We start from the raw sequence: 144,179 nt of genomic DNA on the forward strand, positions 1-144,179 counted from the left end.
TGTATTTTACTCAATTCAAATATTTTGGGCATGTTCTTTTTATCTTCAGTGCACAAATACTTAGTCATAGGCTCAATGTAAGTGCTGCATATTTTACAGAACCAGAAAAGCAAATTTAGCCATGATCAAGTATTTTGGCACCCAAGATAATTTATTTTCCTCAAAGGTAGAATTAGATAAAAGAATGATGGAGTACCAGCATATCAGTCTATTATCAGATGTTATAAATATATTGTCTACATTGATTTTGTTCTCTATAGGAGCTAATGCACATTTTCAAATTTATCAAGAGGACTTTAAAAGGAAATATAAAATCTACAAAATATATATCTCCATGAAATTTTATACCAGCAAATCCATGGTCACTGAATTGAAGAAATGACAGTCTATATTTTATCTGATATTTAATTTAAGTCCTCCATTACCCTTTAACACATAACACCCAACCATAAAGTCTAATTTTCTACTGTTTCAATAATTTTAACATGGTAAAGAACAAAAAGTTACAACTATTTATATCGCCTTAAGAATAAAAATCAATTTGCCTTAGTCAAAGACAATATAAAACTAATTAATTGAAATATGATTAAAAAAAAAACTTTTGGTATCAGTAAACGAGATTTAAAAGAAAAGATTTCTATGGTCTCATAGCTGAAATACCAACTAAAACGTCTTTGAAACAAATTCTATGTCTAAAACTTAAGACATCTTGTGACTTATTTAAGATTTGGAAAAGAATGGTGTAATCCAAATAGTCATATTAATTAAGGTATATTAATAAAAAAGAATGGATTTTCTAGAGAGTGAATAATTAAAAACAAAGTTTTTGTACTTCTGATTATATGGCACTCTTAAAGTCTTTTTCACTTCAAATGTGGAATTAGATCCTACATGAAGCATAGTTTTATTACATATTACGGCTTGCAGGAAGTAAAGTATCAACCTTCCTTCCCCAGAGGGCTGGGGAATGGTATCTGAGCAGGGAGCAGTAAAAACACGCAGTTAGGTAATCTTGAGGGAAAATATTTATATAATACCTACTGTTATTCAAAGACTGAGCTATAAGTCAGTGGCAAAATGGGACAACTGTACTTAAAACTTCTCTTCTTCCACTAAACTGGGGAAACTAAAAGGACCCTAAAATGGTCCCCACTTTAGTAGCAACACCATGAATCTTAGAAGAAGCAAAGGGTTAAGAACATCATTTAGGCCGCAGGGATTCCCATGAGTTTTAATGAACCAAATTTGCACTAACAATTTAAAAAAAAATAGGAAAAAGCAAGGAAACGAGTGAGTGAGATTCAACAGGAAAATAAGTATACTGAGACTCAGGATACAAACTCATTTAAAATACAACAGATTTCAGATTAAAATATAAAATAAATGGGTTCAGAGTTATTTGCAATATGAAAGGAGAAATACCAAAAGTGATGAAGCAGCAAGAGTCTACAATTAATGAACAAAGATATTTGAAAAATAATCAAATACAACTTTTGGAAGAAAATATGATTATTAATATGAAGCAATAAATGGATGGGTTAACAACAGACAAGTTAAGCTAAAAAGAGAATTAGTGAACTAGACTACAGAGAATTACTACTAGGAATGCATTAGTCAGGAAGATGTAAAATATAAAAATAAATGTAAAAGATGCAGAATAAAAGTTCTAATCATCATGCAATCTCAGAATATAAGAAGAGATGTTGAGTTTTACTTTATTTGTTTAAAACTAGTGAAGTACCTTTATCAAAAAATAAATATATATTATATATATATATATATAATAAGACCATAATATAAGATAAGCAAAATACATAGAAAAATCATTCCAAAAAATATTCCATTAAAAATGCAAAGCATCAGAGACGAATGGAAAAATCTAAACTTGAAGCCAGAGAGGAAGAGGGACAAATAACAAAAAAATCAGATCACCTACAAAGCAATGACAATTAGACTGTCAACTGACTTCTTAATAGCAAAAAGAAACAAATAGGCAATAGAATCCAATCTTCGCATTTACGAGTGAAAGTCACTATCAACCTGGAATTCTTTACTAGCAAAGTTATATTTTAAAAATAATACTTATCATTTTTAGGTAAATAAAATAATCATGATATGTAATGAAGTGTAGCTTAGAAGGAAATTCATAGCATGAAATGTTTATATTTAAAAAGAACACAGAAAACTAATAAGCTAAATGTCTGGACTGAGATTTTAGGAAAAATACAGAATAAACCTACAGAAATCAAAAGTAAAGACACATTAAAATTATGAGCAAAACTGAAGAAAACAAAAAGAGTATGTAATAGAGAGAATGAACAAAGTTAAAAAGTGGTTATTTGAAAGACTAACAAAATAAGTGAAACAGTGGTAAAATTTATTAAGAATAAAAGTGAAGGAGTATAAGTACATAAATAATGAGAAAGAGCACATAACTAGAAATATGCCAATGATTAGAAAGATAATAAGTTACCATAAAGAACAACTTTTACACTTAAGTTCTAAAAATTAGATAAAAGTGTATGAATTCCTAGAAAATTTTACTTCCTGTAACTAACTCAAGAAGAAATATAGAGGCAGAATAAATATAAAGCCTGAAGTAATAAAAAGTCAAAAATATTTTTACAAAAGTAACATCTCACTGAGAACTTTACAAGTAATTTCTATTTTTAAGAAACTTTAAAGATACAGATCATTTCAATGTATACATCATCTATGTAATAGAAAATGAGAAGATTGTCTAACGTGAGGCCACTGTAAACTTGAAACCAAAATCAGACAAAAACAGTAAGAATTTAAAACATCACAGATAATTCATGAATATGCATATGAAACTAAATCAAATAACTTGGAAGACAGATTAATGTCCATATCCTTCTTAGTCCTCAAAATTGGTATATTACATAACAGAAATTTTACAGATATGATTTTAAGAATCTTAAGAGGGGCACACATGCTCTGCAGACTCAGGCTCCACAGCAGCTCCTGAGTGCCTCTGTAGGTCAGTGGAGCCACCACTGTAGTGACAGCAGCCACACCCTGGCCCCCAGAGCCACTGTAGCTCCATGCACACCTGCGATCCAGACTGGGGCTCTGCAACTGCTCCACAGGCATCCATCCTCACTCTAGACCCTGATTCCGCGGCCACTCCATGGATGTCTGTGCATCAGACACTCATGCCACAACCACCACTAGTGTGTCTGTGAACCAGTCCAGGTGTACAGAGGGAGTCCCTCAGCCATGAATTTTCCCATGAGAGAAAAAGAGATCAGGAGGACCCCAGCAGCCTTTGCCACCAACAAGCCCAACAGTCCTTTTCCACAGCCTTGGCCACTGAAGATCCCTGCAATCTTCACCAATACTGACCTTAGCTGATGGAGTTGCATGGAGACTAAGCTGCTGTACACACCCCAAGCCAGAACCACAGCACCCCATGCAGCAGGGCCCTCACACCCACCTGTAGCTGAAGGCTTTCCTTCATAGCTCTCAGAAGAAGGAATGTTTTTGGGTTATCTAGTTTACAATGTGGCTAAAATTAAAATTGCTCATTCATTCTTCAGTCACACCAATGTAGTGTCCACCACACTGAGACTGCGTGTACTGGAATGTTAATTACAAGCGCTGTGTTGTTAAATCTGATCAGGACTACTCTGTTCTCCTTCACATGAGGAATGGACAGTATTCAAAGGCTTTGGCCTTCTTTTGTTCCTTCTTGAAACACTCCTTTCCTTGCTTTAATGAAAATACTTGCTTCCAATTTTTATTCTTTTTCATCCGCCCATCTTTCTCAGTTTTTTTTTTTTTTGCCAATTTCACTTCTTCTTTTCTCTACATTCTTACCCAAGTTAATATCATTTATTTTTCACAATTTCATGCCATCCAAATGCAGATGACTACCAAATTTACATCTTGAACCTATTTCTCTTCTCTGAGCCCTAAACTCATATTTCCTACTTTATACCTTTCAACTTTTAGATCTGATATCTAAATTTCTATTCTAGCACCTACTTTTTACCACTTAATTCAGATTTCCCCTTCCTGGTAAGTGATAGTACCATAAACATACTTTGGTTAAAGCAGAAACCTGAGGTTTATACTTGATTCATTTTTTTTTTTTCCTTTATCCTCTAAGTCACTAGTAAATCTTGCCTTTCTACTCCCACAATAAACCTATATCTATCCAGTTGTTTCCATCTCCACCGACTCTGAGATCCAATTCCATCATTTAATCTTTTGTAATTTTGAGACAACAATTTTAGAACAATGTTATTGTATATTATTTATAAAAGCAGCATTGTGCATTGAGATGCATAAATGAAAAACATCACATGGAAAATTATCTTTGGGAATAGGATTATAGATTATTTTTATTTTCTGTTTTGTTTTTTCTTAATTTTTATAAATAATATAATAATTATAATCAGGAAAACAGATGATTAAAACAAATTCAAAACTTTTCTTGAAACCAGATATCTGGGGTATCATTCCTTTTCATAACTTAACCAATGTTACACATATCCCCCAGCTCAACTGGTTTAATGCCTAGACATATATGGTAACATGAGAAAAACAAAGTATTTACATTCTCACATGTGAATTGAGGATTAATGAAGGTCTAATCCTAATTTTCAAGATTTGGGTTTGATAGTATAGATGGAAATGGGTTACCTTTGAAAATCAGAATTGTGACATGTGTGACTGACTATATGCATGTGGTTAAAAAATTAGGAAAATCATGAAATTGGTTGATTTACAAGATCATATGTGGCTTGAACATTGCTCTGTTCTTCAGTTATATTCACTAAGATTGTATTCTCCATCTGACAGTGGTCTTATGATGTTTATTTTATATTTATGCATGTTAGCTTCAAAAGACCAATGTTGATTATTTTCATTGCCTATAATAGTCTTTTAATGGAAAGCATTATTTTGAATTATAAGCAATCTATTATATATTTTGAAATGCATTGCTTTAAACGACTGCTAATAATTCTGTGGCAGTTCATTTCAGATGCTGAAATATATGACAGTTGTTATATTAGAATTGAATGATATTGCAGACACTTGATAAGTTTATTAAATACCAAGAAGCTTAAATACTAAATATGTGATTGGTGGAATAATTTACTTAATGTGGTGAGCCAGTGTGAAGAAATGGAACACATGTAGATGTTGATAAAAGACAGATACGGATTTGAATCCTACCACTTATTGTCTGTGTGACCTTTAGCAGGTTACTTAGCCTCCCTGATCATGTCTATAAAATTTAGAAAATAATTCTTATATTTTAGCATTGTTATAAGAGTCAGAGAAAATTTATGTAAAATGCCTGGTTTATAGTAATTTACACCTTCCTGACTACTGCTAATCTATTAATTTCAATGATGCCATACATGTAACTCTAATACACTGGCACCTACCATCTCATTAGATGAGCATATTATTAGTCAATCCTCACTGACTGTGTTGATATCTGCCTCTCCTCAGTAGCTTCATGGCACTTTAGATGAAGACTGTGTTGGATATTTGAGAGAAGGAAAGGAGAGAATTACACATATAAACACACTCAGTCCAGTGTAATAGGGAGGAAACCCATGTATACTCTAGAGACTTTTTCTGCAGATCTTTCACCAATATACAGGGTTATGTAACCTTATCTCTACTCCTAAAGATAATACCAAGTCATGCCCTTTAGAGCAATCTTACTTAGCATTGTCATTTTTATCTCTCTTATACCCACAGCCTCTTTCTAAAATAATGTCTCTTCCTATTTCCTAAGGCAATACCAATCCTTTTTTCTTCACAACCCTTCATGTCCTCATTTTCTTATTTACAATTGCCAACATAATCATTCTTATAAGGAATTGTAATACCAACAAGCCATTTGTCTAGTCAAAGTGATATAGATAATTTTTTCTACGCTTTATAATATTCCAAATATCTTTACGATTTTAGAACAAACATATCCTTTATCCCCAATCCTGCACCCTCCACTGACCCCACCCCAATTACAAGCTTTTTTAGCCCTTATTGTAAAGATGACGATTCACAAACTAGGTTAATCACAACAGGTGATTATAATCTGCTAGAAAGGGGAAATTTATATGCAAGTCTATTAGCAAAGTGTGCAAATGTTTCAATAAAATATGCTACTCAGTTAACAAAGAATAATGGGGTAATAAGAAAAGTGAATACAATTTTGGCTAACTTATGCCCAGTTGATGTAAAATGGCATGTTGCAGATACTTTAGAGAACATTAACAATTCTTCTTATAACAGCTTCAGCTATTGTCTGAATCATCAAACTCTATAAGCATATTCACACATAAAATCTACATTGGAGAAACATGAAGCAGAATTTGAAATTATTGATCAGGGAAATGTTCAGCATAGTTATTTCACAGTACTTCATAGCATTTGAGAATGTAAAATGTTTCACTTCATTACAAAAAAATTCAATCCGAACAATAATATATACAAATTTCTCATTTGACTTTAAACATAATGGGAAAATTTTAAAATTGGAACTGGAAGAGGCATTTAAATGTCATTTTGGTTATTCCCCTGCTACAGAATTGACTTAATTCAGTTTACATAAATCATTATTGATTCTAGTTCTACAAAATAGGAATGAAAAAAATCACATGTGGCATATTTTAAGGTCCACAATGCCAATATTTTTTCTCCCCTATATAACTTCAGTTTGTTGAAATGCAAGAAAACAATGTAAAAATGTATTTTCTAGGTCTTAACTTATGACTGGCTAATAATAAAATTATGAATTATATTAATATTGTACTTCATGCAAAACATGGATGATTTCTTAGAGTTTTTTGGGAATCTCTCAAAGTACTGTCCAGAGATAATCATTGTTTATGTTTTTATGTGTTCTTTCAGAGCTGTTTCTATTCTGTAATTGGTTTTCTTACATTTTATAGAATATGTATTGCTATAATCATTACTTAACTTGGTTTATAGCGTGGTTCTAAAATTCAATATGCATGCATCAGAATCACAAATCAAGCCTATTAAGGGCAAAACTTACCTAGCCTCTTACATGCCCACATACTCACTCATCTCAAAGATTCTGATTCTGCAGAAGTGAGTTAGAGTCTAGAAATAAGAATTTTAAAAATAAACCTTCAGATGGTTCTGAGGTGAGTAGATTGTATAATTGAAAAACACAGGTCTGTAATTTTCTTTTTTTTCCCTAAGATTTAATTATTATTTATTTATTTATTTTTGGCTGTGTCCGGTCTTAGTTGCAGCACGCAGGATCTTTGTTGAGGCAGGCAGGATATTTCGTTGCAGTGCACAAGCTCTTCACTGTAGCACGTGGGTTTCTCTCTAGTTGTGATGTGCGGGTTTTCTCTTCTCTAGTTGTGGTGTGCAGGCTCCAGGGCGCATGGGCTCTGTAGTTCGTGGCATGCAGGCTCTATAGTAATGTGCATGAGCTCAGTAGTTGTGGCGCTCAGGCTTAGTTGCCCTGTGGAATGTGGGATCTTAGTTCCCTGACCAGGGATCAAACTCGAGTCCCCTGCATTGGAAGGCAGATTCTTTACCACCAGACCATCAGGGAAAACCCTGTAATTTTCTTTTTTGTGTTATTTTTGTGAGGACTGTGTATCCAAGTACCCTAAACTTGTGCTCATTTGTTAAGAAGTTTTTCTTTTTCAGGATTCCAAAGAATTTTGATGACAGAAATGATATATTTGTTGCAATTTTCTGATGACTTTTGAAGAGAATAAATCATTCACTAAATTTTCAAGTTATTCTAGTTATATTCTATTCAATTTTTCTACTCCTCCTTTAGTCAATTTTCAAAGATAACTTTTTTTCTAAAATACTGGCCATTGTATTGTAAATTTTATTTTTGTTTATGATGTGGAGGGATTATATCTTAATGGAATAATATCAGCTTTTATCTGTTTAAGTCTCTTCTTTCTCCTTCATTTTTGTTTATTCCTATGTCCAGTTTCTTCAGTTTAATACTTGATTTTGGGATTTTTTTTGGTGTTTCTTTTATAGTTTGGCATCTTCTAACTATGGATATGGTATAGCTCTGTTTTGATTTATGTCTATTTTTATGTATATTGATAATTTTTTTTACTCCTTAGGTATCATTTTGTTAAATTTATTTCTAGTTTTCATATAGATTTTATTGCTGATATGAATAGATTTTTTTATTTTCTAAATGTTTATTTTTGATATATTTTAAGGACTTTCATTTTTATTTACCTATGTTTATGTAAGGATTCTTATTTTCTACCTAGTAAATTTGCTGAATTCCTATTAATTTTGCCTGACTGATGGTCTGACCATTGATGGTCTTGTATTTTCTATATAGATAACAATACTATGTATACATAAAAAATTTTCATCTTGCCTTTCCATTTTTTATTTTTCTCACTTCACATTTCCTTCCTCCCTTCCTTCTTTCCCTTCTTCCTTCCTTCCCATCTTTCCTTCTTTCTCTTCTTTATCTCTTCTTGTTCTTCTAGGACAATGCTGAACAGCAGTGAGTGAAGACAGTAACTTTATCATGTAGTGACTAAAGAAACTTCAAAAGCCTCATGATTAATACGGTATTTGTTGTACTTATTATACAAAAAAATAAGATAGGTTATTTCTCTGAAATACTTTTATGAGTAAAAATTATCAGTTCTGTAAAGTTTGAATTCATTTGATTTAAACTGCCCATGAAATCAGCTGGACCTGGGATGTCTCAGGTCATGAAACCTTTGATTACCAATTCAATGTATTCTATCTCTTTACTTCCAAACTTTCTGAGTGGTTTTGTATTAAACATGCCTATTTTTTAAATTATTATATGATTTTTTTTACTGTAATAGGACAGGTACTTAATGAGACACGTGTTTTTCTTGGCTCTATTTTTAGTCTTCCCTTACCTCTGCTGAACTGATATAATTTTTAAAATTCTTTTTCTTTTTGATGATATATTAGAAGCAATATATTCAGATTCCCTCCTTTGGAAGCTACACTTTATATATATTTTAGTAGACATATATATATATTTGCCCCTAGAAATGTTTAAAAGATTCAACATTTCTATTTCTCATTCAAACAGATGAAGAGCTTTAACATACTTCAACAACTCATTCACTATTTCCCAATCAAGTTTTAGTTAAAGACTTTCCTCTTTTTTTTAATGTAAAAATAAACTAAACATATTTTGATACTCACTAATCAATTTGATTTCCTAAGATAGTTTGTCAATTTTTAGGACCTTCCATTCTTCCCTGGAACCTATGTCTTCCCTTAATTTGTAATTTTCCTCTCTGCCTATACATTTTTGTAAATCATGTGGTGAGATTTGTTAAATAATATTTTTATAGTGTTTGTATGAAGCTATCAGGAAAGCTTTTGTATTAACTTGGGAATTATAGTAGCCTGACAACCAACTGACAGGACATCAGCTATGCCAATACAACATTACCAACTTCAGTTTGCAGCAAAAGTCGAGACTCCAGGCCCAAGATGATCAGCCGTCTTCCCAGTGTTGCATTACACTGTGACAGGTAATCTGGGGAGTTTGATAGTAGAAAAACTAAGCAGGTAATTTGTTAACCAAGATTGGTGGATTCTGTCAGAAGGTATCAGGACTCCAGTATCCATCAAGTTGGGATTCAGAGACAAGACTGGCAAAAGCCAGGCAGAGCTCCATTTCTCAGAGGGGCCTGAAAAACTAGGAAAGCTATCCCACCAGTTCTCAGAAACAGAGATCTGTGCAAAGCCCATTTGTCAAACTAAGAGCATAAACCAAAGTTGCTGTTCACAGTGGTGGCATATTTTGGACCTGCAACTGCAGAATTTCTAAGGAAACAAAAAGGTGACCACATAGAACCCCAACTCTGTAGAATTAAGACAAACCTTAGCTTTACAATTTTGTCAAAGCACACGTTTCTAATTTAAATGTTCATTTTGTGGAACACTATGATATTCATTTGTGATGCAACAACTTTGTAACTGCAGGAAGAACTGTCAGATTAAATCTGAGCTTTCTAGGCTGTTTATGTTCATTGAATGGACTATGTTTGAATTTTTAGCTTTCTCTTAAGTATCTAGATAAAATACAAACAATTTGTTTCTGAAGAAAAGGCCACAAATTAAGGAAATTTTATTCCAAATTGAATGTCTCTGTATTCACAAAAAAAAGAAATCTAAAGGTGCTTAATTTCTTTTATCAGTGTCTTATAGCATTCTGCATACAGGTCTTTTGTCTCTGTAAGTAGGTTTATTCCTAGGTATTTTATTCTTTTTGTTGCAGTGGTAAATGGAAGTGTTTCCTTAATTTCTCTTTCAGATTTTTCGTCGATAGTGTATAGGAATGCAAGAGATTTCTGTGCATTAATTTGTATCCTACTACTTTACCAAATTCATTGATTATCTCTAGTAGTTTTCTGGTAGCAACTTTAGGTTTCTCTAGGTATAGTATCATGTCATCTGCAAACAGTGACAGTTTTACCTCTTCTTTTCCAATATGGATTCGTTTTATTTCTTTTACTTCTCTGATTGCCATTGCTAAAACTTCCAAAACTATGTTGAATAACAGTGGTGAGAGTGGGCAACCTTTTCTTGTTCCTGATCTTAGAGGAAATTGCATTAGTTTTTCATCCTTGAGAACGATGTTGGCTGTGGGTTTGTCATATATGACCTTTATTATGTTGAGGTAGGTTCCCTCTATGCCTACTTTCTGGAGAGTTTTTACCATAAATGGTGTTGAATTTTGTCCAAAGCTTTTTCTGCATCTATTGAGATTCTCATATGGTTTTAACCCTTCAGTTTGTTAATACAGTATATCACATTGATTGATTTGCGTATATTGAAGAATCCTTGCATTCCGGGGATAAACCCCAATTGATCATGGTGTATCATCCTTTTAATGTGCTGTTGGATTCTGTTTGCTAGTATTTTGTTGAGCATATTTGTATCTATGTCATCAGTGATATTGGTCTGTAGTTTTCCTTTTCTGTGACATCTTTGCTTGGTTTTAAACTATAAGGCACTGATGAAAGAAATTAAAGATGTTACAAACAGATGGAGAAATATACCATGTTCTTGGATTGGAAGAATCAACATAGTGAAAATGATTATACTACCCAAAGCAATCTAAAGATTCAGTGCAATCCCTATCAAACTACCAATGACATTTTTCACACAACTAGAACAAAAAACTTTACAATTTGTATGGAAACACAAAAGACCCTGAATAGCAAAAGCAGTCTTGAGAAAGAAAAATGGAGCTGGAGGAACCAGGCTCCCTGACTTCAGACTATACTACAAAGCTACAGTAATCAAGACAGTATGGTGCTGGCACAAAAACAGAAATATAGATCAATGGAACAGGACATAAAGCCCAGGGATAAACCCATGCACACATGGTCACCTTATCTTTGATATAGGAGGCAAGAATATACAATGGAGAAAACAGCCTCTTCAATAAGTGGTGCTGGGAAAACCAGAGAGCTACATGTAAAAGAATGAAATTAGAACACTTCTTAACACTATACACAAATGTAAGGCCAGACACTATAAAACTCTTAGCAGAAAACATAGGCAGAACACTCTATGACATAAATCATAGCAAGATCCTTTTTGACCCACCTTGTAGAGAAATGGAAAAAAAACAAAAATAAACAAATGAGACCTAATGAAACTTAAAAGCTTTTGCACAGCAAAGGAAACAATAAACAAGATGAAAAGACAACCCTCACAATGGGAGAAAAATTTGCAAATGAAGAAACTGACAAAGGATTAATCTCCAAAATTTACAAGCAGCTCAATATCAAAAAAACAAACAACACAATCCAGAAATGGGCAGAAGACCTAAATAAACATTTCTCCAAAGAAGATATACAGATTGCCAACAAACACATGAAAGAATGCTCAACATCATTAATCATTAGAGAAATGCAAAACAGAACTACAATGAGGTTTCCCTGGTGGCGCAGTGGTTGGGAATCCGCCTGCCAATGCAGGGGACACGGGTTCGGGCCCTGGTCTGGGAAGATCCCACGTGCCGTGGAGCGGCTGGGCCCGTGAGCCACAATTGCTGAGCCTGCGTGTCTGGAGCCTGTGCTCCGCAACAAGAGAGACCGTGATAGTGAGAGGCCCATGCACTGCGATGAAGAGTGGCCCCCGCTTGCCGCAACTAGAGAAAGCCCTCGCAGAAAAAAAAAAGAAAAAGAAAAAAAAACAAAGACCCAACACAGCCAAAAATAAATAAATAAATTAATTAATTAAAAAAAAAAAACTACAATGAGATATCATCTCACACCAGTCAGAATGGCCATCATCAAAAAATCTAGAAACAATAAATGCTGGAAAGGGTGTGGAGAAAAGGGACCCCTCTTGCACTGTTGGTGGGAATGTAAATTGATACAGCCACTATGGAGAACAGCATGGAGGTTCCTTAGAAAACTAAAAATAGAACTACCATATGACCCAGCAATCCCACTACTGGGCATATACCCTGAGAAAACCATAATTCAAAAAGAGACATGTACCCCAATGTTCATTGCAGCACTATTTACAATAGCCAGGACATGGAAGCAACCTAAGTTTCCATTGACAGATGAATGGATAAAGAAGATGTGGCACATATATACAATGGACTATTACTCAGCCATTAAAAGAATTGAATTTGAGTTATTTGTAGTGAGGCGGGTGAACCTAGAGTCTGTCATACAGAGTGAAGTAAGTCCGAAAGAGAAAAACAAATACCATATGCTAACACATATATATGGAATCTAAAAAACAAAGAAAATGGTTCTGATGAAGCCAGGTGCAGGACAGGAATAAAGACGCAGATGTAGAGGTTAGACTTGAGGACACAGGGAGGAGGTAGTGTAAGCTGGGATGAAGTGAGAGAGTAGCATTGACATATATACACTACCAAATGTAAAATAGATAGCTAGTGGGAAGCAGCTGCATAGCACAGGGAGATCAGCTCAGTGCTTTGTGACCACCTAGAGGGGTGGGATAGGGAGGGTTGGAGGAAGAGGCAAGAGGGACGGGATATGGGAATATAAGTATACATATAGCTGATAGACTTTGTTATACAGCAGAAACTAACACAACATTATAAAGCAATTATACCTCAATAAAGATGTTAAAAAAAAAAAAAGGTGCTTAAGCATGTACTATAGGTCTAGCATGCTATAAGGCATTTTACCTATTTGGCTTTATTTAATTTTCAACCCTTAATTAATGAGCAAGTATAATCATCTCTAGATGGTAAATGAAGAAATCAAGACTAAAAATGACTGCATAAATTTCCCAAGGGTACATAACTCATGTCTGATCAACTCTGAAACTCTTGTTGTTTCTCTTCCATCAGGATGTCTTCTGTAATCAAAGCATGTTGACATGTCTGGGTCTTAAGAAGTTAATTCCTCCATTTGAAGAATGTTATGTATCTTAAACATGAAAACAGTTATATGTGCTAGAATTAGCTTTAATATTGTAGTCTTATTTTAAATAAGGTAGTATACACAGTATAGAGAAGTTACTACCCACTCCATATCAAACGTCATATGCCATCATGTATTTTTTGAGCAGGTTGGTGAAGATAATATTGTTTTACCTAAAACTAAACAAATCATTCTTGTCAACATGTTTTTAATGTAAATTCAAAATAAATCTGACCTGATGGTTAGATGTCAAGATGCTAATATTGATTTTTATATTATATGCATTTAGGGCAAACTAATTAGGTCCACAGGTTTCCACTCAAAATATTGATCAAAACTATATGTGACTTTGTAGCTGAGGATACTTATGGCTTTTTCCCCCCAATTAAATAGGAAGAAGGTAATATATTCTAATATATTTGACTGTAACATTGTTTCCAGATTTCAAAGTATAGTAAAAAAACTGTGATTTAGTATAAAAAGACATTACTTTGCATTAGTATTCTTTTAAACTTCAGAGACACAAGTTCTCTCCAAAACAGCACAAGATTTAGGTTTTAAAATTTCTTTTTAATCTTCCCTATAGTTCTGTTAATCAATAGCTATAAACTTAGCATAGTGCAGGAAAAGTCAGCAGTAAAAAAGAACATGAGAATTAATAATATTGATGGTCTCTGAAAGATTTGTGTCCATATCTCCAACTAAATACAAAAATCAGTGAAATTTGGAGTCAAATGGATGAATACAGTCTTCTTCAGTTCACCTACATTTTTTAAAGGCAAAGCTTACAGCATTCTCTCCAGGAAATCATTCTATTTTGTTTTCACTTTCCTTATTTTTTTCTCAAAATTTTAGTAATTTTTTATCATTAAAATTCTAGTTTGTGATTGTGAAAAAATGCATTAGGATGTTGAAGTACTTGTTATTTCTTGAAGCATAAAAATGTGATGGAATGAATGTTCATTCACAAATTATTTCAGTCATTCAGCAATAACATTACATACTGAGTACTATAAATTTAATGGCATTTCATGTGTGTGGAGGAAAGGTTACAAAGATCACTAAGATCTGATCAATGACTTTAAGTAAACAAATTCTATTATTTTCAAATTGTCATAAATAAATTATTATATTTAAATCATTATAAGATCCCATCAACTGTGAAATGTATGTCTCTTGCAGGATATTAAAGTGTGAAAATCTAAATACCTTGGAACTAATGAAGGATGGTATGCTGCAGAGTCTGAAACCAAAACTCACCTAGTTGTTTTCGTATCCTCATTTCACTTAACATCAAACTATAATATTTTTTGTAGGCAACTAAATAGTCTTTGAAAATACATTTATAATGACTTCATATTAATCTATTATATGAGTATGCCATATTTATTAATAAGGTGTCTAGTCATTGTTCTTATTTTTTTCTATATACTAATTAGTGCTTTCTTGAACATCATGCTCACCAGTGAGTATTTCCTTAGGATAAAACGTTTTGTGCTTATTAATCTGAGATCAACAATTATACTACTATCATAACATACAATACTCTGAGCTGACACATATATTTTTAATCTGAAACATTTTTGTTTGCATAAAATATTTTTATGATTTTTTTCTTTAGGAAGGGTATTTAGATAAGGCCTTTTCTGAACCTGCCATGTCTGAGAAATATTTTTTCTACAGAATGACTAGGTCATGTTTATTTTTCCTTCATGAATGTTACTCAATCTTCTTCTGACATTTTAGTGTCACTGAGATTTCTGAGGCCAGCCTCATTTCTGTTTTTTTCCTTCCTCCAACGAACATTTATTGAGCATTCACAGGGTGCTAGGTGCTGGCAAACAGTAACCAAGGTGGCAGGGTTATTACCCTTATAGACTTTTTTGTCACATAGAGGCTACATTTTATAGACAGCTACATTTATTCAGGCTACATATTTGGAGAAATAATATTTCCTTGTCTTCTAATCCTTAAAGTTTATGTTAAATTCGGTGTTAGCAAGAAGATTTCATCCAATCTTCTAATTTCTAATAGGCCGGCTCTTGGGGTATGTTGAAGAATTATGATATTGACCTTGAATTTGTTGGGAAAAGAGTTCCATGATCAGTCACTATAATGTGTCAGGGCTGCTGAGTATTTTCCAGTGCAAGTTAAGGAAAGATTTTTCCTAGATTTTTTCTAGATCTTTGTGTCCATTTCAATTTGCAATTTCTTTTTTCTTCAAGTCAGCTTTCCTATTATTTCTTTCATGACTGATTTTTTTTACCATCTCTGTTCTTTCCTTTGAAAATACAGATTTTATACATAACACATCTCTATGATCTACATACCCTATATTTTATCTTTTCTTATTTTTATCTCTAACTTCTCCTTTGAGTTTTGGGAAGTATTTCAGAATTATCTTCTATATTCAATGATCTTTCTTCTTTCTCTTTGTAGTCCCCATTATGATGACTTTTGTTTTGTTTGTTTTTAATGAATTACTTTGTGTATCAGTCAGGGTTGGCAGGAAATGTATGGCATTCTCAAATCTGATATGTTTAGGAAAAGTTTTAAAAAGGGACACATGTTTGATCTGGGTATAAGTAAACTACAAGGAAAAGTGGGTTCTCTGGCACTAGTAACAGCAACTTGCTATTCCCCTACCCCACCTGAAGTGAAGCAGCAGTTACCAAAACCTGGAGCCAGAACCATGTGGAGTGGGCCACCTGGTATTAGCTAATGGCTAAGAGCAGCAGAAAGTCCATGGCAACACCATAGGGAGTAAACCAAAGAATAATCAATATAATGGTTTTTTAGAATAAAAATATAATCCTCTCTATTTACTGAGAAAATACAAAAAAAAGGAAAAAGACCAACCAACAGTGTGAAATAACTTTATATTAACACATAATGATAACATGATATGGCAGAATTGAGACCAAGCATAGTAACCATATTAAGAAATCTAAATGAGTTTAACTCAGTAAGAAAAGACTTGTCTGATTGGAATACACAAATCAAAACTCAGTTCTTTACTATGTACATGAAATATAGTGATCCAGATGGCTAAAGAGAAATGGATGGGAAAATATACCAGGAAAATGATAGAAAGAAAGCAAGGGAAGACTTCCTTGGTGGCACAGTAGTTAACAATCCACCTGCCAAGGAGACACGGGTTCAAGTCCTGATCCAGGAAGATCCCACATGCCGCAGAGCAACTAAGCCCATGTGCCACACCTACTGAGCCTGCGCTCTAGAGCCCGCAAACCACAACTACTGAAGCCCGCGCACTTAGAGTCCCTGCTCCGCAACAAGAGAAGTCACCGCTGTGAGAAGCCCACGCACCCCAACGAAGAGTATCCCCCGCTCACCTCAACTAGAGAAAGCCTGCGAGCAGCAACGAAGACCCAACGCAGCCAAAAATAAATAAATAAATCAAAATAAAATGTTTAAAAATCCTTAAAAAAAAAAAAAAAGCAAGGGAAATGCTTCTGATATCAAACAAGACCTTCAGTCCAAAAAGCATTAAGCAGTACAAAGAATGTAAGAATGACAGATTTAGCAAATGAAAATACTGAAATCTCAGTTAAATTTGAATTTAAACAGTGAATATTTTACTATACTAATATTCCACGCAACATTTTAACACTACTTAAAAATTATACATTGTTTATATTAAATCTAAATTTTACAAGGATTCATGTATTTTTCTAACAATCCTACTCTTTTCCCAGTGAATAATGTTTACCTGAAAAAGCACAATCTATGGGATGTAATCATAAAACAGCTTTATATTTGTCTCTTACTGTCCTTTAAATCTGCTGTTTTCCCAACAGGTCCTACTCCACACCAATAGTTTCTAACTGCTCCAGGGTTGCAGCTTGAGGAAGAGGAATAGGTAAGAAGACTTGACAGATTTGACTGATACTGTGTTGGTTATTAACAATATCCCTCTTAAAATATGTTCAAAACTGACTAATCATTTCAGTCATGGTTTCTTCAGAGATCTGCTTTCCATCTTTGGGGATATCTCTGTTACAGCTTCTTTAATATGGGTGAATGCATCTCACTTCTGGCTGGAAGTTACTCCTTCCTTGGTTTGTAGTAATACAGAACTACCTTCAGTTTATCTCTGCTGATTTTGCTTTGCCCCTCCAGGTGGTCTTTTTGGATAGGACCTAAGACAAGTTGTAAGTGGCTGGTATCTGAATCATAGGAAGCACTCAAACATTCTTTGCTCCCATTAATTCTGAGAGGCTAACCATCTTTCCTTAACTCAGCCATCAAACTATCTAGACAGCTCATTTCTAGCCCTTTGGATTTCCTAGGGGGAAACAGACATCATTTTGCTCTCTTCTTTTTGTTGCAAAGGACACATGCTATGATCTCTGAATGGATGCCACAAAACCTCTCTCTAATTCTTTCTAATTCTTCTCTTGCACTTTGCCTATTGAAAATATATTTGAAACATATATAACATCTTTTAAAAACCCACACAAAGTATTTAAAATAAAAATATATTTTAATAAGTTAGCAGTTACAAATTGATATAACCTCAAACTACAAGTTTTGAAGGAACATAATTAATAGCTTACAATATGGTTGTATAATTTGACTCAGTATTTCCAATGTTTTAAACGAAAATCTTCTGAAAGATCAAAGCACCCACTACAAAGTCTCAGCTTAAGTTTTTTTTTTTTTTTTTTTTTCTTTCAGAGGTAAAGATGAGAGAAAGTGTCATCATGTGTTATTTTGTAAATACTTTTTTTATTAAAAAAGAATATATTTTTATTACAGCAATATGGCAAATTGACAAAATAGGAAAACAAAAATGCATGTAATTACCCTTATTAGAAATAACCATAATTACCATTTTAGCTTATACCTTTCTATCATTTTTCTAGGTATAATTGTGCATATTTTTATACAATGATACACAAACTGTACATGTGCCACAACCTATTTTTTCACTTAATTGTACAGCATAAACATTTCTCATCCCATTAAATATTCTTTCTCATCAAATTAACATTTCAATGTATAGTATCCTATAATTTATGTGCTCAATCTTCTATTTTAGGCATACTTTCTGTGATGAATATCTTTGTGTGCAAAGTTAAGCAGTTCATCTAATTTCCTTAGGATAAATTCATAAGAACTAATACTTGGGTCCAACAGCTTAAAAGTTTTAAAACTTCCTGTATTATGTATCAACAAATGTCAGACTTCAGGTTCTCAATTTGTTTCCTTATGGTGGAAATGTTTTATATAATAGGAATTTTATTCTTTTTTAATAATAAGAGCCCAAATTCAAGTTGAAAAATAGTATCTTTTGAGCTGAAAGTTGCCTGTCATTGTATTAGTCATTATTCAAATTATCTTTCCTTTAATGTTGTTCTTTTTTTTTCACAATTGTCTGCATGCTTAAAGTAGCTGGAGATAAATCTGTTTGGGGACAAAAAAAAGAAAAAACTAAGTTTTGCTACTAATTTTATATGAATTATTTGTAAACAATATAAATTATATTTCCATATTTTGTGGTCTAGTAATATAACCATCCATTTTTTGTTCCGGTAGAAGATCAAATCAGCATTAAAATATTTCTTGAGAATATTCTTAAAATTTTTACCTTTAGGTAATTGTAACTTAAACTATAAACTTTATTTTCTGAGAATAATTTTACCATCTTTTTAACCTGAAGTTTTTCCCCACTGATGCAACTAAAGGAACTGAGTATTATTCAAAGGGTTTTGTGCTATTATATCAAAGATTCCTAGAGAAAATTGACCAATCATTCAAGCACTCTCAGAGTTTTCAATCTTGTTATAAAATAAAGATATATTTTAAAGGTGATTGTGTCTGGAATTCTGTTTTAAAGTTGCACATTATAGATAGTGTGCAAAATGAAATAGTGCACTTTTTTGATAAAATGCATAAGATGTTGAGTTTGCCGGTGTTTGATCAAGCCATACATGAAACCCAAGAGCAACTTCTTGAGGTAATTAGTGATATTTCTCCATATTCTATCAAGATACAGGACAAGTGAGATGGAAAACATTCAGGTTGTATAAAAAGGGGTCTGAGCATCCTTTTTTTCTTAATGTTGAAAACATAGAAAATATTTTATTGATACTAACAAATCATGAAATTCTAATAGGAACAGTGAGCAGAGATTTTTTTTTTGAAGATAAGAAAATAAATTGGTAAAAGCCTGTTAATAATCAACAGACTTATTAATGGAAAGAAGCTACTTTTTTGGGGAGAAAGCCATGCAAATTCCTGCTTTTTCAGAACCTTAATAAAAATCATATATGTGTTTTAAAAAATGTTAACAGTTCAGTTGTTAGGGTAGGTGTCCATTCAGCCCAGTAACCATCATTTTGCTATTTGTTTTCCTTATGTATTATGACTTTTTTGTTCCTCTATTCTTCCTTTTGTGTTATATATATATATAAATTTTTCTAGTATACTGTTTTAATTCCTTTGCTTTTTTAAAATTTTGCTTTTGAGTTGTGTCCTTAGTAGTTTCCCTGAGTTACAATTAGCATATTAATTTACAATTTAGTTCGTGTAAAATCATCTTAATTTCAAAAGTATACAAAATATTTGCTCCTCTATAATACCACATCCTCCCTCCTCCCTTGTGCTATAATTGTCATACAAATTATATCTTTGTATACTATAAGTCCATCCCCACAGCTTTATAATTATTGCTTTATGTTATTGTCATTTAAATTAGGTAGAAAAAAAAGTGTTGCAAATAAAAAACCCACCTGTACTGTATTTTATATTTATTTATGTAGTTAATTTTACTAGTGCTCTGTACTTGTTTCATTTCAGTCTGAAGTATTCCCTTTCATGTTTTTATAAGGAAATTTTGCTAGAAACAAATAGTCTTGGTTTTTGTTTATCTAGGAATATCTCAATTTCTCCTTGATTTTGAAGGATAGTTTTGCTTGATATAGAATTATTGGTTGACAGCCTTTTTCTTTCAACACTTTATATATGTCATCCCATTGTGTTCTAGCATTCATGGTTTATGATAATAAAGCAGTTATTAGTCAGCTACTGAAGCTCCCTTGCCTGTGATGAGTCATTTTCTCTTGCTTTTTTCAAGATTCTTTACCTTTTGCTTTTGCTAGTTTGACCATGATGTGTCTCAGTGTGGACCTCTTTGAAATTATTCTACTTAGAGTTTTCTGAGCTTCTCAGATGTGAGATTAATGTTTTCATGATTTTTGGCCACTATTTGTTCAAATATTCTTCCTGTTCTTTTCTCTGTCTATTTTCTTTCTGGAACTCCCACTACACGCATGTTGGTTTGCTAGATGGAATCCCACAGGCCTCTAAGGCTGTATTAGTTTTTTCTTTACTGTTTTTTCTTTCTGTACATCAAACTGAATAATCTCAATTGCCCCATTTTCAAGTGCACTGATTCTTCCTTCTTCCCATTCAAATTTTATGTTGAACCCCTCTAGTTAAATTTTCAATTCCAGAATTCCTTTTTTTTTCTTTTCACAATTCCTATCTCTTTATTGGCATCCCCTATTTGGTGAGATGTCATTTTCATGGTTTCTTTGCACATGATTTCCTTAAACTCTTCAGCATATGTAAAATAGTTGGTTTAAAGTCTTTGGCTAATAAGCCCAATGTCTGGGGCTTTCCAGGGACAGTTTTTATTCATTTCTTTGTTTTTCTTTTCTGTGTAGGTGTCATGTTCTTGTTTATTGTTTTTTGTTGTTGTTGAAAATTGTTTTTCAACATAATTTTTTGTTGTTGAAAACAGGACATTTTGAATATTACAATGTGGCAACTCTGGAAGTCAGATTTCCCCCTCTTCTGAGTTTTGTTGTTGTTCTGTTTGTTGTCATTTGTTTGCTGTTGTTTTTGTTATTATTGCTGTTTGTCTAAGTGTCTTTTCTGCGCTAATTTGGTAAATTCTACATTCATGTTTTGTATGGTCATGAAGTCTCTGCATGGTTAGCTTAGTGATCAGCTGAGGACCAGACAGAGATTCCCTTAAATGCCTTGGACCAGTAAGTCTCCCAGTCCTTGCAGAAGGGCCTGTATGTGTGTTGGGATGTCTCTCTCATCTCCAAAAATGTTGTCTTAATCTTCACTTCCTGCTTGCACCAGCTACAAAGTCAGGCAGAGGTGAGGTCAGAATGTTCTTGTGCCTCTCCTGGGCATGCACACAGTCTTGTGCATGTTTGTGGTCTTCTTGATCACCGAGAATATTCTAGAGCTTTTTGGAACTTCCTAAAGGAACTTATTTCCTAGTTTTTCCCTTTAAATATTTTGATCAGCCTCTTATTAGCCACAAATGATATTGCTGCCTCAGGCAGCTGTGATTATAAATAATTCTTATGATGGTTTTGCACAAATGCCCTGAGGATAGAGTTGTTTACATAGAGCAAGCTCTGAGTCTATCCTGTGTTGTCTTCTCCAGCAGCTGCTGGCCTTCTGATTTTCAGAGCTATCATGACTTATTGTGTAGCTTTTGTTTTTCAAAGCTACTTGCAGAGCTTGGGAGAGGATGATGGGTATAGAGCCAATTAAGATTTCATAAAGCTTGTTGCTCTTAATGAAATTCAGCCAGTTTTCTTGAATAAACACTCCTTACATTGTTGCAAACCTATGGTTAATTTCCAGATTTCCAAAATAATTGACTTTGACAATTTTTGCTTTTTTATTTTTTTTTGACAATTTTTGCTTTTGTTCCTTTTGCTTTTATGGATTTTAGAAGGTCCTTACTCTATTATTTCAGGAGTACTTTCTAAAGCAATTTTGCAAGTTTATGACAGTTTGTGTGTGAAACTTATCTGTGCATTTAGATAGATATATGACATTTGCCTCACATTTTCTCTCCCTGAATATCAAAAATATTCATTATCTCTGGCATTGTGTTATTATCAATAAAAATCTGATCACCATCTTATTTTCTTTGTCTTTTAAATGACTTAATTATTTTGATATTTTGTCCAATTTTTTGGTGGTTTATTTTTCTTTCAGGGCTTCATTTCAAAAGAAGCATTCTGGCAGCATTTTCCCTAAGAGATACTGTCCTTTCAATATGTAATTTTGAGGGTTTTATTTCTTTTTAAAATTTTAGTAACATTTTTCTGAATTCATGTTATAGTATTTGTCTTGTTTCATCGATTTCACTTTCTTCTTTGGTGACACATATATATGCTCAATTCACTTTAATTATGTTCTTTATCTGTCACTTCATTTCAATATTTTATTTTATTTTTTCTTGGTGTTCAAATAGTCTTTCTTTTTATCTTAAGGCATTCACTCTTGTTTTTCTTTTAGTTTAGTGTTTATTTCTGAAATGAATTTTTCTTTTATTTCTTGTCTTTCTAGAATTCTACCACCTTATGAGTTTTTCTAATTCTGATTTACATTATTATTTCATGTTTTGGATCACTTTTCATTTGTTTTGAAATATTAGATTAGAACTTTATATTTTATATGCATATATTTGTTGCATGATCTCATTGTCTATAGGGATAATATTCCACCCCCTATCCTTTCTTTTGGTACAATAACAATGTTGTTTATGTATACATTAAATTAGCTTTCTAAGACTCTGAGAGGTAAGAAGAGATTTTCTAGCTCTTCTGCTCTACTAGTCCTTCTCTTGTTTCTGTGATGAGTTTAGAAATATTACCTTACAGTTTCTTTGATCTCCTGGCTCTGTGCCCCTTCTCTTTTCTGTGTATTCTGTATTTTCTGCATTTTTTTTTCCATTTCTTTTCTACTATTCTCTCTATTCTCCTTAATTTATCCAACTCCCAACAATTTCTCTCCAGTGGAAGAGAGAACCTTCTGGTTAGTTTTGAGAGATCATAGTGTTCTGGTTACTCCAGACCTTATATATTTCACTCTGGACCACTTGCATAAACCCATATGTTAAAGTATGTAAGACACAACCCAGTGTTAAATGCTCTTCTCAAATTGTCCTACTGTGTTTCCCATGAAGTCTGTTGGCTCTTTGAGGGTTCTCACCTTCTGTGATCCCTCAGATGTCCCATTGATTCCCTGAGAATATAAAGGGCTTGTGGCTGTCAGTGCCTTGTTCCCACTCACTCACACTTTGGGGTTGAGGGGGGAAACTATAACAGATCAGGGCTTATGGGACCTTCCCAGGACAGAACGCTCTGTCAAGGTCCTCTCCTTTGATGCCTCTCTGAAGTACCTAGATAACAGTATCTGATGCATATTCCTGAGTTGTTTTACAGATACTAAAACCTCCACCAAATGGAAGAAGTTAACTACTTAATGACCATGAGCACATAGCCCCCAGACTTACTGGAGCCTGAAGATTGATAATGTTAACCATTGTGACAGCACCCTGCTACCTCACCATCAACCCATCAGAGAATTGTACAGGAACTGATCACATACCCTGCAACTCCCCTCCCTCACCTTGCCTTTAAAAATGCCTCCCTGAAATCCATCAGGGAGTTCAGGCTTTTGAGCATTAATACTGTTCTGGACTCCTTGCTTGGCATCCTGCATCCTTCCCTTCACCACAACCTAATATCAGTAGATTGGCTTTACTGAGCATGAGTGAGGGCACCCAAGTTTAGATCACTAATAAAACTTGTCAATTTTTATTTAAGATACAGTCTGTATATCTGGGTATTCTGCCTTTTTATGGGGAAAATTTGGAAATATTCCAAAAATATTCTACCATCACCATCACTTTTACAAAATATATATTGCATAAAGATTTTTTCCATTCACAGGGTTTCCCTCTCAATACTCCAGAAATTGTGCCTGTATAGTCTAGCTTTCAGAGTTATGAAGATGATGAACCTGATGCCAACACGTTTTTTCTCTTTTCTTTAAGACTTTTTGTTTGTTTCTGCATGTAAGATTTAGAATTTTTGTTTTTGCTTTAAAGTAAAAAGTTTCACCTGTGTATATCTATGTTTACCTAGTCTCTTTTAATCCATAGTACTGAAGCCAAATCTGGTCTCTGTACCCTGACACTGAATTAAATCTTGAATACAGAGTTTTGGGTGAAGTAGAAAAGAATAGTTTTATTGCTTTGCCAGGCAAAGGGGGCCACAGCCAGCTAATACCCTCAAAATCGTGTGTCCCAACTTGGAGAGGGTAGTGAGAAGTTTTATAGTAATGTTTCAAAGAGGGCATGATCAGCTCATGGACATTCTTGTGATTGGTTGGTGGTGAGGTAAGTAGGAGTCAGCATCATCAACCTTCTGGTTCCAACTGGTCTGGGGTCTACATGCTTGTGGGCAGCATACCATCATTAATCATTAACTTCTCCCACCTGGAGGAGGTTTCAGTATCTGCAAAACAGCTCACAGATATTGTTGTGTGCATTGATGGGGAACCAGGACCTTGCTCCAAGGCTGTACTCTTTTTACTCTTGACTATTTCTCCCTTGTCTTGCATTCCCTCCTTTCCCTAATTAACAACTGCTTGAATCTGCCACTTGGAACTCAGGGAAGGTCATGGAGGCTGAATAAAGGCTATTTCCTGTAATCAAAGAAATAGGAGACACAGAAAGGTTTTGTGCCCAGGAGCCCCATAAGGCCTTGCTCTGTATTAGTACCTGTTATTCACTGAAACTTTTCTCTTCCTACCTTTCTCAGGCAAAATTATATAAATCTGAGAAAAATATATTAGACAGAAAAGAGAAGAACAATACCTGACAGAACTATATTAGCTCTCAAGGCTGAACAGGCTCCACATTCTGTAAGGATGACAAAGAAAAATGTAAATCATTAGGATATCTTAGAATATCTTTCTTTTGTCTCCACAGATATAGTGAAGTTTGTGTTCACTGATTATTTTTCTTTATTGTGTCACTTTTAGTCTGCTCTCATCTCTAATTCTGCATCTTCTGGCTCTGTCTTCTAGTCTCTTATCTCTTCCTTTTCTTTTGAATGTGAGAAAGATTTCTTGATTTGTTTTTTTAATGTTTTGTTTTTTGTAGCAATCAATGTGTTACTTATCTGTGACCATTTTATTTTTTACTGAAAAAAAACTTTCTTATTTGATATTGTTCATAGTCGGGCATTCTGAATCTTATTACATGTTTGATTTTTCTGTAAATTAAATTTTTCCCATTCTTACTGTTACAAAACTCAGATTTGGCTGTTTGCTGCTCAATAGTCAATATTTGAGAGACAAGTGTTGGTTGGAAAAGAAAAGTTGCTTTATTCAGGAGGTTGGCAACCTGGGGAGAAGGCAGACCTGTGTCCAAGAAACAACTCTGAAGATTCTGCTCTACCATGAAAGTTTTTAAAGAGAGACTCATTCGAGGAGGGGATCAGAGTGTTTATTATCTTCCACAGTGTGCAGACTTTCTGCTGATTGTTTGCTGGTGAGGTAACAGGAAGGGCAGAGTTCCAGGAATCTTGTGCTCAGCCTGAAGTTACCATCCTCCACCTGGGTGACAGCCTTAGTTCCTGCAGAAGAACTCAAAGATATTGTTATACATATTCCCTGAGGAGGAACCAGGACGCTACCCCATCCTGCACTATTGTTTCTTGACTGCTTCTCCTTTGTTTCTGATTCCTTTCCTCCCCTGATTAACAACTGTTTGAATCTGCTCTTTGGAACTCAGGGAATGTCAAGGAGGCTGACTGAAGCCTATTTCCTATTAACAAGAAAGAGGGAACATGGAAAGAATTGTACCCAGGAGGGCCCCACAGGGTCCTGCTCAGTTTCATTACCATTTGTGTCTTTCAAATGGGAACATTGGCTCTGGATATTGTTTCCCTTGTCTTTAATTACTGAAGTTAACAAATTCCTCTTGTTCCTAGTCTGATGATATATTTGCAAAAGGTGGTATATGTAAAACTAAGATGGGTCAGATATTTTTATCATTATCTGTTTAAATTATTAAAATCTGTACAAAGAAAATTGGCATTTTTTTCATTTGCCAGTATAGGAAGTTCACTTGCTTGAAAGAGATATAAAGGAAGATACAACCTGATGAAGTTACAGAGTAAAAATTTTGCTGTCAAAGGAAATGACTTTTCTTGCTTATTTTTATGCTTGTTCTGTTTGTGTGACTATGATTTATTGGGATATAACCACACCTTGCCTAAATGTCATAACTACTCTCATTTGGAGTCTTTTGAGCTCTTTGGCTTAAAATACTCTCTGAGTCAGGGTAAGATGAGTGTGACTGCAGCATCCAGCAACTTCCTCATGATCACCCAACCTACAGTCCATGTTATACTTGAAAGTGTGTGGTACCCTGGCCAAGCCAGGCTGTGTAACTGAGTAGAATTCTAATTATCTATATAGAAGTAACTAATACAGGAAGAGTTTGTGATAAGTAAATGGCTGTATTACTAATTTTTAAGTAAAAATCAAATTTAACAAGAGCCTGATTCCCCTCTCCAGCTGACATATTGTCTAGTAATGTAATACATCCCTCTTTATTTAGTCTACTGTCCTAGGCAATTCTTGAATGAAAGTGAGCACTACAGCCAGAGATCTGCATGCTGCCACCCAATGAATTTCCTGAAATCTGTAAATGTAAGACTTATTGAAACTGATAAGTGTCACTTTGGAGGGGTCCTAGGAGCCGGTCCTTTATGTCTCAGCACAGAAAGAATTCAGCAAGAGGCAAAGTGATAGATAAGAAGTGATTTGTTAGAATAGAATGCTTGTGAGGCTTACAAGCGGGTGGGTGAGAGGGTGCTGCCCTGAGAACTTAGTGGGCTACAGTTTTATAATCAAAGGAAAAGTGGGGAGGGGATAAAGACCTTCTTTGTCTTGTTTCAGTAGTCATCATGCTTCCATCATCAGCTCCTCCTCCAGGTTGGGGAGGGGAGTTTTTCTGTCCCTACATGGTCAAGCCAGGACTGTAAAAATTATTTCAGGTCTCTGTACAATGAGCACCCTTTCATAAATTATTTTTTTTCATGTGTGCTGAGAGCATGTCCTAGGGATCATTAACTTACTGAGCTCACTGGGCAGGATGTGGGTCTCATGCCACTATTGTTTTATTGTTTTGGGGCATGTCTCATGCTTCTGTCACTTGGTTTTGTTGCTAGGCAAGCCTGCTTGGTTTTGTGGTTAAATAAACCTGTTTTCTTGAGTGATCATTAACTTACAGCAGTCTCCCATATTTTTTCTTTACTTACAATCCCCTAGTTGGATTAACAATTTAAATACCTACTTTGCCCATTTACGCTGTCCTTATCATTTTTAGGGACTGGTACAACATAATTTTAAGAAGCTGATTTTAAATCCTGGTTATGCATTAGATTTCAGAAATTTTTGTTTTTGAATACTGATGTGCAGGCCCCACTCCAGTCGAATTAAAATAGAATGTCTATGGAATTGCTAGTTTAAGAATTCCCCCAGGTGATTCTAATATGTAGCAAAGATTAAGAATCACTGTTTTAGAGCCTATATCTGTATCATTTCTTTTCCCTTGACCAACTGTATGACTAAGTCGCATCATCTGGGTTTATCTTAGAAAGGGGGTAGTAAGAATGACAGCATGATAGGTTGCTATACCTAAAGTTGGGGCTATGGGGTGTGCAAGGTCAGTCATATTCTTCTTGAGAGGGATCTATTTGCCTGAGATAAGTTAATAATTATTTATTTGATTCAATCAATATAATGTATTATTATTATTAAACCTATCCTTACTTTTACAGAAGAGAGATGCTCTCAGATTATTAAAATGTTAATTTTCTAGTGGCTCACTTAAAAGGCAGCATGTATGGGACTTAATAAAGTAAGTGGGGCTGGAGCAAATTTAAAAAAAAAAAAAGGTATATTTCCTATTGTCATGGAATTTAGGGCTTACTTGTCAAACTAGTGGGGAAAACCCCAAAAAGTACTATGATTGTTATGATAAAGAGAAGTCTAGAACAGCATACACTTAACTCAGATTTTACATGTTTATGTAAGTGGTTGGGGAGCAGGGCAACCACTCCCTGTGGTTGTGGGGCATCAACAAAGCCTTTGTTATAAAGAGCATAGTATAGAAAGCACCAAATAAAAGACAGAAGCCATGGAATCCAGGTATAACTCAGAAACTTTCTAGTTACATAATCGTGGCTGAATTCTCAAGTGTCCCTGAATATCCTTTCCTCACACTTAAAATTTATATGATAATAATTGGCATCTGTAACTTTTCAGATATAGTGTGAAACATAATCATGTAATCATGTATTTGAAAGTAATCTGGTAATTATCAAGTGCTATATAGATATCATATAGCACTGTTATTTATAACTTTGTGCTTTCTTTTAATGTCATGGCACAAATTTGTTAATAACAAAATATAGAAAACATGAAGGAAAACTTGGCAATCAAATATAACAGGGATGGCATGTTATATTTCAATGAACACTAACCATCTAGTTGAGTTGTGTATATCTTGATTTTGATTTTCATGATGTAGTCAAATTAACCTTTTGGTGATTGATAGAGTGATACTTATTATCCTATGACATATTTACTCAGAGGGAACAATACTGTACCAGTATCTAGGAGGAAAGAGGACCAGAAGGGGAATATTACAGATTCTTCTCTTCATTTCACATATCCAGTCCTCCTATGGAAGAACTCTGAACAATTGATACAAGGTGATTGGCAAACTGAGAGGGTGAGACAAAGATACTTTTGAGTTTCCTGACAATTTATCTTTTATTTTTTAACCTCCTCCTCCTCACAAGTCACCAAGTCTCTAATATGATCTTAGTTTGGTAAGAGTATATGGGTTTGCATTGTACTGTGCCCTGGGTTTTAGAATCAAATTTTGCCCAATTATCATTAAATCCATAATTATATAACATAAACAACACACCAGCTTACAATTGTTGCTTCAGGCAAAATTGCTGTGGTAACAAATAACGTAAGTAATCAATGGTTGAAAGCAATAAATGTTCCTCTCTCCTATTACATAAGCTTTGACTCTGCTTGTCTCTGCCCCATTCAAAACAAGATGTTTATTTTCATTCTGAGGCCAAGCTGATTGGTTCCTAACTGGAACATGCCATTCTCATGCCAGCGATCAAGAATGGAAAACAGCTTAATTTAAACATATATTCACCCTTAAACTTCCACTTGTTAATGGAAAGCATCATTATTTCCTTATATTCAATTGACCACATCACATGTTATGGCAAAACCCTAAGTCAATGAAGCTGGGCTGTGTAATCTGCCTACAGAACACATATGCAAATCAAATGACTGTGAGCAGAGAAACATAATCCTAGTATAGGGAAGGAAAAAAGATCCAATTTAATATTGGCCAGGTGGCATTTGCTCCAGAAGAAATTTAAAATCTAATCAACTGTCTGAACTGTCTAAGGGCCACTCGAATGAGAGAATGCAGAACAAGAACTGGGAATAGAAAAATTTGGAATTTAGTTATTACAGATTCAAATTTATGAAAAATAATGGAATTTTATTTTTCATTTTAATTTTTCCCTAGGCATTTAATAATAGAAGAAATTCCATGTTCTTCAAAACTAAATGATCTATTGTAATGCATACCAGTGCCTTGGGTGTGACACCACTCCCTGGTCCTAGGAAGATGTACCAGTGTTCACATTTGCTATTTGGGGAGCACCTAACTGAAAATAGGAGTAAGGTTGCATTAGCCCAGAGTGATGTCATGTTTTATACACTTCTCTCTCATATGGTAAATAGACAAGGAGACTTTTCATGAAGAAGCAAGGGGAGCCTGCAGTTTACTTGCTGCGTTTCTCCTTGCTCTGTTAAACATCCCTTCCCAAGAGGGGCATGTTATCTGTCTCACTGTTTCTCATGATACCTTCTCTGACTTGCTCTTGTATTGACAAACTGTGAAACAGGCTATGACCCCTAGGCAGTAGGTTAGTCAAAGTGCTGAGAATTTTGTTTACAGACCCAGAGGCTCCAGGTGCTACTCTTCTAAGGTCAAGAGCAGAGCTTTTCAATAGAATAGAATAGAATAGAATAGAATAGAATAGAATAGAATAGAATAGAATAGAATAGAATAGAATAGAAACCACATGTGTAATTTTAAATTTCCTAATAGCCGCATTAAAAATAAAAATATTAGGTGACATTAAATTTGTTAATATAGTTTATTCAACCTAATATGTTCAAACTATTATCATTTCTACATGTAATCAATATAAAAAGTGTGAAAAAAATCTTATCTTGGTTTTCTTTATTAAATCTTTGAAATCCAACACGTATTTAATACTTAGAGCACATCTTAGTTCTGACGAGCCACACTCTCAGTGCTCATAAGACATGTGTGCCCGGACATACTTATTAGACAGTGCAGGTCTAGAATACTGTTTTTGTATCCATTGGAGGTTGGAAGAGGTCATACTTTCTTTTTTATTATTTATTTATTTATTTATTTATTTATTTATTTATTTATTTATTTATTTATTTATTTATTTTATTCTTGGCTGTGTCAGGTCTTAGTTGCAGCACGCGGGCTATTCATTGTGGCACACAGGCTTCTCTCTATTTGTGGCATGCGGGTTTTCTCTCTCTAGTTGAGGTGCACAGGCTCAGTAGTTGTGGCCTGGGCTTAGTTACCCCTCAGCATGTGGGATCTTAGTTCCCCTACCAGGGATTGAACCCACGTCCCCTGCATTGGAAGGCAGATTCTTTACCACTGTACCACCAGGGAAGTTCCTGAAGAGGTTATAATTTCTTGAATAACTTTCTTAATCAAAGCAATTCTGAGGTGCATATTATAAAATAGCATGCCAGCAGAACTATATTTTGTTATTTATGAAAGGAGAGCTTATACTCTACCTTCAGCCTCATCTGCTTCTTTGCATTTGTTTTCACTTAGTTCAGCATACCACTTATTAAAATTGAGAAACCTGACTTATATTTTACCCGGATGAGAGACATCATAGCTTACCAGGCCAATGGATCCATAGTCTCCTGAAAGGTCAAGCCAATATGAGTTTTGAGCTCAAGTCTTATAAATTGTAAGAGTCAATAGATAAGTAAACTACTCATGGGTAAAGTTTGCTGCATTTTTAAGGGTATGGAATATTTCATAACTATTTAGCAGAAAAATTCAACATATATTTCAACTTTGGTAGGAATCTAACATCTTTACAATTATATTTCTTATACTTTTAATAGCAAATTATTATTTATTAATTTATATTCTATCTAAAGTGCAAAGCTCAGCTAAAGGTGCTGTATACACATAGTGCAATAAAAAGGGACATTTTACATTCCAATAAAAAAGTTTACATACCATTGACCTTTCACTTGATATACTGTCCAATAAAGATAATTACTTTTCAGTTGTAATGTAATGTCATAGTGTGTTACCATTCACAGTAATAGAGAACTTTATCTGACTGCCAATAAAATAGCAAAAAAAACCCCAATTAATTAAGTTTCAAGGTCTCATAATAATAATTATCACAGCAAAGGGATATCTTATTTGATAAAGTCATTACATAGAGACTTTAGCAGTAATTTCAACTATTCTATCAGCTATCAACTGTAAAAAAAGAAAGATGCTTTGAACATGCATACATGTTTTTACCCACTTTATATTCTCATCTAAATCTTTAAAACACAAGAAACTAATTGTATGTTTCAATTATAAAATGCTCTACAATATTATGGAACTCAGCAAATATACTCAGTCACTTAAAATTCAGATCTCTATAATTGACCACAGATTGCCCTTATTTTGCTTTTCCATACCATTAATTAATTCTGGAAGTATTTTTTAATTTTTATTAAAGTATAATTGATTTACAATGTTGTGTTAGTTTCTGCTGTACAGCAAAGTGTATCAGTTATACATATACATATATCTAGTCTTTTATAGATTCTTTTCCCATATAAGTCATTACAGAGTATTCAGAATAGTTCCCTGTACTATACAGTAGGTCCTTATTAGTTAGTTATTTTATATATAGTAGTGTGTATTTGTCAATCCCAGTCTCCCAATTTATCCCTCCCCCCCACCCCAGTAACCATGTTTGTTTTCTACATCTGTGACTCTATTTCTGTTTTGTAAATATGTTCATTTGCACAATTTATTTAGATTTCACCTATAAGCGATATCATATGATATATGTCTTTCTCTGTCTGACTTATTTCACTCAGTGTGACAATCTCTAGTTCCAACCATGTTGCTGCAAATGGCATTATTTCATTCTTTTTTATGGCTGAGTAATATTCCATTGTATATATGTTCCACATCCTCTTTATCCATTCCTCCCTTAAATGTCCATTGACAGAGGAATGAATATAGAAGTATTTGAATAAGACATGTTCAAGGCAGTATGAAATAATCATTAAAAGGATAGGTGCCATAGCCAAGAATATCTGGATTCAAATCTTAGCTACATCACTTTCTAGCTCTATAATCTTGAACAATATATTAAGACGTTTTATGCTTTGCTTTTTTATCTGTAAAAAGGAGAAAATATTAACCCATAAATTTGGGTCAGGATTATGGTAATTAATGGATGTAAAATGATTCAGAACAGTGCTTGGTATAAAGGAAGTAATCAGTAAACATTTGGTGATAGAGTTTTAGTAGTAGTAGTAGTATTAATGTCATTATCTGTAAATCTGCACATACAGTATTTTGGTTTTTGTTTGTTTGTTTGTCTGTTTTTGCCCATGCAGAACTTCCTGTGAGATCTTAGTTCCCTGACCAGGGATAGAACCCAGGCCTTTGGCAGTGAGAGTGTGAAGCCCTAACCACTGGACTGTCAGGGAATTCCCAGTGCATATAGTATTTGGATCACCCTTCAATTAAGAAATAAGAATATCTGCATTCCAGGATTTTTTAACTTAAATTCCTTTTCTTCAGTTTCTATAAAAAATTTCACTGTGGAAAAAAAAAAATGTTGTTAATCAAAAAGGATGGATTAAAAGATATGCTGCCTATCTACTCCATGAGACCATTCTATAAGAGTTCCTCAATAAATATCACATATTACTCATTTTATTATTAATTATCCACCTATCTACATACTCTGGGCTTTAACCTTTGAACAACTTAAAGAGCCATAAAGCAATAAACCAGTGGTCATTTTATGCATCCCCACTGAAATACTTTGTTCGTTATTATGATCAATATAAATAAATATTATTCATTAATTCAGTCACTCTACAAACAATATTTACAACAAAGCTGAACACTGTGCAGAGCACTGAGGTTAAAAACAAAGTCTCTGTTCTCCAGGACTTTACAGTTAAATAAATCAATGATTTCCAGAACAGGGTTTGACATTGAGAAAATATTCACACTTCTCTTTATATGTTTATCTCATCCTTTTTAATGTCTATTTTGTGCATATTTTATATAGTGCAAATATGTATATAGAGAGAGTTGTACATAAATATTTTTGAGAAATAAAAAAGTTCATATATTAGAAAAATTTAAAAATTATACTAATGCAGGCACATGATATAACTGAGATCATAGTATAAAGAAATCTAATTAAGTATGAAAAGTATGATTACATAAATACATAAAGTAGAGAGTGATAGAGAAGAAGACAAGTCTCTTAAGCCTGGATGTTTAGGGAACACTACCTCCTGGTGATCATACTTGTGTTTTATGAAAAATGAATTGTCCACCTTCAGGTTGAAAGATTGGAAAAGATGAATGAGATCTGCAGATATTTAAGGCTGAGTCTGCCACATCCAAATGGCATGGAATTAGGGACTATGAACGACAATGTTTGTGTGATTAATATGAAGAGGATGCAGGGAGCAGGTACTCTGAGCAGTAAGCAGTAACTTGCCCATGGAGAACTCTGCATGTCATTCTTAGAAGTTGATATTTCATTCTGTGGGGAGTTGAAAATTATTGGCATTTAAATAATGGAGCAATGTGTTCAGATTTGAATTTTACAAAAACTACAATATTGAGATTTAACATTTATCTAGTGTTCATTGTGAGTTGGGCACAATGCTCTATATTTCATATACATTATATAATTAAATTTAATGTTCATGTTCTATGAGATAGGGACTATTACTAGGCTTGTTTATAGATTAATAAAGAATAAAGAAGATAACTAACTTGCCCAAGGTAGAGAACTAATAAATGGTGGTTCTAGGACTCAAAACCAGGTCTTATTGGACACACACAAAAAAAGTGTGCTCTCTCCATTGTGATAGTAGGCTGGAGTATGCTGTAAGACTAGAGACTATTAATAAACAGTTGTAAACACACCAAGAAGAGTTGGTGAGAGTACAAAGCTACTGTGCTGAGCCAGGAGCAGGCATTGAGATTAGGAACTGAAATCAGTTCAGCAAATATTTAAGGAGTGTCTCCTGTGTGGACAGGTAGAATTCAATGTGGGCCACTGCTTATACTAGCCACAAAATTATTGGATATATTGTCCATTATGACATTCAATATTTCCCCTCTCAAACAAAAATTAAGAGATTAATTTTCATGAAAATGTATGCATTTCTTGATAAACAGTAAGATTTCTTTTATGAAACCATTGGAATGATATAATTTAACAAGTTTACCTTTACGTTTCAGGATTCAGGAAGCTGGGGGTCCAAGTTAATGATGAATTACATTGCTTATATTAGCCTAACATTTCTATGTTCTTATTTTTACTCATCTTTTGTGTTTTAAAAATGTATTCTTTGTGGTAATTCAATTTTTATTAAAAGTCATATCAATTTTTGGAAAGAATATGCTATATTATGTAAATAGTTGTGGAATAAAATAATTTTAAAAATGGTGTACTCCAATTTATAAAAATGTGCAGGTTTCCCTCCTTGAATTGAGGATTTTTTTTTTATCATATGAAAAACAAAAAGGAAAACAATTGAAAAAGTTAAAATATTTTCTAATCACATGAAGTGTTCTAAATTCCAAGCAAAATTAATTACCAAGACTCCTTAGTAAACATACTTCTTTACACCCTGACCCCTATATTTTTTACTGGAAGATTAATAACATGTATCTTAGCAACCACACCTGGACCCAAGGCACTTGGGAAAGTCTTGGCAGAATTCAAGGTCAAAATGCTCTAAGCTTAGATTGAATGCCAAGAAATTATATGCCTCTTTGCTTCTCAAATGAATTAATAAATTTTTATAGATGGAAATTTAAAGAAAAAAATTAAAAAGAGGAAAAAGGAAAGAAGGAATGAAAAATGCCTAATGGATGGGTAAATAACTGTTCAAGTATGATAAAGCAGAATGATCTAATTTAATCAAATATGAATTTAGGTACCCATCTAATGCAAATAAATAGTTGGCTGACTTTTAGGCTTGGAATCATAACTATGGGAAGAAATTAGTATATAATTAATGATTACAGAAGATAAAATGAAGATGATGTTCATAAACATAAACAAACCTTATTAATGTCTACACATATATTGGAGACAATACCTACATAGCATTTCATAGACAAAAGGATAAGAAGCACAGGGAATGTAGATTTTCCTATTGGAGTTAGATATTAATAGTCAAATGCCTCACTAGCAAAATCATAAGAATGAAGTTAGAGCAAAGTGGTTGGAAACGTTGATAGGTGTTATGTTTACTCTTGTTTCTATACATATAGAAATTAGAGAACAACTCTAAGGGGAGACTTTAAATTTCCAATGGCTATAACAAAACCAGAATCTCTAACTGTACTAAGGGTGAAACAAGACAGAGAATGTGTATAGTGGGATTGCCCTAAAATTTGGGATTGGCCCATGAAGTCCAGAAAAGATTAAAGGGGTGAGACATTCTAGTGAACGTTGCTGAGATGGAGTGCATGTGTATTAAGTACCTGATGAATCCTAAAGCAGGTTAAAATTAGCAACCCATATTTAATTACTTTAACTTAGATTTAAAAAAATTAAATTATAGTAGCCTGGAACCCATTATAAGAATTACATAATCTATTCATTTTGACTCACAATTTTGATCATTATGTTCACATTCTGTTAGTCAGAGAAAATGAAGTGCCCTAAAATTTTTATAATCAATATGCTTCAATAATTTTGAGTGGAACTTAATAAAATATTAATAAAGTTAAATAGCTGACTCACATAAGGCATGGGGAAATGGTTTGAGTCTTTAAGGGGTGTCACAGAATTTACCCTCAAGCAGGAGCACTTTGTTAATAAAGAGATTTATTTTTACTTTTTAGCTTGATTGCAGGGGTTAAAAAACAGGGTGTGAGTCTGAAAATATGACCCCAAGAGCATTTCAGGGGAAACACACACACACACACACACTTAGAATTTTTCTCCAGGAGGAAACACTAAGCAGTAGAATAATACATATGCATTTTTTTTTACTGGCAGAAAGGTATCTTAGAAGTTATTCTGTTTTTATAGCAAAGAATAAAACATAAAAAATTATGACCTGGGACAAAAACCCTTCTCTCCTGATTCCAAGTAGAGTATTATTGTATTTTCCCCTTGTGTCATTCAATTACAGTTGATAAAAATAAACTAATAATATAAGGTAATGAATTAACATAAAGATTTAGGAAATTAATAAGGGGAGAGAGCTTTAGATGATCAGAGAAGTTTTACAGAGGAAGAGGGACTTGTGCTATATCTCAAAGAATGTAAATTTCAGAGAGAACAACTCTACTGGAGGGAACAAGCTTGGATAGTAGAATATTTCTACTCTATTTCATAGAAGGGAGTAGAGGACAAATCTCTAATCATTTTTCCCCTAACGATACTGCAGCAAAGGTTTTAGTATCCCTCTCAGCAAGGTATTCTCATTAATATCTTATATTTTTAAGCAAGAATGAGTATTTCCAAGACGCTTTCACATATATTAGGTCTTTTGACTAACACAATTGCCCTGTGAGATCTTGTTAACATTTTATCTACGAGAAAATTGAGGCTCAAACATTTTACCTGATTTATTCGCAGTCATATAGCTATTTAGCCACAAAGATGAGTTTGAATGCAGGTCTTATGACTCCATGCCTTGTGCTTTTCTATCATATCACAGCTAGGACTTATCCAGCCTGACACTGAAACAGTTCTTGGCCAATGGAAAATTCTGGAAGAAGGTGTAAGGGCATTTTGGAAAGATTGCTACTCCCTTTTCTCAAGGAGATGATTGTAACTTTAATCTGGATTTAACTGCAAGGAATTCTAGTTCAACTGTCTCATAAATCTGTTTCCCTCATGGCTACTTATGTGTCCTCAGGTTTTTCTGTTGGCAGAAAGCTAGGGATTAATGTTGCTGAGATATCACCAATGTCCCACATGCATTATATGGCTCTTACTTGTACCATCAAACTCTATTTAGTCAAGGGTAAGGGAAGGATATGATAGGATTTCACTAAGTTAAAAATAAGTACAGCTTACTGATAATGATATTATAACTCTATGATAACAAAGGCCACAGTAGAATGTTTTTATTTTTCAGTGGAAACCAAGTCACCTGTGTAGGGGAGGAAAAAGTTTCCTTTTTCCTCTTCTAGATTCTTTGTCTGGTCTAATAATTAAATTGACATGAAACACATTAATAGGAGAAAAACAAATTTAATTTGGACCTAGGGGAGCTCATAGTAATATGAGGCTCAAAGAAGTGACCAGAGCAGATGTTACCTGAGAGTAGGTTCTTGTCTTGTCACAGAAAGAATTCAGAGATGAGAAATGAAGTAAGGAAAGCAAAGCAAGTATTTATTAAGCTATATACACTCTCAAGACGAGAGTGGGCAGACTCAGGTGAGTGGCTGCCATGAGCTTCTTTTGCAAGCTGGTTATATAAGGCATGAAAATGAATGGGCAGAATATTCAATGAGGAGGGAGGGGTATGGTTCATATTTCCTGATTTTCATCCCAGTTCAACCTTCCCGAGGGCAGGAGGGATTTTTGCACTTATTTATTCTTTTTTGTTCTTTTTGAATTTTATTTAATTAATTTATTTAATACAGCAGGTTCTTATTAGTTATCTATTTTATATATATTAGTGTATATATGTCAATCCCAATCTCCCAATTCACCCCACCACCACCAACTGCCCCCCACTTGCCCCGGCTTGTGTCCATACATTTGTTCTCTACAACTGTGTCTCTATTTCTGCCTTGTAAACCAGTTCATCTGTACCATTTTTCTAGATTCCACATATATGTGTAAATATACAATATTTCTTTTTCTCTTTCTGACTTACTTCATTCTGTATGACAGTCTCTAGGTCCATCCGCATCTATACAAATGACCCAATTTAATTCCTTTGTATGGCTGAGTGATATTCCATTGTATATATGTACCACCACTTCTTTATCCATTCATCTGTTGATGGGCAACTAGGTTGTTTCCATGACCTGGCTATTGTAAATTGTGCTGCAATGAATATTGGGGTTCATGTGTCTTTTTGAATTATGGTTTTCTAGGGTATATGCCCAGTAGTGGGATTGCTGGGTCATATGGTAATTCTATTTTTAGTTTTTTAAGGAACCTCCATAATGTTCTCCATAGTGTCCATATCAATTTACATCCCCACCAACAGCGCAAGAGGGTTCCCTTTCTCCAAACCCTCTCCAGCATTTATTGTTTGTAGATTTTCTGGTGATGTCCAGTCTCACTGATATGAGGTGATACCTCACTGTAGTTTTGATTTACATTTTTCTAATACTTAGTGATGTTGAGCAGCTTTTCACGTGCCTCTTGGCCATCTGTATGTCTTCTTTGGAGAAATGTCTATTTAGGTCTTCTGCCCATTTTTGGATTGAGTTGTTTGTTTCTTTGATACTGAGCTTCATAGGCTGCTTGTAAATTTTGGAGATTAATCCTTTGTCAGTTGCTTCATTTGCAAATTTTTCTCCCATTCTGAGGGTTGTCTTTTCATTTGTTTATAGTTTCCTTTGCTGTGCAAAATCTTTTAAGTTTCATTAGGTCCCATTTGTTTATTTTTGTTTTTATTTCTTTTACTCTAGGTGGTGGGTCAAAAAAGATCTTGCTGTGGTTTAAGTCAAAGAGTGTTTTCCTCTAAGAGTTTTATAGTGTCTGGTCTTAAATTTAGGTCTTTAATCCATTTTGAGTTTATTTTTGTGTATGGTGTTATGGAGTGTTCTAATTTCATTCTTTTACATGTAGCTGTCTGGTTTTCCCAGCTCCACTTATTGAAGAGACTGTCTTTTCTCCATTGTATATCCTTGCCTCCTTTGTCAAAGATTAGTTGACCAGAGGTGCGTGAGTTTATCTCTGAGCTTTCTATCCTGTTCCATTGATCTATATTTCTGTTTTTGTGCCAGTACAATATTGTCTTGATTACTGTAGCTTTGTAGTATAGTCTGAAGTCAGGGAGTCTGATTCCTCCAGGTCCACTTCTTTCCCTCAAGATTGCTTTGGCTATTTGGGGTCTTTTGTGTCTCCATACAAATTTTAGAGATTTTTTGTTCTAGTTCTGTAAAAAATGTCATTAGTAATTTGATAGGGATTGCACTGAATCTGCAGATTGCTTTGGGTAGTATAGTCATTTTCACAATGTTGATTCTTCCAATCCAAGAACATGGTATATCTCTCCATCTGTTTGTGTCATCTTTGATTTCTTTCATCAGTGTCTTGTAGTTTTCTGAGTACAGGTCTTATACTTCCTTAGGTAGGTTTATTCCTAGGTATTTTATTCTGTTTATTGTGATGGTGAATGATATTGTTTCTTTAATTTCTCTTTCTGATGTTTCATTGTTAGTGTATAGGAATGCCAGAGATTTCTGTTCATTAATTTTGTATCCTGCAACTTTACCAACTTAATTGATTAACTCTAGTAGTTTTCTGGTGGTATCTTAGGGATTTTCTAGGTATAGTATCATGTCATCTGCAAACAGTGACAGTTTTATTTCTTCTTTTCCAATTTGTATTCCTTTTATTTCGTTTCCTTCTCTGATTTCCGTGGCTAGGACTTCCAAAACTATGTTGAATAATAGGGGCCAGAGTGGACATCTTTGTCTTGTTCCTGATCTTAGAGGAAATGCTTTCAGTTTTTCACCATTGAGAATGACGTTTGCTGTGGGTTTGTCATATATGGCCTTTAATATGTTGAGGTAGGTTCCTTCTATGCCCACTTTCTGGAGAGTTTTTACCATAAGTGGGTGTTGAATTTTGGTGAAAGCTTTTTCTGTGTCTATTGAGATGATCATATGGTTTTTATTCTTCAATTTGGTAATATGGTGTATCACATTGATTGATTTGAGTATATTGAAGAATCCTTGCATCCCTGGGATAAATCCCACTAGATCATGGTGTATGATCCTTATGATGCTTTGTATTGCTGCTGTGTCCACTGTAACTTATCCTTTTTCATTTCTAATTTTATTGATTTGATTCCTCTCCCTCTTTTTCTTGATGAGTCTGGCTAAAGGTCTATAAATTTTGTTTATCTTCTCAAAGAACAAGTTTTTAGTTTATTGACCTTTGCTATTGTTTTCTTTGTTTCTATTTCATTTATTTCTGCTCTGACCTTTATGATTTCTTTCCTTCTACTAAGTTTGGGTTTTGTTTGTTCTTCTTTCTCTAGTTTCTTTAGGTGTTATGTTAGATTGTTTATTTGAGATTTTTCTTGTTTCTTGAGGAAGAATTGTATTGCTATAAACTTCCTTCTTAGAACTGCTTTGGCTGCATCCCATAGGTTTTGGATCGTCATTTTTTCATTTTCATTTGTCGCTAATTATTTTTTGATTTCCTCTTTGATTTATTCCGTGATATCTTGGTTATTTAGTAATGTATTGTTTAGCCTCCATGTGTTTGTGTTTTTTACTTTTTTGTTCCTGTAATTTATTTCTAATCTTATGACGTTGTGGTTGGAAAAGATGCTTGATATGATTTCTATTTTCTTAAGTTTATTGAGGCTTGATTTGTGACCCAGGTTGTGATCTATCCTGGAGAATGTTCCATGTACACTTGAGAAGAAAGTGTAATCTGCTGTTTTTGGATGGAATGTCCTATAAATATCAATTAAATGTATTTGGTCTATTGTGTCATTTAAAGCTGTGTTTCCTTATTAATTTTCTGTCTGGATGATCTGTCCATTGGTGTAAGTGAGGTGTTAAAGTCCCCCACTATTATTGTGTTACTGTCGATTTCCTCTTTTATAGCTGTTAACATTTGTCTTATGTATTGAGGTGCTCCTATGTTGGGTGCATATATATTTATAGTTGTTATATCTTCTTGTTGGACTTATTTAGTCTTGATTAGAAGTGTCATGGCATTGGTGCATGATGGGAACTTCTTATCTGAAAGGTTAATTTTATTGTAATGAGGGCATAATGGGCAAATGGTTACATTCTGATGCCAGAGATTCCCTTTTCCCACCTTTCTTTGTCTGCCTCCAGGACCCTCATCACCCTAAAATGTGTGGTTTCCTGTCTTTCTGAGGTTCCTGCTTTTGTTCGTCTGCCCAAGGACCCCCATTGTTCACAAGATGTATGGTTCCTGTCATTTGACCCATGTCCCCCTTTCTCTGCTCATATGTAGCTATCTGCCTGCTCTAACACAGGCAATTTTACATCATTTAGACAAAGGAACAAAATATTTGTGAACAAGACAATTGACAAGACAAAGAAGTTTCGGCTTGGGATAGTAAATTAGTGTAGAAATAACGAGGTTTGTTTATACAGCCTTCTCAGCCCTAAATTCTCTATCTCTGGTTATGAGGATGTCTCTACCTCCTGGTTAGTACAGGGCAAGTACCTTTCACATGGGAGATTTATTTCCTGCCTTCATGAGAACAAATGTGTTCCTCTTGCATTTGCTGTTTCTTAAGTTTAATTCAAAATAATCTATATGCCAATATGGCATTATTTTGGAATGGCCTGTCCCAAACCCATTACCTTCTTTACCTGGGTCCAAGTTGAGTTCATAAATGATTTTACAAATCCAAAGTAAAATCAGTTTTGTAATGAAAAAACAATAACAACCAACACTAACCAAATAGTTAAAATATAGTCAAGTAAATGATGTTTTATGTTATACTATTGTAGGGGAGGAAAAATAATTTTCCCTTTACCCATATAGATTTTTGGCTGAGACACCTCCTGTAATAAAATATAGATTAACAGTAGAAAAACAAACAGAATTATAATACTATATATACCTCTTGTATACATGGAAGATACCCAGGAAAACTGAGTAACTCCCTTAAATGGCCCAACCTACCACATTTTAAATACCACCTCCAGCCAAAAGCAAAAGATGCTGGTGGGGCAGGGGGAACCAGTTATGGGAAGTTATCACAGTTAACAAGGGTATGTTTGAAGAGGAAGCACAGTTAACAAGGGTATGGTTGTTATGCACATTTAGGTCATTGCCCTCTCCATTGATAAGAGTTTCTAGAGTTTTAGTCACCCTCCTCTACCTGGTATGGATAGGAAGAAACCCTCACAATGGAGATTTTCCATATAAACGTAAATGTCTCTTACAAAAGGGTAAATTCTATTGGTTATCTCCTGTGTTTGTTTTTTTCTTAAAAATAACCAGATCAAGATAATCCTAATGCCAAAGAGACATATTTTGGGGTGGCAATTCTGCTCCCTTTCACTATAGAATAATTATTAACATATTAACCAAATGGACTGCAATGATTGATGGATTTTGCATTATACAAATTTAACTACTCCTTTAGGTGCTGTGGCAGATATGCAGTCAGGATACTCAGAGTCCCCTTCAAGAAAGGACACACTTCCCAGAACTGAGGAAAGGAGTTTAGCTGACAGCCTCCAGCTGGTAGCTATTGGCCTCAGATTTCAAGATAATGTCACATTGTAGGGATGGCTTCTGGCCAATGACTAAGAGAGGTACTGGTGAAATTGAGCAGGATGCTTTGGGGTCCTCTTGGGCACAAAAGCCTTCCTGTGTCCCCCATTTCTTGTTTGTAGGAAACAGGCTTCATTCAGCCTCCTGACCTTCCCTGAGTTCCAAAGGGCAGGTTCAAACAGTTGCTAATCAGGGAAGGGAGCGAATGCAGAAACAAAGGGAGAGCAGTCAAGAAACAATACTGCAGCCTTGGGGAAAAGTCCCAGTTCCTCCTCAAGAAATATATATAACAATATCTTAGAGCTCTTCTGCAGGAGCTAAGGTCCCCACCCAGGTGGAGGATGGTAACTTCAGGCTGAGGACAAGATTTCTAGGACATTTCTTTGTTACCTCACCAGCAACCAATCAGAAGAAAGCCACACATACTGCTGCCCTCACCCCAAATTTTGCCTATAAAAACTTTTCCCCCAAAACCATCAGGGAGTTTGGGGTTTTTGAGTGTGAGCCACCCATTCTCCTTGCTTGGCCTTGCAATAAAATTTTCTCTGCTCCAAACTCTGGCATTTCAGTTTGTTTGGTCTCACTGTACTTTGGACACACAAACTTGTGTTCAGTAAAAGTGGCAGCCTAGGGCATGCTATTTTGGAGGCACTAATGACTGAGCAAAGTTGTGGTACAAGGGCCTCGACATTTTCTCCCAGTGCAAGACTCTTCTACCAGGTGGGAATGAAAAATGTTGCCTGCCATATCAGTAAACAAAGGATGTTGGAGCCATCAAGCCACTACAGCCATCCTGGATGATGAGCTCTGAGGGAACTCAGCATGGAGACAAATGGGCTGTCCACTGCCAAGCCCTTAGCCACTGCAGCCACCCCCAATTGTGCACCCTGTGGGGGACTCAGGTTTGGAAAAGAACAGGATACTGGCTCCAGATAGCTGAGGAAAACATATCAAATTGAAACTGACCAGGACCATGTGGGGCTTCTGGACACAGAAGCCTTTCTGTCCCCTGTTTCTTGACACCAGCCTCCATGAGCTTCCCTGAGTTCCAAATGTCAACTTCAAATAGTTGCTAATCCAGGAAGGGAAGGAGTGCAAAGACAAGCGAGAGGCAGCCAGGAAACAATAGTGCAGCCTTGGAACAGGGTCCTTGTTCCACACTAAGGGATACACATAACAGTGTCTTTAAGCTCTTTTAAGAGATCAGCATTCCTCGTACCAGAGAAAGATCACCTGAGGCTACATTAAAGGAACTGGAGAAGCTCATCAAGATTACCTGAGACCAGATTAGAGGAGTGGAGGCCCTGCACACATGCTAATCTTATCAGCAACCCCACCCTTGAACTGTTGCCATAAAACTCCTCACCATATAAAGATGTGGAAATATATATATATAACGGTAAAAAAAAAAAAAAAAAAAAACCCTCACCAAACTCCGTTGGGTTGGGACACACAGTTTTTGAGGGCAGGAGTCTGCCTGACAAAGCAATAAAGCTATTCTCTTCTACTTTACCCAAAAGTTTGTGTCCAAGATTCAATGTGGCACTGGTGTACATAGGCTGAGCTTTTGGCATCAAAAGGAATGATTTCAGTGAACCCAGACGTTTGTATCTTTCCACATATAAAAAAGCACTAAATTCCTTAACTTGAGATATCTGGTTTTCTTTAACTAACAGTAATCTTTTGATGTTCTGACTACCTGGTCTTTGTTGCAAAAACTCTTATATATCCTGGCTCTTCCCTTAACTCTATGGAGCAGTCTCTCAGAGCTATCTGAGATGCTGTGTCCCAGGCTTAAGTCCTCAGTTTTGTCTGCCAGATAAAACATAATTCTCAACTTTTAGGTTGTGCATTTTTTTCAGTCAACATAGACAATGTGTGATCCAGAGCTCCCAATGGACTGGCAGAGAGTTGGTGGATCTTCTTTGCTGACAGGTCCCCTGCTCCATCCTGATATCTCTCATTTCTTTTCACTGGCGTTCTCCAGTAAATGTAAAATGCAATAACTTGAAAAATTCATATAAGAAGTGATTGAAAATTCTTATCAGAATAAAGGCTGAGATTTTTCAAAGATAAAATGTCATGTCCTCCATAAAGTCTCTGACATCTTCAGGCATACGTACTCAAGTTCCTCAGTTCCACACATTGTTCATTTAAAATTATAACACAGTGTAATTGTAATTATTTGGTGTGATTACCCTCTCTAAATCCACCAAATGAAATAGTGTTTATTTTTCCCTCTTATATCTCTGTTGGATTTACTAGTTGTCTCTATATACATTTAGAAAGGGGCATTGCTGTTGCCAAAATCTTGGCTCCCTGTACACTGATGCCAAAATGAGATACAGAGACAGAGTTTTGGAGAAAGAAAGGATGGCTTTATTCTTTGCCAGGCAAAGAGGGGAACACAGCCAGGCTAACACCTCAAGAACTGTGTCCCCCTCCCTGGGGAATAGGGAGAGGTCCTATAGTCAGGGCTTGTGGTCAAGGGTATGCGATAAGGATCAAGGCAGTAACAGTCCTGCATTCTTCTTTCTTCTGCAGAGTTTCAGAAGGGTGGGGTTGCTGACAAGATTAAGGCCTGTGCAGGGTCTCAGGTGGGCAGTCTTCTAATCTTGATGAGCTTCTCTAGTCACTTTAATCTTGCCTCAGGTGGTTTCCTGGCTGCTCCTCCCTTGATTTTCAACTGTTTGTATCTGCCCTTTGGAACTCAGGGAAGGTCATGGAAGCTGGAGTCTTGCCTACAAGAAATGGGGGACAAAAAGGCCTCCGTGCTGGGGAGCCCCATGGGGACCCACTTGGTTTCATTACCTCAGGGAAACTTTGCCATTTTAGAACAGTAGATTGTGAGAGATTGGGCATTAAAGATGGAGAAAATGTCTCAGAATTGCAGTCAGTCTCTCTTTGCTGGATGGTCCACCACTTTACTCCCATAAAGAGATGCTAATAAGTGAAATATATACTGACTTTATGCTCAAATCCTAGCACAGAATTTCACATAAATATATGTCATATTCAGGGACATTTAGTACCTTTGTGGAGTGTTTAAATTAGAAATCTTTCTTGAACTCTACATTTCGACAACATTTGCCTATAAAAAGAATAAACATGCAAAAAAGGAACATCTTATAAAACAATTGAATTCTGAGAAATTATGCAAAAGCACAGCACCCACATTTTGTAGAAAATCCTTAGTAGAGCCACAAATAATGTAAGAAAAGATAATGAATACATCAGTTTCCTTTGGTTATAATTTGGTTTCTAAAAGTTTCTGAAGTAAGGTTGATAGCTTCCTTCAGTAATTATGTTGAGATATTGTAATGTATGGCATGTATGGAAATAACTTTTACCAGTAAATGAGGTAAATTTATTATATGATTCTAAATCTCTAGACGTAAATAATAAAAACAAAAATGTGTACCAATTTTTTGGGGGGAAGGGGCACATTGTTTTTTAAATTCTGCTTTAATTAAAATAGCTAATGAGATAACTTCCTTAAGTCTGTGTCATAAAAATTGAAAGTTATGAAATTCAAGTATGTTTTTTTTGAGAATAAAAACAGTGTCATTTACTGGAAGGCAATAATAATGAAATAAAACAAAAAAACTAAATTCAAACGTTTATATACTTAGTGTGGGAGAGGGGAAATTTCCCCTCTTTTCCCTCTCAGTTCTTTTGCCTCTCAATTAAAATGACATAAGGCAGGTTGACAGGAGAAAATCAAAAAACTTTAATAACATTTATACATGGGAGAGACCCAGGAAAACTAAGTAACTCACCCAAAAGGCTGAAAATCCTCACCTTAAATACCATCTTTAGCTAAAGACAAAAGGGGATGTTGAGGGTAGTGATTTCAGACTTCAAAGGGGAGGAAGGCAATTCATATGGAGATGGAAAAGCAAATGTTTGATAAATAAATGTTTGCTAGGCCAGGTCGAAGAGTGGACTCTGATCTCTAAGAGTTTCCCCTACTACACCCAGCCTGTATTTTTTGCAGGTATCTCTGGTGATAGCTCTATTCCTATAACAAACCGTCTGTCTAAATTCTTCAGGCAGTTAAGGGGAAGATCAAAGTTTCTTCCTGAATCTTAAAGGCCTTGATTGTTTTCAGCTTGAAATAATCCTCATGACAAAGAGACATTTTGGGGTGACAAATTTTGCTACCCTACATGAGGAAGAACAAGAGAATTATAAATACAGAATATAAATTTATAAATGATGCAAATAACATCATTAATATTCTTTTCATATATGAGCTATTATCTCATTATTTTGTCTTAATAGATTTTTTTTTCTTTTTTGGCCATACCACATGGCTTGCAGGATCTTAGTTCCCCAGCCAGAGATCAAACACATGTCCCCTGCAGTGGAAGCGCAAAGTCCAAACAACTGGATTGCCAGGGAATTCCCTTGTCTTGATAGTTTTACTAATACAGAACTATACTAGTGGAAAAAGGAAGGCAAGAATGGGGAACCACATTTTGCCATCAGAGAGTCAAGAATAAGCTGGTGGCTAGCCAAGAAGCCACCTATTCATAGCTTGTATCCAGGTTCAGAATCCAATAGACAAAGTGGGCCAAATTAAGATCAAATGAACATAAGTACTGGATAATACGTAGAGATGCTTCTCTACTTCTATATCTCCAAATGGACTCTGAATTCTGGGAGGACAAAGTTGCATTTGTCTTTGGGTACTCAGGACCTAAAAAATATATCCGGCACATTTTGGTCCCTCAATCTTTCTTAAATAAAAGAGTAAACATTTTAAAGAACAACAGTTTGCATTTGTGAATAAGATATTACTTATGTTCTCGTAACTGATTATCCTTACAGTAGCATGACAGACAAGTAACTGATTGAATAATTGTCCACTGAGGTATTTTTTTTTTTTTTTTTTTTGTCTAAGCTACATGTTTGGGTTTCATGTGCTCACACATAGAAGGCTTCATTTTCATATGTTTGGGAGGTGAGATGTTCAGAACATTTCATCAGTGTTTCTAATAAAAAGGAAAAAAAAGGAAATGACACAATTTGGTGTATCTCAAGATATTTAAAACAGTTGCAGAGTATAAAGGGCAAATAAGTAGGTTAAGTGTGACATTTTATTTCAGATGAAGAGAAGTGTTTTGTTTTTTTTCCCTCACACCAACCAATTTTCCAATTCTTCAATATCAATAGGGTGTCGTACAATTCAATTTAATTCTGACACTAACTACACAGATTTACCATGAGATCCCACAGGTTTAAGAGTCCAGTCCCAAAACAACTGTCCTTACTTCAGACACCAGTTGCAAATATCAGGTCCTCAGGTTACCCACACTTCTGTCCTACTTGGCTACAAAGCTGGAGGTACCACCCACAGGTTCAAAAATTTGCTAGAATGATTAATAGAACTCAGGAAAATGCTATACTTAGCTCTTATAGCTTATTATAGTTGATACAAATGAACAGCCAGGTCAAGACTTATATAGGAAGAGGTCCAGAGTGTCTTGAGCACAGGAACATCTTTCTCCTGCAGTTGGGGTGTGCCACCCTCCAGGAATGTAGATGTGTTTGTCAATTCATAAGCATGTTAAACCTTGTCATTTGAGTGTCTTTAATGGAGGTTTTATTACGTAGGCATGATTGTGATCATTGGTGATTAACTCAATCTCTAGTTTCTCTCCCCTCCCAGAGGCTAAGGGCTGGGGCTGAAAGTTCAAGCTTCTAATCAAGGCTTGTTCTTTCTGGTGGCCAGCCCTCAGCCTGAAGCTATCTAAGAACCCACCAAGAGTCACCTTATTAGAACAAAAGATACTTTGATCATCTGATCACTCAGGGAATTCCAAGGGTTTTAGGAGCTCTAAAGGTTCCAGGAGCCGAGGATAAAGGCCAACTATCTTTCTTATTGTACCACAATGACAAGGAACTTATTACTGTGGAAATATAATTTCATAGAAAAAAAGTGAGTGGTTGGAATCCATAAGGATTCAAGTTCCAGTCCCATTCCTTACTAGCTATATGATCTTGGGCAAAATTTTTAAACTGTTTAGTGCTTGGTATTCATTTATTAAAAAGGGAGTAAGCAGAGATAAATGACTTTAAATTTTTTTAAAATATTTTTTTATTTATTTTTGGCTGTGTCGGTCTTTGTTGCTACACGTGGGCTTTCTCTAGTTGTTGCAAACGGAAGCTGCTCTTTGTTGCGGTGCGCGGTCCTCTCATTGTGGTGGCTTCTCTTGCTGCGGGGCATGGGCTCTAGGCACACAGGCTTCGGTAGTTGTGGCATGTGGGCTCAGTAGTTGTGGCACCTGGGCTATAGAGGGCAGGCTCAGTAGTTGTGGTGTACAGGCTTAGTTGCTCCACAGCATGTGGGATCTTCCTGGACCAGAGCTCGAACCTGTGTCCCCAGCATTGGCAGGAGGATTCTTAACCACTGCATCACCAGGGAAGTCCATAAATGACTTACGGTATGTAAAACATAGAGCACAGAGCTGGTGCATGGCAAAACAAACATTAAATAAGAGAGAATTATTATTTGAATCAGGGGTCTGCAAACTTCTTTAAAGGAACAACTATTTTATGCTTTACAGATCATCAAGTTTCTGCTGCAACTACTCAGCTCTACTATTGCAATGTGAAAGCAGCCATAGACAAAATATGAACAAATGAGCATGGCTGTATTACAATAAAACTTTATTTACAAAGGCAAGTTGCAGTCCATATTTGTCCTGCAGGCCATAGTTTGCCCAGACCCCTGATTTACATGATGCAAAATCAGAATTAAGATTGTATATATTGTATATCAATTCTAAATTTACACACTGACCACATAGAATGTACTTTGCTAAAACAATTGTGTATTATCTCCTCAAACTCTAGTGACTTGAAGTTTAAGGTTGAATTGTGTCCCTCCAAAATAGATATGTTTAAGTCCTAACCCTCAGTACCTCAGTATGTGACCTTATTTGTAAATCGAGTCTTTACAGAGATAATCAAGTTAAATGAGGTCATTAGGGTGAGCCCTAATCTAACACAGCTAGTGTTCTTATAAAAAAGGGGAAATTTGGACACAGATATACACAAAGGGAAAGTGATATGAAGAGAGGAAGGGAGAAGATGGCCGTTTACAAGCTAAGTAATGCTTGATGCTATTGGAAGCCAAGAGAAAGCAACATTCCGGGGAGAAAAAAAGCCAACCGTTCTGTCAGTCCAATTAAATTCTGCCTAATAACGTCTGGATACTAGGTTGTATCCCCTGAATTAGTTTTCTTCTCTAGTTGGCAAGAACCTAAGGGCAAAGAGTTACACAAAGTCTTCGTTTCCTCACCTTAGATTGTGCAACAACAGGACAGCTGCAATTTGACCATAACTTTAAATACCTGTCAGTGTGGTGCAAGCCTTTGACAGAAGGATGGTGAGGAACATCAGCAGAACCTAGTAAATTTGAAGGCCTCCTGCCTGGGACCTGCTCTGCTGCTTACTTTATTTTGTGAGGAAGAAATATATTTAAACTCATAGTATTGTTTTATTTGTTCAAATAAGCAACAAGCCTCCTCCTAAAGGAACCATATCTCTTTCCTAATGACAATTTGGTATTTATTAATATATCATTATGAATAGTTTCACAGTCTTACCCTTATTTCCGTCTCTTGCTGGGATATAAAAATCTCATATTCTTATAAGAACTGCTGCTTTGACTGGACAGGATAACAAATATTGGTTTCATTTTTCCCTATGTTTCAATCTTAATAAAAATCAAATTCTTTATATTCAAGAAGATGCTTCTTAAAATCCATCAGTATTTGGTGGTCTCTGCTGATTTGGAATGATCAAGTAAATATCCAGCTTGTTCCTGTTTAAATTACAAATGGAAATGTAATTTGGCTACTAAGCATTACATATGCTTTGAAATTGGGAATGAATGGCTGGCGGAGAAGCGTTACAGTGCCGTATATACACAGTATTGTAGAGTGAAGCTCTGTTTAAGAGAGGCAGAATCAGCCCAGACTCTCAAAGGCTTGAGGTAGAAGAATAATGTTTCTGGCAGGCTCTAAAATTACAGCCTATGGAATGTTTGAGACTCCTCTATGCTCAAATAAGAAAAAAAATGAATTAAAAAAAAAAAACAGATTTTAACAAAATAATTTTCCTGATTTCCTAGTTTAGCAATAAGTCCTACATTGGGCATTGAAGAGGTAATTAAAGTCAACTTTGAAAACATTAAAAGGGAAGACATAATGCTCTAGAGTATGTCATATTTAGTATACCATGTTTAATATGATTTTGAGGAAAGAATTGAAAAATGGAGTGTAACAGATAAAGCATACTGTTTTGTATCACCTTGGCATTTTTTAATGCACTTTTACCTGAAATTGCAAAGCACCTTTACCTGTATATTAATAGTACATCATTCAACTTTAGTCATACCCTGGATTGGACCTTCATCTTAACTGAGTCATCAAGGATATAGGCGTTTATAATGAAATATAGCCTTCTTCCTAAAGGAAAGATCTGAATGACTTTTTTTTTTTCCCAATTGTAAAAAACAAATAACATAAAACTTAACCATCTTAACTATTTTTAAGTATACTGTTCAATAGTGTTAACTATATCCACATTGTTGAGAAACAGATCTCTAGAACTGTTTCATCTTGCAGATTTGAAACTCTATACCCATTAAACAACAACTCCCCTTCTCCTTCCTCCCTCCAGCCTCTAGTAACCACCATTCTACTTTAGACACCTCAAATAAATAGAATCATACAGTATGTGTCTTTTTTTGACTGGCTTATTTCACTTAGAATAATGTTCTCAAGGTTTATCCATGTGTAGCATGTGACAAAATTTCCTTTCTTTTTGTTAAGATTGAATAACATTCTTATTATATAACGCATTTGTTTGTCCATTCATTCACTGATGGACATTTGCATTGTATCCATCTCTTGGTTATTGTGATTAGGGCTGCTATGAACATGGATGTAAAAATACCTCTTCAAGACCATGCTTTCAGTTTATCTGTGTATATACCCAGAACTGTTTTCCAAGCAGTTGCACCATTTTACAATCCTATCAACAGTGCGTTTCAATTTCTCTACATCTTCACCAAAACTTATTTTGTGTTTGTTTGTTTGACAGTAGCCATCCTAATGGGTGTGAAGTGATATCTAATTATTGTTTTGATTTGCTTTTCTCTGATGATTAGTGATGTTGAGCATCTTTTCATATGCTTGTTAGCCAAATGTCCTTTGCCCATATTTTAATTCGGTTATTTGACTTTTCTTGTTGAGTCGTAGGAAGTATTTATATATTCTGGATATTAACTCCTTATCAGATATATGATTTACCAATGTTTTCTCTTATTTCATAGGTTGCTTTTTTACTCTATTGATTGTGTCCTTTGGTGCACAAAAGTATCTCTAAAGTTTGATGTGGTCTCATTTGTAGATTTTTGTTTTTGTTATCTCTGATTTTAGTACCATATTCAAGAAATCATGGCTAAGTCCAATGTTATGATTTTTCCCCTTATATTTTCTTCTAAGAGTTTATAGTTTTAGATTTTAGATTTACATCAGTTGTGATGATGGTGTGTGTGAGTGATTTTTTTTCCCCTTTATCTGTTAGAGCAATGTATTACACTGATTGATTTTTGTATGTTGAACCATCTTTGCATTACAGGAATAGTCCCACATGGTCAAGGTGTATAATGTTTTTAATGTGTTTTTGAATTTAGTTTGATAGTATTTGGTGGAGAATTTTTGTGTCAACCTTTATCAGGGATATTGGTCTATAGTTTTCTTGTATTGTCTTTGTCTGGTTTTGGTATCAGGGTAATGCTGGCTTCATAGAATGAGCTTGGAAGAATGTGGATTTGAGGAGTGGAGAGCAGAACATACTTCATACTTCATAGGTCTCTGAGTGTGTGTTTTTTAGAAAAGAGAATGCTTGGAGAAGTAGGTCAGGAACAGATATATAGAGGGAAATAAAATTGCTTGGCACTCCAGTGTCTGAGTAACCTGGAGTGGTTCCCAAAGACTGGTCTATGGACCAGTTCAGACACTCAGATTTTTCCAGGTCTATGATGAAATGGTAAATGGCTCATGATAAAAATGAGTATAAATTCATTTATATTCTTCAAAGAAGTAAATGTCTTCAAAGAGCTAAAGCTTAAAATAAATTGTCTATCCTCAACTTCTTTTTTTTAAATTAATTAATTAATTTATTTATTTTTGGCTGCATTGGGTCTTTATTGCTGTGTGCGGGCTCTCTTTAGTTGCGTTGAGTAGGGGTTACTCTGTTGCAGTGTGCAGGCTTCTCTTTGTGGTGGCTTATCTTGTTGCAGAGCACGGGCTCTAGGTGCATGGGCTTCAGTAGTCATGGCACACAGGCTCAGTAGTTGTGGCTCATGCGCTCTAGAGCATAGGCTTAGTATTTGTGGCACATGGGCTTAGTTGCTCTGCGGCATGTGGGATCTTCCCAGATCAGGGCTCAAACCCATGTCCCCTGCATTGGCAGGCAGATTCTTAACCACTGCACCACCAGGGAAGTCACAAATCTTCTATCCTGAGATGAAAACCTTTCTAATGTTTTTATGGTAAATGATATAATTTTTAGTGATATAATAACAGTAGCATTTACTATTGAGCTATAAACGGTATGTTCATATAACTTCTGGAAGTGCTTAAGCAAAGGGACCAAATGTGGCCCACCATTGTGTGAAACATTATCTGGTGTGGCCACATAGTGTTCATTCCCCCTTTTCCTAAAAACAGCCTGATCACCTTTTCATAAATATGTCTTCTTCTTTGTGTAGTTACCTCTTTTGGCAGGATGGTAAATCCAGACACCTAGTTCCAGCTCCAAGAGTGTTTGGCTCCAAATCTCTTCTCTCCCTATCTGAGTACAACTATGGGGCAGATGTATGACAACTGGAAACTTCTTTTTTTTTAGAATGACCCTGACCAGATGCTTACTGCTCTGCTTCCTGCTTCTAGGCTCCCTAGAAGCACTCCTATCCACTCCCTGAGCCCAATTATCCTTCCAATATGTAGCCTCTTATTTAATTTATAAAGACTTGTCTTATTTTTAATCACTAGCATACCAGAAACTAGCTGATATTATTTACTAAACAGCTTTGTAAGCTTGAGGAAATTACATTCTTTCTGGAGATGATAGTAGTACCTGCATTAGAATGTTGTTGAAAAAATTAAACAGGTTATTATAAGTTAAGTGCTTAGCACATGGTTAGTTATTTTATTAGCATTATTGTTGTTACTGCCATAAAGAATGCACAATCACAAGCCACAAAAACATTACAAAAACATAGGTGCCTGCCCTGTGGCCATCAGGCATTCTTACAAAAGCCAAGAGAATGAAAGGATAAAAGTCCAGGGCCTTCTTCTCACATACCCAGCAACCACCTTTAAAATCAATTTCCAAGCATAAAACCTGACCTTGGTTTAGAAATAAATGGAATTAGTTTGCAGTACCTGTTTCTAAGCCTTGCTTCTTAATGCTGACTCTCACTCACCAATTATCTTTAGTGGTTTTCCTTATTTCAAAATCCCTATAGTATTCATTCAAATAAAATTCTCCAGGACATCAAATTGTTCAGTTGTAGTGGACTTCGTCGACAGTGAATTATCAGTCACAAATTTCTATCTCAAACTGCATAGAAATTAGAGAAAGAACATCTTTCCCCCAATTTAGCAACTATCCTAGTCAGGAACCAAAGAAAGCACAGTATGTGATGAGTTGCTGAATATATGATAGAATTTATTATAACCTGATTAATCAATCAATCAATCTTTTCTGATAATCCCTTGTCCCTAAGTAGTAAATCATCAAGTGAAAGAAAAAAATGTGAACTTAGTCTAAAAAAGAAACAATATATTATTTCATCTACTTTACACATTTTTGCCCTTTAATCTCATGCCATTTTTTTTAACATCTTTATTGGAGTATAATTTCTATACAATGGTGTGTTAGTTTCTGCTCTATAACAAAGTGAATCAGCTATACATATACATACATCCCCATATCTCCTCCCTCTTGAATCTCCCTCCCACCCTCCATATCCCACCCCTCTAGGTGGTCACAAAGCATCAAGTTGATCTCCCTGTGCTATGTGGCTGCTTCCCACTAGCTATCTGTTTTACCTTTGGTAGTGTATATATGTCTATGCCACTCTCTCACTTCGTCCCAGCTTACACTTCCCCCTCACCGTGTCCTCAAGTCCATTCTCTACGTCTGCATCTTTATTCCTGCCCTGCCCTAGGTTCTTCAGAACCATTTTCTTTGTTTTTTAGATTCCATATATATGTGTTAGCATACGGTATTTGTTTTTCTCTTTCTGACTTACTTCACTCTGTATGACAGACTCTAGGTCCGTCCACCTCACTACAAATAACTCAATTTTGTTACTCTTTATGGCTGAGTAATATCCCATTGTATATATGTGCCACATCTTCTTTATCCATTCATCTGTCAATGGACACTTAGGTTGCTTCCATGTCCTGGCTATTGTAAATAGTGCTGCAATGAGCACTGTGGAACATGACTCTTTTTTTTTTTTTTAATCAGTCATCAATTTTATACACATCACTGTATACATGTCAATCCCAATCGCCCAATTCAACACACCACCATCCCCACCCCGCTGCAGTTTTCCCCCCTTGGTGTCCATACATTTGTTCTCTACATCTGTGTCTCAACTTCTGCCCTGCAACCCGGTTCATCTGTACCATTTTTCTAGGTTCCACATACATGGGTTAATATACGATATTTGTTTTTCGTTTTCTGACTTACTTCACTCTGTATGACAGTCTCTAGATCCATCCACGTCTCAACAAATGACTCAGTTTTGTTCCTTTTTATGGCTGAGTAATATTCCATTGTATATATGTACCACATCTTCTTTATCCATTCATCTGTCGATGGGCATTTAGGTTGCTTCCATGACCTGGCTATTGTAAATAGTGCTGCAACGAACATTGGGGTGCAGGTGTCTTTTTGAATTACGGTTTTCTCTGGGTATATGCCCAGTAGTGGGATTGCTGGGTCATAGAACATGACTCTTTTTGAATTATGGTTTTCTCAGGGTACATGCTCAGTGGTGGGATTGCTGGGTTGTATGGTAGTTCTATTTTTAGTTTCTTAAGGAACCTCCATGCTGTTCTCCATAGTGGCTATATCAATTTACATTCCCACCAACAGTGCAAGAGGATTCCCTTTTCTCCACACCCTTTCCAGCATTTATTGTTGGTAGATTTTTTGATTATGTCAATTCTGACTGGTATGAGGTGACACCTCATTGTAGTTTTGATTTGCTTTACTCTAATGATTAGTGATGTTGAGCACCCTTTCATGTACTTGTTGGCAATCTGTATATTTTCTTTGGAGAAATGTCTATTTAGGTCTTCCACCCATTTGTGGATTGGGTTGTTTGTTTTTTGATATTGAGCTGCATGAGTTGCTTGTATATTTTGGAGATTAATCCTTTGTCAGTTGCTTCATTTGCAAATATGTTCTCCCATTCTGAGGGCTGTCTTTTCATCTTGTTTATAGTTTCCTTTGCTGTGCAAAAGCTTTTAAGTTTCATTAAGTCCCATTTGTTTATTTATGTTTTTATTTCCATTTGTCTAGGAGGTGGGTGAAAAAGGATCTTGCTGTGATTTATGTCATAATGTGTTCAGCCTATGTTTTCCTCTAGGAGTTTTATAGTGTGTGGCTGTATATTTAGATCTTTAATCAATTTTGAGTTTATTTTTATGTATGGTATTAGCGACTGTTCTAATTTCATTCTTTTACATGTAGCTGTCCAGTTTTCCTAGCACCACTTATTGAAGAGGCTGTTTTTTCTCCATTGTATATACTTCCCTCCTTTATCAAAAATAAGGTGACCATATGTGTATGGGTTTAACTCTGGGCTTTCTATCCTGTTCCATTGATCTATGTTTCGGTTTTTGTGCCAGTACCATGATGTCTTGATTACTGTAGCTTTGTAGTATAGTCTGAAGTCCAGGAGCCTGATTCCTCCAGCTCCATTTTTCTTTCTCAAGCTTGATTTGGCTATTGGGGGTCTTTTGTGTTTCCATACAAATTGTGAAATTTTTTGTTCTAGTTTTGTGAAAAATACCATTGGTAGTTTGATAAGGATTGTATTGAATCTGTAGATTGCTTTGGGTAGTAGAGCCATTTTCACAATGTTGATTCTTCCAATCCAAGAACATGGTATATCTCTCCATCTGTTTGTATCGTGTTTAATTACTTTCTTCAGTGTCTTATAGTTGTCTTCATACAGGTATTTTGTCCCCTTAGGTAGGTTTATTCCTAGATATTTTATTCTTTTTGTTGGAATGGTAAATGGGAGTGTTTCCATAATTTCTCTTTCAGATTTTCCATCATTAGTGTATAGGAATGCAGGAGATTTCTGTGCATTAATTTTGTATACTGCTACCTTACCAAATTCACTGATTAGCTTTAGTAGTTTTCTGGTAGCATCACTAGGATTCTCTAGGTATAGTATCATGTCATCTGCAAACAGTGACAGCTTTAATTCTTCTTTTCTGATTTGGATTCCTTTTATTACTTTTTCTTCTCTGATTGCTGTGGCTAAAACTTCCAAAACTATGTTGAATAATAGTTGTGAGACTGGGAAACCTTGTCTTGTTCCTCATCATAAAGGAAATGGTTTCAGTTTTTTACCATTAAGAATGATGTTGGCTGTGGGTTTGTCATATATGGCCTTTATTATTTTGAGGTAAGTTCCTTCAATGCCTACTTTCTGGAGAGTTTATATCAAAAACTGGCGTTGAATTTTGTCAACACTTTTTCTGCATCTATTGAGATGATCATATGATTTTTCTCCTTCAATTTGTTAATATGGTGTATCACGTTGATTGATTTGCATATATTGAAGAATCCTTGCATTACTGTGTTAAAACCCATTTGATCATGGTGTATGATACTTTCAATGTGCTCTTGTGCTGTTGGATTCTGTTTGTTAGTATTTTGTTGAGGATTTTGCATCTGTGTTCATCAGTGATATTGGCCAGTAATTTTCTTTTTTTGTGACATCTTTGTCTGGTTTTGGTATCAAAGTGATGGTGGCCTCGTAGAATGAGTTTGAAAGTGTTCCTCCCTCTGTTATATTTTGGAAGAGTTTGAGTAGAGTAGGTGTTAGCTCTTCTCTAAATGTTTGATAGAATTCACCTGTGAAGCCATCTGGTCCTGGGCTTTTGTTTGTTGGAAGGTTTTTAATCACAGTCTCAATTTCAGTGCTTGTGATTGTTCTGTTTATATTTTCTATTACTTCCTGGTTCAGTCTCGAAAGGTTGTGCTTTTCTAAGATTCCGTACATTTCTTCCAGGTTGTCCATTTTATTGGCATAGAGTTGCTTGTAGTAATCTCTCATGATCCTTTGCATTTCTGCCGTGTCAGTTGTTACTTCTCCTTTTTCATTTCTAATTTTAAGGATCTGAGTCTTCTCCCTTTTTGTTTGATGAGTCTGTCTAATGGTTTATCAATTGTGTTTATCTTCTCAAAGGACCAGCTATTAGTTTTATTGATCTTTGCTATTGTTTCCTTCATTTCTTTTCCATTTATTTCTGATCTAACTTTATGATTTCTGTCCTTCTGCTAACTTTGGGGTTTTCTGTTCTTCTGTCTCTAGTTGCTTTATGTGTATGTTAGGTTCTTTATGTGAGATGTTTCTTGTTCCTTGAGGTAGGATTGTATTCCTCTAAACTTCCCTCTTAGAACTGCTTTGGCTGCATCCCATAGGTTTTGGATCGTCATGATTTCATTGTCATTTGTTTCTAGGTATTTTTTAATTTCCTCTTTGATTTCTTCAGTGATCTGTTGGGTATTTAGTAGTGAATTGTTTAGCTTCCATGTGTTTGTATTTTTTATGATTGATATCTAGTCTCATAGTGTTGTGGTCAGAAAAGATACCTGATATGATTTCAATTTTCTTAAATTTACCAAGGCTTGATTTGTGACCCAAAACATGATCTTTCTTGGAGAATGTTCCACGAGCACTGAGAAGAAAGTGCATTCTGTTGTTTTGGGATGGAATGTCCTATAAATATCAATTAAGTCCATCTTGTTTAATATGTCATTTAAAGCTTGTGTTTCCTTATTTATTTTCATTTTGGATGATCTGTCCATTGGTGAAAGTGGGGTGTTAAAGTCCCCTACTATGATTGTGTTACTGTCGATTTCCCCTTTTATGGCTGTTAGCATTTGCCTATGTATTGAGTTTCTCCTATGATGGGGGCATAAATATTTACAATTGTTATATCTTCTTTTGGATTCATTCCTTGATCATCAAGTAGTGTCCTTCTTTGTCTCTTGTAATAGTCTCTATTTTAAAGTCTATTTTGTCTGATATGAGAATTGTTACTCCAGCTTTCTTTTGATTTCCATTTGCATGGAATATCTTTTTCCATCCCCTCACTTTCAGTCTGTATGTGTCCCTAGGTCTGAAGTAGGTCTCCTGTAGACAGCATATATGTGGGTCTTGTTTTTGTATCCATTCAGCCAGTCTATGTCTTTTGGTTGGAGCATTTAACCCATTTACATTTAAGGTAGTTATTGATATGTATGTTCCTATGACCATTTTCTTAATTGTTTTGGGTATGTTATTGTAGGTCTTTTCCTTCTCTTGTGTCTCCTGTCTAGAGAAATTCCTTTAGCAGTTTTTATAAAGGTGATGTGGTGGTGATGAATTCTCTTAGCTTTTGCTTGTCTTAAAGTTATTAATTTCTCTTTCAAATCTGAATGAGATCCTTGCTATGTAGAGTTATCTTGGTTGTAGTTTTTTCCCTTTCATCACTTTAAGTATGTCCTGCCACTCCCTTCTGGCTTGCAGAGTTTCTGCTGAAAGTTCAGCTGTATGTTATTTGTTGTTTTTCCCTTGCTGTTTCTAATATTATTTCTTTGTATTTTATTTTGATAGTTTGATTAATATGTGTCTTGGCGTGTTTCTCCTTGGATTTGTCCTGTATGGGACTATCTGCACTTCCTGGACTTGATTGACTCTTTCCTTTCCCATATTAGGGAAGTTTTTGACTATAATCTCTTCAAATATTTTCTCAGTCCCTTTCTTTTTCTCTTCTTATTCTGGGACCCCTATAATTCGAATATTGGTATGTTTAATGTTTTCCCAGAGTTCTCTGAGACTGTCCTGAATTCTTTTCATTCTTTGTTCTTTACTGTGCTGTGCGGTAATTATTTCCACTATTTTATCTTCCAGGTCACTTATCTGTTCTTCCACCTCAGTTATTCTGCTACTGATTCCATCTAGAGAATTTTAAATTTCATTTATTGTGTTGTTCATGATTGTTTGTTTGCTCTTTAGTTCTTCTAGGTCTTTCTTTAACGTTTCTTGTGTTTTCTCCATTCTATTTCCAAATTTTGGATCATCTTTACTATCATTACTCTGAATTCTTTTTCAGGTAGACTCCCTATTTCCTCGTCTTTTGTTTGGTCTGCTGCGTTTTTACCTTGCTCCTTCATCTTCTGTGTGTTTCTCTGTCTGGTCATTTTGCTTAACTTACTGCGTTTGGTGTCTCCTTTTTGCAGTCTGCAGGTTCGTAGTTCCCATTGTTTTTGGTGTCTGCCCCCAGTGGCTAAAGTTGGTTCAGTGGGTTGTGTAGGCTTCTTGGTGGAGGGGACTAGTGCCTGTGTTCTGGTGGATGAGGCTGGATCTTTTCTTTCTGGTGGGCAGGACCACATCCGTTGGTGTGTTTTGGGTGTCTGTGACCTTATTATGATCTTAGGCAGCCTCTCTGTAATGGGTGTGGTTGTGTTCCTGTCTTGCTAGTTGTTTGGCATAGGGTGTCCAGCACTGTAGCTTGCTGGTTGTTGAGTGGAGCTGGGTCTTAGCGTTGAGATGGAGATCTCTGGGAGAACTTTCGCCATTTGATATTATGTGGAGCCGGGAGGTCTCTGGTGGACTAATATCCTGGACTCAGAGGTCCCACCACAGAGGCACAGGCCTGACACCTGGCAGGAACACCAAGACCCTGTCAGCCACACAGCTCAGAAGAAAACGGAAATAAAATAAAATAAAATAAAATAAAACAGTTATTAAAATAAAAATTATTTTTAAAAAAATTAATTAAAAATTTTAAAAAGTAATTAAGAAAAAGAAAGAAAGAAAGAAGAAAGCAACCAAACCAAGAAAGAAGTCCATCGATGATAACAAGTGGTAGAAACTATACTAACAAAAAAAACAACAAAAAAAACGGACCAACAAAACCCTAAGACAAATGGTAAAAGCAAAGCAATAAAGACAAACTCACACAAAGAAGCATACACATGCACACTCAGAAAAAGAGAAAAAGGAAAGAAAAATATATATCTATATATTAAAGAAAAAGGAAGAGAGCAGCCAAATCAATAAAACAATATACCAATGATAATAAACTCTAAATACTAAACTAAGATAAACATAAAACCAGAAACAAATTAGATGCAAAAGCAACCCCAAGTCTACAGTTGCTCCCAAAGTCCACCACCTCAATTTTGGGGTGATTCATTGTCTATTCAGGTATTCCAGAGATGCAGGGTATATCAAGTTGATTGTGGAGATTTAATCCACTGCTCCTGAGGCTGCTGGGAGAACTTTCCCTTTCTCTTCTTTGTTCGCCCAGCTCCTGGAGTTCAGCTTTGGATTTGGCCCTGCTTCTGTGAGTAGGTCACCTGAGTGCATCTGTTCCCTGCCCAGACAGGACAGGTTTATAGTAGCAGCTGATTAGGGGGCTCTGGCTCACTCAGGCTGGGGGGAAGGAGGTGTACAGAATGTGGGGCAAGCCTGCAGCAGCAGAGGCCAAAGTGATGTTGCAAACAGCCTGAGGCATGCCATGTGTTCTCCCGGGGAAGTTGCCCCTGGATCACGGGACTCTGGCAGTGGCAGGCTGCACAGGCTCCCAGGAGGGGAGGTGTGGATAGTGACCTGTGTTTGCACACAGGCTTCTTGGTGGCTGCAGCAGCAGCCTTAGTGTCTCATGTCCATCTCTGGTGTCTGCACTGATAGCCGCAGCTCGCACCCTTCTCTGGAGCTCATTTAGGTGGTGCTCTGAATCCCCTCTCCTTGCGCACCTCGAAACAATGGTCTCTTGCCTCTTAGGCAGTCCCAGACTTTTTCCCAGACTCCCTTCCAGCTAGCTGTGGTACACTAACCCCCTCAGTCTGTGTTCACACAGCCAACCCCTGTCCTCTCCCTGGGGTCTGACCTCCGAAGCCGAAGCCGAAGCCGAAGCTCCCAGCCCCCACCCGCCCTGGCGGGTGAGCAAACAAGCTTCTCAGGCTGGTGAGTGCTGGTCAGCACTGATCCTCTGTGTGGGAATGTTCCTACTTTGCACTCTGCACCCCTTTTGCTGTGCTCTCCTCCATGGCTCCAAAGCTTCCTCCCCGCTATCCTCCCCTGTCTCTGCCAGTGAAGGGGCTTCCTAGTGTGTGGAAACTTTTCCTCCTTCACACCTCCCTCCCAGATGAGCAGGTCCCGCCCTTATTCTTTCATCACCGTTTTTTTTCTTTTTTCTTTTGGCCTACCCAGTCACGTGGGGAGTTTCTTGCTTTTGGGGAAGTCTGAGGTCTTCTGCCAGTGTTCAGTAGGTGTTCTGTAGGAGTTGTTCCACATGTAGATGAATTTCTGATGTATTTGTGGAGAGAAAGGTGATCTTCACGTCTTACTCCTCTGCCATCTTGAAGGTCTGTCCAATCTCATGCCCTTTCATGTGCTGTTTGATTCCAGTGGAAAATTTGAATATGTGGATGGATTTTTTTCCCATAGAAGTAATTAGGGTGTTTGAGACAGTCAGCCAAGGTGATGAGTACATACTGATTAAAGTCCTCTGCCTTTAGTTATAGAGAGCGAATATTAAATCTCCTCTCCTCCCTATAGTGCAAACTGAACATTATTAGGAACGTTCCTTACAGCAACCAGAGAAAACATTTGTTATGTAGGGTTTTTACTATTCAGAGCTCACTGACCTAGGACTGCCTGGTATGTTTATGGCTCATCCACAAGGAGTAGAAGTCTTCTGGCTTCTCATGATGCTCAGCTATTATACGAAGAGCTGGGTGAGGCTGCAGAAGAAATACGGTGATATTTGTGCCCAGCAGGCTTGGTACCATGCCTATAAATGTAGAAAGACATGGGTTTGGATTACTATTTTACCTTGCAAAATGTCCTCAGATTTTTCCTGACAAGAGATCTTTTTATTACACACAGAGATCAATAGCTTATATTCACAAACAATGTTTCATTGCTATGGCTCAGAAACAAGCTCTGTTTGCTGCATGTTTCCTCAAAAACTGTCAAGTTTGAGGAAGGGAGGAAGGGAAGATGGCCATATTAAAAAGAGAAAAAGAAAAAAAGAAAGAAAGAAAATCTCTATTATTTCTGTGTCATGTTTTCATGACTGCTTTTGGCTTCATGTCTATATGGATTTCAGTTAAGAACACAGGGTAAAATGGGCCTGGTTATTTTTCTAGCTATCAACTTCAACTGGCATAGCCTTTTCATCAGGTCTGAGCAGACACAGGGAATGCATCACTTTGGAGGTATCAGCCTCAGCTTGAGTTGGAACGCACTTTCTGCATTCAAAGAGTGCTATTTTTTTCAATACACCAAACAATATAGTTGTCACTATATTATTAATATTGTTTATTTGAGAGCCTTCCAATAAAGCAAATAAGTAATGCCCAGTTTCTATTATCATTGTAAAAATATTAACAGTGGCCAGTGGAAAAGAGATAAGGCAAATAGGTTAAATGTAGAAATGCAATTAGCATAGTTGCTGACATATAGCTCCATATATATTAGTTAAAATAATGATAACTCATATTGTTATAATATTCAAATTTTGTTCTCTTAAACTAGATATGAGTGATCACCTCTTATAGTTCCAGTTACTTCCTCTATGGTGATAAATCCCAAACCTACATCTTTAACCCAAATGTCTCAACTGAGTTCCAGATATAAAGTACTGATCAATTGAATCCAATATTGCCTTCGGGCACCTCCCACCCATCGTACCCAAAAGAAAGATCACCATCTTCACTCTTCCTCTAATACTTTTTGTCCTGGCTTATCAAAGTTGAAAACCTGGGAGCCCTCTCAAATTCCTTACTCTCTCCTCATTGCTAGTGGGTCACGAAGTCACTTGATTTCAGCTCCAACATCTCTCTAGTTCATCACTTCTCTTGTTCCTTTACAATTCCTATTTCCTTTCCTTGCTCACATGTACATTTTTCTCAAAGAAAATATTGCAAAATCTTTGGCACTTTTCCATTTGTTCTCCTTAAAACTATAACACACACCCATAATATAATAACATATATATTAACATACATAATATATGTTTGAAGTAAGGTCAGCTACATAATTTGTGAGGACGTGTGCAAAATTAAAGTGAGAGGACCCTTGTTCAAAACCTGGCAAAATGTGCTGTGAAAGGAACTAAATATATAAAATTTTCCTTTTTCCACAGTCTCTCTGTCTCTTTCTTTTCTCTCCCTCCTTCAAGGTAGTTTTTATTTGCTATTTAATGTCACACTCCTTCCAGCAAGGGGATGTTTGCAGGGTACGTAAAGAAATTCAGAGGCAACCAGGGCCAGCTCCATGATTCTGTATGCAGCACTTTCATGGCCCACCACCATCTGGGTTCCCCTCCTACCTCTTACCACTTGCCAGACCTATGTGCCATGTCCTAGCAGGGTCTGGGAAGGCAATAGCCCCTTTCCTTGGACCTGGCACATAACACATGGTAGACCAATGCTCTCCAAGGGATCAAATCTCCATGCTCAGATGTTATTGGTTCCTGGAGCAAGGATGGGTGACAGTCTCTTCCCTGCCTAGTCACCACCAGAATGAGCAATAACTCACAATAAAATATTCTTAGAGGATTCCAAATTTTCCCTTTAAATAAGACATAATCCAATGATTAATTATATAAACTTTGGAGTCACAGAGCTTTGGCTCTACCATTCATCAGTTTTGTGATCTTGGATACATTTCTTAAACTCGCTGAGCCTCCAATTTTCACAGATGAGTCTGCAAAAATGAAATTATAATAATACCAATTTTACAGGATTGTTCATAAGGGCTAAATGGAACTATCAATAAATTGCTTAGCTAATACTAGCTCTAATTGATATAAAAGTCTACCTTATCCTATTTATTGCTTCCTTCTATAATTCTAAATTATCTCATTAATACACCATTGATTTATTTTGGTAGCATTTTCCTGTTGTGATTTTGCCCATCTTTTTAAAAATTTATTTATTTATTTATTTATTTATTTATTTATTTATTTATTTATGTATGTATGTATCATTTTATTTGTAGCGTGTCTTGAGAAAACAGCATGTAGCTAAATTTCTTTATAACCATGGAGGAGTTTCATGGGGAAATTTAATCTAAATAAATTTATTTTTTACTATTTACCATTCATTTTTACAATTACTTTTCTTTTTCCCATTTCAGAGTTTTGCTGGATCAAAACCTTTAATTAATTCCTTTTTACTACTTAGTTGTTTGGAAATTATACTTTCTTCACAACTCTTCTATTAGTTTCCCTTAAATTTTTAATAAATATCTATTAAGTGGTATGTTTTTCTATCTACTCTCAACCCTGAAACAAAACCAAACCCTTAGACCTTTTTCACTTACTATCTCCACCTTTTCCTTCCATGATTCTTAAATTTGAGTCCCACTATTCCCTATACGTCATTTCCTTCTCTTTTTGGAATTTAATTTTTGTTCTTTTGGAGTGCATGCTCCATTTTTTCCCCAGATACATTTTATTGGCCATTAAATATCTGAAAAAAGCATTCATTCCCTCCCCTTAGTTGAATGCTATTATATTTAGGTATCAATCTCATTTCTCTTCCTATCTTTGCAGACACTGCTTTGCTGTTTTTCTTCATTCTGTTGCAGACACTGCTTTGCTGCTTTTCTTCATTCTGTTACAAATCTAAGATGGTCTGAGTCTCAGTCCATTGTAAGTAAGTAGTTTTTGCTGTAGGTTTTATCTTTTCTTTCTGGAAAATTTAAAGATTTTATTTGCATCATAGTTGAGGTTCCAAAGTTTCACCAGAATAAATTTAGATGTGAGTGTCTCTTTTTCTTTTGCTCAGCTTCTGCCAGACCCCTTTCATCTGAAGACTTAAGTCTTTACCAAGAAATCAGAACATCAAGAATCAGTAGAGTGTTGAGAAAGAGTCTTCTCTGAAGATGGTAGTAGATGTCTAGTCAGTTGTAATTAAAACTTCCACAGCTTTGCCCCCACTTTTATGCCTTAACAAATCCTTCTTAATCGTTCATTGTGCATAATTATTTATAGCCATTAATTTCCATCAAATACTTTCCTTAAGGGATAAGTTAAGGCTTCTCTCACTCAACACTCCCTCTCTGTGTTAAATCTCTCAAGGGCTAACTAGCCAATGAACACCCAGTGACATATCACCCCCCTTTATTAATTTGACACAATTTTATCAAAGATTCATTTTGTACAAACCCCTAGTTGGGTAAGAATTCTGTGTAAATGTACATGCTGAGTACATATGGTATGAGGAAGTAAAGGCCTCTTTAAGAATTTGCCACCGGACTTCCCTGGTGGCACAGTGGTTAAGAATCTGCCTGCCAATACAGGGGACACGGATTCGATCCCTGGTCTGGGAAGTCCACAACTACTGAGCCCATGCACCACATCTATTGAAGCCCGTGCACCTACAACCCATGCTCCACAGCAAGAGCAGCCACTGCAATAAGAAGCCCACACACTGCAATGAAGAGTAGCCCCTGCTTGCCACAACTAGAGAAAGCCCATGCATAGCAACAAAGACCCAACACAGCCAAAATAAATAAATAAATAATTTTTTTTTAAAAAGAATTTGCCACCAAAATCTTATGAAATATTTTGTTTCTCTCTTGTCCTTCAAACACTAAATCATGACCTGACCTGATTGTTTTCCTGGAGTTTTATTTCTCAAGTTGATTATATCCTCATTGATCTGATTCTCATTATATGAACACCTCTATCTACATCTCTTTTTTCTGTGTGTGTGAGTGTGTGTTTACTGCTCCTTGTGAGATTTCTGACTGCCTGAGTCATTGGCTCTGGCTGCATAAATTGGTGGTGAGCTGAAACTGCAGGTATGGAGCTGTTCCAGCCTCACTCTCAGGGTTATAAATGATGCTGTCTGGCTGAGGACACTGCATTAATGGGCATTATGGATAGGCCTGCTTTATTTCAGAAATGTGCTTTTCAAGCCAATTCCTGTGTCTGAGACCAAGGAGGCATAGAAGACTGTGATAGAGGGACACAAGTTATCCCTTTTTCAGGTGAAAAATAAATGTAAATAACCCATAAAGTGACTAGATATGTTAGCAATTGAAGAAAGTCAAGGCATGCTGGTGAAAAAACATCAGACAAACTAATTTTTGCCCAAATAGTCTATTAAACATCAGTCTCATTTTACTTTATGTAATAAAAACAAAACAAAACAAAACTCTCTTCTGTTATTTTTCAATCTATGTCAAATTATTTCTCTATTGAGGGACTAGATTGAAAATGTATTGTTTATAAGGCTCAAGTACATTTTAAAGTTAAAGGGAAGTAGAGGGAAGCTATCCTGGGGCAGAGAGGGATGGGGAAGAGGGAGACAAGATAAAAGGCTAAGTCTGCTTCAATAAATGTCAAAAAAACTGATGTCGGAGGGAGCTATTAGGTGTAATGAAGAGCCGTGTGACAGTGACTTGCCAGGTCAATAACTTTATTTTACCTACATTATTATTTTGTTTTACTATCTTTTCTTCACAGTAAAACTATAAAAATATATCTTAAGAAAATATATAATATTGATAACTGAGGGAGAAGGAGAAAATAAAACTGCTTGGGGTTTGGAGCCTAAGCCATCAGAACTCTGTTTCCTGCCCTTACACTGAGTTACTGTGTGATCTTAAGCAACTTATTTTACCTTTCTGGACCTGATATTTCCTTATTGAAGAGGAATGTGACAATAGTTATTGTATATTGATGTTGAGAAGATTAATGCAATGATGTGTTTAGTACAAAGCACAGTGCCTGGTATACTGTAAGTGATGAATAAATACTTGCTTTTTCTTTCATTCCATCCTTTTCTTTAGACCACTTCCCATCAGTTCTGCTTGCCACTGGCTTCCTTTTTATAATATATGTTTCATGAAGGTTTTTTGATATTTCAGTCAAGTGTTTATAGTCAGCACTTGAGATTCATATTACCTGTCTTCGAAATTCTCTCAGTTTCCCCTCGAGATAGTTGAGTGCAAGAGAGGCTTTGTAAACCAGCACAGCATCCATTAATTCCAGCTTTATATGTGGGGAGAAAATACTGAACCATTTTTATCCTGACAATGTCTGAGGCACCACAGCTAATACTAAAATAATTTGAGAAGGCAGATTGTGTGAAGTTAATGTCATTCAGTCATGTTCTCAATTTAGAGACTTTCCTTTTTTTTTTTAAAGAGAAATTTTTTAAAAAAATAAATTTATTTATTTATCGTTGGCTGTGTTGGGTCTTCATTGTTGCATGTGGTCTATCTCTAGTTGCGGCGAGTGAGGGCCACTCTTTGTTGTGGTGTGCAGGCTTCTCATTGCAGTGGCTTCTCTTGTTGTGGAGCATGGGCTCTAGGCATGCAGGCCTCAGTAGTTGTGGCATGTGGGCTCAGCCGTTGTGGCTCATGGGCTTAGTTGCTCCGTGGCATGTGGGATCTTCCCAGACCAGGGCTCGAACCTGTGTCCCCTGCATTGGCAGGTGGATTCTTAACCACTGCACCACTAGAGAACTCCCAATTTAGAGACTTTCTACTATCAATTACAATTCACACTTCAGAGAGGGTAACAAATCAACCCATTTTCAGATCATTTGATATAAGAGAAAAAATTACTAGAGAGTTTTATGTAATTTTCATTCTCATTGCTTAAGCCAAAGAAGGAAAATGATAAAGGATCAGAGGCTAAAATCTAACCTAATCAGTGAAGTTCCTCTTGGCTAAAGAACTGGAGACTATTGTAAAATTCTTAACCAAGGAGCAATAAATTCTCATAGTTAAGTTTTTTTAGGCAACAGAAACTTAAACATTAAGAAGAGCAGGGCATGATCAACCCCCAAAAGGGTTTACAGAGATTCCCTGAATTGGTCTCACTTCTAATTTCTTCCTGGGGCCTTGGGAGGGGAGTGTGATTATCTAAGAAGTGATGAAGCCTCCCCCTACAAAGCAAGCACGCCCAGGCCCAGTGCAGGTCTTCACCAGGGAACTAGGTTCAATGAGTCACATTGGCTGTTGTTGAGGCAATGTTACTATGTTAAACAAACAGGTAACTGGGACCATTTGACTGAAATGTTCATCTCCCTTACCCCTTGATGGCACCTCTTATTTGTAGAGAAACACCTCTGAGAGAGGACTTGGTCTATGTATTTTTTGCAGATCTGAAGTGAAGGCAAAAGTGTTTATTTGTGGATGAATTTTCTGGGGCAAAATCACCTGGTGGCACTACAGAAGAAGCCGCTATGGATTGCTTCTATATATCGTTAACACTGGTTGACATCTGCCACAGATCTTTACAGTCAGACCATGGAACTGCAAGCAAGTGACTTAGGTGTGCATGAGACTCCTTTGGCTCCTTATGGGCATTTTGGCTTCAGTCAAGATACCACTGTCCAACCCACTCCCAGATGTACTTTAACAACTCTCATGTGAAGGTCCCACAGTGTTACTTCATCCTGATATATACTGAAAGTACAGTGATGGCCAGTGGATGTTTCATAAGCAGTATTTATGGAAGTCATGGATCTCACAATGATCATGTGATCATTGGTGCACTGCTTATGATGTGTCATCTGGGTCCTGAGCAGGAAAATCATAATCCCATAGTGTTTAAATGTTCACTTTTTAAAACATGGGATTTATTCACCAAGACAAGTTAAATTCAATGAGTATTAAATCTTTGCTAGTTTTTTGTTTTATTCAGTTTTTTCTTCTTTCTTTCTTCCTTCCCTCCCTCCTGTCTTTCCCCCCTGCCTTCTTTCTTTTTTTCCCCTGCTTCCTTCCTTCCTTCTTTCCTTCCTTCCTTCTTCCCTTCCTTCCTTTCCCCCTTTTTATTTTCTTTTTCACTTTATTTACCTAAAGGCTGTGAGTGCTTTAAGCCAAGTAGATGATGACAGTAAAAAGTACCAACTTGTACAAGGCATTATGCTAAGCACAGCAAGGGATGTAGCTACAGACTTAACAAAGTCCTTATCCCTTATTCTCAAGGAACTTACCCAAGTTCACAGTGCACATATGCAAACAAATGTATACAGCAAAACAATGATGGCAATGCATACTAAGGGGCACTGTGGGTGCTTAGGTGGAAAAAAGTTTACTCCCTTCTTGCAGAGAGAAATTTACATAGAAAAAATGGCACTTGAATGGAAGAATGAATAAGGTTTTGCAGATGGAAATAACCTGAGAATAAAAATTCAAGACAAATGAAATAGTGTAGATAAACAAACAAGGAAACTGGGGGATCAGGGGATGAACCACTGAGTTTTTAAATATTTTTTAAAGAATAGTGACTAGAGGTTGGTAATATAATTAGCAGTAAAACCAAAACAAACAACACAGGAAAATCAGCACATGATAGATGATTTGGGGCTAGAAAGATGAATATTCTATATATTTATATATTGATTTTTAGATCGGACATGGAAATTAATAACCAAATTAGAGGATAAAGATTGGAGCCATACACTCAAAATGTTCAAATCCAGAGATAAGAACTAACACTTTGATAGGACAGGAAGCCAGTGCTTTATGACCTCATAAATTAATAATGCTTTAGGAGAAAGTAGATATAGATCATGTAGAGAGTTGTGAGAAGGGAAATAAGTCAAGACCTTGGGTACACACAGTCTTTGGAAGCTGGAGGAGGAAAACAAGAGGACAGCCAGGTTAATGAATAATTAAGAAAGTCAAGGGAGAAGAGGTCATCATCTCTGATGCTGCAAGGGTCAAAGAGGATGAGGACTTAGAAAGAACTAGAGTGTCTGATTAGACAGAGAAGAGAGCATAGGGATTATGTGTACATATTTTGGGTCTGTACCCTTGCTCTACTACTTACTAGCTGTGTGATCTCAGGCAAGTCACTTACCCTTTCTGGTCCTCTATTATCTTATTCATAAAATCAAATTGTTGTTGGGGGTAGACATGTAAAATAATTTGAACAACACCTGGAAAGTAGTAAACAATATAAACACGTTCACCATCTCCTTTCTCTTTTTGCAAACTCTCTTTCTCACTCCCATTTTCACAAGGTGCATTAAGACTGATCTAATTGGTGGTCTCAAGCCCAGAGTCCACATGGCCTTTCAGCTCAAGCACACCTTACACTGATCAACTCTGCTTCCGTAATGTTTTGTTTTGCTTTTCTTCTCCCAATTCCACAAAAAAAGAACCCAATTGGCCCACTTTTTTAGATTCCCTCCCCCAGGACAATCATCCTTGGCCAGGGATCAGGATCAGGAAGTACTAACACTGCCCCATTGGAGCTTGGGACATGCAGACTGTCTAACACTGGGGATGTGGGCAGGGTGGGAATGATTGATGTTTCTGGTGTAGAGAGAAAAGATGAAGGCTAGAAAGGGTCAAATGTAAATCCTGAGCTCAGACTGCCATCTTCTCCTTTTATGCTCCTAGTACATAGGATGGGATCAAAAGCCCCATGACTGGTCATAATCAAGTTATAGCTTACAGCTCTAGTCAAGTGCAAGGCTCCATTTACCAAAACTTAACAGAGACAGAGGAGGTGGTAAGTTACATCACTCCTGTACACATTCCCTCTTCTGGAGTTTATGCCATCAACCATTACTATGAGCTTGCTGAACTCTCCAGCCAGAGAAGAGACTCTAAATTCAGACAGATCTGTGTTCCAAGAATGACTCTGCCACTTCTTCTATGTGTGCTTTGGTTGAATTTCTTATATCTATGCCTCAGTTTCTTTGCATGTTAAATGGGAACATATCAACTAGCACATAGATTTGTTATGCCTAGCACAGTGTCTAACGTGAAGTAGGTGTTCAATAAATGTTATATCCTTTTGAATAGGGAACAGAGGGTGGAAACATCTACTATATGAGACAGAGTGAAACAGACGAAATGATGCTTGAGAAGAAGTCTTAAGACTCCATTTCTTATTCTCTCTCTGTACTTCGCTAGCCGTGCGATGTTTGAACTCCAACTTTCCTTTGAACTTCAGATTTCTTATGTACAAACAGGGATATTCTTTTACTGCTCTGAATATTTTACTGGATGTTCAAAGGTCCAAGTGAGCTAAGGTGTAGGAAAACACTTTTCAAATTACAAAACACTAAATGTAAAGTGTCAGTAAAACCTTATTTTAATCATTATTCTTGAATAACTGAAATTTTAAAATGTAGTCTATATATATTTCATTTAAAAAATGCCATTAAAGTAGATTCTGGGACAAAATATGTTCATCTTAATCTCCTAAACAGAAATGTCCCATGGTATGGGCCAAATATGATGAATGGATTGACATAATTTAATCCATATACTGTTTTAAAAATATGTTTAAAATGTTTTTAAAACATGTTTAAAATTGGAGATTTCATGTAAAAACATGTATTTGCATCTTATCTTGAAAAATAAAAGGAATATCTTATAATACAGAGACAGCATTTAATGTGGCCAGTGATTTGCCATAGCTGATAGCAGTACCTACTTTCATGCACTCTCTGGTTTGCCACAGTCCCCACTACTCCTTATTACCACCTCACACTGAAGCTGAGTATCACTTATCTTCATCGTCACACACTATTCTCTTCTACTTATACCACAGTATTCTTTGTATGCCAGGTACTCTGTTTTATTATTTACTTTATCTGCCTGATCATTGTAGAGATAGTCTGTAATCCCTGTCCTAAAATATGCATAGTTCACTTGATATGAATACAAAGTGAATCTATTTCCTAGTTATAACACCAAGGACAGAATCTGAAGCTGCAATAAAATGTTATGACCAAAGGCAGAAAAGTGAATTATTATTATTTAGAAAAAAATTCTGCATATAAAGGTGCAACAAATGTTGCTATCTTCTTATTATATAGAAAATTCCTAAATTTGAATATGACACTCTCAGCAAATGCCAATTAATCTAATTTTTCCTACACTTGACATGTATTTTTTCTTCTTACAAAACCAATGATTTTGAGATGAAAGCACCTGTGAATATGACTCTTGGAGTCTGTAATCTCTGACACTGTACGTAACATTACCTGTGTGTTTGCCTTTGTCCAAAAAGAGGCTCCTTAGCTTTACATAAATTCATATATAGGTTGGTGACACCAAAAGTTAATATGAAAAGTTGCTCAGCGTCACTAATAATCAGAGAAATGCAAATCAAAACCACAATGAGATATCGCCTCACACCTTTTAGGATGGTTATAATCAAAGAACAAACAAAAGATAACGTGTTGACAAGGATGTAGAGAAAAAGTAATCCTTTTATATTACTGGTGGGAATGTAATTCAGTGCAGCCATTATGGGAAACAGTATGGTGGTTCCTCAAAAAATTAAAATCAAACTACCATGAGATCCAGCAATCCCACTTCTGGGTATCCACCCAAAGGAATTTTAATCAGGATCTCATAGCGATACCTACAATCCCATGTTTATTGCAGCAATATTCACAGTAGCCAAAATATGAAAAAAATCTAAATGTCTATTGACAGATGAAAGAATAAAGAAAATATTGTATATGCATATAGTGAAATATTATTCAGCCTTAAAAAATAAGGAAATCCTGCCATTTGTGACAACAATGGATGAACCTGGAGGACATTATGCTAAGCTAAATAAGTCAGACACAGAAAAACAAATACTATATGATCTTAAGTGTGGAATCTAAAATAGTCAAATTCATAGAAGCAGAGACTAGAATAGTGGTTACCAGGGGCTTGTGGGAGGGTGGGATGGGGAGGTGATGGTCAAAGGGTGCAGAGTTTCAGTTATGCAAGATAAGTAAATTACAGAGATCTGCTACACAACACAGTCTCTATAACTAACAATAATATATTACATATTTAAGATTTATTAGAGGGTAGATCTTATGCTAAGTGTTCTTACCACACACACACACAAATAATGATAATAAAAATAAAGAGCCAAAAGGAAACTTTAGGAGGTGACAAATATGTTTATGGCCCTGATGGTGGTGATGGTTTCATGGCTGTATACGTATCTCTAAACTCATCAAGTTGTATTCATTAAATATGTGCAGCTTTTTTTTTTTTTTTCACACACACACACTGTATTTTATTTTTACAAGAGATAAATAGACTGACACCAAGCATTGTACATGGATGATCACAACAAAAGCAACAATGATTGCAATTACCAAACCTGGAACACACTCATACTATGTCATAATATTGACATTCAGTCCAGTAATCCTCCACTGTAACAGCTCCTTTACTTTGCAGTGAAAATTGATTTGTATATTCTTTGCCTCTGAGTCCTTGTGGGATTTTTTTTTTTTTAGTTCAGACAGAAAGTCACAAAAATTATACTCATCCTCATCAGTTCACTCAGTCCCATGTAATTAATTTTTTTTTTTTCATCTTGATCTTTTGTTAGCACTTTTTTGAGTTCAGCAGTTTTTCATTAGAGTTCTGAAAATGCTTATTCATTCAGTTCAGCAGTACAGTCAGTTACCAGAAACCTGTACTTGTCAGAGTCTTTTCCATGAATTTCTTGAAGATGAAACCCTTTTATAGGAACGTATTTGCAAAAGCATCAGAGTACACCCAGAACTGTCTGTAAATGACAAAAGACTTAAAAATGACCACAGTTAAAGATTTGATGAAAGTTCATAATAATGCAGTTGACAAGAAAATTAGTTATTTCTGAGATATACATTTTAAAGTAATAACTAGGATTATTATAACATTATACCAGAACATATAAGATTTTTAGAAATTTCATGTAATGTCCGAAACATTTATATTAACATATTTCCATACATATTTCCATACAAATACAAATATAAGATTTTTAGAAATTTCATGTAATGTCTGAAACATTATATTAACATATTTCCATACAAATAACCCAATGAAAGTTTAGTATTAGTTGTTTTGTTTGTTTGGTTTTTTATACTGCAGGTTCTTATTAGGCATCAATTTTATACACATCAGTGTATACATGTCAATCCCAATTGCCCAATTCAGCACACCACCATCCCCACCCCACCGCAGTTTTCCCCCCTTGGTGTCCATATGTCCATTCTCTACATCTGTGTCTCAACTTCTGCCCTGCAAATCGGCTCATCTGTACCATTTTTCTAGGTTCCACATACATGCATTAATATACGATATTTGTTTTTCTCTTTCTGACTTACTTCACTCTGTATGACAGTCTCTAGATCCATCCACTTCTCAACAAATGACTCAATACAGCTTTTTTAAGTGAACCATGCCTTAATAAGCAGTTTTGGGAAAAAAAAAAAAAAAAACACTTTATCAGAGAGAACTGAATACGGTACTTTTACTGGACTAGCTGAGCCTGTGTTGAACTTTAACAATTATTGAAAGAGGGAATAAGTTTTCTTAATCAATCCTGATTTTGAACTACAGTGAGTTGAATGCAGGGATATCATAAAGAAAGAAATCTGTGCATGTGTATACAAGTGTGTGCACAAGAGTGTATATGTGTGTGCATGTATTCTTAAGATATTATCATTAACACAGGATGGAAACATCTACCATATGCAGACGTATACAACATCTACATTTCTGAAAATGTAATGAAAATATGGGAGAAATACTGAAATAAGATTGTGTCCAGTGTGATCTCTCTCAGATGCTGCACACACACCTTTGGGAGACAATTCTTCACTGGTCTCTCATGTTCCATCAAGTCTTGGGAGCAGAGGCTCTTCTCCTTCTTTGTTTCTGAACTCTCTTTCCAAGGACGCTTGTATAGAAAAAAGTCTTGGAAGATGGAGATCGTGTCTCCCTCTGGAGCAGAGGGTGTTTTGTATACTGTCCAGTGTAATCAAGAGAATTTCTCCCTTCAGAGCAGAGCTTACTCCTTCTTAGTTTGCAAGTAAGGTACAAACATCAGGCCCTTCACATTTTTTGATAGCAAGCAGCCCCTTCCCGGTCTTTCTTAGAGCCCTTTGTCTCAATCCTTAGCCTTTTCCTGATTTCTCTGCTTCTCTGGGGTCAATATTTCCACCTATCTCAGCATAGCCCACTATCTTGGGTCACTTTTCCCACTGAGAGCCTGGAGCTAAGTTACAATTTAAACTTTCCAGGTGATTCCTTAGCCCATCAAGGCATTACTGACATCTCAGAAATTTAATATTCCAATTGAGAAAGGAAAAAGAAAGGAAAAAAAAAAAAAAAAAACACCACATCTTTATTTAAATATTGATTCTTGAATTAAGAGTGGAATAGAAACTCAGAATCAGTAAATCTTGGGCACTCACCCTCTCCCCCCTCCAAAAAAAAGTATATGTGGTAATGGGGATGACAAATTTATTCAGCTCTTACAGAGGTGGGGTGACAGGCTAGGGTCTCAGACTATATGAAGTTCTCACTTGAAGCAAAAGGATATGAATCTTCCATACAAAGTGGGAGAGTCTTATTGATTTTTTTCCAGTGTAGTGAACCTTCTGCTTCAGAAACACTTTAGTGACTTGAACTTAAGGATAATAAATGGCTGGTTACTGAAGGCTTACTCTGACATAGCTATTCTTACTTATATTAAGGCACAGGGGAAGTCGAAGTAGGCCAAAGCAAAAATGGAAATAAGAGATGAAATTCGCATTAGGAGGCTGTATTAAGTTGCTTTCTGCTTACTTTGTTTATGTTATGTCAGGGAGACTTGCTAAGACAATGGAGAATATGAAGTTTTTAAAACCGAATTTAAAATTAAACATGTTTTAAGTGTAAGTTGAAGCTAAGAAGACAGATTTCTCTTGACGTTTTACACACACACATATGTATATATACATCTGTGTAAGAAAATTTTGAAAAGATATCTTGTATAGGTAATGGAATATTCTCAACAAAAATTTATTTATCATTTTTCCCTTTGTATTTCCTACCTGTTTTCTTTCTTATTAAAAACTTTATGTAAAGTTTTGCCTCTGAATGTCTACAAATGGTGACCCAGGAATACCAAGATGCTTAATCAGAAGGTTGCCTTCCAAATACAGGGACAGTGTAATCAACTGGAGAAATACCATCAAGACTTAGAATCTTCCCCCTTTGCCCTTTGAGTGGTGTGATAGCCTCTTGTTCAATTTTGCAACACTGCTGGTGTTTTATTTATTTTTGGCTAGTTAAAACGAATTAAAATTTAATTTTATGTTGAAAATTGTTTTGGAAATTCGAAACACCTTGAGGTAACTGGAGATGCTCTACAAAGCTATGACAAAGGGGCCAGAAGTGGGAGGTAGAAAACTGGCAAGGAGAAGGTAAGTTCAAAACCAGGAGTGGAATGCACAGCATTAGACTTCTTTCTCAAGTATACAAATTCCTTCCTGGGGTGGACAAAACTGGGGCTTCTGCACATCAAATAGATACACTTTTCAGACCCTTTGGGAATAATAAAAGTAGAGTTTGCAAAGTAGCTTGATAAGTAGCATCAGAGATGCAGGCCACTATGTATACCATCCTTCACTCAAAGAAAAATCACATAAGAACCAAATATTAGATCATGGCTCTTTCTATTTTTTTTGTTTATTGGGGTATAGATGTTTTACAATGTTGTGTTAATTTCTGCTGCACAATGAAGTGAATCAGCTTTATGTATACATATATCCCCTCCCTCTTGGACCCCCTTCCCACCATCCCACCCATGTAGGTTACCACAGAGCACCGAACAGTGCTCCCTGTGCTATATAGCAGGTTCCCACTAGCTACCTGTCTTACACATGGTAGTGTATATATGTCAATCCCAATCTCCCAATTCATCCCACTCCCCCTTCCCTCCCCTGTGTCCATGCATTCGTTCCATATGTCTGTGTCTCTATTCCTGCCCTGCAAATAGGTTCATCTGTACCATTTTTCTAGACAGATATGTGTTAATATATGATATTTTTTTTCTCTTTCTGACTTACTTCACTCTTTATGACAGTCTCTAGGTCCATCCACGTCTCTACAAAGCTATGACAAAGGAGGCAAGAATATAAAATGGAGAAAAGACAGTCTCTTCAATAAATGGTGCTGGGAAAACTGGACAGCTACATGTAAAAGAATGAAATTAGAACACTCCTTAACACTACACACAAACATAGGCTCTTTTTATTACAATTTGTGCTTCTTTCTCCTACACTGGAGCATCAGGTGAATGCTTCAGCAGAAGTTGGAAGTGTTGAACAATTTAACAGATGTTTATGCTGTTATATTATTAGACAATGTCATAAAAGAAAGCATATTTCTTAATTTAAGCAAATTTTATTGAGAGACTCAAACTTCAGACATGGTGCTAGGTGCTGGGAACACGCTGGTGAATAGAACAGACAATATCCCTGCCCTTGTAAGTCTTTCAGCCTAGTAGCCAATGTGTACACAGGTTTTGGGAGCAGGGAAGAGAGGAAGCAGGGTGAAAGTTTAAGGCCCACCTAGATCTGAACTAGAACAGGTAAGTATAAGAGGCTAGTGGCAGGAAGAGAAGAGGAAATTGGGAAGATGCAGTAGGAAATTCTTGTTCTGAACCCTATTTAGTTTTCCTCTTTTCTTGGGCACAGGGCAAGATCACTATCCCCAATCTCCTTGCAGCTAGGCAGGGAGATGTGCTTGGTTAAGGTCAGTGGGCTGTAGGGAGAAACTGTATCTGTGACTTCTAAGCCAAATTACAGACTAACCAGGGCTTAACTCTGTGATGACCTCTTTCCTGCCTGAGCAACCTAAGAGAACTATTGATGAGATGGTAGAACCATAGGGTTGAAGTAGCCTGGACTGTTGAGTTGCTACATGGACAGAGGTTTTCCTGGACACTCACCCTGATATGCAGTGAACTCTGTATGGAAAAGAAACACATTTTGTTATGTTAAGCTTTGAGATGGTAGTGAACTTTCTGCAGTATAACCTACCATGCCCCAACCATTACAAGGGGGCTTAAGGACACATAACACATGGGTATCTGGAGTCACATATTTCTTGAAGGTAGATATCAGGTGCTGTGAAGAGAGCATCTGTGAAGGAAGAGAAATAATAGGGAATTTTTTGCATTCTTGAAGCCAATAAATGGAATTATAGAAATTCCTCATTGCTTTACAGAAGAGCATCTCTAACCACACCTCAGTTTGTTTGCCAAATAAGAAACAGATTTGAAAATTACTTAGAATACAACTATTCTTAAAGAGTCTGTCATACAGAGTGAAGTAAGTCAGAAAGAGAAAAACAAATACAGTATGCTAACACATATATATGGAATAAGAAAAAAAAAAAAAAGGTCATGAAGAACCTAGTGGCAAGACGGGAATAAAGACACAGACCTACTAGAGAATGGACTTGAGGATATGGGGAGGGGGAAGGGTAAGCTGGGACAAAGTGAGAGAGTGGCATGGACATATATACACTACCAAACATAAAATAGATAGCTAGTGGGAAGTAACTGCATAGCACAGGGAGATCAGCTCTGTGCTTTGTGACCACCTAGAGGGGTGGGATAGGGAGGGTGGGAAGGAGGGAGATGCAAGAGGGAAGATATATGGGAACATATGTATATGTATAACTGATTCACTTTGTTTTAAAGCAGAAACTAATACACCATTGTAAAGCAATTATACTGCAATAAAGATGTTAAAAAAATACTTTAAGAAAAAAGAAATCTCTAAGTTCAAAAGAATATAGATAAACTAAATCTGATAGAGTGTTTTTGTTTGATCTATAACAGGTTACCATTTTATCATATTAGAGATTTGATTTCATTCATATGAAATGTGCAAGTACAACATTTTGTGTTGTCCATGTGTGTGTTCGTGTGTGATATAAAAATAAGTTAATTTTCTTTAGATCCACCAGGAAAATTTCAACATAATTTATCAACTCTATAATGAAATGAGCTTTAGGTGGGTAGGCTCAGACCTCTACCTTATATAGGAAGAGAAATTTTTTGTTTTGCTCCAAAGCCTGGAAATAAAATTTTAAAAAACATGCAAACTTAAAAAGGAATGAAATTGAGTTATTTGTATTGAGGTGGATGGACCTAGAGTCTGTCATACAGAGTGATGGAAGTCAGAAAGAGAAAAACAAATACTGGATGCTAATGCACACATAAGGAATCTAAAAAAACGGTACTGATGAACCTAGGGGCAGGGCAGAAATAAAGATGCAGACATAGAGAAGGGACTTGAGGACACAGGGTGGGAAGGGGAAGCTGGGATGAAGTGAGAGAGTAGCATTGACGTATATATACTACTAAATGTAAAATGGATGGCTAGTGGGAAGCTGCTGCATAGCACAGGGAGATCAGTTTGGTGCTTTGTGACCACCTAGAGGGGTGGGATAAGGAAGGTGGGAGGGAGGCTCAAGAGGGAGGGGATATGGGGATATTTGTATACATGTAACTGATTCACTTTGTTGTACAGCAGAAACTAACACATTGTAAAGCAATTATACTCCAATAAAGATATACATAAAAAAAAAAAACCACATGCAAACTGTACAACACATAAGAAGACCAGTAATATACATTACAAAAATTGGGTTTTGCCTCAGCAGTGGAAAAAAAATAGATTCCCTGTGTAAGAGTAATTTAGCAGCTAGAGTTAGTGCCTAGTTCTTTTGACTCTGAGAATTCATTCATTTATTAATTTATTCAATTATTCATTCAGTAAATATATATTGAGTGATTACAATATGTCAGACAGCACTGGAAGGTCTGAGAATTTATGAAACCAAGACAGACATGGTTCATGCTATCATAAAGCAAACTTTCTAACAGGAGGGAGACAGAATACAACTAATAAATTAAAAAGAAAGTATTGGGGGACCTTCAAGATGGCAGAGGTGTAAGACGTAGAGGTGTATTTCCTCCCCACAAATACATCAAAAATACATCTACATGTGGAACAACTCCAGCGGAACACCTACAGAATGCTGGCAGAAGACCTCCGACTTCCAAAAAAGCAAGAAACTCCCTATGTACCTGGGTAGGGCAAAAGAAAAAAGGAAAAACAGAGACAAAAGAATACGGATAGGACCTGCACCTCTGGGGGTGAGTTGTGAAGGAGGAAAAGTTTCCACACACTAGGAAGCCCCTTCACTGGCAGAGATGGGGGGTGTGTAGGGGGGAAGGTTTGGAGCCACGGAGGACAGCACAGCAACATGGGTGCAGAGGGCAAAGCGGAGAGATTCCCGCACAGAGGATGGGTGCTGACCAGCAGTCGTCAGCCTGAGACACTTGTCTGCCACCCACTGGGGCAGTTGGGGGCTGGGAGCTGAGGCTCCGGCTTCGGCTTCAAAGGTCAGACCCCAGGGAGAGGACAGGGGTTGGCTGTGTGAACACAGACTGAGGGGGCTAGTGTACAATAGTTAGCTGGAAGGGAGTCTGGGAAAAAGTCTGGGACTGCCTAAGAGGCAAGAGACCATTGTTTCGAGGTGCGCAAGGAGAGGGGATTCAGAGCACCACCTAAATGAGCTCCAGAGAAGGGTGCGAGCTGCGGCTATCAGTGCGGACACCAGAGAAGGACATGAGACACTAAGGCTGCTGCTGCAGCCACCAAGAAGCCTGTGTGCAAGCACAGGTCACTATCCACACCTCCCCTCCTGGGAGACTGTGCAGCCTGCCACTGCCAGAGTCCCGTGATCCAGGGACAATTTCCCCGGAAGAACACATGGCATGCCTCAGGCTGTTTGCAACGTCACGTTGGCCTCTGCTGCTGCAGGCTTACCCCACATTCTGTACACCTCCTTCCCCCCAGCCTGAGTGAGCCAGAGCCCCCTAATCAGCTGCTACTATAAACCTGTCCTGTCTGGGCAGGGAACAGATGCACTCAGGTGACCTACTCACAGAGGCAGGGCCAAATCCAAAGCTGAACCCCAGGAGCTGGGCGAACAAAGAAGAGAAAGGGAAAGTTCTCCCAGCAGCCTCAGGAGCAGTGGATTAAATCTACACAATCAACTTGATATACCCTGCATCTCTGGAATACCTGAATAGACAATGAATCACCCCAAAATTGAGGTGGTGGACTTTGGGAGCAACTGTAGACTTGGGGTTGCTTTTGCATCTAATTTGTTTCTGGTTTTATGTTTATCTTAGTTTAGTATTTAGAGTTTATTATCATTGGTATATTGTTTTATTGATTTGGCTGCTCTCTTCCTTTTTCTTTAATATATAGATATATATTTTTCTTTCCTTTTTCTCTTTTTCTGAGTGTGCATGTGTATGCTTGTTTGTGTGAGTTTGTCTTTATTGCTTTGCTTTTACCATTTGCCCTAGGGTTCTGTCGGTCCTTTTTTTTTTTTGTTTATGTTTTTTTTTTAGTATAGTTTCTACCACTTGTTATCATTGATGGACTTGTTTTTTGGTTTGATTGCTTTCTTCTTTCTTTCTTTCTTTTTCTTAATTACTTTTTTAAATTTTTAATTACTTGTTTTATTTTTATTAATTTTTATATTAATAACTATTTTATTTTATTTTTTTCCCTTTTCTTCTGAGCTGTGTGGCTGACAGGGTCTTGGTGTTCTGGCCAGGTGTCAGGTCTCTGCCTCTGTGGTGGGACCGCTGAGTCCAGGACATTAGTCCACCAGAGACCTCCCGGCTCCACATAATATCAAATGGCAAAAGCTCTTCCAGAGATCTCCATCTCAACGCTAAGACCCAGCTCCACTCAACAACCAGCAAGCTACAGTGCTGGACACCCTCTGCCAAACAACTAGCAGGACAGGAACACAACCGCATCCATTACAGAGAGGCTGCCTAAAATCATAATAAGGTCACAAACACCCAAAACACACCAACGGACGTGGTCCTGCCCACCAGAAAGAAAAGATCCAGCCTCATCCACCAGAACACAGGCACTAGTCCCCTCCACCAAGAAACCTACACACCACACTGAACCAACTTTAGCCACTGGGGTAAGACACCGAAAACAATGGGAACTACGAACCTGCAGACTGCAAAAAGGAGACACCAAACGCAGTAAGTTAAGCAAAATGACCAGACAGAGAAACACACAGAAGATGAAGGAGGAAGGTAAAAACACACCAGACCAAACAAAAGACGAGGAAATAGGGAGTCTACCTGAAAAAGAATTCAGAGTAATGATAGTGAAGATGATCCAAAATGTGGAAATAGAATGGAGAAAATGCAAGAAACGTTTAAGAAGGACCTAGAAGAACTAAAGTGTAAACAAACAATCATGAACAACACAATAAATGAAATTTAAAATTCTCTAGACGGAATCAGTAGCAGAATAACTGAGGCAGAAGAACAGATAAGTGACCTGGAAGATAAAATAGTGGACACAATTACCACAGAGCAGAGTAAAGAACAAAGAATGAAAAGAATTCAGGACAGTCTCAGAGAACTCTGGGAAAACATTAAACATACCAACATTCGAATTATAGGGGTCCCAGAATAAGAAGAGAAAAAGAAAGGGACTGAGAAAATATTTGAAGAGATTATAGTCAAAAACTTCCCTAATATGGGAAAGGAAAGAGTCAATCAAGTCCAGGAAGTGCAGAGAGTCCCATACAGGATAAATACAAGGAGAAACACGCCAAGACACATATTAATCAAACTATCAAAATAAAATACAAAGAAAAAATATTAAAAACAGCAAGGGAAAAACAACAAATAACATACAGCTGAACTTTCAGCAGAAACTCTGCAAGCCAGAAGGGAGTGGCAGGACATATTAAAATGATGAAAGGGGAAAAGCTACAACCAAGATTACTCTACCTAGCAAAGATCTCATTCAGATTCGTTGGAGAAATTAAAAACTGTAAGAAAAGCAAAAGCTAAGAGAATTCAGCACCACCAAACCAGCTTTACAAAAAATGCTAAAGGAACTTCTCTAGACAGAAAACACAAGAGGAGGAAAAGACCTACAATAACATACCCAAAACAATTAAGAAAATGGTCATAGGAACATACATATCAATAACTACATTAAATGTAAATGGATTATATGCTCCAACCAAAAGACATAGACTGGCTGAATGGATACAAAAACAAGACCCACATATATGCTGTCTACAAGAGACCCACTTCAGACCTAGGGACACATACAGACTGAAAGTGAGGGGATGGAAAAAGATACTCTATGCAAATGGAAATCAAAAGAAAACTGGGGTAGCAATTCTCATATCAGACAAAATAGACTCTAAAATAAAGACTATTACAAGAGACAAAGAAGGACATTACATGATGATCAAGGGATCAATCCAAAAGGAGATATAACAATTGTAAATATTTATGCACCCAACATAGGAGAACCTCAATACATAGGCAAATGCTAACAGCCATAAAAGGGGAAATCGACAGTAACACAATCATAGTAGGGGACTTTAACACCCCACTTTCACCAATGGACAGATCATCCAAAATGAAAATAAGTAAGGAAAAACAAGCTTTGAATGACATATTAAACAAGATGGACTTAATTGATATTTATAGGACATTCCATCCCAAAACAACAGAATGCACTTTCTTCTCAGTGCTCATGGAACATTCTCCAGGAAATATCATATCTTGGGTCACAAATCAAGCCTTGGTAAATTTAAGAAAATTGAAATCATATCAGGTATCTTTTCTGACCACAACACTATGAGACAAGATATCAATTACAGGAGAAAATCTGTAAAAAATACAAACACATGGAGGCTAAACAATTCACTACTAAATACCCAACAGATCACTGAAGAAATCAAAGAGGAAATTAAAAATACCTAAAAACAAATGACAATGAAATCATGATGATCCAAAACCTATGGGATGCAGCCAAAGCAATTCTAAGAGAGAAGTTTAGAGGAACACAATCCTACCTCAAGGAACAAGAAACATCTCACATAAAGAACCTAACATTACACCTAAAGCAATTAGAGACAGAAGAACAAAAGACCCCAAAGTTAGCAGAAGGAAAGTAATCATAAATATAAGATCAGAAATAAATGAAAAAGAAATGAAGGAAACAATAGCAAAGATCAATAAAACTAAAAGCAGATTCTTTGAGAAGATAAACAAAATTGATAAACCATTAGCAGACCCATCAAGAAAAAAAGGGAGAAGACTCAAATCAATAGAATTAGAAATGCAAAAGGAGAAGTAACGACTGACACTGCAGAAATACAAAGGATCATGATAGATTACTAAAAGCAACTCTATGCCAATAAAATGGACAACCTGGATGTAATGGACAAATTCTTAGAAAAGCACAACCTTCCAAGAATGAACCACGAAGAAATCGAAAATATAAACAGACCAATCACAAGGACTGAAATTGAGACTGTGATTAAAACTGTTCCAAAAAAGAAGAGCCCAGGACCAGATGGCTTCACAGGCGAATTCTATCAAACATTTAGAGAACAGCTAACACCTATCCTTCTCAAACTGTTCCAAAATATAGCAGAGGGAGGAACACTCCCAAACTCATTCTATGAGGCCACCATCACCTTGATACCAAAACCAAACAAAGATGTCACAGAAAAAGAAAACTACAGACAAATAACACTGATGAACATAGATGTGAAAATCCTCAAAATACTAGCAAACAGAATCCAAGAGCACATTAAAAGGATCATACACCATGATCAAGTGGGGCTTATTTGAGGAATGCAAGGGTTCTTCAATATACAGTAATCAACCAATGTGATACACCATATTAACAAATTGAAGGAGAAAAACCATATGATCATCTTAATTGATTCAGAAAAAGCTTTTGACAAAATTCAACAGCCATTTATGATAAAAACTCTCCAGAAAGTAGGCATGAGGGAACTTACCTCAACATAATAAAGGCAATATATGACAAACTCACAGCCAACATCATTCTCAATGGTGAAAAACTGAAACCATTTCCTCTAAGATCAGGAAAAGACAAGGTTGTCCACTCTCATCACTACTATTCAACATAGTTGAAGACCTAAATAGACATTTCTCCAAAGAAGATATACAGATTGCTAACAAACTTATGAAAGGAGGCTCAACATCACTAATCATTAGAGAAATGCAAATCAAAACTACAATGAGATATCACCTCACACCGGTCAGAATGGCCATCATCAAAAAATCTTGAAACAATAAATGCTGGAGAGGGTGTGGAGAAAGAGAACCCTCTTGCACTGTTGGTGGGAATGTAAATTGATACAGGCACTATGGAGAACAGAATGGACGTTCCTTAAAAAAATAAAAATAGAACTACCATACGACCCATCAATCCCACTACTGGACGTATACCCTGAGAAAACCATAATTCAAAAAGATTCATGTACCACAATGTTCATTGCAGCTGTGTTTACAATAGCCAGGACATGGAATCAACCTAAGTCCACAGACAGATGAATGAATAAATAAGATGTGGCACTTATATACAATGGAATATTACTCAGCCATAAAAAGAAACGAAACTGAGTTATTTGTAATGAGGTGGATAGACCTAGAGACCGTCATACAGAGTGAAGTAAGTCAGAAACAGAAAAACAAATACCATATGCTAACACGTATATATTGAATCAAAAAGAAAATTTTTTTTCTGAAGAACCTAAGGGCAGGACAGGAATAAAGATTCAGACGTAGAAAATGGACTTGTGAACATGGGGAGAGGGAAGGGTAAGCTGGGATGAAGTGAGAGAGTGGCATGGACATATATACACTACCAAATGTAAAATAGATAGCTAGTGGGAAGCAGTCACATAGCACAGGGAGATCAGCTCGGTGCTTTGTGTCCACCTAGAGGGTTTGGTTAGGGAGGGTGGGAGGGAGATACCAGAGGGAGGAGATATGGCAATATATGTATATGTATAGCTGAACCACTTTGTTATAAAGCAGAAATTAACATACCATTGTGAAGCAATTATACTCCAATAAAGATGTTAGAAAATAAAATAAAATAAGATAAAATAGGTAGCTAGTGGGAAGCAGCTGCATAGCACAGGGATATCAGCTTGGTGCTTTGTGGCCACCTTGAGGGGTGGGATAGGGAGGGTGGGAGGAAGACACAAGAGAGAGGAGATATGTGGTATATGTATATGTATAGCTGATTCACTTTGTTATAAAGCAGAAACTAACACAACATTGTAAGGCAATTATACTCCAATAAAGATGGTAAATAAAAATAAATAAATAAATAAAATTAAAAAAAAGAAAATACCATGTAGTGTTAAGTGTTAAAAAGAAAATAAAATGGGATATAGCATATTGAACGTCTACTGTCTAGTTGCTTCTTTTGGTCATGAAGTTCTTTCCAGACTCTTTTTAAGCAAAGACATTAATGGCACCCTTGCAAAGATCTTGGGGAATCTTGTTTTCAAGCAAAGAGAATCATAATTACAAAGGCCTAAAGCAGGAAAGATCATAGCATAGTTAAGAACATAGTTAAGACAAGTTAAAACCTGTGGACCCAAATAGAACAAACAGTTAGGGGAAGGGCAAATTCTCACTCTTTCTTCTTGAGTTGAGACTTTCATTTCTACTGCCCTTGGACATCAGAGTTCTTGGTTCTCAGATTTTCAGACCTGGACTGAATTATACCACCAGCTTTCCTGGTTCTCCATCTTACAGATGGAAGATTGTTAGGCTTCACAGCCTCCATAATTGCCTGAGCCAATTCTTATAATAGACCTCCTCTTATTTATCTATACATATCCTAGTGGTTCTTTTTCTCTGGACGATTTTGACTAATTCCTCCTCATTATTATCCACACCTCATTACTCAGCACTTCAATGTAAAGTTGTGATTTCATTTTCTGTGCCGTGAGAAGTCACTGAGAGATTTTAAGGGGTGTTGTCACTTGACTGGAATTAATTTTATTTTTAACCTACTGTTAATTCTGTACAGAATAACAAAAGAGGTTAAGAAAGGAAGGCTACAGACCAATTAAAGGGTTATTGCAATAGTCCAAGAGATAGAGTAGTAGGGATAGAGATGGAGAGAGATGACCCATTTTGGAAATAAATTCAACAGGATTCTGTAAAGAACTGGAACTAGTGGTTGAGGGAGAACTCAAGGATGATTCATTGATTGTTGGCTTAAGCAACAGAGTAGTGGTTACTCATTTACTGATATGGAGATAACTGAGGGAGATGAAATTTTGGGTTGAGAAAATAGATGCTGTGAAGATAAAGCTTTGTTTCAAATATGTTAAATTTGAAATACCAATTTGACATTTGAGAAAAGATAACAAGCTGGCAATTAGATAGTGACCATCTGAAAATGAAGGGAAGAAATTATGATTGGAGAAAAAATGAAGGGACTACAAAAATATGTGTAAAACTATGGGGCCAAATGACACTATCTAGGGAATGAGTGTGTCCTGAGTGAGAAAGTATGTAGACCAGAAGAAATAATCTTTCACTGAGCTCTATGACCCACCTGTGTTTAGAATACTGAAAAGGAGCAACAATGAGGAGAGAGGAAAACCAGGTGAATATATATGTTGAAAGGCAGGGGGAAAAAGTGTTCTAGATTAATGGTATCAATTGTTACTGAGAGATTATATAAGAAGAAAGAGAAATGACTGTGGGATTTGGCATTATGGAGTTCATTAGTGACCTTAATGAGAACAACTATCAAAAGATTATATGAACAGAAACTCAAACTGAATACACTGGGGAATGAATGTGGGTTGTGACAAAGTAGAGAAAGTGACTATAAACAATTCTAGGAAAAGTTGCTGTGAACCTAAGTGGAAAAGTCATATTGTAGTTACAGGGGCAATATGAGGCTAATGAAAGCGTTTATTATTTCCTAAATGAAAATTTCTGAGGCATGTTTTAATGTTTATAGGAGTCATCCAAGAAAAAGGGGGGAATTGATGACACAATAGGAAAAAAAATTATTATAGATGAGAAATCCTTGAGAAAGGGAGAGGGATTAAAATTCAGAGCCTAAGTTTACCTATAATAGGAGCAGTTATAATTAATCCATTGCAACAGGAGGAAAATCAGACTATTGACTCTTGGCTGGGTTAAGGAAGGAAATTGGACATGAGAATGATGGATAATGTAAAGGAGTAGTCAGTGGGTTTGAAGATCTCATTGAGATTAAAATAATGCTCCACCAACCTGGACTGGACCCTGATCCAGGTCAGCAGGCACCCCCACCCCATGGTGTTCAATATAGGAGGGGGAAAAAAAGGAGGTAGGGGGGAAAAGGAAAAGGAGATTTTTTTTGGTTGAAGGAGGTAGGGGAAAAAGCTGGTCTAAATAACTTCGGAAAACAGTGTTTGACTGGATATTTTTAGGCTAAGTATAAAAATATATAAACACCATACTCCAGTTGGAAAGTTTGTTTCTCACAGGGTTAGCAATTGTGAAACTACTTTAAATGTATATAAGGTTACAAAAATAAGTAAATAAGCTATAGATAATGAAAGATAGCTTTCTTGCTATAAGACAAAGAAGTTACAAAGTGAGCAAGGGGGGGAAACTGGAATGAAATTTTGAGGGCTGTAATAGAGTTGGAGATAATAGTTATGAACAGATATATAAAGAAATAAATACAGATATGCACATATACATAAGTTAGTAAGCATGCATATATTTCCTGGTTCTATTCACTGAAAGGGCCTAGAAATGATGATACCACAGTAGTAATGAGTATACCCAGCACCTTGATCTTAACTTCTAAATACCATTTTCCAAAAAAGGGAACTGATACTCCTTAGGGAAATGGCTATTTCTAGAGTTGGAGCAGGGAAATTACAAGACAAACATAGAGTATCATATAGTGCCAAAAGATAAGCTAATGAAAAAAATATATATTTATGGGGTCATGTCATAAAGATACAGAACCTAACCTGAATGAGCTCCCAATGGCCAAAGCTGGAACAATTTGAATGGCAAAATACAAAATGGTAATCCTGGATTATAACCCAAAGAATAAAACCAATTTAATGAGTCCATACACATATAAATAAATAACTAAAGAAAGAAATGGGAGGGAGGGCACAAATCTCCCATAAAGAAGAATTCCAAATAATATAACAAGAATAAGAGAAACAGAAAATCACCATTAGAATGCTACAGTAGTAACTGCTCCAAACAAATCCCATCAATAAATGCTAAAATTAATGGGTAACACTTGAAGGAAAATAGGACTATTACATAACCTCTAAGCATCTCCCACAAAATAGTTTTTGATGACTATGGTGGGGTTAACATTAAGTCCACAAGTTCTTCATATTTCTTCCTCCAGGATTTGGACTGTAATTGTCATTCTCTTAAGAGTGAACTAGACTTAATGACAAATAGAGTATGGAAAGAGGACAAGAGTGACTTTACAATGGAAAAATCTGGCAGCCACTATTTTAGCCAAGTAATCAAGGTTAATATCACCTGTAATTAGTTGTGTTGATATCATGTACTCCCTAATAGAATGAGATGGAAGGACATTTCACCTCTGTGGTATTTTCCCTCAAAATCCATAATTTCAGTCTAATCATGAGAAAACCCAATTAGATAAACTCAAATTGTGGGTCATTATATAAAATATATGATCAGTACTTTTCAAATATGTCATGAAAAAACAGAAATTGTCACAAGTTGGAGGAAACAGGGGAATATGATGACTAAATGCAGCACGATGCTCTGGATTGGAGGCTGGAACAGAAAAGGGCACTCTTGGGAATACTGGTAAAATACAAATAAAGTCTGTAATTTAATTAATAGCAATATACCAATGTTAACTTTGTACTTTTGATAAATGTATCAAGATTATGTAGGTTTTAATATTAGGAGAAGCTGGGGAAGAATATACGACAATTTTCTGTGCTATCTACCTTAAATCTAAAATTATTTAATTTTTTTTTAATAAAAAGCAAGCTACATCTTTTTTCCAGGCATAATGCAGTGTACACCTGTTGGGGATTTGAATCCGTGGCCATTTTCCATGTTGGTTGTTTTTATTATGCCTTAGAATTTTTCCCAAGTTAAGAACTGTTTTTATTATGCCCTAGAACTTTTCCCACTTTTAAGAACATGGACCCTCGAGTTAGACAAATGACTGGCTGTGTAACCATGCACATGTGACTAATGCCTCTAAGACTCAGATCTCTAATTTGTCAAAGGGAGATAATAACAGTACTTAACTCATAAGGCTGTTGTAAAGATGCAATGAAATGATACCTTTAAAGCAACCAACACTGTACCTGACACATAAAAAACAGTAAATGAATTTTAGCTATTGTCACTATTGCTAGGACTATTACCGTAATACTTACTGTTATTAGGGTTCAGTAATAAAACCCCTTATACACATAGAACCTATGGACATATGGTTGTTTGGGTGTCAGTGAAGGGCAGATTTTAGGAAATGTAGAAATCAGGAAATGGGAAAATGATAACTACTTTAAATCATAATAAGGGTAAAGCAGTTTAATCCTCAGAGCCTGTGTAAAGGAAGACAGAGGCGTATGGCATAAAGATTTTAGTGGAGAAAGTAGTATTGCCTCTGGTGACTGGTGCATCATCCATCATTTCCTGAGTAAGCATTTGCCATTTATTTTTCTGCTGGTGGACTTCTGTTAATTAAGTAAAAGAGAATGTTAAATGTTCAGAGGCTTGTTAGGAACGTAATAGATCCTCAGTAAGTGGTAGTTTCCCTCCTTCTTTGTACTTTCTCAATTTTATATGGAAATATTTATGAGACACTTACTATGTATCAGTCTGGATGCTGGTGCTTATAAAACCAAGATGAAGAAGATATTACCCTTACTATCAAGAAACTCTTGAGCTTCCACATAGAATCACACTAGTAAGGGAACATAAAGGATTAAAAAGACACACTCCCTACACTCAGGGGACTAACTGTTTCTAAACTAACCTGAAAAAAAATCAATTACTTATTATTAACCCTTTTAAATGGAAAAAACAACTACTTGAGTAATTAAACATATAACTTTGTCTTTCAAAGTGTCCTTTGAGGGAAAGAGAAGGCTTTGGAAAATGGTTTCATACATGCTTTATTAAGAAAGCCATTATGCTAGGTGTTAGGTTTTTATCCTGTGGCTACATAAAAATGTTTAATAAATATAACTAAAACATGCTATTTGGGGGTCTTTCTATGCAGTAGAGTTTACACAAAAAGCTTTTGTTATTTGGCAGTAAAGAGGAAGCAGCCAGTGGGGTCAGATTTCAGACTGGATATGAAAAAGTCCACTTTCCAAGGCTAGGCTCACAGAGTAAGGTGTCCATATAAACACAGGGTGTCCAGGGTACTCCTTGAAATTCAAAATTTGTTTGCCTCACTTCAGTAATGAGTATGCTCTGACTTTGAAATGCAAATAACATTAACACTAACAACTAGCATTTACTGAGTACTTACTGTGTACTAGACAATTCAAGACATATTTTATCTGCATTATCTCATTGAATTCTGAGAAACCTTTTTAGCATTATCATCTTCTTTGAGAAGAAAAGAGCATGGTAGACTCTGCTAATAGTCATTCTCCCTTTTTCCCTTATAATCAGAACTCCAATTTTTAAAGAAGGCAATGTACACAGAAAAAAAATTACCTTCCCTGTTTTCCTTGCAGGTAAAATTGACCATGTTACTCAGTTCTACTCAGTAAGATGTAAGTAGAAGTTACTCAGAGGTGCTTCTAGGAAAACTTTGGAAAAAAAGAAAAGATTGGGCAAGCATATTCCCCTCAGTCCTTTGCCCTTAACTCTTCATCATTCCTTTTTGTCCTATCTGGGATATGGAGACAATGTCTGGAGGCCCAGCAGCTATACTGTATTCATAACAGTTACATAATAAGGATGGAGGAGCAGCGAGGTAAAAGAAGCCTCATTTCTTGACAAAACGAGACTGCCTACTCCCATGTTTTTTGTTGCACAAAATAAATAATCATCTTATATATTCAAACCACTATGCTTAAAGTCTTATACAATATTGCCAAAAATCATACAGCTGTTGATTGCTGAACTGTGCTGTTAACTATTATGTTGTACCTGCTTCAATAAATGCTAACTTATATTTTAAAAAGCAATAATTCTGATATCTATTTTTAAAGGCTAATATTGTTTATTTTAAGTGGACTAAAATTTGTTTTTCTTCCCTCCACATCTAAAATAGTTTGATCATTAGATCTTTTTTCTAGAGATACAACACTGGCCATGAATGAAATATCCATGTTTCTCCAGTTATGCACCAAATCACAGCCCTTTTCATCTATTAAGGACATCACTTCAGCATTTCTCTCTCTCTTCTTCATCATCATTTTTTCCTTCCTCCCCTGGATCATGGTCATAAACATGTAAAGACATATAAGACATCTCTTGACTCACTTTCCCACCAACTACCACTCCATTGCTCTGCTCCTCTTCATATAGCAAAACTCCTAGAAAGAGTACTCTGTACTCTCTGTCTCGAGGTACTTCCCTCCCATATTTCTTAAACTTTCTATAATAAGGTCCCTTTCACCTCTCTTCTGAACCCACCCCTGTCAATGCCACCTATGACATACTCACTGGAATGTCAATAGTCAATTCCAGATCTTTAATCTTAGACAACATTGATCACTGTTTCTTTCTTACAACATCTTACTAACTTGGCTCTCAGGATCTCATATTCTCCTTTGCCTCCTACTCACAGGCTGTTCCTTCCCAGTCTCCATTGCTGATTTCCCCTCATCTCTCTGACTTCCTAGTGATGGAGTGGCCCAAAGCTCAGCCCTTGAACCTCTTGTCTCCTTTATCTGCACACATTTTTGTGATGATTTTTCTACCATCTTATGACTTAAATATCATCTCTTAGCTGATGACTCCCCAAATTTAATCTCCAACCCAAACCTCTCCCTCAAATCTATACTGTTATATTTAACTCCTATCTCCACTTGGATGCCTAACCAAATATTTTACATCTACCACATCCAAAACAAATCTTGATCTAATACCAAATTTATATTTCTAGTGGTTCATAAGAAAACCCTTGGTTCATCCTTGACTCTGGTAAGAGACAAGTCCAAATGGTTCTAGAAGCTCATTTCCTTCTAACTGTTGGTAGTAGTTCAGCAGACAACTAACTCACTGGGACTGAAACCATCTGATGTTATTCCTGGCACCTAAGGCTATTCCAAGGTCCTTAATGTGCAGACCTTGTCACTTTGCATACACAATCCCTAGAATTGTTCCTGGCCAGGAAGCTCCTCGTTACCGAGAGAAAATATGTATTCCCTAGCCTCTCTTAAGCTAATCTATAAATATGTAACAAGCTGTGGGGTTGAGGTCCCTTCTCACTTTCAAAACTCTCAGATTCACATCCAGCCTGTTTGCTAAGGCAGGCCCTTTCTGCTGGGACCTTGGTGCATACAGAACATCTATACTAGGCCCATGTTGTGAAATAATGAGAGTTCAGGGCAGTATGAGGACTCTGCTAATTCTCTGCCTCTAAGACCATCTCCCATAAGCTCTATGTTATATCTGCAGCATGTGGCACAAATTCCTGATAGGCAATGGTCCATAAAGCCTGACCTGATCCACATCCCTCTGAGCTCTTGGATCTCATTTCTTACTACATAACCCTTTGTTCATTGTATTAGTTTACTATGGCTGCCATAACAAAGCACCACAGACTGGGTGGCTTACACAACAGAAATTTATTTTCTCACAGCTCTTGAGGCTAAAAGTCTGAGATCAAGAGGTTGACAGAAGTCAACAAGGACGATGTCTACTGAGGCCTCTCTCCTTGACTTGGAGATGGCTGTCTTCTTCCAGTGTCTTTTCATAGCCTTCCCTCTGTGTGTGTCTGTGTCCTAATCTACTCTTCATATAAGAATACCAGTCACACTGGATCAGGGCCCACCCTGATTATATTTGATTTTAACTTAATTACCTCTTTAAAGACTATATCTCCAAACAAAATCACTTTCTTGCGTAGTAGAGATTAGGACTTCAGCATATGATTTTGGAGGGGGGGACACAATTCAGCCCATAATACTCACTCTGCACAGACCCACTAGCCTTCATGCAAGTCCCAGAGCTTATGTCTGGAGTGTTCCTGCCTCAGGCCCAGAAATGGATGTTTCTGGTTTGGGACGCAGGCAACAGTAAGCTGTAGCTTGCAGCAAGCAGCAGCGAGCAGTAGCTGGAAGCAAAACCTTAGCTCCCTGACTGGGAATCGAACCCAGGTAACCTGGATGGAAACCAGGATCTTAACCGCTAGACCACAGGGCCAGTGGCCAGAAACCAAGTCCCCAGTCCTTTGTCTACCTTGAAAGGAAGAATCTGACAAGGTGACAGAAGGTATGTTTATTAGAAAAGCAGAGTACATGCAGAAAGACACACTGGCAAACTCAGTGAGAGAGTCTCAAGAGTCACACCTTTGGGAAGTTTAAATCCTTTTTAAGGGGGTAGTTTTCCGGGTCTTTGTCTTCTTCTTGGCCAATCGTATTGTTTTGATCCCATGGCCAATTTGCCTCTGGACCCGCCCCTGGGTGTGCACATACCCCTCAATCAAGATCGATTTCATAGCAAAGGCCTCTGGGAGGGAGATAGCAGGATTTACTACGGTCTGGCTTCCCCTGCCATTTTGACCCCATGAAGGCTTTTGCGCATGTGTAGTCTCCCTTGCCCCAATGATGGGAAATGTATGACCTCTTGATCTTTTAACAGGGTTTAGCCCCTCCCTGTCCCTGCCATGGAAGTGCCTGAAGTGCGGTTACTTACCCTATTCCTGTTCCTGTTTTTATATCAAGGTGCAGATCTCGAAATATAGACAGGAGTCCACTCATAAATATGTAGTCCTGGAGCCCATTTGTCTCTCACCTCAGGAAATGTAAACAGGAGGCTGGTAATGAATGTCCAGCCTAGAGCTGATCTTCTTCTCACCCAAGGAGGTGTGAACAGGAGGCCAGTTGTAAACGCCTAGCCTGGAGCCCATCTATCTCCTGCCTCATTTCTATCTTCCTGAAAAACACTTCCTCTAGATATCGCTATCTATTTCAAAACTCATTAAGGCTTTATGACTATACCATTTTATCCAGAAGTTGTCTGCCCAACTTTTTAAAACTCCCAGCCCTTGAACTCACATCCCCCCTCCATTCAATTCCCTCCATAGCACTTATTATTTTATCATCTGTCTCTTCTAATTAGAATATAAACTCCATGAGGACCTTTATTAACTGCTGAATCTCCAGAGTCCAGAGTAGTGCCTAGCACATAGTTGGCATTCAGTAAATATCTGCTGAAAATTGAAGTCATCAGTGTCTGAATTAGTTGGTTTCTGAATATGGAGTAGATGTGCAAAAATCTGCTCATTCCCAAATCCAATTAAAAATAAGTTATTAATAAAACGTCTGAATTCATGTAAAAATACAATGCTATTAATAACTAGAAAATGTATTTAATGGTAAAAATAAATAGTATAGAATATGAAAAAAGGTAATGATAAATGGAAAACTTCCATTACATTTTCTCTTTTCAAGCCATTCTATTCTATGGAATTCTATAAGATTAAGCACAAACTTGCATTATTATTTTCTAACCTTAAAAAAAAACACTTTTCTTTCCAGTTGGATAGGTACTTCTGAGAAAAATAAAAAATAAAAAAAGACCTTTTGTAAATGAGCCAGTGCTTTTGCCCAGGCTCCAAAGCAGGTGTGAGAATCTCCTAACTGATTCTCTGAAATCACCTGTCTACTCAAGTGGGAGAGAAGGGGCTGCTGGAACAGACAAAGCCCAGAATTGTGCCAAAGACAAATGCAGAGGCATTTTCCCTGTTGAGTTTAGCTACTGCCTTATGCTTCCTGGAAGCGGAGTGTGGTTGTTAACACATCAGAAAGACTGGGGGTCACAAAGAGGAGGAAGAGCTGGAGCACTACTCAGTAAATACTTTAAGTGCCCCAGGGATTGAGGGAAGTGCCTGGAGTGAGTGAGACTGTTTACCAAACAAAGCTTATATCATCACATTTTCATATTTTGCCTGGCTCCGGCTATGTGAGCTACATAAAAACTCATTCGACTGTAGCATTCCCTTGCTCCACTGGCTTTAATTAAACTTGCTTTGTGCTTAGGAAATTAGCAAACTATCTACAGTAGAGAGGAGAAAAACATGGGTTATTCACATGGGTAGATTTTTCCCTTTAACTCACACAGCTCAAATGTTTGTCATATTCAGTGATTCTGGTGGCTACAGCACAGTGCCAAAATCCTTTAGCAGTGTCTGCTCACCATGCCTGTGGGATGGAATTGCCACCTAACTCTAGTGCACGTGATTGATGGCAGCAGAGAAGAAGGTCACTGGATTCTGACCTTTATCAGAGATCTGTCACTCTGTAAAATGACCCCACAACAATGAGTACAAACAACAGATCCCCTTGTTGGACCATCGGAGGCAGTGGCCTGGGGATTTCCTGGCCTTTCCAGTTTACAATACTCCATTTCATGTGCAAATGACTGGCTGGTGTTAGAGGTCTGAGCCCAGAACACACTACCTTTCATTCGTTACAAAGAAATAACATTATCTGCTGAATTGTCAGGCATGAAAAATTCTTTGGTGACAGTAGTATACAATATTTCAGGTAAGAGGTAAGGAGAATCTGAGAGTGAAAAGAAAACAAAACACTTCTTTTCAGAGACTGGGGCTTGATTTTACTTCACTTAAGAGGAAAACACAACAGTAATAAAAAGTGATTAAGGCACATAACAACATTGACTCTAGACCAGAAATCTGAAACTCCAGAGGCCTCAAGTCTGTTCGAAGGCAAAAATGATTTGGTGACATGTGCTCTTAAATTAAAGTCACAGAAACTGCAAATTGCCCTCCTGCAGCAAATCAGACTTGCCCACAGTCACAGAAGACCACAACCTATGAAATGAAATGCCAAAGCTTTCAGAAAAGATGACTATCCATTAATTACTTCCCTTACCTACTTACTACTTCTTGGATTCCTTGAATAATTTCTTAATTCACTCATTATACTCATTGATAAAGGAAACATCACTAAAGATGATTAAAGTTTATGCCACAAGGAAAAGAGTTTTGAAGCACCAAAGACAATGAAAGTTTGACCACAAAACCTTGAAAAATATTTTTAAAAAGGAAAGCTTGAATCCAAAGTTAGGTACATGATAAAGAAACAGAGAGCAACAATACATCACAAAGAAGTTTTCTGAGGTCCATGTCTTAAGAGTGTCATTGTTAAAGTGATAGGTACCCTGACCTGGACTACATGGGGTTGAACTAGTCTTTATTCACAATGACTCAAAACTTACATATTAACTCCCTGAATTTGGGCTTTCCCAAGACCACATATAAACATGAAGAACAAGAATGAAAAATGTCTTCTGATATTTCTCCTCACATCTCAGCAAATTAAACATACAATTCTTACTTATTTAATGCTGGTTTTCAGGATATGGCCACCTCATCCATTTCCGTGTTCTTGAGACATTATTTGAAATTGTATAGAATAGGACGAGATCTAACTGATAAGAAAGGTATAATATAATGGTTAACAGAGTAAGGTTACCTTAGAACTTTGGACCACAACTCAGTTAAGTAATTGACATAACTTAAGTGCTTAGGGGAGAGGTGCTTACAATTCTAAACCAGGTGTTCAGTGGAAACGTCACAAAAGTGACTTTGTTCAGCAATGGAAGGATTCCCCAAGCCAGGAAAACACAATGTGCAAAAACATAGGCACAAAGACTTCTGATTATTGCATATTTCTACCTGTGTCAATAGTTCAGTATGGATTAGCAGAGAGTTCTGGTGGTGGGGGAGTAGGGCAGATGAAAAATGATGAGTCTAGAACCTAAACACAGAATCATATAATAGAGATTATATTTCATAACTAACTACCAAAAAAGGATTAGCACAAGAATAAAATAAATAATGGATGAAAGCACTTTAAAAAGAAACAGAATGTGAGAGCATTATTATCATTATTATGCACTGTATGAATTAGGGCAAGTTAATCCATTCTCTAAAATCTTCAGTTTTACTCTTTTGTCAAATACAAAAAATAATAACATTTTAGTGTCTTGAGACTACCACGGAAGAAATTAGATATTTAAGCATTAGAAAATGCTTTGACAAATCCATACTCTTTTGCACATATATGGTATTGTTATCTATCTTAGGAAAGGATAAATACATCTGGTATAAGTAAATGTTTATCTATATATTTCAGAGGACTTTTAACTTTTAGAGAATTCCCAGGGTTGGGTGGAGGCATCTATTTTCTATTACAAGCAAGAGAAGATTACCTCTTATGGGACTATATATTAAAAAGAGACAACAAACAAACAAACAAGCAAAACCCAAGAAAAGAGCTTCTAGGCTGAGGCTCTAAATTAAGCACAGGTTGGAAAGAGTCCTGATCTAGAAGAATGGTCTGGATATCAGATAGAGTCCTAATTTTGAGGTGTACCTCACAGTTTGTTTTTCAGCATCACACAGGTATTAGGCCTGAAACAGATCAAGGTGGGTGGGGAGGATACTCCAGCCCTTCACCATCTACTAAGCTACTAAGCTCTCCACTTTTCACAGATTGTTCTTGTGGAGTTTGCACTTGTTGTACTAATCCTAAAGAGAGTCTTATCCACATGGTACTAACTTGTGAAATGACCCTCAGCAGTTCCTCAAATTTTCTAACTCTGTTTTCTGTTTGTGTATTTTTTTTATCTCAGTAGGAGAATTCAACACCAATGTTCAAATTTCTTTTTTCAAATGGTGAGCATATCTGGAAGATAGGTTCTTTCTGTGATTCCTGCCTTTGTTTTTTCTAAACAAACAAACAAAAACAATTGCTTAGTCCAGAAGAGAATAATTCAGAGAAACTTAAGCTTTTTGGTTGGTGGAAAAGATTTACTGAATATTTATGATGATAGCCCCAAGACACTAAAGGTGATCCCAAACTCTGAGGTGTTTTGTTGGAGAAACAAAAAGTACACTCTTGTATATAAAAGACCTTATGGATACTGAAAAAATATACAGTCTCATTTACTCCTCACCTTAAAACTATGAGGTAAAGAGTATTTTGAAGATGAAGAAATTTAGGCTTAAAGAAATTAAGTAAATTTCAAGATCATATAGCTAGTTATGTGGCAAAGATGAAATTCCATCTCAAGTTTGACCTATTCAAATCCCATGATCTTTAGCTATTAGGCTAAACAACATTTACTTAAAGAAAAAGCTAAGTAAATAAAACATCCTAACTCAAAGAAAAAGCTAAGTAAATAAAACATCCTACCTCTGATGAATCTGGTGCTTTACATTAAGGTAGGAAGCAAAGCTTACTATCATGATATCATGATGAATATCATGAACAGATTGAATGATATTCAATCATGATATCACATGGCTTGCAGGAAAATTTTTTGAGTAAGTAGTTGAGCCATTTACCAGGTTACCTAGAGTTAGGTCTTACCTAGGTAATATTTATATTTGGTTGAACTGCTACTGGTTCTTAAAAAAAAAAAGATCCACCATATCTGTGAACAAAAAGATCTCAAATCCAAACAAATTGTGTAGGGGTTATTCACCCTTTCCATTATCCAATTCCAAATTCAAATTACTAGTGGAGTTTTTAGAGCCAGGTCTAAAAATCTTTCTCTTAAAATTCATCAAGTTTTTCAGAGATAATTAAGTTATTAAACTAACTATTTATCAAAACTTATCAAAATAGAAATGCATGTCTCCTTATATACAGTAATTCTTCTAGGAGTTCATTTTCAAAAAAAAAAAGAAAAATTACACATATATTTAAAGATATATAGAGGGATGTTCATCAAAGCATTGTTTAAATAACCAAAGACAAAAAAACAATGTAAAGATTCACCAGTAGGGAATGGTTGAAACCATATTTCTCATGCATTACTATGTGCTAAGCACTATTTTGGGCTCTGGAGATATATCAATGAAAAGAGCTGACATTCTATAAATGATGGTACATCCGTATAATGGCAAACCATGCATCTATTAAAGAGCATTTGTCTTTCTTTGCTGGTGGTCTGAACACTGTGTTTAGTGAAAAGGAGAACCAAGTTAAAGAACAATTTTTATAATCATCTGTCTGTGATATTGAATGTGTGTGGGGGTGTGGGTGTGGTTATGTATATGTGTGTGGGTGTGGGTTTTTTCTGTTTGTTTTAGGTTGGCCAAAGGTGGGGGGAGTGCTCCTCTTTCTGGGGTAAACTTTATTTTGATGCTTAAATCACAATGAGATGAAAATTTCAGGACAGCAAGAGATAGAATACTTTCAAAGGATTTCATGAAAACTTTATTTTCTCTCAAATGCATAAAACAAAAAAATAGATATTACCAACTCTACTTCTTGGCTTCTTCCTGTTGATGGGAAGATCAATCATTTCATTGTTCTTGGGCTTTTAATTTGGTATTCATCCCTGATGACACATGACAGAACTGGTACCCATAGCTTATAACTAAATCAAGTCACCAGAGGGCTTGACTGGGTCTGGTCCCAGCACAATGCGGGTAGGTGATGCTGGTGGTTGTCCAGTCAATATCCTGGACTTTCCTCGGATTAGAGTAGGTGGCCTCAGGCAAAATTCAATCACACCCTCTCTATGCTGAATTCCATTACAACTTGCCCGGGTTTAATTTTGTCTTCAGAAGGGTGAGTTTGGTCCTATTTAGTAAGACATAAAGATAAAAAAGAACAAGGAAGCAGGATTCTTAAAAAAAACAAACAAAAATAAACCCTAGGGTTTGAAGATGCACTTCAATCGTCTTCATGTCATTACGCAGATGACTCAGAGGAAAGTGTCCAGCAAACTTGTTTGGCATATCTTGCTTAGGAGCAGTGATCATACTCTATCTCCCTCTCATCACTGTCTACGGAAGGAAACACCATTGTGTGGCTGTTTGGCAATATGAAAGGGCTAGTTTCTCAGCCCCACTTGGGAATTTTCTTGAGAATTTTCACTCTGTGTGTGTGTGTGTTGTTTGTGGAAATGTTTCCAGTAGTTGCTTCTGTGGAGTGGGCCTAAGAATTTAAGGTTTTGTTTGTGAAGGAGACTACTTTTTTACAATCAACTTTTTATTTTGCAATAGTGTCAGATTTATGGAAAAGTAGCAAAGATAATGCAAAGTTTTCATATACCCCTCCAGTTTCCCTTTTTTTTTTCCAATATTTTTTTTATTGTGGCAAACAGTACATAATGCAAAATTATCATTTAAATCATTTCTAAATATACGGTTCAGTGGAATTAAATGCACTCATAGTGTTGTGCAGCTATCACTACCATCCATCTCCATAACTCTCTTCATCTTGTAAAATTGAAACCCCCATTCCCTCATCTCCCCAGTTCTTGGCAACCACCATTCTACTTTCTGTCTCTGTGAATGTCACTGCTCTAGGTATCTCATATAAGTGGACTCATACAATATTGTAACATATTGTAACATATGTCAGAATGTCCTTCCTTTTTTAGGCTAAATAATATTCCATTATATTTATATGCCTCATTTTGCTTATCCATTCATCCTTTGATGGACACGGGTTGCATCCACGTTTTAGTTATTGTGAATAATGCTGCTATGAACATGGGCATACAAATAACTCTTAGGGTTCCTGCTTTCTATTCTTAGGGTTCCCACTTTCTATTCTTTTGGTTATTTACCAAGAAGTTGAATTGCTAAATCATATGGTAATTCTATTTTAAAATTTTTGAGGAATTACCACAACTGTTTTCCACAGCGACTGCACAATTTTAATAAATTTATTTATATATTTATTTATTTTTGGCTGTGTTGGGTCTTCGTTTCTGTGCGAGGACTCTCTCTAGTTGCGGCAAGCGGGGGCCACTCTTCATTGCGGTATGCGGGCCTCTCACTGTCGTGGCCTCTCTTGTTGTGGAGCACAGGCTCCAGACACGCAGGCTCAGTAGCTGTGGCTCACGGGCCCAGTTGCTCTGCAGCATGTGGGATCTTCCCAGACCAGGGCTCGAACCCATGTCCCCTGCATTGGCAGGCAGATTCTCAACCACTGCACCACCAGGGAAGCCCTGCACAATTTTATATTCCCACCAGCAATTCACAAGGATTCTAATTTCTTCACATCCTTGCCAACACTTTTTACTTCCTGTTTTTTGATAGGCCCTTATTTTTAACGTCTTTCATCACCATGGTACATTTGTCACCACAAAGAAACCAACATCAGTACATTACTATTAACTAAACTCTATTCTACTCAGATTTCACTAGTTTTTTTCACTAATGTCCTTTTATTATGATATTACATTTTTACTTTATACTGTTTTGCTATGACTCAAATTGTTAATTTTATGTATCATTTTTCCAAAGTTAAATGTTAAAACACAAAAAATCCAACCATCTCCAGTTTATGATTGCTTTTCATCATTCAAAATCTGTTCAATACTTATTTACCAGGCACCTAAAATATGACTAAGCCACTCTGAGGAATTGAGAAGAGATAGGTGCAAAGGAAAATGCAGTCTTTTCCCTTAATTTACTTGAAATGCATATTTTGTAAATTACATAGATTTTTGAAAACAAATATTTTACTTGGAATTATAAGTAATTGAATTATGAAGATTACTAAAAACTATGTTTTAATGTTAAAGGACATTCATACTTTATATTCCAGGCATTGTGCAAGGCATTTCACGTGATTTGCATGCATTATCTCACAACTCAAAATAACTGCTAGCAAACAAGTGGATATTATTTCTACTTACCTATGAAAACCTGAGGAACCAAAGAGTTGAATGACTTGTATAAGCAAAAACAGTATGTAATAGAGCTAGAATTTAAACCCATTTCTTTTCTTTTTTTAAATTTATTTTATTGAAGTATAGTCGATTTACAATGTTGTATTAATTTTTGCTGTACAGCAAAGTAATTCAGATATACATATATTATTTTTCATACTCTTTTCCATTATGGTTTATTATAGGATATTGAATATAGTTCCCTGTGCTATACAGTAAGACCTTGTTTTTTATCCATTCTGTATATAATAGTTTGCATCTGCTAATCCCAAACTCCCAATCCATCCCTCTCCCATCCCCTTCCCTTTTGGCAACCACACAACTTGAACCCCTTTCTTTATGATTCCAAAGTCTCTATTGCTTTTTACTCTGCCATGTGTTTTCTGTTAATGAGTTACGCTAGACCATCATAAGGTCAAATAAGTTGACTTTGCTATTTCTGAACTCAAGATAACTGACAGGGCAGGTAAATTAAGGCAAGAAGGCAGAGGACAGCAAAATAAAAAAGGAGATCCACCAAAAGGAAATTCAATGTACATTAATTTTGCACATTTTGCATAATCTCTAATGGCCACTTTAAATCACAGTGTGCTTAAGACATTAGGAATATAGGGCTTCCCTGGTGGCGCAGTGGTTAAGAATCCGCCTGCCAATGCAGGGGACACGGGCTCGAGCCCTGGTCCGGGAAGATCCCACATGCCAAGGAGCAACTAAGCCCGGGTGCCACGGCTACCGAAGCCCACGCACCTAGAGCCCTTGCTCTGGAACAAGAGAAGTCATCGCAATGAGAAGCACGCGCACTGCAACGAAGAGTAGTCCCTGCTCGCTTGCAACTAGAGAAAGCCCTTGTGCAGCAAAGAAGACCCAACGCAGCCAAAAAATAGATAAATTAAATAAATAAATAAATAAATTTAAATAAATAAATTTAAATAAATAAATAAAATAATAAAATAAAAAAAACAAACAAAATTTAAAGAAACAAAATTAAAAAAAAAAAAAAAGACATTAGGAATATAGAGCACACTCAACTTCAGTGTCCCTTAATGTGCTGGTAGCTCATAACTGGAACTGCATTCCACTATGATTTGTTCCCTTTTTCATTAAATCTTGGACTTTAAAAAAGTTTTATTCTTCCTACTGTAGATTCACCCATAAAGTATGTTGAGGAATCATATCTTCTCTTGAGGCCATTTTTTTTCTAGGTACTGTATATTTCAAAGTGATAACCCAGAGGTGGAATAGAGATTAAGTGGAGGAAGATACATTAAGAGAGAGGCTGCAACTGCAGTTAAAGAATAAAGCAGAGAGAGATTTGAAGAGGAAATAGGCTCTTGGCTTAAAGTGTCATCTTCTCTTAATATGGGTGAGGGTTGGTACTTTTCACCAGAGTTATATTTTCATGAAACCCTGCAGTACTTGTTCACAGGTCTTTAAAGCTTTGAAAGTAAAGACTCAGCTAGAAAGTCTGAAAACGTATTGAAAGTCAGACTCCTCTAGATGTTCAGCTTTTTCTAGATGGAGTGTACATTTAAGATGTTGTTAAATACTTATTTAGCTTAGGTTTACTCACTATTCTGACTCTGGAGGGAATGTTACAACAGTTACTTATGAGATTAAGGCAGTATAAAAATCTTGAATATAACTATGGCTATTTTACTAAGGAGGCAAGTATAAACCCAGAGTAATCAAATGCCAATGCCTAACAGTAGTATTAATACAGGAATATGTCTTCTAAATCTTACTACTGCAGATTCTCATTTCTTGAGAAAAAGCTACCCAAAGGAAGATTTGAGATTCCTTGGAGTGTAAGTGAACATATAAATAAATACAACTAAGATGAATAAAATTTCTATCTTCATTATACTTTAAGTTGCTCAAGGCAAGGAGCATGCCCCCTTTTTCGTGTATCATCCACTTACCTTGAGACCTTCAACAATGTTCTTCCCTGATGAACCCATTATTTGTGATACAACACCTACAACAGGAAAGAATAAGTTTATTAATTTGTATCATTGCTTAGAGAAATGATCCAAGAGTTTAAATTCAAAATATTTAGGTTCTGCTTTCTAGCAGTTATTCAGTAATCTATGATTTCTGAAAAGTAATTTACAATACAGAGTTGTGATGACATAAGAGAGAGTACTTTAAAAAGTATACACCAATATATAATGTTTTGTTATGAATAGTCTAATATATAGTTCAATAACTTAGCTATCCCTTTGTTACTTGATTATTTATATTATCTCTACCCAGAGTATGGATAACATTACAATTATTGTATAACAGGTTAAACCAGAGCCTAGGGTGTGTCATTTATCAAACATTATTCTGGTCCCAAAGGAGACACATGTTTCAATGCAAACACATAGCACAGAATTTACTTATTAGTAAGAAAGCTGGTTTACAGTTAATACATCAGATTTAATCTGGTTTTCAGATTCAAAGGTGTAATAAAGCTTTAATTGCTTTTCTTCCAAGGTGAGCTTTAGAATGAGGTAATTCATCCCTGAAAACTTCAAATGGTACATAATGATAGTTAGTAGTTCACTCACTTTACTGTGTATAATTATCTACTCTGTCCCTGGCCTTTGCAAGACAGGCCATTGTTTTAGGATGAATTATCCCAGATGCAGACCTTGAGCCAAGGATTTGAGTGCTAGTGATTTATAAAGTAAATGCTCCTAGAAGAAGGATAAGGATGGTAAGGGTGGGGGAGAAGCAGGTTATAAATGGGGAGTAAGCCAAGAAAATGTGCAATGTCAGAGGAAGTTTCATCCTCAGCTCCATCCCACAGGGAGCTATATCCCAGAATGTGTGTCCCCCGGAGGCAAGGGAACACCAGGCAGTCATTGGCTGCAGGCTGCAGTGCTGGGGTATGGATGGGAGACTGACTCTGTGGCAGGAGAAGGAGGATCGAGAGGATGGTCACACCCCAGGTGTGGGTGAATCCCGGGGACTGACTGCCGAGTGAGGGTCCTTCGCTTAGCTCAAGGAAGAATTCAAGAGCAAGCCAACTAAAGTGAAAATGGGTTTACTGAAAGGCAGATACACTTTCCAAAAGCAGAGTGCAGGCCTTCTTGAAAGGTGAGAATGCCCCCAGGGTATGGGGGTGGTTAGTTTTTATGGGCTCAGTAATTTCATATTCTAGTGAGTGGGAGGAATATTTTATTATTTGGGGGAAGGGGGGGATTTTCAGGAATTGAGGCAGGACTCATTATTGCCCTTTATGGTCATCCTTGGAACTGTCATGGCACTGGAACGAGGACGAGTGACTTTTAGTATTATAATGAAGGTATAATGGCCATCTCGATGCAGTCTTGGTTTTAGCTGATTCCAGTCAGTGTTTCTGGAGGGCTGTGTCCCCCTCTTCATTCTTTTAACTGCTGTGCCCTGTCCCTTTCCTTCCTGTTTCAACTCTGTGGGAGGCAACTTGACTTGGCAGAGGAATCCTCTTTCTTTCAGAGTTTATTATCTGCCTGCCTGAGTCAAAGATCACTTATTTGGTCACAAGTAATAAACCTGTTTAACCAAAATAAATAAACAAACTTTTTTAACCAAAAACATTTTATTAAACTACTATGTGACTGTGTCATGGAACACTAGATAGGCATAATAGCCTGGTCATACGAGGGACTGAATATGGAAACTAGAAAGCCAAAATAAACTAAAGCAAACTTTCATCTTCTGTCTCTTTCTCCAGCATCTCTGTCTCTTCCTAAAGAAACACTCTTCTTGCTGCTCATCTGCTATTTGGACCTCCAAACAACTAGTCTCCTTCTTAAGCCTTCATGAACTGTCACTTCCAAGAAAATGCTGACTGACTGAAGGCTTCTGGGTCTCTTAGTTCAAGGTCTTGAAAGAGGGAATCTGACTGGGTCAGGTAGCAATCTCTGCTTCCATGACCTTTGGCTGGGGAGGAGACAGCTAGTGTAACAAAACATGACTTGAAGAACCTACCTGTTTACCTAAGGCTTGAGTGTGGCAGCTCTCAGAGAATCAATAAAGGCTGGGCAAGTACCTCCAAAGCATGTCTATCATACTATATAACATACACTTACCCCACATTTGGAAGAGTGTGTAAGAGGTGGCAATTAAATGCTATGCTTTTAAATGTATTTATTTTACAGACTTGGAAAGAAAAAAAGTAGATTACAAGATCTATTTACTGATATTTTAACTATCCCCTATTACACATAATATGAATAAAATGTGGAAATACAAAGATGCATAAACTAGCATCCTTGACTGTTGCCTTAATAGTGATTATCCTTAAATAACTGAGTTCTACACATACTTAGTAGCACTGTACATTGGTATAATCTCTTAGAAAGTAACTTGATAATAATCATAAGACTATAAAAATATTCATGTCCATTGACCCAGTAATTTCACTTGAGAAACTATCATAAAGAGTTCAAAATAAGGGGGGAAAGCTTTATGCCCCATAAGCTTATTGCAGAAGTATTTACAGAGAAAAATAGAAAATAATCGGAATATGCTTCCAAAAGGGAATAATTAAGTAAATTACTGAAATAGTTTTCACTCATTAAAATTCTGGTTATGAAGAGCATGAAACATCACAGAAAAATGTTTATGTTCTCATAAGTGAAACAGCAGAATGCAATACTGTTCTCAGGCAAGAACGAGGGTAAAACTGCACAGGGAAAAAGGAATTACTCCAAGACACTAATCATGATTGGCTCAAAATAATGAAATTATATGTTTTTCCTCTATTTCCTGAATTGCTTCCTATGTGTTTATATTATTTTTATATAATGAAAAATAGTTTAAAAATTGCTGAAGTACTATCACTACCTTCTCCATCAGATATAGTTTATATTCTCTGGAGCTGTTTCTTAACACTTTCATTAGGCTACCAGCTCTCTTGAAACCTATTACTTTTTGAAAGGATTTTATGAGTTAAAGATTTCATCTCTAAGTACTTGGAAATTACTGAGAGGTAAATAGAAAAGCCAGCTTAAGTAACTACTGTGGAGAACCTTTAGAAGGTGGCTGTTTAAAAAAAAATGTTTACTGGAAGTGGAGGGGACCTATAAATCCTCAGAATTATCTGAAACTGTCAGTTATAAAGCACCAATAATGATAGAAAGATCTACGGCATTTGGTATATGTCTTATAAAGCATCCTGGAAAGCTACACAAGGGATAGTAATTAGCAAATGCTCAAGTAACCATCAGCAATGTAGATATTCTTTTTTAAGTGACTATTACTCTGATTCACCTGCCTGTTAATGGGAGGCTGGAGTATTATAAAACCACACAGAAGTAAAATACAATTACATCTGCTATGCTCAAAATAAGTAAATGGTGGTTTTATTATAGAAATTGTTTTGAGAACATATTGCATGAAAGGAGAATTAAATTATTATGACATCATTGTGGGTTGCAAGTTTTGAGGCAACAATGTTTCCAAATTATGTTCTGCAGAACACCAGTCCCGAGATGCTCCTTTAATGAAAGCAGTTAAGGGTTGAAATATATGTTGCACACATGTCCTCTTTAATAACTAGTATATTCCTGAAAAAGTTCCACAGTAAAGATAGCTATATTATCAGCATTTCCTAAACTTAACTGTTCATGATATCTCCCTCTCTGCCATATAATAACTGTTGTCATTGAATAAAAATGTGTGTGGTAAAATATAGTTTGGAGAATGCTGTGTGATGTTGGCAGATTTCATAGACTACTAGACCTAGGTTCAAATCCAATTTCTACCACATACTAGCTTCAGGAATCTAAGTGAGTTACTTAAGCTGTCTTATTTGACCCAAGATCTTTAAATAGTTTTGGCTCACTTAAATAGTCAGAAACATGCAAGAATCTATTAGGGACAAAAATCTCTTACATCTGGTAATTTCTGAGATTTTGCACTCCTGTAGAAGGTACTTGTTTTTATCCTAGCTCTTGCTCCTCTTGGTCCAGACCCCAATATTTATCTTGGCCTCCTTGTGTTTGTAATTGACTGTGATACACATTTCCAGGTCTGTTTAGGGACCACAAATTCTGGGCACAGGGCTGGGGCAGAGTACCACAGAATGTCCACACATTGCACCACTGAACAACAGTGTAGCAGCTAGAACCAGCAAAACAAGCTCCCTTCTCTTGCGGTTACCTCTATATCCCTCTACCAAAAAAGTCTAACATCCTGCTCACTGTAGAGCAGGAATACTATAGGAATCCAACCCAATATTGAAGAGCAGGTATTGAAGGGTAAATCTGATTCTGAGAGGTAATAAATAATAACTGGCACAGTAGTGGCATTTATTGTGGTTTTAATTTGCATTTTTCTAATGACTAATGATGTTGAACAATTTTTCTTTTGTCAACTCTGTATCTTCTTTGGTGAAGTGTCTCTTCAAATCTTCTGTGCCCTCTGTTTTTAATTGATTTGTCTTCTTACTATTTAGTATCAAGAATTCCTTATATTTTCGGAATACATATTTTGCAATACATACTGCAAATACATATGGAATACATATTTTGCAAATACTTTGTCCCAGTCTGTTTGTCTTTTAATTCTCTTAACTCTATCTTTTGAAGAACTTTTAAAAAATTTTTGATGAATTTTCGTTTATTTTCTTATTTGTAACAGGTTACAAATAAGAAATGCTTTGCCATACTCATAGTCACTATTACTTTTTTTTATGTTGTCTTCCAGAAAAGTTACAGTTTTAACACTTACATGTAAGTCTATGATCCATTTAAAGTTAATTTGTGTATGTGGTATGAAATAAGGTCAAGGTTTGCAGTTTGCATAAAAGACAGTGAACACAATTCTATGATGAAAGTGAAAGCAGGTCCCAGGATAGCTACACAGAAGCTAATCTACCTAGTTTGGAGCAAGGGTGTGCAGGGCTCCAGGAGTGGTATCTCCAAGAGGAAAATAAAGTAATAGAATATCTGATGTACTTGACTATATTGAGATAAACTTTACATTTTTGGCAAAGAATTTAAGAGAAGAATTAATGATAGGGCCATAGAAAACTAAGCAACAACAAAAAGTAATTATCAACTCTAGGAAAAACAAAAAGATTTTTGTTTTGAAGAATTATGTAATCTTGGTACACTGTGTGACACAACTGTATGTAATATCTTCTTAGGGAACTACTTATTAAACCATAAACTGTCATAGAACTATACTGGGGAAGTGAAGGAAAGGAAATGCCTGCATATAGGCAAGAGTGTGTAATGTTTGTATGTGAATGCAAAATCCTTCCTTCTGTGGAAGGCTGGCAAGAGATACTATTTATAATTGAAAAGAAAATGAAGGAATAATAATATGAATATATTATCTAGAAATTATAGACATAAATAGTCAAAACAATAATTAAAAGAAGAAAGTGGCTGCTAAGGAATGGGCAGAAATTGGGGCTTGGAAGGGGTTGGGCAGGAAAGTGCCATTATTTAAATGTCTAGCTGAACTTTTAAGCCATGTATATGGATGAATTTAGTACAGGGAAAAAATTTAAAGAAAACTTATGAGGAAATATAAATAATGTGTAAAAAAGGACTTCTTATCTATTAGAAACTTTCAAAAAAATTCCTAACAAATACTTGGTAATAAGGGAGATTCTTTACATATTTTTCTATAAATGGAAGAAAATCTAGATAGATAAAATACAAACAAAATAATAACCCACTAATAACAAAATTGACTGGCAAATAAAGGACTTAGTTTGTTAAACTCAGTTCCTAACATCCTGAATTGATGTAGACTGCATGAGACCACGGTAAGATTCTGAGATTTACTCCTTGTGCTCATTCACAATAAGTCTCGATAACTTGCAGCCCTCAGAAGATCAACAGAATATCAATTATTATCTCACTATATCTTAGCAAAAATATTGGTCAATTAAGAAATCTAATATAGAAAATAACTTTTGGTTATTATTAGCAACAATAAATTTTTTACTACTATAATTTTCAGATTTTCCCCTATCTGAAAATATATAATGCTAACTTCTGGTAAAATTAGAAGTATTTAGCACTAATTTTAAAGAAAACATTATACTTCATAGAGGATTAATTATATGTGAACAAATATTTATTTTTAAAAATGTTATCTTCTTAAAATATTTAATAAAATATTTGAATTCACATTTGAAAGCTAGGTAGTCTCACTGAAATGTATAACATCAAGGCACTGAACAGATTAGAGGATACAGATTCCTTCTATGATCGTTCAAGCTATTGAACATCAGTAACCAAGGGAGTCTTACGAAAAAAATCAAATATCAGCATTCTCACATGTGCAAATCATTTCTGAAACTTTATGATAATGCTGATGTTAAAATCCATTTATATATTATTGAATTTTAAAATATTGAAATGTATCTACTTAATAAAAGCATGAAATTAGTATTTTTGACATTTTTAAAGCTTCTAATATCTTGCATTTTCTGGAAAAGAAGTGACATTATTAAAATGTTGAAAAACTGGATATTCAGAGTTGACTCAGTCACTTTGCTCCAAGGACTAGATCACTTAGGTCAGGAAATCAAGCGAGGTGGGAAAAATTCTGAAGCACTACAGAATTAGTTTTCATGGAGAGCTGAAATGTTATGGAGGACCCAGGTTTGTTCTCATGTCCTGGCTATCTAGTCTGTCACTAATAGTAATAATAGTCATCCCTTGCCCTAAAACTCCACCATTAAAATGACTGAGGTATTTTCCAACCTACCTCTATGTTCCAGCCACTAGTGAATAATTGATTGAGATATTTTGATTGGTTAAACCAATTTTCATGCAGAACTAGACAGAACATGGCACCAGATCGATTTATATGCTGTTGGCCAGACACTAGAAGAAAGCCATTACAGGTGGTCTTTGCATCAGGCTCTTGGATGTAGTCAGCTTTGGTCAAGGTAGGAGGTTTATAGTATACTAAGCATGGTAACCTACAGGCAAAGAAGGAAGAAAGCAATATGGCAGCTACTATGGATTTCTCAAAGAGGAGCATTTAGTGGGCAGGTATCTTTCTTGCCCTGACAAGCAACAAAATTCTACATCCTTCAAAATTCAGTTCAAATGCAAACAATTCTTATGATCTCTTCTTTATCCCTATTCAGAATTAATGGTAAGCAGTGAATATGCCTATCACATTTTTGTGATTCTATATATCGCCAACTTGTGTTTTTTATTATGGTCTATTATTTATGTTGTAAATAATGTAAGATGCTCCAAAAGCAAAGTTCCCAGGCCTTCATCAAGTTGTCTCAATTTGCTTCCTGATTATCTTTTATCTGTCCTCTTTTCTTCATATCCACTGAGAATATGTTAATCCAAGTTACCATCATATTTTTTCTTATTTCAATAAGTCTCCTAACATGCTATTTACACCTAAAATCCATTATCTCACCTGTGAAGGAAAAACTTAGTTTTTCCTTCCTATATAAGGAAAAACCTAATTTCCCTACCATGTATTTCCTTCCTTACTCATATATAACACACACTTTTCTTCTGGTCACTAAATGTGTGGGTTTTTTTCCTTACACTAAGCAATGTTCTGTGACACCAACTGGATGTTCTAAATTTTAACTCAATTCTCACACTATTTACTTGGAGATAGTGTCAGATTGCACAGGTAAGGGATCAGTCCCCCAGACTGCTCCCACCCTACTTCAGAAGCCAAATGCAAGTGGTAGGTTCCCCGGTTACCCACAACTGTCCAATTTGGTTACAAATCAGAGGTTCCCATGATTCCCTCCTCAGGTTTGATTAATTTGCTGGAGTAGCTCACAGAACTCAGGGAAACAGTTACTTATGTTTACCAGTTTATCAAAGGATATGATAAAGGATACAGGTGATCAGCCATGTGAAGAGATATATGAGGTGAGGTCTGGGAGGGTCCCAAGCACAGGATCTTCTGTCACCATAGAGTTGGGGTGTGTCACTTCCTAGTGTGGATGTGTTCACCAGACTGGAAGCTGTCCATACCCTGTACTGTTGGGATTTTATAGAAACTTCTTCACATAAGCATGATCAATAACTGACTCTATTTCTAGCCCTTCTCCTCTCTCTTGAGGATGAGGGTTGGAGCTGAAAACCCCAAGCTTCTAATCATGGCTTGAATTTCTCTGTGATCAGCCCCCATCCAGGAGCCCACACAGAAAAAAGATGCTCCTCTTGCTCTCATCACTTAGGAATGTACAAAGTTTAAGTAGCCCTGTGTTAGTGACAAGGTCAAAGACCAAACACTGGAACAAGATATCCTCTTTATGTTCTTACCACTTAGGAAATTACAAGAGTTTTAGGAGCTCTCTGCCAAGAACCTGGGGCAGAGACCAACATATGCAGTTAACCCTTGAACAGTGCCAGGGTTAGAAGCACCAATTTCCACACAGTCGATAGTTTGCATGTAACTTTAGAGTCGGCCCTCGATATCTGTGGTCTGTACCCACAAATTCAACCAACCTTGGATTGCATAGTACCATAGTATATATTTATTGAAAAAATCTGCATTTACGTGGACTCATGCAGCTCAGACCTGTGTAGTTCAAGGGTCAACTATATTCTATTATCTCACACTCACCCTTACACCAGAACAATCCTTTCTTAAAACATTTCAATTAATCAAAGATACACTTCTTTACTATCCCATTTATGGCTCTGTAGAGATAGGTCTTTATTTCTCCAGTTTCGTCTCCCACCACAGTCTTGCTCACAGTGGTCTAGCCACAGAAACCTTCTTTTAATCACTAATTCTCACCATGCTCCCTTCTGCAATGGGGCCTTGCACTTGCTGTAAACCTGGAATGCTGTTTACAAAGTAAATCACTCTCATCCATAATCCCACTTACATGAGCACTTCCCTTCTAAGGCCAGGACCCAGAAGTGGCACATATCAATTTCATTAACATTCCCCTGCCCAGAATTTAGACCTAGTTCCATGGCCATGGCTACCAGCAAAGAACAGGGGGAAATGTATTCCTTCCCTGGGCAGCCATGTGCCAAGATAAAAATTCTATTACTATAGAAAGAAAAAGGAGAATGAATACTGAAGGGACAGGGAGCAGTTTTCTACACACCTGATTTCTAAGGATTTAAGCTAAAATAATTTCCCACAGGAAGGTGAAAGAAAAGAAAAAAAAAAAGATTGAGGTGAGGAATTTAAGAAGCAGGATGAGTACAAAAAAAAATGTTATTTAAAAAATTTAAATACTAAAATACATATTTTTGCCAATAAAAAGGCAAGACAGTGAAACAATAAGTTCACATTATGTTGGTGAATGAAAGGACTCTAAGGCTTATGGTCTCCAATCTTACTCACCAATGTGGCACTCGAAATCCAGAAGTGGTGATGGATGTGCAAGGCACATAATTACCTAATAGCATCACTGAGGCTGAAGTTCAGGCTATCTGCCTCTTTTTGCTTTCCACTTTGCCTTAACAAATATTCAGGAACATTAGTTTCTCCCTTTCACCCCCCAAAAAAGATGTAATTACAAGTGCGGTAGATGCTGTGGCTATATATTTGTTTTCATCTTTATCATCAAACATATCATCTTCATCCAATAAATATTTAATGAGTGCCAAGTATGGGCCAGACTGCATTCTAGGAACTATGAATATAGCAGCTTTCAAAAACAAACCCCAATCCTCCACTACATGGAGCTTATTTTCCATTGAGGAGAGACAAAAAGTGAATGTAATAGGAAATGTGTCATGGTAAATGGCACAATGAACAGCACTGAGAAAGATAAAGCAGTCAAAAAGGATAGAGACTTCTCAGGAGGAGGGTTGCAATTTTAAATAAAGTGATCTTGGAAGACCTCATTGAGAGGACATGCAGGGGAAGCATGATCCAAGAGAGAGAGGGCAAATGCAGGTGTCCTGGCCTTGCTGAGGAACAGTGAGGAGGCCTGTGTGACCATAGCAGTGAATGGGAGATGATTTCAGAAAGAAAAGGGAGTGGGGCAGAGATCAGGGTAAACAAACTGTGAGAGATCTCTTAGCATTGTCAGAACTTTGGCTTTTCCTTTAATTGAGATGGAGCACTTGCATCCTTAGAGACTTTTGAGCAAAGGAGTGACATGATCTGATTTTTATTTTAACAGATTAATAACACAAAAATTTACTCAATTTACTGCTAATCTGTTCTTGACATTATAATAAGTGTTTTATGTACGTCATTTCATTCTCATAGCACTCAAAATAGCTTTTATTATCCCCATTTTTACAAATGAAGAAACTAAGTCTCACAAAGGTTGAATAAATTTCCTCACTAATAAATGTCATTCTTAGGAGCCAATCTCAGGTATATCTGTGGGCAAAATCTCCATTGCTATTCATATGGTTTTATTTCTTTTTCTTTATTTAAATAAATTTATTTATTTATTTTTTTGGCTGCGTTGGGTCTTTGTTGCTGTGTGCAGGCTTTCTCTAGTTGCGGCGAGCGGGGGCACTCTTTGTTGCAGTGTGCAGGCTTTTCAATGCGGTGGCTTCTCTTTGTTGTGGAGAACAGGCTCTAGGCATGCAGGATGCAGTAGTTGTGGCACGCGGGCTTAGTTGCTCAGCGGCATGTGGGATCTTCCCAGACCAGGGCTTGAACCCGTGTCCCCTACATTGGCAGGCGGATTCTTAACCACTGCGCCACCAGGGAAGTCCCTCATATGGTTTTATTTCTATCACTACTGTGACAGTTCACTTGAAAAGTTTATGTGTTCTTGTCTCCCCATAAAATTTTTTCCCATTATATTCTGTCCACTGATATCATAAATAGATGTGATAAAGAGGAATTCTATTGTGCCATTATGAAGAGTAGTATTACTTATGATAGCAATTATCACTCATTAGCATTCGATGAAAACAAGCTCTGTGCCATGGCTCTCCTAATCTAAACAGTGCATCATAAATAACATGCCCCTGCAACTGGAGTAGAATTTCTCTGGTGTTTCCTTTTGAATCCCAATAATGAGGCATTTAAATTTATAACTCATTTGCATAATTATATGAGCTTCTCTCATGTCCCTTCCCTTTGTTTCTTCCAAATCTCCCCTCTTTCTAGAAGCCTTCCTCCATATATGTCCGTTTTCCTGATTTGCATCCCTCCCTATGCCCATGGCCCCCACACAAGTGTCAGGCACAGTAGTCCCCATATACAGGGAGGATAGTTGCTGGTGGATATTCTGGATGTTGCTACTCTCTTTATTACCATCACCTTTCTCCTAGCTGCAGATCAACCACTAAATTGTGTGGGGCCCAGAACAAGAGTACAAGTGGAGACTTCATATTTTTGTCTATTTAAAAGTTATAAATCAAGCTAACAAACTAATATTAAATAAAATATGTTCTATATGCCTACATTGACAACAGTAAGAATGCACTTATCTTTTGTTCTTTAAAAATTCTTTTCTGAAGCCCTCTTTCGTGTTTTCATTTTACGCATGATTTCAACGTATTCACAATGTTAGATAAGAAATAAAAAAAGTTAAATGGAACTGTATTAAAAGTGTACAAAATTTAACATATGTTATTCAAATATAACAAATGTAAAAAATTATAAAGTTAAATTTATTTTCATATACATCTTCTAAGAAGTTATTTTATCTAGTCAATGTATTAAAATTAAAAGGTAAAATTATATAATTAGAGATATATTTTATATATTAATTATATTATAGAACAAACCAATAAACATCAATATATTAAATAAGTAAGCACAATCTGTTGTTTATTTTTTTTAAAATTTATCAAATCATAAATATTTTAAAAAACTAAAGCTGTTCTCAATTCTAGAGTTCAGTATTCATCTAGTTGCATATATAAATACAATCAATGTTGATTTGCAGATTCTGTATTTGCAGATAGACTTACTTGTGAAAATTTATTTGTAATCTCAAAATCAATACTAACTGTTTTTTGCAGCCATTCCTAGACATGCATGCACATTCCACAAAATAGTGAAAATTTGAGCCACCTGAGGTGCAAGTTCCCTCCCAGATGACATCAACAAGGCAAAGCTCTGCCTTCTTGTTTCAATCCTCACACAGTAAAATGAGTACCTTTTTTGCCTATTAAGTCTATTTTTTGTCAATTTTTTTCCTTTTTTTTTTTTTTGCTTTTAATTGGTGATTTCACTGTTTAAAATGCTTCCTAAGCCTAAGAAGGCTGTGATTTGTCTTCTTGGTTCCTATTAGGAGAAAATATATGTGCCAAATGAGTTTTGTTCAGGCCTGAGTAATAGTGTTTTGGACCATGAGTTCAATGTTAATGAATCAAGAATGTATATTAAATAAGGTGTCTTTAAACAAAAACACACATAAAACAAGGTTACATATGTATTAATCAATCAATAAAAGTGTGACCAGAGGCTTGTGGAAACCTAACCCTATATTTCACCTAGAAGCAATGATTCAGTATTTGCTAATTCAGTGTTCAAGGCAATTTTAGATAGAACACAACTATTGCAGAAGCATTTTCTGTTTTGTTTTATACAGCAAAGAGCATGTATGTGTTTCATGTGTTAAAGCAGATGTTGTATGAACATCTATCATAGCTTTTGTGGAAATGAGTTTTGGAATATATAAAAAAAAGTTATACCTGAAGAACTCTTAGTTCCCTTCCATTTAACCAAAGATAGCAGAATAGAGATTCTAGGTAAAGACAGAAGAATGAAAGTTAATCATTCTATAATAAAGTAAATAAAAAATAGTGAAACACAAAAAGTTATTTATTAGTGGCTGTGAAACAAGAAAAGGGACTCAGTCTCTGCCATAAATTCAAAAATGGTGGCCAAGGAAAGAAACAGAAGATTCTGAAAAGTTTCTTAATCCTAATATCACAGTCCAAAAGAAATACAGGAAAATAAAATTTGAGGCAAAAATCATGAAAATTCCTACTACTGGCCTTGATTTCAAGGGAAACAGGTACTAACTATAGATTCCAGTAAGTAGTATGTAAACAAATGCTCAGAATTTTCCAGTAAACTGCTTTGAACTTGTGAACTATAACAAACACAAATATCCCTGCCTCCTGGAGTAAGATAAACCCACAGCTGGGGAGGGAGGTGGGATGAAACGTGGTATAGGATATTTCACAAAATATCAGGTCTAGCTCCTATTCTTTCTTCCCCTTCACAACACCACAAACCATAGGACACTGAAGTTATAGCAAAGTGGACAAAGAGCAATATTCAACTTAATAATGGTAGATCAGAGGGGAACATAAACAACTGAGATGAAGTAGAAAAAATTTCAAGGAAGATCCACCAACAAAACATCAAAGCGGAGAGTCATTCTGAATGGAAATGATGATAAAATACAGCTCTTTTGCTTCTCTCCTGCAACTAAGCTGGGCATTCTCACAACTACTCTCGCAAAGATTATCTCAAGGGAAGGGGATGCAATAAGTATCCTAAACAATTTAAAGCTCCATCTATGATAGTAGATCTTGAGTTCTCATCACAAGAAAAAAAAATGTGAATAAGTTTGGTGATGGACGTTAATTAAACTTATTGTGGTGATCATTTTTCAATATATGCAAATATTGAATCACTGTTTTGTACATTTGAAACTAATATGATGTTGTATGTTGATTATAATTCAATTAAAAAAAAAACAGAACTCCACCACCAGAGGGACAAAACTCAGCTTTACCCAGCACCAGTCCCTCCCACCAGGAAGCTTGCACAAGCCTCTTATATAGCTTCATCCACAAGAGAGCAGAAGGTAGAAGCAAGAAGACCTACAATCCTGCAGTTTGCAGAACAGAAAACACAATCACAGAAAGTTAGACAAAAAGAAATGGTGCAGGATTATGTCCCAGATGACAGAACAAGATAAAACCCCAGAACAGCAAGTAAGTGAAGCAGAGACAGGCAAGCTTCAGGAAAAAGAATTCAGAATAATGATAGTGAAGATGATCCAGGATCATGGAAAAAGAATAGAGGCAAGGATCAAGAAGATGCAAGAAATGTTTAACAAAGAACTAGAAGAACTAAAGAACATACAAACAGAGATGAACAATACAATAACTGAAATTAAAAATACACTAGAAGGAATCAATAGCAGACTAACTGAGATAGAAGAACAGATAAGTAACCGGGAAGACAGAATGGTGGAAATCACTGCCATGGAATAGCATAAAGAAAAGGATAATGAAAAGAAATGAGGAGAGTCTCAGAGACCTCTGGGACAACATTAAATACACCAACATTCGCATTATAGGGGTTCCAGAAGGAGAAGAGAGAGAGAAATGACATGAGAAAATATTTGAAGAGATAATAGCTGAAAAATTCTCTAATGTGGGAGAGGAAAGAGTCACCCAAGTCCAGGAAGCACAGAGTCCCAGGAAGGATAAACCCAAGGAGGAACACGCTGAGACACATAGTAATGAAAATGACAAAAAATAAAGACAAAGAAAAAATATTAAAATCAATAAGAGAAAAAGGACAAATAACATACAAGGGACCTCCCATAATGTTATCAGCTGATTTCTCAGCAGAAATTCTGCAGGCCAGAAGGGAGTGGCATAATACATTCAAAGTGATGAAAGGGAAGAAGCTACAACCAAGACTACTCTACCCAGCGAGGCTCTCATTTAGATTTGACAGAGAAACTAAAAGTTTTACAGACAAGCAAAAGCTAAGAGAATTCAGCACCACCAGACAAGCTTTGCAACAAATGGTAAAGGAACTCCTCTAGGTGGGAAAGAGACCAGCAACTTAAAACAACCTTGTACACATATAGACTACTATATCAAAACCTCATGGGAACAGCAAACCCAAAAGCTACAATAGATATACACATAAAAAAGAAAAAGCAACCCAAACAAAACACTAAATATGGTCATCAAACCACATGAGAAGAGAACAAAAGCCAAAGGGAAGGAAAAAGACCTACAAAAACAAATCCAAAACAATTAAGAAAATGGCAATAGGAACATACATATCAATAATAACCAAAAATGTAAATGGATTAAATGCTCCAACCAAAAGACATAGACTGGCTGAATGGATACAAAAACAAGACCCATATTTATGTTACCTGCAAGAGACCCACTTCAGACCTAGGGACACATACAGACTGAAAGTGAGGGGATGGATAAAGGTGCTCCATGCAAATGGAAATCCAAAGTAAGCTGGAGTAGCAATACTCATATCAGACAAAATAGACTTTGAAATAAAGACTGATATAAGAGACAAAGGACACTACATGGTGGTGAAGGAACAATAGAAGAAAAACATATAACAATTGTAAATATATATGAACCCAACATAGGAGCACTTCAGTGTACAAGTCAAATATTAACAGCCATAAAGGGCAAAACTTACAGTAACACAGTAATAGTCAGGGACATTAACACCACAATTTCATCAATGGACAGATCATCCAGACAGAAAATCAATAAGGAAACACAGGCCTTAAGTGCCACATTCGACCAGATGGACTTAATTGATATTTATAGAACATTCCACCCAAAAGCAGCAGAATACACATTCTTATCATGTGCACATGGGACATTCTTCAGGATGGACCACATGCTGGGCCACAAAGTGAGCCTCAGTAAATTTAAGAAAATTGACATCATTTCAAGCATCTTTTATGACCACAGCATTATGAGATTAGAAATAAACTACAAGAAAAAAAGTAAAAAACACAAACGTGGATGCTAAACATTATGCTACTAAACAATCAATGGATCACTGAAGATATCAAAGAGGAAATTAAAAAAAAATACCTAAAGACAAATGAGAATGAAAGCACAATGATCCAAAACCTATGGGATGCAGCAAAAGCTGTTCTAAGAGGGAAATTTATAGCAATAAAATCTTACCTCAGGAAACAAAATTTTCAAATAAACAACATAACCTTACACCTAAAGCAACTAGAGAAAGAAGAACAAACAAAACCCAAAGTCAGTAGAAGGAAAGAAATCATAAAAATCAGAGCAGAAATAAATGAAATAGAGACAAAGAAAACAGTAGCAAAGATCAGTGAAACTAAGAGTTGGTTCTTTGAAAAGGTAAACAAAATTGATAAACCTTTAGCCAGACTCATCAAGTAAAAAAGGGAGAAGACGCAAATCAACAGAATTAGAAATGCAAAAGGAGAAGTAATGACTGACACTGCAGAAATACAAACGATCATGAGAGATTACTACAAGCAACTCTACACCAATAAAATGGACAACCTGGAAGAACTGGACAAATTTTTAGAAAAGCACAACCTTCTGAGACCGAACCAGGAAGAAATAGAAAATATAAACAGACCAATCACAAGCACTGGAGTTGAAACTGTGATTAAAAATCTTCCAACAAACAAAAGCCCAGGACCAGATGGCTTCACAGGTGAATTCTATCAAACATTTAGAGAAGAGCTAACACCTATCCTTCTCAAACTCTTCCAAAATATAGCAGAGGGAGGAACACTCCCAAGCTCATTCTATGAGGCCACCATCATCCTGATACCAAAACCAGACAAAGATGTCACAAAGAAAGAAAACTACAGGCAATATCACTGATGAACATAGATGTAAAAGTCCTCAACAAAATACTAGCAATCAGAATCCAGCAATACATTAAATACATACATAAATACATTAAAAGGATCATACACCATGATCAAGTGGGATTTACCCTAGGGATTTACCCTAGGGACTTTTCATTATCCCCAAATCAGTGAGTGTGATATACCACATCAACGAATTGAAGAATAAAAACTATATGATCATCTCAATAGATACAGAAAAAGCTTTTGACAAAATTCAGCAATGATTTATGATAAAAACTCTCCAGCAAGTGGGCATGGAGGGAACATAACTCAACATAATAAAGACCATACATGACAAACATACAGCTAACATCATACTCAGTGGTGAAAATCTAAAAGCATTTCCTCTAAGATCAGGAACAAGACAAGGCTGTCCACTCTCGCCATTTTTATTCAACATTGTTTTGGAAGCCCCAGCTACAGAAATCAGAGAAGAAAAAGAAATAAAAGGAATCCAAATTGGAAAAGAAGAAGTTAAACAGTCACTGTTTGCAGATGGCATGATACTATACACAGAAAATCCTAAAGATGCTATCAGAAAACTACTAGAGATCATCAATGAACTTGGTAATGTTGCAGGTTACAAAATTTATACACATATATCTGTTGTGTTTCTATACACTAACAATGAAAGATCAGAAAGAGAAATTCAAGAAACAGTGCCATTTACTATCTCATCAAAAAGAATAAAATATCTAGGAATAAACTTACATAAAAAAACAAAAGACCTGTATTCCAAAATCTATAAGATGCTGATGAAAGAAATCGAAGATAACACAAACAGATAGAAAGATATACCATGTTCTTGGATTGGAAGAATCAATATTGTCAAAATGAATATACTACCCAAGGCAATCTACAGATTCAACAAAATCCCTATCAAATTACCAATGGCATTTTTCACAGAACTAGAACAAAAAATTTTTAAATTTGCATGGAGACAAAAGACCCCAAATAACCAAAGCAATCTTGAGAAGGAAAAAACGGAGCTGGAGGAATCAAGCTCCCTGACTTCAGACTACAGTATACTACAAAAGTATAGTCATCAAAACAGTATGGTACTGGCACAAAAGTAGAAATATACATCAATGGAACACGATAGAAAGCCCAGAGATAAACCCACATGCTTATGGTCAATTAATCTATGACAAAGGAGGCAAGACTATACAATGGAGGAAAGACAGTCTTTTCAATAAATAGTGCTGGGAAAATTGGGCAGATACATGCAAAAAAATTAAGTTAGAACATTCTTTAACACCATACATAAAAATAAGCTCAAAATGGATTAAAGACCTAAATGTGAGACCAGACACCGTAAAACTCTGAGATGAAAACATAGACATAAATCACAGCAATATCTTTTTAAATCCATCTCCCAGAGTAATGGTAATAAAAACAAAAATTTAAAAATGGGACCTAATTAAACACAAAAGCTTTTGCATAGCAATAGAAACCATAAACAAAATGAAAAGTCAACCCACAAAATGGGAGAAATATTTGCAAATGATGTGACCAACAAGGGATTAGTCCTCTAAATTTACAAACAGCTCATGTGGCTTAATATCATCAAAACAAACAATCCAATCAAAAAATGGGCAGAAAACCTAAATAGACATTTCTCCAAGGAAGATATACAGATGGGCAAGGGGCACAGGAAAAGATGTTCAACATTGCTAATTATTTGATTATATGCAAATCAAAACTACAATGAGATATCACCTCACACCAATCAAAATGGCTATCATCAAAATATCCACAAACAATAAATGCTGGAGAGGGTGTGGAGAGAAGGGAAACCTCCTACAGTGATGGTGGGAATGTAAATTGGTACAGCCAGTATGGAGAACAGTGTGGAGGTTCCTTAAAAACCTAAAAATAGAGCTAACATATTATCCTGCAATCCTACTCCTGGGCACATATCTGGAGAAAAACATAGTCTGAAAGGATACATGTACCCCAATGTTAATTGCAGCACTGTTTACAATAGCCAAGACATGGAAGCAACCTAAATGTCCATCAGCAGAGGAATGGATAAAGAAGGTGTGGTACATATATACAATGGAATATTACTTACTCATTAAAAACAATCAAATAATGCCATTTGCAGCAAAATGGATGGACCTAGAGATTGCCTTACTGAGTGAAGTAAGTCAGACAGAGAAAGAGAAATAAATGATACCACTTATACAAGGAATCTAAAAAGAAATGATACAAATGAACTTATTTGCAAAACAGAAACCAGGGGGGAAGTGTGGGGGGAAGGGATAGTTAGGGAGTTTGGGATTGACATGTACACACTGCTATATAACCAACAAGGACCTATTGTATATCACAGAGAACTCTGTTCAATATTATGCAACAACCTAAATGGGAAAAGAATTTGAAAAAGAATAGATACATGTATATGTATAACTGAATCACTTTGCTGTACACCTGAAACTATCACAACACTGTTAATCAACTATACTCCAATATAAAATAAAAAGTAAAAATAAATTGCTATTAAAAAAAAAAGTTCTCCATTAAGACCCCAAATTGTAATAGTCCCTTTCAGGTAGTGTTCAGTCTCTGGAATATAAATATTCTCATGAAGTGGAAAGAAGGATATGTTTTCTTGAATAACATACAGTAGTAAAGAGGAGTCAAAATCCTCAGGTTTGATATCTTCTATGTCTTCTGGCCTAGAGATAATTGCTCTTATCTACCTTGGTACTGCTTGCCCTGCTGATGCTGGCAACTTCTCTTAAGTCTATAGTTGGTCTCATCTATGATTTGTTATCTCTACAATTCATCAAGGCCAAGTATAATTAGATGCCTGAAGTGGCAGCTATTTTAATGCTTTTGTCTGTTAATTCTATCATCTGTGTCCCTTCCGGATCAGTTTCTACTGTTTGGATTTTTTTTTTTCTGGTTATGGATCATATTTTCTGCTTCTCTGAATGCCTGGTAAATTTGATTGGATACACACATTATTAATTTTACATGTTTGGGTGTTGGATTTTTAAAAAAAATATTATTGGCCTTTTTTTGGTGGGAGGGGCATATATTTCAAATCATTTGGATCATGTTAAGGCTTGTTTTTCAGCTCTGCTAGAACTGGCCCAGAGCAGATTCTAGTCCACAGTTAATTTGGTCCTTTACTAAGCAACACTCTTCTGAGGAGTCAAATGCCCAGTGTAAAAGGAGTTCTTTCTATTCTGGACGATGAAATTAGGAACTCTTTCCAGCCCAGTGTGAGCTCTGGTGGTTGTTCCACTTACATGTGCACATTGGTTCTCAGAGACTCAAGGGCAACCCTCTGCATATCTCCAGCACTCTCTATTTCTCTCTGTGAAACTCTCCAGAGCTTTGTGCTCTGGTGATTTTGTCTACAAATTCTAGCAGCCTTGGCCTGCCAAAATTCCAAATTCTGTTTTCTTAACTCAGCCAGACCACCAGGCTTTATTCAGCTTCCTTCTTCCCTGTGCTGTGCCTTGGAAAACTCCAGGCAGTAAGTTGGGACGATAACAGGGCTCACCTTTGTATCCCTTCTTTCAAGGATCTGTATCCTGCAATGCCTGTGGCTCAATGTCTGAAAACAATTTCATATATTTTTTCTAGTTTTTTAATTGTTAGATCAGGAAATGTAAATGTGTTTTCCTACTCTATCATAGCTTGAAGAGGAATTTAAGGGTTATTTCTAATTGTAGAATGCAACTTAATGTTCTTTAGAAAATGAATTTCAGGCCTCAGTGGGCATGAAGGGAGTAATGTTTGTTTTGTGATTGTTTTCTTTTCCCATGTTGGATTTTTCTAGTCCCATAGAAGTGGCAACCTCTTCTCTTTTCCCACAAGGCCATCCTCCTCATCACTTGTTATTACTCCCCACAGTTACAGAAACATTCTATATGAATCTTTGATCATACTAGTTTGTGGTATTCTTCTGAAAATCAAATGATTCACCATTTATCATTGAATAAGAGAGACCTAAATGCTATAATTTGGGTCTGTCTTTTCTTTTGGAAATATTTGTTAATTGACATGCTTCATAAGTGCACTTGATGAACATTTCAAAAAGTGAATGTGCTCTCCATCCTGAACATTCCATTTCAGAAGAACAAGACTGATAAAGTTTCTTAAAGAGATTCTGATGTAATCCACATTTGGGAATCATTTGTTTATTTTACTGGTTATCGTTTTAATGTTCTTTTGATCAGCATTCTAGTTTTTAGAACTGTCTTTGAATAGGGGTGTCCATAATATAATCATAATAGGTGCTGATATTAATGACTGCAAAATCATAAAATGTCCTCTTGGAGATCAAAGCATGATTATTTTGTATAACTTCTACATTAAATCCTTTCTTATTCTTATTTTGAAAATTAGCAAATTTATTGTAGAATATATACTAATTCTTCTTTTACCTAAATACTGGGGAACTACTCTTTTCAATATCAGAGTGGATAACAGAGTTTCTTTATGAAAATCTAGATCCATAAACAGATAAACAACATTTCTTCATTAAAAAAAAAAATCAGGAGGGTTCCTTTACTTGATGACATGTCAAGCATGAAAGACTGGTTTATAGTTTAATTTATTCATATACGAATGTATAGTATTTCAGGCACTGGGCTTAGTGCTGCAGATATAGATTTGACTGAAACCTAATCCTTGCTGGCAGAGAGCTAACAAATCACAAAAGATCAGAGGATTGTTAGTGGAAGCTAATGGAGTTAAAGATGTCCCTAGCAAAAAAAAAATATCATTTATTATTTAAAAAAATTCAATTTAAAAAGTCTACTTTGTGTCAACTAACTTTTGACATAACTTTAGTATAACTTAACATATTTTAGAGTCAAAATGAGTTTTTTTAGAATGTGCAACTACAACAATGACACCAGCACCACCAGAGATGTTTATTTCAGATCTTTTACAATACTTCTCAGACATGTACTATATTTTCCCCCAGCAGCCACAGAGATGCTACAATTGGAAGAAAAATGCTTTGCAATTACAGGTTTGAGTTGTTCACCTCTGTGACAGATATCTGTTGTAGACATGGTACTTTGAAGGTACAGGGAGATGCCCTCTTAAGTACTTAAAACTCAGATTGCACTCTGTCAAGCAATGGGCAGTGAGCAAAGATAAAGATATGCAAAAACCAGCTTAAAGAGACAAAAGGACTCACAAGTCAGAGACTCCTCAATAATATGATGACTTTAATCATTTGTTCTTCAAATGTGTCAGTCAGAAGAGGAGGCTAGCTTACCTCAAAGAAAGCCACAGAGAAATTAAGATCTCAGTGTCTACCCCAAATCCATCCAGGAGAAGATAAAAAGTTAGCTAGCAAATTTTACAAGACCATCTTTTTAGTGAGATGGGTGTATTAAGCTACTAAACAATCAATGTACCTAATTCCTTTTACTCTGATTCTCTTTAAGCAGGATTCTGTTCATAATTTAGTTTTACATATAGGTGTGTTCACAGTGAGAAAACGTGTGAATCATGCAAATCAAAATGATTCTTACCCTTTGACAGTCTTTTCTCATTATAAATGAATACATTTTCATTATGTCTCAATAGATAATTTTTATGAGTTCAGTTGAGCCTTTGCCTGAGAAATGGGTCCACTTTTCATGAGAAGGTCGTATTAGGTTTCTGAGCCAAAAAGACTGGTAAATTCACTTAAGCAGACAATACACACCATTCAGTATGTTTAACACTATTGATCTTTGTTCTCTTGAACTGTCAGGTAGAATAGTCAGTGATGGTCTTTTCATTAATTCACACTTACAATGTCCTACTTTGTTTTGTCTATTGCAAAGGCCAATTAAAACAGGGGATGCATCTAGGCTCAGAGAGATGCCTTTAAAATACGTCACTTAAATGTTAATGAAGTGCTATAACATGGATGAACCTTGAAAAAATTATGCTAAGAGAAAGAAGCCAGACCCAAAGGCCACATATAATATGATCTCACTTATATGAAGTGTCTAAAATAGGTAAACCCATAGAGACGGAAAGTAGATTAGTGTTTGCTAGAGTCTGGGGGTAAGGAGATGGGGGGTGAAGATTAATGAGTACAGAATTTTGTGGAGGTGATGAAAATATTCTGGAATTATATAGTGGTGATTGTTGTACAGCCTTATAAATATACTAGAAAGCCAATGAATTACATACTTTAAAGGGATTAATTTTATGGTATGTGAATTATATCTCAATTTTTAAAGTGTTAATGGAGGCTACTTAATTGAATTTCAAGTGATTTTTATTTTTTACATTTCTGTATAGATTATTTATTTTTACAATGAACAAAATCAGAAATGAATGATAAGACAGGTTTCATTAGAAGGTGGAAAAAGCAGCTAAAACCAGGTCACTTAGAAATTCATATATATGTATCTGACCAATACCATACATGGCCTCAAAACGTAAAAACTTTAAAACCCTATTTCAATTCTTTTTAGCTGGCATTGGTTCTTATTAACAACAAAGTAGAAAGTTGTATAAATCCTTGATCTGCCCCCATATGGAATGGTATATGCTATATTGAGATTTATATGGGGTTACTAAAATTTAAGGGCTTATTTAGTCATTCATTTTTTCAATAAATAATTCTTGGGGACTTCCCTGGTGGTACAGTGGTTAAGACTCCATGCTTCCACTGCAGGGAATGGGAGTTCAATCCCTGGTCGGGGAAGTAAGATTCCACATGCTGCACTGTGTGACCAAGAAATTTTAAAAATAAAATAATAATAATAATAATTGAGCAGCTACTATGTGACAAGAACTGTGTGAGATAAAAAACAGTATGAGCAACCACTAAGTTCTTCCCCCAAATGGTCCTTGTAAAAAGGGTCAAAGATGAAGAACTAGATTGGAAAACATATTGAATTGACATGTCATAACTTTTCATACAACTTTCCATTCTTAATGCAAATGCTAAGGAAAATGAAATATTTATTTTTCTTTTCTTCCCAACAGCACCCACTTTATATAGACATTGAGGTAGATATGTGAAAAAACCTCTTGGGTGAATACTAACCCATTTATAATGAGAGAAAAATCTTCAGAGATGAGTTTTCGTGTTCTGTGGTGTTACAGAAACCAGGAAACTAATAATGTTTAAGAGTTATTAACCATTTTCTGAACTTCACGCATCTTGTCCCACACAGTTGGGAGAGGCCATCAAAGCAATAATCTGTATCAGTGATTCTTATCCACTTTGAGATTTGAAGAACCTCTTTGAAAATCTGACTGTATTACCTCCTTCTTTTCTAGAAAATGAGGACAGGCACCTATAGTTGAAAAACTATATAAATTTCAAGGAGTTGGTATTTTTCTTGAAAACCATCCATGGATTCCTGGAGCATCATAGAGATCTTAAGAACAGTTCACATGTAAGAAGAATACTTTGTTAATATAAATTAATATATTTTTATTTAAGTCATTTAATCAATTAAATGAGTTATTACATATAAAATGCTTAGACTAGTGTCTGGATCACAGTAAGTATTCAATAAATGTTAGATAACTTTCTTTTTATTGTAGTTACATTGAGTTTCTCATGTACTATGCACTTCTTCAAATGCTAGGCTAATAATAGTTAACATTTTCTGTGTTTGTTATAGACCAGGCATATATTTAATTTAATATTTCTAATTATCCTAAGTAGTAGATATTTTAATGCTTAATGTTTTACAGATGAAGAAACTGAATCTACAGAAGTGATCATGCCCAGTGCCAGTAGGGTTTGTATTCAAATCTAGCATTAATGATTCCAGAGCCCAGCCTTTTATTCCTTCTAACATGCCACTGTTGGTTGATTCCATGCATCCTACTCAAAACTTGTCTGGGATGATTCACTTATATCACCAAGTTGAATACATTTATCTTATAGGAGGAATTTTAGTTAGTATCAACTCAGATCAAAGCTAAAACCAGAGAGAGGCAAATTCCCTACTTAAACTAAATGTCATATATTGGCATTGGCAGTGTCCTTCAAGTGTTATCTTTTCATAAAGTCAAAGAATATATAAATTTTCATAAATTTCCCTAGTCAAGTGACCTCTACCCCCTACTCACCTCACCAGAAAAGGCTGATTATTTCAATTCCTATACTTTTAATATTAAGAATTCTAGGACACATTTGAAAGATTATATGGTTTGGGAATGGAATGAGGCCTTAAACCTTGTTTTTGCCTTATTACAGAGCAAGTCAAAGGTGCTATACCTAAAATATTCTTAGTTAAATCTTAGAGCTGGAAATTTAAAATCTAGAGAGATGATTAACACTCTTGTTTTCCTTAAGAGTCAAGACAGGTTTTTTAAACTTGTCTAAGATGTTTTGGTTTTAAATGTTTCTTAGATAAAAAAGTACCTGAGTCTTAAATATTCAGATACAAGAAAAAAAGGGGAGATCTATTTATGTTTGAATCCCTAAGAAGGCAGAAAGATTCATAGAGGCATGGTTTTTAATCACGTTTCTGATCCAGTGATGAAACTAAAATACCAGTGGAAAGATTACCTAGCTTATCAATCACTATCAACTGAATCTCCAGGAATCTGAAAAGTTTGGACTTTTAGATTTAAAGGGTTGGGGAAGAAAGAGACAAAAGCTTCTGTGTTAAGTAGAATCTGCCTTTTGAAAAAAAAATGTTTTCCTGTTAAAGCAAACACTAATGGAACTCCTTTTTTCTCCTACTACCTCTCATTCTTCCCAAAACACATTTGTAATCCCACCTGCCAAATCAACTAAACTGTTATTATCTTCACATATTCTATGAGACATTGCATTTTTAAACAGTCACTGGAACAAATAGTCTTGTGAGATTCAAAAAGAAAAAGGAGCTTAAAATGTGGTGAGAATCCTAGGAAAATACCTGTGTATGGACACGGGGTGGTGGGGTCAAGGAGAGGTAATGAGAAGAAAAACAAGAAATCTTCCACCACAGTCCTCCTTGTGAAACACATTTAATGAGTTTAGAAAGGTGCCTACCACCAGGGAGGGAGGTGAGCACACAATATGCCCCAGAGCATCAGATTTCCTGGCATCCTTTCCCCCACGTCCTACCCTGAGTTGTGTCTTGGACAGAGTCTGAGCTGGACTGGAGAGGGGAGGGGCAGGGCTGCTGTAGCCACTTCTCTGGACTATTTCCTTGGTTTAGTGGGTGTGTAAGTAAAAAAGGAGTCTGAAAATAAGGAACTGGATGTTTTTGAGTGTCAGTGAGGCAAATAGAGATTTACCATATACTATTCTTTACCTTTCTTCCCAAACAGTGTGCTATGACACTCTGGTCTGACCCAAATTGGTCCCAGATATGCCTAGATACAGACCCCCTCAGCCCCTGAGGCAGCCAGATGACTTTTACTCCAGCAGGTCACAGAAAGATGGTCATTTTATATGAGACCAGCCATGCGAAATCTGTTGGGAAGAACTTCCTACATAGCATATGGCCCATACCTCGATCATAGCTCTAGGTAATTTCTATTAATCAAGCACATTAATAGTGCATTCCAGGGACTTAACATGTTCTTTTAGCCCTCATAGCAACTTAACAAAATATTTATTACCCTCATTTTATATATGAAGAAATAGAAGCCTATAAATGTAAAGAAACATTCTTAAGGCCAGACAAGCAGAAGAGGGGAACTCAAGTTCATCTTATTCCAGATTCTATGATCTCCCCACACTCTTCATAGTCCCAACTCTAACAAACTGCTTCTTAGAACCCTTTCTTTACCCCTAGACTCTGAGCATCTTCAAAAGAAAGAATGTGTCACGTTCATATTTGGCTCCTTAGAGCCTGGCACATAAATCAATGTTACTTAAACACTGAAGACTTGTTATGTGAAGCCTCCAAGCATTCAAAGAACAAATTGTTTCCTATAGATGGAACCAACAAGACATTTCCCTACTATCCAGGTTGCAGGAATATGAGGACACTTTCCTCCTTTTTTCCCCTATTTGTCCTCTCATCACAGCTAAATAAGAGCACACATGGAAAACTGCCATGGAATATGGTTATACCCTGAAATCTGCTGAAGAGGCTTCCCTTTCCAGACAGCCACCACACACACACACACACCACACACACACACACAGATATTCAACAAAAAGAGCTATTCCTCTCACACATTCTGATATTCACTGTGGGGCACTGCCCTGGGAGGGAAAACCTGTGGACCCAAAACAATGAGAAAATTCAAGAATACACACTCCTGAGAGTTATTCCCAATGCAGCAAAATGAGTTCAGGTAAGAAATACTCCAAAGGTAGTATCTTATTTCAGCCAAGTGGTAAGTATATGGCAAGAATCTAGGTCTTATCTACCTACCTCTCTTCTAGTTAAAATTGAGTGGTAAAGTAATTGTCAAAAGGAGATGCATATTGACACATATATCTGCCTTGAAAAATGAACATAGTCAGAATATGACTCTGATTTGGCTGAATGGTTGGCCAATGAGGTTTGGTTTTTTTTCCCCCTTTGGATTAATATGGTAATTATTTCCATAAACTGAATGAGGGAAGTGTACAGTTCAAAGTTTTAAGAAAGATGTATTTAACAAATATAAAAAGTATGCTGGGAATTAAACATTACAATTTGTAATTATTGAGAATTAGGTAATCTACTCCATGGTATTGCTTCCTCAGCATCAATCTGTTTGGCCAAGTGGCCTTTGGAGGCCTTAATCTGACATTAGCCCTCATGCAGGCACATGTCTTAGATGACACCTTGTACAATCACAGGTAAATGTAAGTTCCTCATATGACTTCACCAATGACCCCTGTGATAAACAGTGTCTCTCCTTCCCAGGGTTTTCCCTTTGTGCACCCACCTCCCCCCCCCCACCCCCCGAGGAGCTTAACAAAATCCCACTCCTTTTGGTGCGAATTGACAAATCCAGTGTTAGCCCAGGGAACGCTAATAAAGGCATGTGCCCCAGGTCCTTCCACTCTCTCTGCCTGCACCCTGCCTTGACCTTCTTGTGTGACCCCCCTACAGACATGTCATGTACTTTCTCCAGGACTTGTGAGAAATAAACTTCTCCATTTCAATTCCCTGTGTTGTCTTTTGCTGAACCCTGACTCACCATTAGACATCCTGGGGCTCTACTTAAGAATGTTAATTTAATAAAGTCACAACAGCAAACATAAAATTAGATGTCAACTTAAATGCGTGAAGGGGTAAATAGTTATTTAAAATAATATTTTATGCAATATACATGCAAAATGATGTGTAGACAACTTGCCTAGACCAACTCTGACACTGCATTTATACCTGAGTGCCAAAATTTTTAAATGGTGCTAACAGATGACTTTTCAGAATAGCGTGGTCCTTATCATTCTTGAAATGGTTAAAGCAACTGAAGAGTATTTAGCCATTTAACCTAAAGAAGAGCTGACCCTGATAATTTTAAAGACTAGTTTTTGGAAATGGAATTAATCTTCTTACAAATTTTCTAGAAGACAGAACTAGAACCAGTAGGTTAATTACTTTCAAGAAAACAGACGTCTGCTTAATATAAACTAAACCCCCTGACTGTCAAAGCTGTCCAAAAATGTAGTGGATTTCCAGCCCTGAAAGGGTCTGAGCATAGGCTAGTGAAACATTGGAGGGAGTAGTGTGCTAAGCTAGGTCAACTCCAGTTTCCAGGCATGAGAAAACTTAGCAGGTATGGTGACTAGCTAGCTACTGAACTTGGCCTTAAACCTTAAAGAAGGAAAGCAAATAAACCTCTTTTTAGTAATGGTCAGTTTTCTGTCTTTTCTGATGATCCAGTAGTGGAGGATCAGTGACATCACTTTTCTTTACTATATGGCAATGGCTGCAGGCAAATTAATTTGATATTTATGAGGTCCTTGCAAATGCCCCAAAGCAGAAATACTTGGGATTCAATTACTTTTCTGCTGCAAAGAAACCTCCCAACAGCAAAGTGCCAGGCAGCACAATTTCACAACTCTTTTTTTTTTTTGGTTATCAAAGAGATTTTCCAAGTTCAGTCCTCTCCTGTTTGGGTTATGTATATTATTTATTCCACTTGCTTAAAACAAAAATTCACAGCAAACATCTTCACAAGGGGGCTTTTATTCACTCCACTTTAACTATAAATAAATTCTCCCCTGGCTGCTACTCCTTGTCTGCCACCCCTGGAAACGTTACCACAACTGGCCCTCACTTTCCCCTCCAGTTTCAGAGCCTCTGTCTGACTCCTTTGGTGTTTTATTCTCTCAGAAGTTATTCCCACCATATTTTTTTTTATCAAAGTGATGAAGGGAAAAGGGAAAGGATGAGAAAGCAGAGAGAGACAGAAAGAAACTGAAAGTTACCTCCTATTTTTAAAAGTGTTCTTTACATTGAAAAAATCTAAGTCATAAGTGTGTGACCTTGGATGATGCTACAACTCCATAGTTTTCCTTTTTTTATTTTTAATTTTTTTATTGGAGTATAATTGCTTTACAATGTTGTGTTAGTTTCTGCTGTACAATGAAGTGAATCAGCTATATGTATAACTATATCCCTTCCCTCTGGGACCTCCCTTCCCAACCCCCAATTCTACCCATCTAGGTTGTCACAGAGCACCAAGCTGAGCTTCCTGTGCTTTATAGCATGTTCCGACTAGCAATCTATTTTACACATGGTAGTGTATATATGCCAATCCTAATATCCCAATTCGTCCCACCCTCCCCTTCCCCCACTGTGTCCACATGTCTGTTCTCTATGTCTGTGTCTCTATTCTTGCATTGCAAATAGGTTCATCTGTACCACTTTTCTAGATTCCACATATATGCGGTAATATACAATATTTGTTTTTCTCTTTCTGGCTTACTTCACTCTCTAGGTCCATCCACATCTCTACAAATGACCCAATTTCTTTCCTTTTATGGCTGAGTAATATTCCGTTGTATATATGTACATCATCTTCTTTATCCATTCATCTGTTGTTGGACATTTAGGTTGTTTCCATGTCCTGGCTATTGTAAATAGTGCTGCAATGAACACTGGGGTACATGTGTCCTTTTGAATTATGGTTTTCTCAGGGTATATGCCCAGTACTGGGATTGCTGAGCATATGGTAGTTCTGTTTTTAGTTTTTTAAGGAAGCTCCATACCGTTCTCCATAGTGGCTGTATCGATTTACATTCCTACCAACAGGGTAAAAGGGTTCCCTTTTCTTCACACCTTCTCCAGCATTTATTATTTGCAGATTTTTGATGATGGTCATTCTCACCATCAGCTGTGAGGTGCTGAAGGTAGGGCAATTTGATTAAATTTCTTTCTTTTTCCTTTGTCATAAGTCCAATGGGTAGACTGTGAAGTCCCTAAGAGACATGAGAGCATGGTATTCAACACAAAATAGTTATTTAATTTTAAGTACAGTAACTCTCTTACATACAAACCTTCAAGTTGCAAGCTTTCAAAGATGTGAATGTGTGTTCCATCAACATCAGGCATGAGTGAAATTGCAGCTTTCCCTCCATCTCTTATTGCTGACAATATTTCAGCTCTACCATCTCCCACCTCCTCTCCCTCCTCCAGGCAGTACTCTTCTTGCCTGTTCACTCGATGCCAGCCCCTGTATGCCAGCTGTTGTACTGTACTGTACTACTGTGCTTTTCAAGGTACTGTACTGTAAGAATAAAAATGTTTAGTTTGCAGATACGTTCAAGATGGCTGAAGAGTAAGACGTGGAGATCACCTTCCTCCCCACAAATACATCAGAAATATACCTACTTGTGGAACAACTCCTACAGAACACCTACTGAACACTGGCAGAAGACCTCAGACTTCCCAAAATGCAAGAAAATCCCCAAGTACCTGGGTAGGGCAAAAGAAAAAAGAAAAAACAGAGACAAAAGAATAGGGAGGGAACCTGAACCACTGCGGGATAGCTGTGAAGAGGGAAAAGTTTCCACACACTAGAAAGCCCCTTTACTGGCAGAGACGGGGGGGTGGGGGCAGTGGGGAAGCTTTGGAGCCATGGAGGAGACTGCAGCAACGCAGGTGCAGAGGGCAAAGCAGAGAGATTCCCACACAGAGGATCAGTGCCGAACAGCACTCACCAGCCCGAGAGGCTTGTCTGCTCACCCACCTAGGCGGGCGGGGTCTGGGAGCTGAGGCTCCGGCTTCAGAGGACAGATCCCAGGGAGAGGACTGGGGTTGGCTGTGTGAACACAGCCTGAAGGGGGCTGGTGCCCCACAACTAACCAGGAGGGAGTCCGGGAAAAACTCTGGACCTAAGAGGCAAGAGACCATTGTTTCGGGGTGCCCGAGGAGAGGGGATTAAGAGTGCCGCCTAAATGAGCTCCAGAGATAGGCGGGAGCCGCGGCTATCAGTGCGAACACCAGAGATGGACATGAAACACTAAGGCTGCTGTGCAGCCACCAAGAAGTCTGTGTGCAAGCACAGGTCACTACCCACGCCTCCCTTCCCAGGAGCCTGTGCACCCAACCATGGCCAGGGTCCCGTGATCCAGGGACAACTTCCCCAGGAAAACACACAGCATGCCTCAGGCTGTTGCAACATCACACTGGCCTCTGCTGCCACAGGCTCCACTGCATTATGGACCCCTCCCTCTCCCCCGGCCTGAGTGAGCCAGAGCCATCTAATCAGCTGCTACTTTAACCCTGTCCTGTGTGAGGGAAGAACAGACTCCCTCAGGCGACCTACATGCAGAGGTGGGGCCAAATCCAAAGCTGAACCCCAGGAGATGTGTGAACAAAGAAGAGAAAGGGAAAGCTCTCCCAGCAGCCTCAGGAGCAGCAGATTAAATCTCCACAATCAACTTGATGTACCCTGCATCACTGGAATACCTGAATAGACAATGAATCATCCCAAAATTGAGGCGGTGGACTTTGGGAGCAATGATATATACATATTTTTCCTTGTTCTCTTTTTGTGAGTGTGTATGTGTAGGCTTCTTTGTGGGATTTTGTCTGTATAGCTTTGCTTTTACCATTTGTCCTAGGGTTCTGTGTGTCCGGTTTTTTTTGTTTGTTTGCTGTTGTTTGTTTTTGTTTTTTTTATTAAAGATTTTTTCTTATCATTGGTGGATTTGTTTTTTGGTTTGGTTGCTCTCTTCTTTCTTTCTCTCTTTTGTTTTTTTTCATTTTTTATTATATTGACTTTTTTTATTTTAATAATTTTTTTTTTAATTTTTGAATTTTACTTTATTTTTTTATACACCAGGTTCTTATTACTCATCAATTTTACACACATCAGTGTATACATGTCAATCCCAATCACCCAATTCATCACACCACCACCCACAACCCACCACTGCTTTCCCCCCTTGGTGTCCATACGTTTGTTCTCTACATCTCTGTCTCAATTTCTGCCCTGAAAAGTGGTTCATCTGTACCATTTTTCTAGATTCCACATATATGCGTTAATATACTATATTTCTTTTTCTCTTTCTGACTTACTTCACTCTGTATGACAGTCTCTAAATCCATCCACGTCTTAACAAATGACCCAATTTCGTTGTTTTTTATGGTTGAGTAATATTCCACTGTGTATATGTACCACATCTTCTTTATCCATCCATCTGTAGATGGGCATTTAGGTTGCTTCCATGACCTGGCTATTGTAAAGAGTGCTGCAATGAACATTGGGGTGCAAGTGTCTTTTTTGAATTATGGTTTTCTCTGGGTATCTGCCAAGTAGTGGGATCGCTGGATCATATGGTAATTCTATTTTTAGTTTTTTTACGGGACTTCCATACTGTTCTCCATAGTGGCAGTATCAATTTACATTCCCACCAACAGTGCAAGAGGGTTCCCTTTTCTCCACACCCTCTCCAGCATTTGTTGTTTGTAGATTTTCTGATGATGCCCATTCTAACTGGTGTGAGGTGATACATCATTGTAGTTTTGATTTGCATTTCTCTAATAATTAGTGATGTTGAGCAGCTTTGTATGTGCTTCTTGGCCATCTGTATGTCTTCTTTGGAGAAATGTCTGTTTAGGTCTTCTGCCCATTTTTGGATTGGGTTGTTTGTTTTTTTAATATTGAGCTGCATGAGTTGTTTATATATTTTGGAGATTAATCCTTTGTCCATTGATCTGTTTGCAAATATTTTCTCCCATTCTGAGGGTTGTCTTTTCATCCTGTTTATGGTTTCCTTTGCTGTGCAAAAGCTTTGATGTTTCATTAGGTCCCATTTGTTTATTTTTGTTTTTATTTCCATTACTCAAGGAAGTGGATCAAAAAAGATCTTGCTGTGATTTATGTCAAAGAGTGTTCTTCCTATGTTTTCCTCTAAGAGTTTTATAGTGTCCGCTCTTACATTTAGGCCTCTAATCCATTTTGAGCTTATTTTTGTGTATGGTGTTAAGGAGTGTTCTAATTTCATTCTTTTACATGTGGCTGTCCAGTTTTCCCAGCACCACTTATTGAAGACACTGTCTTTTCTCCATTGTATATCCTTGCCTCCTTTATCATAGATTAGTTGACCATAGGTGCGTGGGTTTATCGCTGGTCTTTCTATCTTGTTCCATTAGTCTATGTTTCTGTTTTTGTGCCAGTACCATATTGTCTTGATTACTGTGGCTTTGCAGTATAGTCTGAAGTCAGGGAGTCTGATTCCTCCAGCTCCGTTTTTTTCCCTCAAGACTGTTTTGGCTATTCGGGGTCTTTTTTGTCTCCATACAAATTTTAAGATTTTTTTGTTCTACTTGTGTAAAAAAATGCCATTGGTAATTGATAGGGATTGCATTGAATCTGTAGATTGCTTTGGGTAATATAGTCACTTTCAAAATATTGATTCTTCCAACACAAGAACATGGAATATCTCTCCATCAGTTGGTATCATCTTTAATTTTTTTCATCAGTGTCTTATAGTTTTCTGCATACAGGTCTTTTGTCTCCTTAGGTAGGTTTATTCCTAGGTATTTTATTCTATTGGTAGCAATGGTAAATGAGAGTGTTTACTTAATTTCTCTTTCAGATTTTTCATCATTAGTGTAAAGGAATGCAAGAGATTTCTGTGCATTAACTTTGTTTCCTGCAATGTTATCAAATTCATTGATTAGCTATAGTCGTTTTCTGGTGGCATCTTTAGGATTCTCTATATATAGTATCATGTCATCTGCAAACAATGAGAGTTTTACTTCTTCTTTTCCAATTTGCATTTCTTTTATTTCTTTTTTTTCTTTGATTGCTGTGGCTAGGACTTCCAAAACTGTGTTGAATAATACTGGTGAGAGTGGACACCCTTGTCTTGTTCCTGATCTTAGAGGAAATGCTTTCAGTTTTTCACCATTAAGAATGATGTTTGCTGTGGCTTTGTCATATATGGCCTTTATTATGTTGAGGTAGGTTCCCTCTATGGCCACTTTCTGGAGAGTTTTTATCATAAATGGGTGTTGAATTTTTTCAAAATCTTTTTCTGCATCTATTTAGATGATCATATGGGTTTTATTTTTCAATTTGTTAATATAGTGTATCACATTGATTGATTTGTGTATATTGAAGAATCCTTGCATCGCTGGGATACATCCCACTTGATCATGGTGTATGATACTTTTAATGTGTTGTTGCATTCTGTTTGCTAGTATTTTGTTGAGGATTTTTGCATCTATATTCATCAGTGTTATTGGTCTGTAATTTTCTTTTTTTGTAGTATCTTTGGCTGGTTTTGGTATCAGGGTGGTGGTAGCCTCATAGAATGAGTTTGGGAGCGTTCCTTCTTCTGTAATTTTTTGGAAGAGTTTGAGAAGGATGGGTGTTAGCTTTTCTCTAAATGTTTGATAGAATTCACCTGTGAAGCCATCTGGTCCTGGACTTTTGTTTGTTGGAAGATTTTTAATCACAGTTTCAATTTCATTACTTGTGATTGGTCTGTTCATATTTTCTATTTCTTCCTGGTTCAATGTTGGAAGGTTATACCTTTCTAAAAATTTGTCCATTTCTTCCACGTTGTCCATTTTATTGGCATCAAGTTCCTTGTAGTAGTCTTCTAGGATGCTTTGTATTTCTGCAGTGCCTGTTGTAACTTCTCCTTTTTCATTTCTAATTTTTTTGATTTGAGTTCTCTCCCTCTTTTTCTTGATGAGTCTGGCTAGTGGTTTATCAATTTTGTTTATCTTCTAAAAGACCCAGCTTTTAGTTTTATTGATCTTTACTATTTTTTTCCTTGTTTCTATTTCATTTATTTCTGCTCTGATCTTTATGATTTCTTTCCTTCTGCTAACTTTGGGTTTTGTTTGTTCTTCTTTCTCTAGTTCCTTTAGGTGTAAGGTTAGATTGTTTATTTGAGATTTTTCTTGTTTCTTGAGGTAGGCTTGTATAGCTATAAACTTACCTCTTAGAACTGCTTTTGCTGCAGCCCATAGGTTTTGGATCATCATGATTTCATTGTCATTTGTCTCTAGGTATTTTTTGATTTCCTCTTTGATTTCTTCAGTGATCTCTTGGTGATTTGGTAACGTATTGCTTAGCCTCCATGTGTTTTTGCTTTTAACATTTTTTCCCTGTAATTCATTTCCAATCTAACAGTGTTGTGGTCAGAAAAGATGCTTGATATGATTTCTATTTTCTTAAATTTACTTGGGCTTGATTTGTGACCTAAGATATGATCTATCCTGTAGAATGTTCTGTGCGCACTTTAGAAGAAAGTGTAATGTGCTGTTTTTGGATGGAATGTCCTATAAATATCAATTAAATCTATCTGGTCTATTGTGTCATTTAAAGCTTGTGTTTCCTTATTTATTTTCATTTTTGGTGATCTGTCCATTGGTGTCAGTGAGGTGTTAAAGTCCCCCACTATTATTTTGTTACTGTCGATTTCCTCTTTTATAGCTGTTAACAGTTGCCTTATGTATTGAGGTTCTCCTATGTTGGGTGCATATATATTTATAATTGTTATACCTTCTTCTTGGGTTGACCCCTTGATCATTATGTAGTGTCCTTCCTTGTCTCTTGTAACATACTTTATTTTAAAGTCTATTTATCTGAAATGAGTATTGCTACTCCAGCTTTCTTTTAATTTCCAATTGCATAGAATATCTTTTTCCATCCCCTTACTTTTGGTCTTTATGTGTCCCTAGGTCTGAAGTGGGTCTCTTGTAGACAGCATATATTTGGGTCTTGTTTTTGTAACCAGCAAGCCTGTGTCTTTTGGTTGGACCATTTAATCCATTCACTTTTAAGGTAATTATCGATATGTATGTTCCTATGACCATTTTCTTAATTGTTTTGGGTTTGTTTTTGTAGGTCCTTTTCTTCTCTTGTGTTTCCCACTTAGAAAAGTTCCTTTAGCATTTGTTGTAGAGCTGGAAGGTGGTGCTGAATTCTCTTAGCTTTTGCTTGTCTGTAAAGCTTTTCATTTCTCTGTCGAATTTGAATGAGCTCCTTGCCGGGTAGAGTACTCTTGGTTTTAGGTTCTTCCCTTTCATCACTTTAAGTATATCATGCCACTCCCTTCTGGCTTGTAGAGTTTCTGCTGAGAAATCAGTTGTTAACCTTATGGGATTTCCCTTGTATTTTATTTGTCATTTTTCCCTTGCTGCTTTCAATAATTTTTCTTTGTCTTTAATTTTTCCCAATTTGATTATTATGTGTCTTGGCGTGTTTCTCCTTGGGTTTATCCTGCCTGGGACTCTCTGCACTTCCTGGACTTGGGTGGCTATTCCCTTTCCATGTCAGGGAAGTTTTCCACTATAATCTCTACAAATATTTTCTCTGGTCCTTTCTCTCTCTCTTCTCCTTCTGGGACACCTATGATATGAATGTTGCTGCGTTTAATGTTGTCCCAGAGATCTCTTTGGCTGTCTTCATTTCTTTTCATTCTTTTTTCTTTATTTTGTTCCACAGCAGTGAATTCCATCATTCTGTCTTCCAGGTCACTAATCCTTTCTTCTGCTTCAGTTATTCTTATACTGATTCCTTCTAGTGTAGTTTTCATTTCAGTTATTGTATTGTTCATCTCTCTTTGTTTGTTCTTTAATTATTCTAGGTCTTTGTTAAACATTTCTTGCATCTTCTCGATCTTTGCCTCCATTCTTTTCCCGAGGTCCTGGATCATCTTCACCATCATTATTTTGAATTCTTTTTCTGGAAGGTTGCCTATCTCCACTCATTTAGTTTTTGTTTATTTTTTTTCTGGGGTTTTATATTGTTCCTTCATCTGGTACATAGCCCTCAGCCTTTTCTTCTTTTCTATCTTTCTGTGAATTTTGTTTTTGTTCCAAAGGCTGCAGGAATGTAGTTCTTCTTGCTTCTGCTGTCTGCCTTCTGATGGATGAGGCTATCTAAGAGGCTTGTGCAAGTTGCCTGATGTAGGGACTGGTCAATGATTATTTTTTATTTCTTATTTTAATTACTTTAGTTTATTTTTTCTTTCTTTCTTTCTATTTTTTCTCCGTTTTCTTCTGATCTATGTGCCTGACAGGGTCTTGGTGCTCTGGCCGGGTATCAGGCCTGTGCCTCTGATTTGGGAGAGCTAAGTTCAGGACATTGGTCCATCAGAGACCTCCTGGTTCCACATAATATCAAACGGTGGAAGCTTTCCCAGAGATCGCCTTCTCAATGATAAGACCCAACTCCACTCACCGAACAGCAAACTACAGTGCTGGAACCCCTATGTGAAACAACAAGCAAGACAGGAACACAACCACACCCACTAGCAGAGAGGCTGTCTGAAATCATAATAAGGTCACAGACACTGCAAAACATATCACTGGATGCCATCCTGCCCAACAGAAAGACAAGATCCAACCTCATCCACCACAACACAAGCACTAGTCCCCTCCACCAGGAAACCTAAACAACCCACTGAACCAAACTTAGCCACTGGGGACAGGCACCAAAATCAACGGGAACTATGAACCGGCAGCCTGTGAAAAGGAGATCCCAAACACAGTAAGTGAAACAAAATGAGAAGACATGGAAACACACAGCAGATGAACGAGCAAGGTAAAAACCCACCAGACCAAACAAATGAAGAGGAAATAGGCAGTCTCTCTGAAAAAGAACTCAGAGTAATGACAGTAAAGATAATCAAAAATCTTGGAAAAAGAATGGAGAAAATACAAGAAATGTTTAACAGGGACCTAGAAGAACTAAAGAGCAAACAAACAGAGATGAACAAATCAATAAATGAAATTACAAATTCTCTAGAAGGAATCTATCAGAATAACTAAGGCAGAAGAATGCGTAAGTGACCCGGAAGATAAAAGAGTAGAAATAACTACTGCAGAACTGAATAAAGAAAAAGGAATGAAAAGAATTGAGGACAGTCTCAGAGACCTCTGGGGCACCATTAAATGCACCAACATTTGAATTATATGGGTCCCAGAAGAAGAAGAGAAAAAGAAAGGGACTGAGAAAATATTTGAAGAGATTATAGGTGAAAACTTCCCTAATATGGGAAAAGAAATAGTCAATCAAGTCCTGGAAATTCAGAGAGTCCCATACAGGATTAATCCAAGGAGAAACACGCCAAGATACATAGTAATCAAACTATCAAAAATTAAACACTAAGAAAAAATGATAAAAGCAGCAAGGGAAAAACAACAAATAACATACAAGGGAATCCCCATAAGGCTAACAGCTGTTCTTTCATCAGAAACTCTGCAATCCAGAATGGAGTGGCAGGACATATTTAAAGTGATGAAAGGGAAAAAGCTACAATCAAGATTACTCCACTGAGCAAGGA

This window comes from Balaenoptera musculus, chromosome 20 (assembly GCF_009873245.2).
Source record: "Balaenoptera musculus isolate JJ_BM4_2016_0621 chromosome 20, mBalMus1.pri.v3, whole genome shotgun sequence".
NCBI lineage: Eukaryota > Metazoa > Chordata > Mammalia > Artiodactyla > Balaenopteridae > Balaenoptera > Balaenoptera musculus.